The sequence below is a fragment of the Anguilla rostrata genome, chromosome 12 (assembly GCF_018555375.3).
Source record: "Anguilla rostrata isolate EN2019 chromosome 12, ASM1855537v3, whole genome shotgun sequence".
In the NCBI taxonomy this organism is placed as follows: Eukaryota; Metazoa; Chordata; class Actinopteri; order Anguilliformes; family Anguillidae; genus Anguilla; species Anguilla rostrata.
Genome location: NC_057944.1, coordinates 2,970,822 through 3,092,717, shown reverse-complemented (window position 1 = coordinate 3,092,717; position 121,896 = coordinate 2,970,822). Strand labels below are relative to the sequence as shown.

The 121,896-nt window shown below is 41.0% G+C and overlaps 4 protein-coding genes, 3 long non-coding RNA genes and 1 pseudogene across 11 annotated transcripts in view; 3 read left to right on the top strand and 5 right to left on the bottom strand.

Annotated features, from left to right (window-relative positions):
* The first annotated feature begins 1,721 nt into the window (after nucleotides 1-1,721).
* sb:cb81 (mRNA decay activator protein ZFP36L1-like) lies at nucleotides 1,722-5,092 on the top strand. Its single transcript, XM_064302184.1, has 2 exons — nucleotides 1,722-1,882; nucleotides 2,386-5,092. Exons 1-2 carry the CDS (start codon nucleotides 1,829-1,831, stop codon nucleotides 3,520-3,522), a joined length of 1,191 nt encoding a protein of 396 aa, XP_064158254.1. The 5' UTR covers nucleotides 1,722-1,828; the 3' UTR covers nucleotides 3,523-5,092.
* A 1,796-nt stretch (nucleotides 5,093-6,888) lies between these two features.
* LOC135236719 (DNA topoisomerase 1-like) lies at nucleotides 6,889-11,435 on the bottom strand (annotated as a pseudogene).
* On the bottom strand, nucleotides 10,706-13,366 carry LOC135236530 (rab effector MyRIP-like). The gene is made up of 2 exons (XM_064302988.1): nucleotides 11,277-13,366; nucleotides 10,706-11,161 (listed from the first exon to the last, which is right to left on the bottom strand). Exon 1 carries the CDS (start codon nucleotides 12,252-12,254, stop codon nucleotides 11,679-11,681), a length of 576 nt encoding a protein of 191 aa, XP_064159058.1. The 5' UTR covers nucleotides 12,255-13,366; the 3' UTR covers nucleotides 10,706-11,161; nucleotides 11,277-11,678.
* Nucleotides 13,367-25,306: 11,940 nt separating this feature from the next.
* LOC135236327 (uncharacterized) lies at nucleotides 25,307-32,697 on the bottom strand. Its single transcript, XR_010324550.1, has 4 exons — nucleotides 32,230-32,697; nucleotides 28,958-29,060; nucleotides 27,351-27,414; nucleotides 25,307-27,053 (listed from the first exon to the last, which is right to left on the bottom strand). It is a non-coding gene; the product is annotated as an uncharacterized LOC135236327 (long non-coding RNA).
* Nucleotides 32,698-46,096: 13,399 nt separating this feature from the next.
* LOC135236939 (glycosyltransferase family 92 protein F13G3.3-like) lies at nucleotides 46,097-68,557 on the top strand. 3 transcript variants are annotated; one of them, XM_064303549.1, is made up of 3 exons: nucleotides 58,592-58,932; nucleotides 59,223-63,402; nucleotides 63,968-68,557. In XM_064303549.1, the coding sequence occupies exon 3, from the start codon at nucleotides 64,601-64,603 to the stop codon at nucleotides 66,014-66,016; it is 1,416 nt and encodes a 471-aa protein (XP_064159619.1). In that variant the 5' UTR covers nucleotides 58,592-58,932; nucleotides 59,223-63,402; nucleotides 63,968-64,600; the 3' UTR covers nucleotides 66,017-68,557. The 3 variants fall into 3 exon arrangements, with proteins under 3 accessions (XP_064159618.1, XP_064159619.1, XP_064159617.1); XM_064303548.1 differs by lacking the exons at nucleotides 58,592-58,932; nucleotides 59,223-63,402 and adding an exon at nucleotides 46,097-46,520; XM_064303547.1 differs by lacking the exon at nucleotides 59,223-63,402.
* Nucleotides 68,558-69,162: 605 nt separating this feature from the next.
* On the bottom strand, nucleotides 69,163-69,895 carry LOC135236941 (uncharacterized). The gene is made up of 3 exons (XR_010324715.1): nucleotides 69,806-69,895; nucleotides 69,382-69,573; nucleotides 69,163-69,321 (listed from the first exon to the last, which is right to left on the bottom strand). It is a non-coding gene; the product is annotated as an uncharacterized LOC135236941 (long non-coding RNA).
* A 2,699-nt stretch (nucleotides 69,896-72,594) lies between these two features.
* Nucleotides 72,595-74,638, bottom strand: LOC135236942 (uncharacterized). The gene is made up of 2 exons (XR_010324716.1): nucleotides 74,480-74,638; nucleotides 72,595-72,975 (listed from the first exon to the last, which is right to left on the bottom strand). It is a non-coding gene; the product is annotated as an uncharacterized LOC135236942 (long non-coding RNA).
* A 32,431-nt stretch (nucleotides 74,639-107,069) lies between these two features.
* The window catches only part of LOC135236317 (uncharacterized), a 16,505-nt gene continuing 1,678 nt past the window's right edge, over nucleotides 107,070-121,896 (top strand). The window contains exons 1-2 of one of the 3 annotated variants that reach the window (XM_064302599.1): nucleotides 107,070-107,213; nucleotides 121,360-121,896. The exon at nucleotides 121,360-121,896 is cut by the window's right edge and continues 1,678 nt beyond it. In XM_064302599.1, the coding sequence (XP_064158669.1) occupies nucleotides 107,208-107,213; nucleotides 121,360-121,896 (543 nt within the window). In that variant the 5' untranslated portion in view covers nucleotides 107,070-107,207. Of the gene's footprint in view, nucleotides 107,214-115,885; nucleotides 116,207-121,359 lie in introns of those variants that run through there. The other 2 variants (XM_064302601.1, XM_064302600.1) reach the window with 2 other exon arrangements.

The following is a 121,896-nucleotide window of genomic DNA, read 5'->3' as shown; positions in this document are numbered from 1 at the left end:
CCAAGCATCAGAATGGGGAAGAAAGTCGATTTAAGTGACTTTGAACGTGGCATGGTTGTTGGTGCCAGACAGGCTGGTTTGAGTATTTCAGAAACTGCTGATCTACTGGGATTTTCACGCACAACCATTTCTAGGGTTTACAGAGAATGGTCCGAAAAAGAGAAAATATCCAATGAGTGGCAGTTCTCTGGGTGAAAATGCCTTGTTGATGGCAGAGGTCAGAGGAGAATGGTCAGACTGGTTTGAGCTGATAGAAAGGCACCAGTAACTGAAATAACCACTCGTTACAACCAAGGTATGCAGAAGAGCATCTCTGAACGCACATCATGTCAGCAGCAGAAGACCACACCGGGTGCCACTCCTGTCACGTAATGAAGTGGCCGGTGAATGTGTATATATATATATATATATATATATATATGTGTGTGTGTGTGTGTGTGTGTGTGTGTGGTGAAAAAAGAATAATTCCTCCTGCAGATTTAAAAAAAATATTTTTTTTAACATGTGTTTTTTAGCATCTTAGATGTATACTGCAGCTGGTGGTGATATTCAGGCATTTTGATATGTTGGGTGTGATGATGTGCTATAGCTCAGTTGAAAAACAGTAGTGTTGTCATGGCAATTTCAGCTGCTATTTGCCTAGTTCCTGTCCTGCAGTGGAAATGATTCTGTTCAAATTCAGTATGTGTCCTTCTAAGAGCACTCCACTTTGAAACGAAAAAGCAGACTTACTACTAAGGTGCCTTTGTATGCTAAACAGGACATAGTGTGCAAAAACATCAGAGCTAAACAAAAATGACAGCAACTACCATCGAGGCAATTTACAAACTGTAGCGTAAAGCCACTCGAGGCTAGTCAAAGTTTACAAAAGGTGTCATAAGATGTCTGTTCACTGTGTTGCTTGGTGCCAGATTGGCAGCTTAAGAGAAGTGGATTCTAATGACATTCACTCATTGTTTTGTTGGGGCACAAAGCATTATGCAGATGAGCAAACTACTGTTCCTGGGCAACCAGGAGGCAGGCAAAGGAGATCTTAGGCACATGACTTTTTGCAACTGTAGATGAGCCTTTACTGGGTCTAAAACCAGTAAAATAACATTATTATTATTATTATTATTATTATAAACAACAAAGTTTGGATGTTTGCCATCTGTCTACTGATGTTAAATCTAAAACTGTATCCAGTTAAAATGGGCTTTGCTTGACAATGGAGTGGAGAAAACAGGCTGAGAAACAAAAATATTCAAAATCAAACAAGAATAAAACTTTGAAGAAAAAAGACTTTATATAAACAATAAGAAAGAACCCTCCCTGGAATTCTTCGGTCAAGTAATTGCTTGTAAAATGTACACGTGGTATGATATTCATGCTGTGTATTGTACTTTGTGAAATGGATTGGAAATTAAGTTAATTTAAAGAAACTAATCAAATTCCAGCTGCTCATTCATTTATGTACTTTCCTATCAATTTGTCTGGGCAGAGCAGAAAACGTTTTTAAAAATTTGCAAGCACGAGGCTTAGTTTTCTATCTTTCTCTGCTTCAGTTTACTCTTAACATCCCTCTGTCTTTTCAGGATGAGGACTCGTGAACGGCGAGGCCGGAATTTCCGAAACAAGAACAGAAGTTCTGACACTGAAACTGAGAAGGGCGTCAACTTCACTGAGGACCCGCCTGTGTCGCACTGGTGTGGGTGGAGTCCGCAACGCTAAGTCTATTTATTGAGACTCCAGCATCTGGATTCTAAACTTTGAAAGTGGTCGGTTGGGGTGGTCAGGCAATCACATTTCCACACATACTGTTGGGATAATTTACTGAACTATCGGCACAATGCCATCCGACTTCCTAACACCCTTCCTGGAGCTGGATGACGAATTTTGCAAGGTGAGAACTTTCGAATTCGCAAATTTGCCGTTAAAGATTTCATGCGATTAAAGTTCCTGCAGGAGTTTAACTAATCACTAATTTGGAAAGTTACAGTTTGAGCTAATACGGTGCTTATAGTCGACTTGTCTATTGCAAGGAGGCATTTTCTGGGCATTTGTTGAGTAGATTTTTACGCGAAGTCAACGTTTTACTCTTTTTAATGTTGGAGAAAACATGTAGAATTGTTCAGCTGTCTTGATGCGCTCTCATTCTTCAGAACGTCTGTAAAATGATTTTACGGCAAGTCACACCACTGCACGCAAGATTTGCCTAAACAGTGTTTTCAAAAAGTGTTCAATAATGAGGTTCAGTAATGAGCGTACAGTAATTAGACTCGCATTTGTCTCCTCGATAATGTATGGGTATTTTCTGGGATTATGGAACTGCTTGGTTTCTGGTTGCCAATTACAGTTTAAGTGTCTTACGTTGGAATGTGCTTTTATCCCATTCTTGTGTAACAGAATTTTCGAGGCCTGGACATGACAGCTGGCGCAGGACCCGCCACCCCGAAACAACGCGCTGTGGGATTTCAGCGCCGACACTCCATGTGCCCAGTCACCCTCCCCAACTCCAAGTTCAACAGCTGCGGCAGCACCGACCCCGCCAGTGAGCTGGTCTGCTGGCCTATACAGCAGGGAAACCAAAACTGGACCCGCGGACAGCAACAATTGCCCAGGTCGTCTATCAACCAGATACCATTTCGAGTGGATCGTTCGGTCAGCATGATTGAGAGTCATGTGAGCAGCTTCGGAACCGGCGAGCAGGTGCTGCCTACGCCGCCACTTATGCCGCCGCCCGGGTTGAGTATTAGCACGAGCTCTCTGTCGTCTCCAAAGTCTCCAGCCTCCACTCCTCCTATCTCTACGCGCTACAAGACTGAGTTATGTCGCACTTATGAGGAGAGCGGTACATGTAAATACGGAGCAAAGTGTCAGTTCGCTCATGGCATGGAGGAGCTCCGAGGTCTTAGTAGACACCCCAAGTACAAAACCGAGCCCTGTCGCACGTTCCACACCATCGGTTTTTGTCCCTATGGCGCGCGCTGTCACTTCATCCACAACGCAGACGAGCAGCATGGTCCGGCTGGCGACTTGCCACCGCAACGTCAACAGATGCGAGAACGCCCCCAGTTGTTGCGTCAGAGCATTAGCTTCGCTGGTTTCTCGTCTCAAGTGCACACCGGGTTCCAGGCGGTCCCGGAGACCCTGACCTTTTCCAGGGCGTCTTCGGTATCCCCTCCTCCTTCCACCGGCAGCCCAGACCTCCTCTCCCCAATATTCCCAGAGCCAGGCGCTCTGAAGCACAACTATCCGTTCTCCACCGACCTCGGCAATGACCAGCCACCAAACCCGCGCTTTTACGCGATCAATGACTCCAAAAGCTACAGCGGCTGTGCGCATAAGAGCGCAGCCCCGAATCGCCACCGCAACGCGTTCACCTTCACCGGGCTGACAGTGCTGCAAAGAAGTGCGTCCGCGGACTCTCTCTCCGACCAAGAAGGCTACACCAGCTCCAGTAGCCTCAGTGGTTGCGATTCTCCGAGTTTCGAAGGCAGACGACTTCCCATTTTCAGCCGCCTGTCTGTCTCAGACGACTAAACCTATGTGCATATTGCATTTTCCTCGAAGCAGTTCGAGCGGTGCTTTGTTTAGTGAATAACTAGCTAAACTTTGAAATCTGACAATGTATACTGTTGTATACCCCTTTTAGCTATTCATGGGTACTTGGCGTAGCTTTATACTATATTATTGTTTCCTGGAAAAAATGAGAGTTCTGTTCAAGAATTTTCTGTACCCATTTTATAGGTTTGAAAAAAGTGTTAATAATAAAAGAGGACGTGTATTGGGGCTAACCACGAAAGTCGAAGTGTAACATTGCCGGCATTTACAGTGGTATTGCTCGTGACATAAAATAAACATAATCGAAAAGGAATAGGCTTACAGTGGTTTACTCCAAGGCACATGTCTTCTTACTTTTGTATTTTTTTATTTCATTTTTTACCAAAGCTGAGAAGAAAGTATGTGAAGTCTCGTAGGCAGAGTTCATATTAATCTTATGTTTATTCCAAAATGTACTGTAAGTAAATCGTAGCCTTTAGTGAAGGCGTCTAATGGACAGTATTATCAAATAGTCTAACCATAGGGCTTTTGTGGTTTATTTATATTTTTATGTCCCACGGAAAGAGTTTCTTTTTCAAGACTGTGTAATTTCTCTAATATGCTGAAAAAATGCTTTACCCAGTTAATTTTAAAGTGCTTTGTCTGAGCTATTTTGTAGCTTTAAGAAGAAGTAAAATAGACTTTCTTGAATGTAGAATGTCATCTCAGGATTTTAACTAGTATGATCCTTTTAGCAAATGGGTGGTTGTGTTTATGTTCTACCTTGTTAAATGAAACGACACACCCATTGCTCTCAGTCTCCATTTACCAATCTAACATTACCCATGATAGGTTGTCCATTTGTAATAACGCTTGTAGTCATAATGCAATGTTTGTCCTGAAACCAACAGTGTAAAAGTTTCTGATGTGATCTTAAATTTAATACATTATCTGGCAGTTATTGCCATCCAGATCTAATGAACATGGGTCTTAGAAATTGTGGTCTATGCTAACTTGACAAAGGGACAGTTATGTCAACATATGAGTATCAGTGTTCCTGAGATTTAAAAGTCTCTAGTCTTTTTTTTTTAAATGTACAGAGGAAATGACTGAGGTGACTTGTGGCGAATAACTTCTTTAAATTTCCAGAATGGTTGTTTTTAAAAAAATATAAAATGAATACTTAAGCATCTGAACTGTTGGGGGATGTAGTGTTTGGTTTGGGGGGAGGGGGTCATAAATCATTGTTTTCCATGTACATAGTTTTATTTTTAAGTTGTTTTGACTAGTGAGCCTAGAGCTTATTTTGTAGTGCAACTGTGATCATTTACTTTTGCCTTAACTGTGTGACTGAAAAGACAAGCTTTTGCATTTGTTAACTTAAAATCTATTTATTTCATGTTCTTGTTATTAAAGCAAAACTATATTTTGTGTTGGTTTATATTATTTGTTTTTTTTTATATATAATTTAAGTGTATTGTTTACATTCCGCATGAGGGACATCCCTCTTTTTATCTTAATATATTTTTTACACCTTTGTTTTGAAATAAACCTGTCATTCAAAAAACAAGCCAGTGTCTCAGTCTGGTTTATATGAAACTTTTCAGATAAACACAATGGCGAGTTGTCTGTCATTCACTAAACTGAAGGATACTCCACGTGTTTGTAAATGGCATCAAACTATGAAACTAAATAATCTGAATATTACTTGCATAAAATGTAAAGACCTGGAACAAACTAGAGCACACACACACATACACACACACACACACACACAAATGGCTTCAGAAGGGAACAGAAGTGTTTTTTTTGTGTTGTGCCTTTCTTCAGCGATTCTGGGAAGGCCAGACCAAGAGCCCATTGAAGAGCTATCCATCAGACAAAGACAGTAGCCATTCTGTTGAAAGAAAGGGAAACGGTGACAAACACAAAAAGGGGGGTGGGGGGGTTGGGGGGGCCTCGCAGGGCGGCCTTTGTGGGCCAGCTCTCCCTTTCTTGGAAACATCTGTATGCTAATGCGCTCTATGCTAATGCAGTAGGGCTTCAGAGAAGGGTCATTTGCAAGTCCATTCAGGGGGTAGAGGCCTTGAAAGTAGATTTATTGGAGGGCTAGGGAGAGAGTTTTCTGCTTTCAATTGAATGTCCAACTGTTTGCAGGGGGGTGGGTGTGAGGGAGCTGGGAGCCGGGGGGGGGGGGGATTATATGGTTCTTTTCAAATGACATCTAACTTGGCCCCCATCGTGTCCACACTGAGGCCTTGGAGGTTAAATATTCATCCTCTGTCTCATCTAGGATTTTCTAATCTGAGCTGGATTTGCTAATATTACCTCTAAATCTCATTTTTAGGTTTGATAAAAAGGTGGAACTAATTTTCAGCAAAACTAAAAGTTTAAAGAGGAACTGTGATGTGATCAACTTTTTCCAGGAGAAATCTCTGCATATCAAGGCTTGGAGATATAAGAATTTGTTTACCAAATGATAAATGTTAAATATTGCTTTTCTCAGCAACACATTCTTACCCAGAGTTCTATAGCCTGGCAGACCTGACAGTTCTAGGGGACATTTCTGAGTGTTCTGTCACTCATGATGGCTCACAGGATTCACCACCAACTCTGATGGAATGAGAGGACTGCTTTTGCTCTCTTTAGGAAAGACTGACATCTACAGGTTCAAAAAGGATAATGCATTATAGCAGTTTGTTTTACGGTAGCATTTTCCCTTACTGATACACAGTTAGACCTCTGTACAATTTTCCTCTCTTCCTCACTCCATGAAACCACGATATCCTCTTTTACCCCGAACACCAATCACACCCCACAAGAAAAAGGCATTCATAAACGCTACCACAACCAGTAAGTAACTAAGTAAACGCCAGGCAATAATTCCACAGTGATTTCCTAGACTTTAAACTGCCCTGCAATTGTGGTAACTGATTCAGATGCAGACCTAATTTTACTTAGTGTTACAATAAATAATTTTAAATCGTCCCGCTGAGATAAAGTCATTTGGAAATTTAGTTAAAGGTTGTGGAGAAGTCATGGAAAAGTCATTGAAAATCATTGGTGAAAAAGTGTATGAACCCTGTACTGAGCAAAATGCTGAGATTAGCTCCTCTGGAAATGCATGTGGTTGTATAAATGGCATAGCCATCAAAAAAAAAAAGAAACGAAAGATCTTGTGAAAGATTAATAGATCTTATTAAATCTTAATACGACATATCAAAAGTAATATTCACACGTAAGTAATCATTGTGTTTGGAAACTAGTAAGTGATGAGGTATAAAAACATGTGCTCACAAAAAAAAGAAACCAGAAATATATGTTTGCATAATTGATTAGATTATATGATACTTAAATACAACATATTCATCAAAGTAATATTCAACACTGTACTAGTAAAATCATTGGGATGGTTCTTTAAAGGAGAAAGCTTTTATTTTCTTTTTTGTGGTGGGGGAATGGTAGGGGATGAAGGGGTCATTGACTGTTAAAACAGCCAGTGTGGGCATCACAAAAAAACAAACAAAAGAAAACCAGAAAAAATATAATTGTTTTGCAATAGATTTTGATTAGATTATATAAGATATCTTAAATACATACATATTCATCAAAGTAATATTCAACACTGTACTAGTAAAATATTTTTTTTGTGTTTTGTCATGCGGTGGGGGTATGGTAGGGGGAGGAGGGGGGTCAGTGCTGTTAAACAGCCAGTGCGGGCTCAGAACTTAAAGTCTGCTTTGGCCATGTCGATAGCCCAGGCAAACTTCTCTCTCTGGCTTTTGTTGTAGATTTTGTCCATGGGCACATTCATGTTCATGCACCTGGAGAGAGAGAGAGAGAGAGAGAGAGAGAGAGAGAGTAGAAGATTAAACAGCCAGGCATTAATTCACCAGACACAGTCCACACACATTCACCCCTCTGCACTGTACAATTTAGATAGTTCAGAGAAAAAGGTGATGACTTCTGATTTTTCGTGTGTGTGTGGCGTGTGTGAGTGAGTCTGCGTGTGTGTGTGCGCTCATCAGGCGAGGGTGATGCGGGGGTCCAGGTTGTTGAGTTTGGAGGTTCCTAGGGTGATCTGTTTGCCCTCCTCTCTGTCTGTGGCCTGAATGTTTAAATTCAGTAACTGGTCCTCAAGGCGACAAGTGGCTTTCCGCTTTTTCTCAACGTCACTGAAACACACACACACAGTAAATTACACACACACACACACACACACACACACACACACACACATACAGACACTTGTGAGGGAATAATGCACATGTGGGACACTCACACATGCAACTTGTTGCCAGGGCAGCCCTTGGCCTTTCATTTGGCCAGTGTCTGCTCTGTCTTGGCCTGGACCAGCTCTGTCTTGGCCTGGGCCAGGTCCTGTGTCTTACTGTTAATCTGCAGGAGCAGGAAAGAGAACATGGGAGCAAGAACAAGACACCGTCTTCATTCCTCCTCCCTCTATCCTTTCCCTCAATCTGTGCTCTACATGTCTTCTTCCTCCCCTAATCATTTTCCCAGTGCTTATGGCTCCGCCCCCTTGTGTACCTTGGTCAGCAGGCTGGCCATGGACTGCTCAAAGCTCTTTGGCTCCGCCCGCTGGTGGTTACAGAGAACTGCAACTGCACAGTCTGCCCTGTTGTAGGCGAGCACCTTCTCAGCTTTGCCATCTGATTCTATCATGAGGAGGGGGGGGGTTTGACTGTGGTTAGGAGTGACTTTATTAGATGCACAGGTATATGTAATTGGATGTCGGTATGATTCTATAACTCATATATGGTGCTTAATACTGTAGGGATGGGACAGGTAACAGGTAAGTGTACAGGTGTGTTAGATGGAGCAGAGGTGTAGATACTCACTGCAGGACAGTTCTGCCAGTCTTTTCTGCAGGGTTATGGAGGCGTTGTAGGTGCGAAACACTTTGGCGGTCAGACCAGGCATCAGAGAACTGAGATACTTATTCAGAGTGGACGTCTGAGCAGGGATGAGAGAGTGGGAGTTATAGACACACGCACACACACACACACAAAGAGATTCTCCATTCAGCTATAGATTGTCAGTCAGAAAAGAGAAGCAATCGGGTTCAAGACTCACGGTCAATCGGTCAAACAGATCGTATCCAGGCTGCTTGTTCTCCATGAAAACCTTGAGGTTTTTATAGACCTGGAGCACAGAACAACAGGACAGTGCATCGGAACCATTCCAGATAAACATAAACAAGAAACGTAAATGCAGCGCTGAGGAAACATTGAGGAAGCGTTCAGGCTGATGTCTAAACTCTTGACGACGGGCACTCGGCTGCAGTAGCAGATGGAGTCTTTTCCCGGGAAGTCAAACTCCACCACGTACTCGTCCTCGCCCAGGTGCCTGTGCAGAGTGAGGTGCTCCACACGGAGGGAGCAGCAGCCCACCGTGTCCGCTGTCTCCCCGCCACCTTCTCGTTCCCCGCCCTCAGGGCCAGCTGCGGCGGCAAATCGAATCTCCGTTCGTTTCGTGTTTCGGTCGTAACGATAATGCAGTGGACCTTAGCATCTCAAACTGAAGGGTGGCAGTCGTTTCCACGTCACACCTTCAGGCCATGTGCTCAGCCAATGACAGCACAGACCGGTCGCAGACAGGAAGTCCTGCCCTCCACTCACCTTGTCGATGAAGTAGAGAGCGGTGGCTCTCTGCCGTATCAGCATCTCTTTGGAATCCATGTCCTGGTAGTACTGGGACCGGATCTGGTCCACGTAGGAGCTCAGTCTCCGGGCCACCTCGTACTTCTCCCAGTCCTTCTCACCCTGGGCGGACAGTGCAAAAGGTTTACTTTGCCTGCTGTTGCATCACTTCCTGGTCTATAATGGGGTCTGCATATCTAGTGTGGTTTCTGTAGCAAACTGTTACTGCCTTGTGTGGGTTGGGTCCGACGTGTACCTTAAGCTCGGAGCTGGCATGAAGTGTGATGTATTCGCAGGAGCTCTGCATGTTCTCTGTCCAGCTGGCCAGCCATGTAATGGTGTTGTCACGGCGAACTTCCTTCCACCTGTGACCAGCAGGGGGCTCTGGGATTTTGGATTGTCTGTGGGGGGGGTGAGGGTGGTGTTTTCCTTGTTCCACCAACATGCCCTCACTCCAGGCATGCATCACACGTACCAACATACCCTCACTCCCAGAATGCATCACATTTAGGAACATGCCCTCACTCCAAGCATGCATCACACGTACCAACATGTCCTTACTCCCAGAATGTATCATATTTAGCAACATGCCCTCACTCCCAGCTTGCATCACATTTAGCAACATGCACTCACTCCCAGCAAGCTTCACACTTAGCAACATGCCTCTAACTCCCAGCAGGCTTTACTCCCACCATGCCTCTAGCTTCCAGCATGCTGGGAGTTAGAGGCATGTTGCTAAGTGTGAGTGCTGGGAGTGAGTGCATGTTGCTAAATGTGATACATTCTGGGAGTGAGTGCATGCATCACACGTACCAACATGTCCTCACTCCCAGAATGTATCACATTTAGCAACATGCACTCACTCCCAGAATGTATCACACGTACCAACATGCCCTCACTCCCAGCATGCATCACACGTACCAACATGCCCTCACTCCCAGAATGTATCACATTTAGCAACATGCACTCACTCCCAGAATGTATCACATTTAGCAACATGCACTCACTCCCAGCAAGCTTCACACTTAGCAACATGCCTCTAACTCCCAGCAGGCTTTACTCCCACCATGCCTCTAGCTCCCAGCATGCCTCTTACTTGCTGCAGTTGATGATGACATCCTCAGGCTGAATCCTCCTCTTCAGCATGCCGTTTGGGGTGGTCCCCTCGGCCACGGAACAGGCCTGGGGGCTCAATCCGGAAGTTTCCAATGCGCTCACGGTGCTGGTCCAGAGTGCAGTAGCCATACTCTTCAGTAAGCCTCTCATTGGCCGCTTTGATGGCCTGAAAACACACAAGTAGTAACAAGTGAACACTAATGAGACTGGGAGCGGGTCCATCACCCCCCCCCTCCCCCCAACCCCCTTCTCCCCCCGTTTCTCACCTTTCTCCAGTCTGTAAGAAAGTTGTTACGGAACACCTCTTTGGCAGTGTACTCATTGTCCAGCATCTGAGCGTAGAAGAAGGCCACTTCCTCTGCATGGGGATTCAGTTTCACTGCTCACCCTGAGGCCAGAGAACACATACACATACACACACACACACACACACACACACACACACACACACACACACATCACATAACACACACACACACACACACACACACACACACACACACACACACACACACACACACACACACACACATTTTCTCAGGTAACAACACACACTCATCTTTCCCTAGACATTTTTAAAAGTAACATGCAAAGTCAAGTGGTTTCTAGCTACGTCTCCGTGCTCACCAGAAACTGGAGAAACAGTAGAAACTGACACCATCGGGAAGGGGCTGGCATTCTGCGATGAACACAGCGGTCCCCTGTGTTCAAGGAACTTCCATTTGTACCTTCCTCTGTACCATCTCCATTGCTGGTTTCCCTCTTGTTCCTTCATAATCTTAATAGGTCTCATGGGTTTACTGTCCTGTCCGGGCTTCTTTTTCCAAGACAGCAGGCAGTCTGGTGTCTTCCTTCTGCTTCTGCTATGGTAAGAGCAAGGGTAAGCTGTTACATAGAGTTTCCCCCATTCTTGAATTCATCTTTCTGAGCTACGTGTGTGTGTGTGTGTACAGTGTGTGTGTGTGTGTGTATACACACCTTCATGTCATCAGCAAACTTGTTGCCCTCTTCCATGAGTATCCATTTCTCCTTCAGATCTCCTTCTCCTGGTGGAGTCATCCTTTTCTCCTCCTTAAGCGCCTCTTGCAGGACCTCGCTCGTTCTTCTCTTCTTTGTTTTTGTCCCTTTTGGCTTCATATTCATAATCTCATTCTGAAGCTCAGCCTCTTTTTTTCTCCTGAATAATCTTGAAAAGCCTCTCCTCTTTTTTCTTCTTCATCTTATTCAGCCCCGCCTCTTTTTGTGCTTTCTTAATCACTTCCTCCGGAAGCCCCGCCTCTTTTTGTGCTTTCTTAATCACTTCCTCCTGAAGCCCTGCCTCTTTTTGTGCTTTCTTAATCACTTCTTCCTGAAGCCCCGCCTCTTTTTGTGCTTTCTTAATCACCTCCTCCTGAAACCCCGCCTCTTTTTCTTCTTAATAACCTCCTTCTGAAGGCCCGCCTCTTTTCTCTCCTTAATCATTGTCTGCAGAATGTCCAACTCATTTTTCTTCTTCTTTATCATCTCCTTCAGAAGCTTTAGCTCTTTTTGCTCATTCTGAGTAATCTCCTCCTGAAGCTCCGCCTCTTTCTCTGCTGCATTAATCATCTCAGTCTGTATGCCCACCTCTTTCTTCTGCTGAATGACTTCCTTCAGAAGCTCCACCTGTTTTGGCTCTTTATTAGCGATCTCCTTCTGAAGGTCCGCCTCTTTTGGCTCTTTTCGTTTTACTTCTTTTTGCTTCTTAATTTTCACCAAATTCTTTTTTAAACCTGGGTCTTTCTCCTCTTCAGTGTCCTTTGTTTTCTTCTCAAGCAGGTCCTCATCCTCATTGCTTTTTCTCTTCTTAGTTTTTGATGAGGCCTTAGCGATCTTGCTCTGCAGCTCTGCCTCTTTGGGCCCTTTCTTAGCAATCTTCTGAAGCTCCGCCTCTTTTAGCTCTTTTTGCTTTGCTTCTTTTTGGTTCTTAATTTTCATCAAATGCTTCTTTAGACCCGGGTCTTTCCCCTCTGCAGTATTCTTTGTTTTCTTCCTGAGCTCCTCCTCATCCTCATTGCTTTTTCTCTTCTCATCTTCTCACTTCCTCGCTCTGCTTTTTCAAAGCCATCCTCCTCTTCATCTCTATCTTCCAGATTTTCCTGAGCCGCTTTCTCTCTTCTTCCTTATTCCCCCTCTTCACCTTCCCTGGCCCCCCCTGTCACTCTCCCTGCATCCTCCTTTTTTATCCTCTATCTCAATCTCCTCTTTTTTTGGGTCAGCCTCACCCTCCACCTTTTCCCTCTCCCTTTTTATATCACCCTTCTCCTCCACTCTCTTCTTTTCCATGTCCCCCTTCTTTCTCCCCCCTTCCACCTCTCCATTCTCACCCTTGCCTTTCTTTTTCGGGCTGAGGGGTGAGATTAGCTGTTGGCTTCATACCAGCTAACAGTGCCTAAACATATTGTTGAAGAGCAGCCCTAAGTGGAGACTAAATTAGGCTACTGCTGATTGACCAGAAGAAGGACTGTTCACGTTTTAATTAATTTGACTGAACTGAATTTTATTTCAAATCACTTATTTGCACTTAACCTGCTATATTGCTTATCTATGCAATAGCCTCAAATAGGACAGAAGGATTGCAGGAGCAGCCAGGCTATCTGATTACCGCGTACACGTCATATAAGGCGAAAGACTTTCCATTGCTTCGACTTGGGAAGTGTTTATCAACCGTTGTACATTCAATTGTGAAACTCAAAATGGCGTGTATAAAATTAAAATACAGGGGGAAAAATAATACGGTTTTGTTAACTTGAACGGTTGGCAAGTTCCTAGCCGTCGAAGCCATTTTTCTTACTGCATTCACACATTTTCGTATTTTACTGCCAGTTCTGAGATATCCCAATACAAGTTTGTATTCCTAATACCCGGAAATAAGTTTGCGTTTTTGAGCCGTCGAGATTCCAATGCTTTCTCCACAAATGGATTTCGTTTTCTGCTGAAAATAAGGTATGTGGTTAACGTAAACCGTAAGAGTTTCAGGATTTGTATCTCCATTAATATCTCAACAGTGGATTTCGAAGCTGTAATGTGCTTTCAAACTAAGTTTTTACAACAACGGTCGCTTTCTGGCAGCTGTCTAAAAAACGAAATCCTTATGGGGGAAAAGCATTGGAAATCTGCCGAGGGAACCCATGGCGAAAGAAACGTCCCGGTTTGGCCTACAAAAAGACGTAATCACTGTAACATTATATCCATGTTCCCGTTATCCCGGTGAAGTGATGGAACAGGCATTCCTTATTTGGGTGTATAATTACGTCACGCTTCAGTGGTCTATTTCGGCCACTCCCATATGACGTGATGCGGCGTAAATACCGTAGTTTACTAGTGTGGTTTTTTGAACACAACCTGTGTTCTAACTACAAACGTTTCGTCTGATGACATCACATCACAGAAGCTATGAATCTTTGGAATTATATGAAGCCTGAATGTTCATGTTCAAATAATGCTGATAGTCAATAGCCCAGTTTTTGCTCCTCACCCCAAATGAAGATTGAGCACTGTTAGCTATAGTATGTTATACATGTGGAATAGCTGGCCTTTACATTGGAGGGTAATTGAATTGACACAGTAATGGCAACATGCAGAAATACATTATTATTATTATTATTATTATTATTATTATTATTATTAATACAAACATTTCATGTATTATTATATTTAATTGGTATGTACTCTTTCACAGAGAGACTGGCTGTTAGTGTTATGATTTGTCATTGTCACAGAGATAGATCTCATCTAATCTTTTAGCAATTAGTTATATTTACAGCTAAATAAGTTCTGATGAATTAATAAAAGCTTGGACACACTGTTCAAGGTGAAGCCAAGGGTTATACTCACAGAGAAGGAGGCCACGGTCCCAGAAAATCAACAAGTACAAGTTTTGATGCCATTATCCTCCTTTTTCTTGAAATAAAATACTCATGACTATAAAAGCAGTTACCAACAGTGTGTAAAATGTCCAATCTGACAATCAGTTGATAATAGTTAGCATTTTATCACATCTTCCACTGTGACATAATAGAGATAAACAATACTGAACATTCTAACCTACTTGAACATTCTATTTCTTTATGGTTTTCTTGTCAGAATTTCTACTGTTTTCAGGCCTGTACTTTGTAACATCAATTTGTTTAATGGTTTTCAACATGAAAGCTAATACGCATATACAATAATGCCAAGCATAAATACATCTCTAAACACGTGCAAAAATATTTCTTCCTAAAATTATATTTAAGGAATATATTGTCAGAATGGCATGCTGAAACAGAAACTATTCCGTGTTTGAAAGAAACTAAATAAGCATGGTTCCAAAGCAATACTACCCCTTGGTTTCTACATTTCTGTGACCTGTCCTGGATTTCTTCATCTTGCCATTTCAAATGGATGTAATTTCTTAGGGGTGTTTTTAAAAACACATGCTCCAGGTGAAGCTCGAACTCACAACCTAGGCATTGCTCAACTGCGTACTGTCTATAAGTACCGCGCGTTAACCGATTGTGCCACTGGAGCCCCACACAGTGCAAACCTGGGTACAGTTCCTTCTACGACAGCAAACAAGCTTGCGCAAGAATACTGCCATGCTGAATTCTGATTAGTAGAAAACTCTGCATATCAAGGCTTAGACATACTAGAATTTGTTTACCAACGCAGTTCCCCTTATTTCCCAAATAAATGAATTAATTTTAGCTTCTGCTGAATATCTGAAGGAGGTACGGTACTGAAAATAAACTGATTGCATGTGAATAAGTTGTGTTTGGCTGAATCAGTTACCACAATTCCAGGACTGCGTAAAGTCTAGGAAATCACTGTGGAATTATTGCCTGGCATTTACTGAGTTACTTACTGGTCGTGGTAGTGTTTATGAATGCCTTTTCCTTCTGGGGTGTGATTGGTGTTCGGGGTAAAAGAGGATATCGTGGTTTCATGGAGTGAGGAAGAGAGGAAAATTGTACAGAGGTCTAACTGTGTATCAGTAAGGGAAAATGCTACAGTAAAACTGCTATAATGCATTATCCTTTTTGAACCTGTAGATGTCAGTCTTTCCTAAAAAGAGCAAAAGCAGCCCTCTCATTCCATCAGAGTTGGTGGTGAATCCTGTGAGCCATCATGAGTGACAGAACACTCAGAAATGTCCCCTAGAACTGTCAGGTCTGCCAGGCTATAGAACTCTGGGTAAGAATGTGTTGCTGAGAAAAGCAAGATTTAACATTTATCATTTGGTAAACAAATTCTTGTAACTCCTAGCGTTGACATGCAGAGATTTCTACTAATCACGATTCAGTGTGGCAGTAGATAGACAGACAGACAGACAGACAGATAGATAGACAGATATATAGTATTTTTGCGCATGAAGGAGAAGGAATTGTACCCAGGTTTGCACTGTGTTGGGTGGTGCAATCGGTTAGCGTGCGGTACTTATAGACAGTACGCAGTCGAGCAATGCCGAGGTTGGCAATTCAAGCCTCACCTGGAGCATGCGCTTTTGAAAACGCCCCTAAGGAACTGACACAATTCAGGTGCGTGTGTGCAATAAAGAATACGCCTCTGTCAGGCGGCCAATATCATGTGCTGAGTAATACGCCAGCCCGTAATGCGCACAAAGTTCAAGTGCGTGCTGCTTCTCGGCCAGGAATGTTGTTACTGGAATGGATATACTTTTTAAAATGTCAGAAATATTCCTGTGAACCTCAGGAGTGATGTGGTTTATCTTTCATCGATTAAATGTATCTGATATACGATCAGAAGAGGAAGGGCTGCAGGTTGTGTAGTGATGGAGGAACAATAAGAACGATTCAAGGACCAGAGGAAAAGTGCCATTCCCACTCAACCAGGCAGTGATCTGCTGAACCAGAGCAGACCGCAGCCAGTGATGACTACACTGGGCCAGAGCAGACCGCAGCCAGTGATGACTACACTGGGCCAGAGCAGACCGCAGCCAGTGATGACTACACTGGGCCTGAGCAGGCCGCAGCCAGTGATGACTACACTGGGCCAGAGCAGACCGCAGCCAGTGATGACTACACTGGGCCAGAGCAGACCGCAGCCAGTGATGACTACACTGGGCCTGAGCAGGCCGCAGCCAGTGATGACTACACTGGGCCAGAGCAGACCGCAGCCAGTGATGACTACACTGGGCCTGAGCAGGCCGCAGCCAGTGATGACTACACTGGGCCAGAGCAGACCGCAGCCAGTGATGACTACACTGGGCCAGAGCAGACCGCAGCCAGTGATGACTACACTGGGCCTGAGCAGGCCGCAGCCAGTGATGACTACACTGGGCCAGAGCAGACCGCAGCCAGTGATGACTACACTGGGCCTGAGCAGGCCGCAGCCAGTGATGACTACACTGGGCCAGAGCAGACCGCAGCCAGTGATGACTACACTGGGCCAGAGCAGACCGCAGCCAGTGATGACTACACTGGGCCAGAGCAGACCGCAGCCAGTAATGACTACACTGGGCCAGAGCAGACCGCAGCCAGTAATGACTACACTGGGCCAGAGCAGACCGCAGCCAGTAATGACTACACTGGGCCGGAGCAGACCGCAGCCAGTGATGACTACACTGGGCCAGAGCAGACCGCAGCCAGTGATGACTACACTGGGCTTAGGCTAGTATGAAGGCCATACTGTTCAAAAGGTTTAAAACTGATTCATGACATATGTCACTCCAAATACTTATATATCACTGTTAAACAGAATACAGGTGCAGATCAATTTATTTTTTCATGTGGAAAGTTCCTGACGGGGAACCTGTTCAGTGATTAGCCAGCCAACTGTAGCTGAGAGACCAGTCTGGGGAAGTTTTTTTTTTAGCCTTGCCCATTTAGTATCTCACAGCCTCATTCTCCAGCCCCCTGTGGTCGATCAGTAGGTGCGCATCTCAGCTGTGATTGCAGAAGCACTGCAGAGCAGCACCTCACCTGAAAGCACCTCACCTGAAAACTGTGCGCGTGTGTGTGCCCTCCAAAATTCCAAGAATGCACAGCGAAGATCGAATGGGTCTGGAGATACAACTGAGCTTTCCAGATGGGGAGTAAACATGATAAAATGAAATATCAATCCTTTCATTACAGCAACGTTTGTTTTTTTTTTTTTTTTTTTTTTTTTTTTTGTTGCATACTTTCTTTTACAGGTATTTGACCAAGCCAAAACACCTGGTTTTAAAACGTCGGGTGACTGCGGCTAGCAGCCCTAGAAGGAACAGTCACCCGTCACGTTCACTGACAACAACCTGCTTCTGCTCCTTCTCCACCAGAGGGTGCAACGAGCTACACTTCCTGTTTTTCCTGTTCCTGTTTTCACTGAGCATTGGATTAAAGCTCATTTGAGTTCAGCACTAAAGAGAACTAGCCAGATCACATGCTGAGTTATTGCCACAGGCGGAACGGTCTTAAAACTGATGGTCTCATAAATTATACACAAGAATACTCTTTGCTGTAGGAAAACAGGTCTCCTCCTCAGGTTAGCAATGTTCAAATGTCAACTTAATTTGTATAGTCATACTTGCAGATCTTTACGTAAAAATAAATACGTACATTTTTTTCTCTCAATCAATTGCCAAAATGCACTGCATGGTGTTTACATTCCTAATCTAATGCTGGCAAAACAGAAGTACAAGACAAGATGAAGACAAGCAAACAAAGTGGACAAGTAAATTGGGATATAATCTTTATTACACAATACAAAGAAAGGCAACATCAGAAACAATTCAAATAGCAACAACAAAATGGCAATTCTGAAATGTTTTTGAGATGAACCAGTATTCTGAGCCAAGTCTGACATGCAAGTCATCAACATTAATTTTGGAAAACTGATGCATATGTGAATGGGCAAGTAAATTACTTTTCAGTTTAAAACACTCAGTTCTTTTTAGGAGCATTTATGCTCAGGGAAAATATGTCTTCTTTTTTTTTTAGAATGCAATCACAAGGCGAGACAGTGTTTTGAGTGAATGTGGGTTCAGGTGGATGTGAATCGAGTGAGTGTGGGTTCAGGTGGATGTGGATTGAGTGAATGTGGGTTCAGGTGGATGTGGATTGAATTAATATGGGTTCAGGTGGATGTGGATTGAGAGAATGTGGGTTCAGGTGGATCTGGATCGAATAAATGTGGGTTCAGACCCTGGCGTCTGCGCTGCTGCTCTCACTGAAATGAATTATGGGAATAAACCTCTCTCCTTTCCAGTGCCCGCTCACTGCCACGCTCCTCCTGAAGTCTACTGCAGCCTGGTGATTTATCCTTATCTCCAATCAAGCAAAAAGGGGCTGGGGCACAACAGGAGATGTTTGACATGCTGTGCATGCATCCATGGCTGCTTTGACATGGCCGGTGGTGGAGGCCCCACGACTTCACTTTAATAAGGAAGGCTGCTCTGCTCATAATGGCTGAGAGGCTCTCAGCAGCAAGGGGCTGTGGCCAGGAGCCAGCTAATGATCTGAGCGGAAATCACAGAGGATATCCTGCAGAGAACACTCCCCCCAGCACACACACACAACAAACACATACACACTCACACACACCCAACACACACACACACACTCACACACATCCAACACACACACACACACACACACACATACACACTCACACACACCCAACAGACACACACACACCCAACACACACATACACACTCACACACACCCAACACACACACACACTCACACACACACACACACCCAACACACGCACATACACACACACATACACATTCACACGCACATACACCCAACACACACATACACATTCACACACACACTCACCCAACACACACACACACATTCACACACACACATGCACACACGCACATACACACACACACATTCACATGCACATACACCCAACACACACATACACATTCACACACACACTCACCCAACACACATACACGCACACACATGCACACACCATACACATTCACACACACACACACACACACACACACAAACACACACATACACATTCACACGCACATACACCCAACACACACATACACATTCACACACACACTCACCCAACACACACGCACGCACACACATACACACACAGACTTTGTGAATTCCTGGCAGGAAATTATGTTGGTGCAAGATGTCTCCAGCAGGGGGAGCCATACCAACTGCCAAATCACTAACAAGGTCCAAATGGGCACACTTAAAAATAATAACTTCATCAGGCATCCTGTTCCAAGCCCAGGTGGGAAACTACCATATGGCTGAGAAAACCAACTGTCACAGTCACCGCTGCCACGGCAACAACAGAGACTGTTTGACTAAGTTGAGCTCTGTCTGAAGCGGTTTGCTGTTTAATGACCTACCTCTTGGAGGAGAACCAGAATTGTTATTGACCGGAATTTGGAGGAACATCCAACATTTTTTTGTGCATCTGGATCATGAGTTAACCCATTGTGTTTGACTGTTTGGCCCTTGTAAACTGCTTAGCAGTCCAGGTACAGAAAAGGAATATGAAAAAGTGCAAATGACTGGGGTGAGCTGGGCCTTCCTTCCCATATTTGTTGCTATAAATTTCTTAGGTTAACCCTCTCAACCATTGTGTTGTGCTCAAGATGACCATGTCCTGAGTTTACCAGCACAGAAAACCCATGGAATAAATTTTTTTTTCACCATGAAATTTGATTAATTTTTCAGGAGTGACCCTACCATTAAAAAAGTTGCCCCTTTTCTATATATTCTTATAAAAGTGGTACACCCTCAGTGTACTGTAACATTGCTTGAAGCACTGTAAGCAATGCTACGGCCAACCCTGGGTCCTGGTACAATGCATACATGCATACATACACACATGGACACACACTATCACACACACACACACTCTCTGACATATGCACGCACACACACAGACACACACTATCTCTCTGACACACACACAGCACAGACTCAGTCACAGACCCATATGGTTAACACACGTGTGTTAACTGGCTTAAGATCAAAGCTGTATCCAATCTATCATGCTCTGTACCCATTCTGTGCCTGTATCTTACCTGGGTACTGGGGCAGAAAAAGTGTGCATCCTCCAAAAAAAAAAAAGCTTCTCACAGCTACAGCATGCTACAAACCTAAACAATATAAATCAGCATGCCTATCAAACATTGAATATGCTCACCTGCCGGGTTGTGTTGATGAAGCTTGGATGTCTGAAGACTTCTTCCGGTTGAACCAAGACAAAACTGAGATTTTAGTCACTGGGACAAAGACCCCGAGAGAGAAACTGTCTCTAACTTTACAATCACTTGCACTCAACACCAAGGACCAGGTCGAGAACCTTGGCGTCCTAATTGACTCAGATTTAAATCTGGAGGCCCATATCAGAAATGTGACAAAGTTATCCTACCATCCAAGAAATATTGCCAAGGTCCGCCCGTTTCTCTCTCAGTCTGATGGAGGAAAAATTAGTGCATGGCTTTATTACCAGCAGGCTTGATTATTGCAATGCTCTCCTGTCTGGTCTACAGGAAAAAAAAGCAATTAGCCAGTTACAAAGTGTACAGAATGCAGCAGCATGCAAAGACCAGACGGAGAGCACACATCACTCCCATTTTAAAGTCCCTACACTGGTTACCGGTTAGCTTTAGAATCAATTTTAAGATCCTTTTATTGGTTTTTAAGTCACTAAATGGCAATGCACCCACTTATTTATCGGAAATGCTTTTTAGGTATGTCCCCGGCAGAGCCCTTAGTTCCTTTGACACCAGTCTCTTAACTGTTCCAGAGCCCAGAACTAAAAGGCATGGAGGGGCAGCTTTTAGCTATTATGGCCCAAGAATTTGGAACAGCCTGCCAGAGGACCTTCTGGCCTCTGAATCTGTGGACATTTTTAAAAGAAATCTTAAGACGCACCTTTTTAGCATGGCTTTTACCTAGGTTTTATAGCACTGTTTTATCCATATTTTATTTTGTTATATACATATATGCATATTATTACTTACTTACTTATTTATTATTATTATTATTGTTGTTGTTATTTCTTTTATTTCTTTTATTTCTCCTAGCATGGCTTTTACCTAGGTTTTAGCCTTGTTCTTACCCTCCCTGATTTACTTTTTATACCTTTCTTTTTATTTGTACTGCTTCTGTTTTTTACACATTAAAAAAAATGTTTTTTATTTATTTTAAACTGTTTGTTTATTTACTCTGTTATTTATCCGACCTTGTTTGGCTGCTGTGTTTGTTGTTGCGCCACTTTCACTACTGCTGCTGTTTACCCTAATTTATATCATGATTTTAGTTTTGTCCTTAGGTCTAAAATGTTTTTTCTTATATCCTTCAATCAACCTGTTTGTTTCTGTCTTTTTGTGTACAGCACCCACCGTCGGAAATGTGCTGCATAAATAAAGTTTGACTGATTGAATGATTAATTGCTGAAAATAATATATTAATAAGAAACAGAAAAAAAAATATTAGGAAAAAGAAAGAGAATGACTCTAACAACTGCGAAGGGCACTTTAATTCCCACGCATCACATGACTCACTCTTATGACACAACGCAGGCCTAAGACGCTTTGAGCACGTTATCACGAAGAAATTCCAGAAAGTTCCGCACTCAGTACTGAGAAAAACTTTTCAGGTCGTGTCTGAACACAACCGATACAGCTATTTGAAATATTTGGTGCATCTGCAAAAATGAGGGAGTAGAGCACTTCAAAGAATTTACCTCCCTAAAATTAAGTGCATTCCCTCCCTCCAGCAGTGGTTAGGCCTTTCTGTTAGCATGGAAACAGAGCTGGGGCGGGGGGGGGGGGTTGTGGCAAGCATGTATTTTCATTACAAGGGACTCTGCAGCATTCTGGCAAATGACACAAGTTGAAAAAAAATCCTGAAATCAGGGGAGCCAGACAAAAAAATAATAAAAACGCACACGAGGTAGCAGCACTACAGGAAATGCGCAACCTGGAGCTCGGTGGCTAAACCCATTTAGCCGGAAAAAGATACTGCTCATTGCCACCTTGGCACTAAAGCCAAATGGGACAGGCTGAGGTAGTCCACTTAAACAGCATCGTGAATATTTAAACGGAATCTGTCAGGTCCCTTGCATACAAAATGAAGTGCTCTGGATTGCACTTTCTGTGTACACCCATGCAGGCAGCCTGCTGTCTAGCCACTTAAAGGTAAACCTACGAGAAGGCATTACAGCATTTGTGCATTAGTAAAAGCAGCCCCTGTGGCTCAAAGGGATACTGATAATGCAGGGACTTACACAGGAAACAAAGTGCTGACCTTGCCTATTGGTCTACTGAAAAACTGAGCGCGATGCTACAGGAGACGTCTAAGCCAGTTCATAATCCAGGGCAGGACGGGCCTTGTGCAATGCTGAGGTCTCCCTATCCTGTGTGTTACACGCATCCAGCCTATAACACAGACAGGGAAATACGTTCCTGTATTTTCCACAACAGACGCCTGATCCAGGAAGACACACAAAGCCTAACGGCAGCAGTCACAGAGGGGAAAAGGCTGCAGCTGATCTGGTGTCTGTGCTTGGCAGCTGATCCGGTGTCTGTGCTTGGCAGCTGATCCGGTGTCTGTGCTTGGCAGCTGATCCGTGTGTCTGTGCTTGGCAGCTGATCCGGTGTCTGTGCTTGGCAGCTGATCCGGTTTATGAGCTTGGCAGCTGATCCGTGTGTCTGTGCTTGGCAGCTGGTATGTGTATCTGTGCTTGGCAGCTGATCCGTGTGTCTGCTTGGCAGCTGATCCGGTGTATGAGCTTGGCAGCTGATCCGTACGTCTGTGCTTGGCAGCTGATCCGTACGTCTGTGCTTGGCAGCTGATCCATACGTCTGTGCTTGGCAGCTGATCCGCACGTCTGTGCTTGGCAGCTGATCCGTACGTCTGTGCTTGGCAGCTGATCCATACGTCTGTGCTTGGCAGCTGATCCGTACGTCTGTGCTTGGCAGCTGATCCGTACGTCTGTGCTTGGCAGCTGATCCGCACGTCTTTCCAAACCAAGCTGTGACTTCCCTCAGCGACGACAGGTTCCACTGCTAATCTGAGGACAGGTGGCCACACGCGACGGACTAGTCAACAGCGTCACAGAAAGCTGTTTAGAGAAATAAAACCAATTCACAAACGAGAGAAAGTACATTCATCAACATATGATTTATTATAAATGTTCTAAATTAGACTCTAAAAGAGAGGACATTATCATGGAATGAATTAGCATTGTCTAAGGTTAATTATGCATAATTTAAGCTTTAAAATAGAGGTGTAAACCTAAAGGATATGATTCTTCAGGCAAAGGTTAGACATCTGGCAATATCACAAATTTTGCTACGATACAATCAAAAACAATCCAAGCAACAATCAATATATATGATCCAATATATCTTTACCCTTTCAACTGATACATTGATCCGGATCAATGTATCGTTACAGCTTTACCTAAAAATAAATTCCCAATTTTATAAAAATAAGTTTCCGATACAGAAATACAGTATAGTTGTATATTGTATTTCAAAAATGGATATATTGTCAATACATTGCACTACAGTAAACTATATAAGCATGCTTTTTTTTTTTTTTCCAGAAAGCCATTACGATATACTGCAGAGGATTATATTTCTGAAAGGGCATGTGCATGTCACAGCCTTAGGCCTTAACCTTAGTGTTTTTACGGAAGTGACACACTCAGTATTCTTTTTTCTTTTTTAAAATTAGGAGTGTATGACAAACAAGATTACAGCACAGACATGCTGGCAGAACATATGAGACCACTTAACATACCCTGCTGGGAGCTCTCCAATGCAACAGAAAGCATTCTAATCCAAAAGCCAACTCTGAGGTCTGAAGCCATCGAATGTGTGTATTCCCTTACCTGTTTTCTCTAAGAGGGCAATGAAAAGATGGAGGTCCATTCAGGTATCTTTCCCATGGCAACTAAATCTAGGAAGGGGACTGGGAGCTCACTCCACGTTTGTTGTTGTTTCTATTTTCAGACTCTAGAGGGCACTGCCCATATTCCTGTAAGGCATACTGTACATACACCACCATGAGATTCCAAACAGGCTCACACAAATTGTTCAGTTCCATATACCAAATTAATACAATTAAAGATGGTTATGTATAATAATATTTGATTCGGCACAGACAATCAGTCTAAAATCAAATCTAAGAGTACTTTAAACTCTGATTAAGTACATCTGGTCCCTGCTGGAGCCATATTAACTCTGTTAGATTTTTCTGTGTTCATTTGCTTGCAGTGTCTCCTGGCTTCTAATAATGATGTAGGCCTATGTGTCAGGGATTCGGGGGAACTTGTACAGAAATAAACTCTTCATAATGCAGTACCAGTACAGTCCAATGCAACCACTGGTCAGCTGTTTGGTACATAAAGAGGAAATCATTGACTAACATATGGCTTCCTGAATTCCTTAATGCGTAGTTTAAACCAGGAATGTCAAATCCTGTTCCTGGGCATGTCTAATCCTATAGGTTTTCATTTCATCCCTAATTTGAAATGCCTGATTCTACATATTAGCAGCTCAACAAGATCTACAGCTGTTGAATGAGATGTGCTTTGTTAGGTTTGGAGCAAAAACCTACAGGAGTATAGATCTCCAGGAACAGGATTGGGATTTTTAATACTTTTTTTTTTTTTTTGCAACCGAGTGACAACAGGCGAAATGTTACATAAATTGTAAGACCGCACAGCGCAGGATTTCCTGAACGTTTAACGTAGTCACACCATAGAGTCACACACTCACAGTGGGGGTTGGGGTATCACCGCGTAAAAAGCACACATACCCTCCTTCGGTTGGAATTATAGGTAGGGTAGTGTGCGCTTTACCGTCGCCGTTTTTGCTAAATTACGCAAAGTTAAACTACAAGGCAGCGAAATAGTCAACATGTTTAGAAACGCTAAAGTTGTCTTGTTGTGTTAAACATGGGGTGAAACGTTTTTTTTTTATTGTTTCCTTCCGTTTCAGAGAGGGTGTCTCTTAAAAGCAGACGTGTTCCGCTGTCAGATTACAGAAGTTATTTTAAACGCAGAAATGGCTGCTGACCTGCATTGAAACCAAAGTTATCAATTTGCGCATGTTTCTTGCTCGCGGTAGCTCAATACGCTTGAGACGACCAGTCTGGCTTTTTATGCATGGACCAGTCGTGATACAGCTGCGTTTACACGCAAGTGAATAATGAAAATATGCGATTTAAGATCATACTCCCAGTAAACTCTATTGACTGGAGCTAATTTAACTGTACTATCAAGTACATGTAGACGGTCGTATTAGGGTTGTTGGGCCTAAATCTGATTGCCTGGCAGAATTTGACTTCCCCTCGTGTGCACTCGCACGACGTTATTTGCCACTCATAAAGCACTTTCATAAACACGATTTGCTTCATCTTGTCATTTTCTTTTAATACTACTCCCATTTATTATCCCCTTCTGCAGTTTTAAAACATTCCATACATTATTTTTGTTTTATACTCTAACACCAACATTTGTTGCACTTATTTCAGGATCAAAACAAAAACTATGTGACAACCATTAACTCTTCATTCTTCACTTCCATACACCTCCAACAAATGAAGTGGAAAAACTGCACTTTTTGAAACTTGGCTTACTGATAGAGGGCCAAGCCATTATCCCTTTCCCCCAATTTCAGGTTGACCGGAACATGCATCAAATGCCACCACCAGGGCAAATCTGCAATTTTCAAAGGGCTGGTTTTTTCACACCATGTGATGTGGTCATGAAACTGCTATCAGAAGATGCAGCTGGGGCTGAAGAACAGATTTGCCTGATGGACCCATAACTTCCGCCATGGTGGATTTGCCACTATTTAGAATTTTCTGAAAACTCTGACTTTTTGTCAGATTGCCCTTTGGGGGCAATGCAGTGATTGAACAAACACTGTGATCTTCGGCTGTGCATATCTCAAACCTTTTGACCTTTTGACAAAAAGCAATCAAACTGTAGCCATATGATGTGTCTGTTGTTCCCAAAGGGACTGCAGACTGGTGGACTGAACGTTCCAGTTCCAAGTCCAGAGTGGCTAGGGCTGGCCAACCAGTGGGATTACCCAAAATGCATAGCAATAAGGACGTGATTGTATAAAAGACGTCAAAGAAGAAATGGCAAAAAAAAAAAAAAAATATATATATATATATATATATATATATATATACACCAACAAATTAAAATCAAGAAAATAATAAAATCATGGTGGAAAAACAACCAAAGAAGCTTTTCCAATGCAAGTAATACATAATTCATATAACCTAAACGCATATTTACTTGCAGACACTGATTAATTCATTGTTTACGTTAAATTTCTAAGTGGTGATATCCATGGCTGAGAGTGAGGTCTGAAGTCCGGTCTCATTAGCACATTGTGTAGCTTCAGAGCCCTGCAGCCTTGCACACTTGTCATGACACTGAGCTGGAGTGCTGAATTTGGATTCTGCGATACTTGCCTGATGTTGGCCCGACTGGACTTCCACCATATTGGATTGAAACTAGTTTCTTTCAGACTTGTCCTCGGCCACTTGTCTGATTTGACTTTATTTTGTTTGATTCGTTGGACACTGCAGTTAAGTAATTAATTAGTAAAATAATTATGGATAAGTTCGTACAAAATGGCTAGCTGTGGCCAAACTGTTGCATCGACAAAAAGTAGGTCTGTGTCCTCAATCCTGTGTCCAGTTTGACCCCAACTTGCTCTGTTGGACTTGGAATCTGATTTTCTTCAAAACACATTCAAGGTTTTGGAAGTTGGCCAAACCATGTGGCTGCAAGAGAGCAAAGTGCACAAGAACCGATGTATGAAAAATACACGCTTTCTCTTTTTAACTTCTCTCAGACCGTTTGTCCTATTTGAACCACATTTTTATGTTTCTTCCTCTTTGGACACTGCTGGTCACTACTTATCAAAAAATATTTAACATACATAAATGTCACCAGAAGTCAATGCCAGCTGTGACCTATGTGTAGGCCATATCTCCTCAATGCAGTGTCTCATTTTGTTAAAATTTCACCACAGTGTTAATGAATGGTACAGAACACTTCTCAGCAGTGACTGGGCATACCTTTTTTCAACTTCCTATCCAAACTGGAAATGAGCCTTGGCCTGGAACAGAATGTGCTCAATGTCTTAGTAAAAAAAAAAAAACCAACATATTATGAAATTACAACAAAACTGTGTCACCATGGTTATGATTAGCCTGTGAGGCTGCCCCCAAGTATCTGTTTCAATTTGGCCTATTGGTGGCGCTATATCCAAACAGGAAATGGGCAAAACTCCTTAAAGCTTTGTCTGATTGCAATGAAACTTGGGACACGTGTTAAATATTGAACACAGAGCATCTATGTTTTGATCCCCCCCTTCTTTTAGCACATCCTGGAATATTTTTAACAAAATGGCTGCCGGAAGCCAAAGGTCATGTGGGAAGCCTTGTGGCAAAGTAAAGTTAGGTCTCAAATGCTACATCCAAATGCTACATCCATGTCTGAACACAATTTTGTTCTGCATTTCAAATTGAATTGCAGTAACTTAAGAGTGTTATTGGATTATACAGAACACTGCTAAAGTGTATCCCTCTTTTGAAACATCCTGTTCGAACAGGAAAGAAGCAGATGTCCTTAACGCTTTTCCTGATTGCAATAAAACTTTGAATAAGTGGTCAAACACAGAGCATAATGGACCCATCCATTAGAGCCACCATGTGGCCACATTTTAGAACGTGTACCACTTACACCTTTTCCTGTACAGCCACATGACCTTTGCTAATGCATCACTGCTGTTACACCCAAGGTCTGACACTTGGAGAACTTGGTCCTGCAGGGGCCCTGTTGTGCTAGGCACCCATAGTTTCCACTTGCAGCTATAATTATGGGTCCAAGCATAAAGTGCTGGAACCCTATTGTATTTGTAAGAGTTCCTATTATTATATCTTCTGATGTTTCACTAATTTCTGACGTGTGTCAGATAACTTTTTACGAAACTGCACAGTGATTGATGGTTGCATACATTGGCATGGGCACTTGGTGGCCCTATAGTGCTCAACTGAAAATAGAAAATTTGAAAGGGCCTAACTCCTGCCTATGTAAGAATCATTAACTCTTCCTGATTGTTGTGGGGCTGCCCACTCTGAGTCAGGTTCTGCTCAAGGCTTTTTCCTGTTACCAGCCAGACCTTTTTGTTCGCCTTTGTCACCGTAGGCCTGCTCTTGGGGGGTTTCAGGCCGGGATTTCTGTAACACTGCTTTGTGACAGTGACAATGGCCATTGTAAAAAGCACTACACACATAAAATTGAATTGAATTGAAATAAGGCTACACTTGCAATGGGTGTGGCTGTAACCAAGGCTCTTTTCTACCTCAAAGTAGATCAATAGATTTTTATCACTGCTTCTGTGAGGTCCCATGGGAAACCGTTAAGTAACAGAACAGAGGTTAGCCAATCCAGCCATCTCCAGAACAGCATTAATAAGGACTACCACAGATGAACATATTTGCTGATCATTTTGTACCCTCAAAATAATTTCCGCCCACATTGATGTAGTTCTAGAGACTGAAATCTCTCAATGGCAGTCTGCTTTAAATCACGGAACACTGAATTCCAGTTGTCACATCTGTTGGACCACTGCACAGAACATTCCACAAACACCACCAGATACCATCTATCAATTGCTCACCAGTGGATAGAAGCATCATTTCTTCCAGATTTGCTCTCAAATGCCCTGGGAACTTGTGAGGATCTGTGTGGGTGTTTTGTTTAGGAATGGGGGCATTGTGCTTCTGAGAAAGTTGAAAGAAAAGCTTTGTTAGCATAAATACTAAGCATCACAAACCAGGAGAAAATTCAAGTTTCATTTCCCTACTGAAAAGTAAGATAAGATATACTTTTATTGAACCCCATGGGGTAATTTGTCCTCTGCATTTGACCCATCCTAGTTACTTAGGAGCAGTGGACAGCCACAGTGCAGCGCCCGGGGACCAACTCCAGTTCTGAGGCCAGTGCCTTGGTCAAGGGAAACTGCAGGAGCACACCTAACATGCATGTCTTTGAGTGTGGGAGGAAACCAGAGTACCCGGAGTAAACCCACGTGAACACGCAAACTCCACGCAGAGAGGATCCGGTTGGACCCAGATTCGAACCCAGAACCTCCTTTTTGCGAGGCAACAGTGCTAACCACTATGCCACCGTGCCCAAGTACACAGGATGACTCAACATCCCCACAACCCTTAATGAGTAAAGACTAAAACAATTCTCAACTCAATTCTCTGACACCCTGTTTCCTTCGGCCTTTTATTTTGGTCATTCATCGCTGTTCAAAAGATGTTATAATGTATTCTTTAACACAAAAAACTGTCTCTATAAACAACCAGGAAGCACTTTGACACAGAATGTGCGTTTCTTCATGCTTAATAACTAATAAAGGCAGTTGCACCAGGAAAATAGGGCTGTCATTACAAGGTAAAATAAAAAAATAAATAAGCCAGCAATGGATATGTAATAAAAGCGGTGTCTCCATCAGTCTATGGTCTCAATAGATTATAAAACAATTACTGAACAACTGTGTAGTCTGTATTTGGACAGTGACACATTTTTGTTGTTTAAGCTGTGTACTCCAGCACATTGGATTTCAAATGAAACAATGTGGTTAAAGTACTGACTGTCAGCTTTAATTTGAGGGTGTTTACATCCATATCGGGTGATCCATGTAGCAATGACAGTCATTTTTATGCATAGTCCCTCCCATTTTAAGTTGCAAAGATCATAGTTTATGTTTTCCCCACCGTTGAGTGGGGTAAAATGTAACAGACTTTTTAGGTAGATGCATCAAGCTTGAACAACACATTTCAGGTTAAACATACAGAATTACCATCATTAAATTACCGTTCAATAAATATTTCAGGAGATATTGCCAAAAGTCTGTTTTGACAGTTCATTGCTGCATAAATACAATTGTGTATCCTCCTACAACACTGTACAGGCAAGTGACTACGGGGTGCAGGTATCCTAAGTCTTAATGCTAGGAACTTCAAACTGCTAGGCGTGCAGTGGTAAGAGTCAAAAAGGAATGTCAGGTTCAAATTAATGCAGTTTATTGTTCACTGTGTCTAGTAATAATGACAGTATACAATGTTACAAAATGTGAGTGGTGAAATGGCCATAAGCGTAAATGGCTTGTACACGGAGGAGACCGTGTTGGCGAGGATCCCTGAACAACTGCATGCTTAAAAAGATAGCAAAACACCAAGTCATCAGAAAAAGACACAATCATGGCAAAACAGTATAGATCGATGATCCTGCCTGCACTATACCTGTAAGCATATCACACCGGGTTAACCTTTGTATCTGGCTGGGTGCTGACCCATATGTATCAAGATCTTTAGTCAGCACCCTACCACCAAAAACACAAACTTGTTCCCCATGACATGAGTTTTCCAACAATAAAAAACATGATTGCATTGTATTATGGAGAATCTAAAGTTCACATAATGTTGATTCAATTGGATGTTTTGCATCTGAGTACTGTCTCTCTATCACACTTGCTGACTCCCTGTCAGCACAGTAAGCATTCTGTCTCACTTTGAGGGTCTGATAAGAGGCAGACTTCTGTGAACTGCCCTACACTTGTAAACAATGAAAACAAGCCAATATTACAGTCGGTGACAAGCTCTTCTTGTATTACGGCTCATTGTTTATAAAAATAATAGCCAATAATATAAAGCACATTTGGAAAAAAAATTTAACTTAATATTGATGCAATATTTTACTTTATTTCATGCAGTCCGCAGGCATAATACAACTGGGGGAAATTTGACCTAGCGCATAATAGCTGAAGATGTATTCCACCCAGGGAAGCTTTTTCATGTTTAATTTATCCAAGCTTATGCAAATCAAACATAAAGGTAAATTTGGGCTACAACAGTGAGGTTCTGAAAAAGTATCAGCAAACACAAAACAATAAAACATGTTAGCCTTGCATTATGCAGTTTTAGATTTCATTAGGAGTTCATGGCATACATAATGAATGTGATATGAATATGAATATATTAATTTTTTTCAGTTTATACTTGACTTCAGTGTCCCTCAGGTAGAGGTGGTGGTGGAGTTCATACTCTGCAGTTCAGAGCACGGATGAGTAACTATGTTTTGATTTATGAAAATATTTGGCTATGTACGAAACTTCATTTGACATTCAATTCATAATGGGGTGAAATCTAAATTTACCAAAGTGATGAAAAGCTGCAAATGTGGAGTGAAACCCCCCCCCCGACCAATTGAACGTGGCTGCAGTGAAGGCCTGGGATGGCATTTCCAAAGAAGATGCCAAACGACTGGTGATGTCAGTGGGTCATAGACACAGTTATGGTATTTAATGGCTACGAAACCAAATATTATCTTTTATCGCTTTGATTTATTTTTAAGTTTGTCTGTTGACTCATATTTGCACAGCTGAAAATGGGGGAGACCAAAGCAGCTGTATCATAAATGATAAAACATACTGTATATGCATGTAAATACCATGAAATAGAAGATGATTGTCCATACTTTTTTCTCATATTCATATTTTGATATCAAATACAAATATTGTAAGTATACACAATGAATAACCAATTTCATTCTACTCTTCCACACTTTTGGAGGGCATTGTATTATGGACAATACCTCGATTTTAAGTAAAGCATGATTTTTTTTTAAAAAACATCTGAGTAAAATACATTATTGCAGCTTATATATAATATAACTGTACATTTAGTGTTGTATAGCTATTTCACAACATGCACAATAATACATATAATTCATTATAGCCATTTTATTACTGCTTTTGCAAGACTCACTATACCAAAAGAGTCCTTTATAGAACACGAACAAAGGTCAGCCTTGCTAACAAAATGCTAGCGTTAAAGTCTTTCTGTCTTGTGACAAAGCAAAGGGTGTGTGTGAGTCACTCACTGCTTTCCCCTCCCTGTGGGCGTCTGCACGTCTGACCACACAGATATGCCTATGCGAGGGAACTCCCGTAACTGAAGTTTAAAAGAAAAAAATGTAAAAATCTGTTTCTCCTGGAAACATTCGAGTTCCCACGGAAAGACAAATAAAAATGTGCGATCGCGGTCCTCTTGTGTTGTTTTGATTGCCTGTAGTATATATGTCATTGAAAAGTATTTTCTTCGTGTGGTTCCGTGAATTTGATAGCTAAGGCGTGGTTCTCCTTGTCTTGTTCTCCTTCTAGGGACGCTGTTATGCTGTCGGCTAAGTAAAACGAGCGCGGTTTAGATCATGTTTTTAGATTTTGTCCGCACATTCATCTTACGCAGAGGTTAACCAAGCTTGCACTAGAATGCGAGAACGAGGTAGACAGCTTGAATAACCTCTACGACCGATGAATATGAGGACCGCACATTCCGTGGGAACGTCAGTTTGCGCAAATGCCACGGGCTAAAAATAACAAGGACCACACCCATTACTTTACAAGGAGGTGGTCGGGACCGACAAACAGCCGGGCTAATCCGATCTGTGAAAGGCGATAACTATAATTTAGAAAACAATAATTTAGGAAACAATCGAATGAATGACACTGAACAACTAAGGGTAAAGGTGCATCATTAATGCAAGTATCCTATTATTTGACTGTATTTCGGCTGTTAAAAAAAAAAAAAAAACATTTATCTGCAGCTGCAGAACAGCGCACCCACTAAAGGATGCGGATTTTGGCTTGTGGCCTCTTTGTTTGTTCCCTGTTTGATTTTTTGGTAGTAAAGTCTTTGTTTAAAACGCTACCGTTTGAGCCTCCTGTGTTTTACTCTGCACTTGAGTCCTAACCCGCCAAAACCGTGACACACAGTGATGTGTGATGCGTAATTTCCAGAAATTAATTATTAAAAAGGAAAGTGGGTCCAGAAAGCATCAGCTCTCCCGACAGCATCCAAACCACGCTTGACATCACTCTGTCAAACATTGTTACTCCCAATACGTCAACAATCGATCTGTGAAGAATCAAACCACAAATAAACACCTTCCCAAAAATTGTGAAAGAACGTGCAAGGATTTCTGCTCTACATTCAGATCTCTCTTAGCTGTGTAGTGCATCTCTCTCTCTCCAGCCACTTAATTCTAGGGCTGTATGCACGCAAGAACAAAGTGTATGTGTTTTTCATGGCCGTTCATAAGCCCAGTATATCATAAAGCTGTAAAATTGCCAAAAATTTAAAGCATTGCATTGCAGTTTTATATCAGCAAGCCAGAAAGTCAGAACAAGGCTAAATAATAATAATAATAATAATAATAATAATATGGTTACATCACACACCTTCTATGACTACTTCAATATTTAGGATGAATGTTAGTTGTAGTTCAGGAAAAATACCACAAGGAAACTTTGAAATAATATCTGCAGCTAACAAAACTTGTGTAAGAAATCCCTGAGATACATCAGACAGCAGAAGTATATGAGTGGCAAAGGATCGCGTGTAGTGTTACTCGGTGTGTCTGGAACTGGATTAATTTCATGTTATCTCAGTTATCTGACTCCAGAATAGTGTTTTAACCTTTCCTCTGTGCTAACAGTTATGCATAGATGGAGGAGACTGCTTTCCACCAGAGGTGTGGCTCTAAACGGATCGCTATCTGTCTTGGCAGACGCAGACGTGTATCTGGCTTGTGTAGCCTCCATAGACGCAACTGTGTATCCTGATACGACACTAGTGTACAGACGAGTCACTATGGGGTAAGGATATTCTATGAATTTATTGGGACCTTAAAACTGCTAGGTGTGTTGTGATAAGAGTCAAAGAGGAATGCCAGTTTAAACTGAATGCAGTTTATTGTACAGTGTGTTCAATAATGGCAATAAACAATGGTGCAACATGTGCGCGGAGTTGGATGGCTATACACGAATGACATGCAGGAGGGTCTCCCCAAGCCGAGGCACACCCGAAGATCAAAGGAATTCATGAAATAAATTGCAACTGAGCACTGTGTCTTTATCACACACAGCCGTTCTTCCTGTCCGCACAGTCTGTTTCCCTTTGGGATAATGGACGCACTTCTGTAAACTGCCCTACACTTACCAGCTTTATTTGTAGAGCATTGTTTCAGGTCAGAAGTCCACAAAGCTTTACATAGCAATAAATGAATAAAGGCCTGATACATGATTTAAAAAAAGAGTAAGGTTGGGGAAGACACCCCTTAACAATGTTGATTTACTGCAAAATTTAAACATATTTGGGCATCAGTTTAGTATTTACTTAATGTTTTTTCTTACACCAGTATGGGGAAATTTTGGGAAATTAATAGGAATGGTGGGCAACTTTGTTGTAACAGCACACAACAAAGTTTTACAGACTTTATCATTTTTATTTAAAAAATATTTTTATCAACTGCATTTTTAAGAGTTACATTTACAACACTATTGTTTTAAATTGTAACTGGGTGGCTCAGTCTTTTTTTATTGTACTAAACTAAGGCAATTGAGAAATACCAATAAAAGAGAAATGTTTGCAATATGAATTTCTTTACTTATTAAATCATGAATGCCAGGTAAATTCATTTGTAAATAACAATAACATTTAATTTAAATCTGTAGGCCACAGATTAAAATAACATGAAAAGAAAGTCATTTATCATTAAATTCATAAATGCAATAGTTTTTTAAAAAAATTTTCTGGATGTCTAGCTAAAGCAAGAAACCTAGTGGCTCCTGCTACCTGGCCAATGCTAGCTAGCTCGTGATCAATGCTAGTGCTAGCCAGTTATTTCCCCAACAGTGAACAACAAATAATATCTTCACTTAAATATAACATATATAAACAAAAATATGTGTCTTTATGGCTGGAAAAAAATTTCAACATAGAGGAAATAGAGCACAAGCGATCATTGCACAGGTGGTTTAGATACTGGCAAATTAGGAGGGCCTCCTCTATGTCCAGAATTTTTCATTTCAGATGTGCCAACTTTAATAAGCCACAAGTGAATTTCAGAAATATAAACTGGGTGTAGCTCCTTGATTGCAAAACTATAAATGATTGCTTTATAAGAATAAGGATATTTCTGATGCCTTAAATTGTTACTTTGTTGAGAGTATTAGCAGAGAGGAGGTTACTAATAGACCAGAAGGCAAATTCAGTACTCAGAATGCCTTAGCAGATATTGAGATGGAGGATATACATAACAAATCTCAGTGTCTGACTGACAGAGGCCACCACTTCCCCAGTCTTAGTTCTCCTTTGTCTGCGTAATCGCTATCTTGGCTGTCATGTTATCATTGTGTTATTAGGTTATGATGTGCACCTGTGTTTCATTAGTTAATTTTATTCACCTTGTTATCAGCGTATATAAGCTCCTTGTTAAACATTATTTATTTATGTATTAATTTAAAAGGGACAACACACAGTAATCAACATTTCCGCAGTTGCATCAAATGGTACAGTGCCAGAGTTATCTCAAGAGCTAATTTTCATCTGTAGTCCCTTAGCAGGTAAGAGATGTTAATACTGGGTACAAGATAGCTACAGTATATACAGTAAGTTACATTTTTGGTATAAAAAGTGATATAGGAAAGAAAAAAAGAAGAAAAAATCAAAGAAAGATGTAATATGTGATCCTGACCTCATCCATGCACCCCTCGAATACTAGGACCTGCAGACAGTCTTTAGTAAACAATTTTCCAGTGAACTTGCTCATCATTTGTACCTGGAAACAATCTACCTGCTACCTGGAATCAGTCCTCCCTGAAGGCCCCAGATTCCAAGGCCTCGGAGAGTTGTATCACGAAGGCGCTTGCTGCCAGACACATCACACCATCCACCTCTCCTGCAGGAGCAGGGATCTTCTTTCATGGCCTTAATAAAATTACTATAAGAATGGATACCCTCTACCATTGATGTTCACAGGCTTTGAGTTTCTTCAAGGGCCACTATATTTTCTAAATTGGACCTATGCAGTGAATAGCATTTGGTGCATATTAAAGAGGGTGTGAATGGCAGACTGTTTTATGCACCCACTGTACTGTGATAGCTTCTCGGCTAACTCCCTCCTGTTTTCCTGGAGTTTATTAATGTCTGTGGACGATATTTTGATGTTTTCCAGATCTCTTCCAGAGCACATACTGTATCTTCGACGTACACTGCAGAAGCTCCTTGAACTGTGACTGTTGGTGAATCCAGAGAAATGTGAGTTCCACACTGAGGTGTCTTTTTCAGGGTTTGTTGTTTCTGATGGTAACTTACTTACTTTCTTGGGTTCTCTCATTTTCACCACTGCTTTATTAGAAACTTCAGTTCCTTAGCACCACTGTTAGCCTCACCTGGGACTCCACTTCCCATGTCTCCTGGTACCCAGAGGTGCATAAGGCCTTCACTGAACTCAAGTGGTCCCTCATCACAGCTCCTGTGCTCAGATGTGGAGGTAGAAGCAGTCTTGTCCCAGAAGTCCTCCAGGGACCAGAATCCTCCCGTGTGCCTTCTTCTCTCAGAATCTGAACTCCACCGAGACAAATTATGTAATTGAGAGCAGTGAACGTCTAGCTATCACACTTGCCTTGGAAGAGTGGAGGCGCTGGTTACAGGGTGGGGAACAGCCAGTTCTTACTGACTATCACAATTTGCCAAATATACAAGATGCCAAACAGCTTAATTCCCATCAGGCCAGGTAAGCACCATTTTTAACCAGTTTATCTGTCATTTCTTATCGTTAAAGGTCCGTATTGTCGCCAGTTTGCTCATCATGGCACCCATTACTTAGGGGATGGAGATAGCAGTAAGAGAGGCATGGCTGAGGGAGTCGGATCCAGGAGTGGTTGAGACAAAATCAATTTCTCAGACCAGCACTAACCAGACCTGTACAAATAATTTGAAAACTGGACATGGTTAAAAAAAGAAAAAAGAAAGCAAAAAAAGGACTGCATTTATATAGCGCTTTTATCCAAAGCGCTTTACAATTGATGCCTCTCATTCACCCATACGCTCACACACCAACGATGAAAGGCTACCATACAAGGTACCAATCAGCTCGTTGGGAGCAATTAAGGGTTAGGTGTCTTGCTCAGAGACACTTCAACACGCCCAGGGCGGGGGATCAAATTTGTTGGTCAACGATAAGCACTATATGTACTTTTTAGTGTTTTTTTTTTTTTTGTGGTAGGAAAATGCTGAGCACTCTTAGGCCAAATGGCCTGGTCTCGTAATTATGTTAAGTTATGTTATGGTATGGTATGCTATGTTAAAAAAAGCCAACTAAATACTTACAGAGCTAAGCCAGAGAAAGGAATGCAGCAATCTTAGCCTGTAAAACTGCTGTGCCACTATTCTGAAAGGCAGTAGTTTGCTTCTGCAAATATCCAGCTATATCAACAAAAGATACGCAAACATGAAATAAAATCCAATGAAAGCCCTAGATAAGCATATCTGCTATTCAAACAATGTGTGCACACAGTGTAGTCTGTGTACCCAAAGTGCACGCATTGGTTTGCTACTGAATATTCTATGATAAATTTCTTTAACAGCAGTGTATTAAAAAAAAGCAGTGGTGGACAAAGTACACAACTCCATTACTTGAGTCAGTATAGGTGCCCCATGTCAAATATTACTCCACTACAAGTGAAAGCTGTTCAGTCAAATTTTTACTTGAGTTAAAGTACTGGAATACTTGCTTTTAAAAATACTTCAGTATTCAGAAGTACACTTACTTTTTAATGCCAACACACTGTATTGTTTCTATGATGCATTTACAGAAGCTCATTTACAGATGCACTTTTGCTGTTATTAGATAGCAACACGATAGATAGCATTGCCTGAAATGTGAAACAGTTGGATGACCCTTCGCTCAAATTCCATAAAATTTCATCTGACCAATCCTAGCATAAAAACTGCAAACACTACAAGCTCAGACAACTTCATAATTAGCAAACGGGCTACCGTTACCTAGCGTTTACATACCTCGACTTCAGGGGTTAAATTGGGATTTGGGAGGTAGGTGGACCCTGAGATCCGGTGGCAGGTAGGTGAAAAAAGGTAAAATGAATGTCTCAGCTCAAAACAGTTGTATCCTTAACGTATTGTGTGCATATTTGTAATTTGTAAGGAAAAACAATGTTTTAAAAAGAATGTATACTATTGATGCAAGCTTTTACATAATAGAGTTTATTGAGTGTCATTAATGCTGAGAATCTTTTTTTACCCACGAAAATAATCGGTCATCCTCCTCTTGTCCTCACTTTCTTCCTCCTTTACTCATCTTTCTTGAACTGAACACAAAACTTTCCTTTAAACTAAACATTGATCTCAAACTGTTTTAATTAATTTTCAGTGATTAACAAGCATGCAAACATCTGACTAATCAATTAGAAAGGGACACAGCTTCTTCGCATTGTGTTAGGGAGATTAAATGATAAATGCGATTTAGAAAAATCCGTTTTTAATCACTAAGCAGTGGTGGAATCTTCCGCCGATTTTCATTGAGTATCAATACAATTAATCCACAAAATAGGCTAGGCCTACTCAATATTATCATATATAGCCAGCTCTCCCCAAATAGGCAGTTTTAGCGAGTAGCCTAGGCCTTATAGCCTACATTTATTTTCATTTGCAGTATGAAATTTTGTTTGCGGATACATGCACTTCTTTCTCCGCACTCGTATTCAAGGCAAATACCTGCAATGCGTAGATTGTAAACAAAATCTCATAAAAAACACGTTTTCAACGTACAAAAATGCCAGTCCAGGCCTGCCATTAAAAGTATTGATATCAAAATGACGCCAAGTTACAGTACTACAAACAATATAGGCTATCTTAAATAAGATGTATTCCAAAGCAATGCTACCCAATATTTCCTCAATTCTTTCAAGTCACTTGAACGTTGAAAATGTGTTTTTTATGAGATATCATTTCTTTTTGCAAAGCGTTTTATTATGAGAGTGAGAAATGTGAAGTGACCCTGTAAGAAACGGTTGTGGATTATGGCTATCCTTGTGTGAATTTGTACAGTCTGATGAGCGTGTACTGTTTAACAGTTTCGGTTTGCTATATATGTAAAACAGTGGCTGTGACAAAGGGTGCGGTGGCGTAAGTGTAAATGCAACAGAAACGCAGGTGAAATATGGCCAGTGTATGTACTCACGGATTTGACGGCCATCCAACGAGCCTTGATTGAGAAAAGAATCAGCAAGCCCGTAGAATTAGTGCTCCCTAGGTCGCAACTTGTGTACCCTGCTGTCCTGCTCCGTTGTCTGCTATTTCGTGGAGATGCACTTTTAGTGTTTGTAAGGTTTATAAGGCATTTTGATAGGCTTATCTGCAGGTGGGAATCCTCTTCGCTGTTTTGCTAAGCTAGAACCGGAAAACTTGATAGTGGAGAATAGGAGCAGACGCATATGTCCCAGCAGGCTTTGCATATGAGAAAATAACAACAGTGTGAGAGAAATTAGGATGAAATTATGAAACAATATTTTTTTAGCAGAATGGGCATGTAGGTGAAGGTTGACATGATCACAGACTATAGTGCGAAGTAAATGAAGTGACCATGAGCGAGCTTAGTTTCCTTATGGAACGGTATATATAACAGTCTGTATAAAGCATTAGCCGTTAAAGTGGAGGGTTAAGTAACGTGTGAAATCTATTGCACTGATGTGCTTTTCTCATGTTCAGTACTAGTAGTTATACTTATGAGTGAGTCATGATTTTAAATGTAATGTTTTAATGGGGAGTTGCAGAACGTACATACGTAGTAATTATTTGTATGTGGCTAGATAGAGAACAGGGCGAGGTAACATGAATGTAGAAACGTGGCATTTGCTAATAAGAAGGTTTTGTACAGTAGCCAAGTGAAGAAATATAGTTAGTAGAAATGGCACAGTGGTGAACTGGTGTAAGTTCTTAATAAAAGGAATACATTTGCCGTCATGAAATGCATATGGGTGGCCGTGAGTGAGTTTTGGTAAAGCAAATATAAAAGCGTAAGAAAATGTTAGTGTAAAAGAGGAAATTATCTGCCTGAGGGCGAGGCAGGATTCAATCCTTCAACCGGAGGTTTACCAGTCTGTGACTTTGTTAGTGCAGCACCATGACATAGCTATGCAATGCGTGAAATATCATTAGCAAACCTGTCCATGGTTTTAAAGAAGAACACAGGCCAGTAAGCACAGAAGAGCTCCCGTTGAATCCATATGGCTTTGCAATATTGTAGCCGGTTAATAACTGAACGTGCAGAGGGTACGTCATAATGCAGTGTATACGTTCGGTGAACGGCTGGTAGATATGGTGCAAAAGCAATAATTGAGAAGTAGTAGACAATTATTAGTGAGGGTAAAAGCAGGTTAAAAAAAACATGTCCCTAGCTGGCCTTGAACCCAAGACCCCATGTCCCCAAGACTATAACCTTACCCACTAGGCCACAGGCACATTAGCTGTTTAAACTGGAAATGTTTCAGAGTAAAAAGGTATGGGTATTTTGCGTGTGTTTGATTGGGTCGTGACGATTTGATGTCGGTAAAATGTCCAATGGGGAGACATGTTGTTAGTGGGATAGGCAGCAGGAGGAGGAGGAGGAGGAGGAGGAGGAGGAGAAGGAGGAGAAGAAGAAGAAGAAGAAGAAGAAGAAGAAGAAGAAGAAGAAGAAGAAGAAGAAGAAGAAGAAGAAGAAGAAGAAGAGAGAAGAAGAAGAAGAAGAAGAAGAAGAAGAAGAACAACAACAACAACAACAACAACAACAACAACAACAACAACAACAACGTGAAGATGTTTATGAAATCTGTCTGTTGAAATGGGGTCAGAATGTACAGAATTTAATGTTTTTAAGGGTATGGGGCATGCCCCCGCCAAGGCGTAACTTGGCGGGATGGCATACCTACCGTCCCAATTGAAGTGCAGGTTTTATTTTTGCTGGGTTATTCTGAAAACTAACACGGCAGATAACAGACTGGTGTATCTTGTTTAAGTGAAGACTACTCGGTGATTAAAACTGATTTTTAACCGATAAATAGAATTTATGATTTAATCCCTCTAACATGGTATGAAGACACTGTATGTTAGGCTACTTGCCATTTGATTAACTCGATCGTTGGCACGCTTGATTATAAAGGAAAATTACTAATGAAAACAGGTTGAGATCAATGATTAGTTTAAAGGAAAGTTTTGCGCCCCACAGATTTTCAGCTCACCAGTCGCCGCTGAATAAAACGTTATGTAGGCTATGTGGGAAATATTCAATCCTAGTTTAGCTGCTTACCAGCAACCTGCTGATTTTGCTCAAGCAATCAAAGTTGCCGTTAATAATAGCCGGCGTTCGTGGGGGCTGTTTATTCATCTCTCTTTAAAATGTTGCATAGATTAAATTACATGTTAATGAAATTACCTACCGCGCCCCCTTCCAAACAATCAAGACAATCAACGATATTTTTCCTTCTGTGCCTGTCTATATCAACGACTGATAAACGAGTCTATATAAACGAGTTTTTTTCTTCAATTTTTGATTGGTTGAGCGAGTAACTGGCTAGAGGGAACACATGGACTGGAGCCTACGAAAAATGGACTGGATTGTCATAGTCATTTGTAAAACTGCCGGTCAAAATTATTTATTTATTTATTTACCAAAGGTGGGTGGACGCCGTCCACTCGCATCCACCCCCAATTTATCCCCTGCTCGACATGCTTTTTCAGGTTGCCGGTTTTTGAATGCAGCGATGTAGTTCGTGCGCGGTAAGCAGAGCAAACATTTAGAACAATATGAATCTTTTTAAAATCTCAAACATGGACTTGAAATATGGCCATGGGTGCTCTGGTGGCGAAGAATCATCCTTATCTTCTGACGTCGCCATCATTACCGCCGCCAAGTTCAAATTGAACTGTTCAATCACTGGTGCAACAAGCAAGCACTTTGAACTTGACCTACAGCATATTAGGAGTAGGCTACTGTGATTGGTTGTTCTCCTGTGAGGAACACAGCGTTTGGCTAATCACATTTTATAAAATAAAAAGATTCAACTAACTGTTGACTTCAAAGCTATGCTTCAAAGTAAGGAGTAAGGACAACCTTCATATAAATGTAGTGGAGTCAAAAGTACAATATTTATCTTTCAAATGTAGTGGAGTAATAGTCATAAGTTTCCAAAAAAATAAAAATACTCAAGTAAAGTACAGATACTCGAAAAATGTACTTAAGTACAGTACTCAAGTAAATGTACTTCGTTACTGTCCACCCCTGAGTAGGAGTAATAGTAGTAGCAGTAGCAGTAGCAGTAGTAGTCAGTAGACTATTAATTAACCAATTGATTGGATTTGTCCAACTCAGATTGGATCTTTGTAGATATATTTAACTCAACTTTAACTTTAGGCTACATAGTGAGCTGGCATCGACTGTTACAGCTGTTTGGATCAAACAGACATTAGACGGGAATTAGAACATAATGTACAGTTTTGTGATAGATTTTCAGTGATATAGGTAGGCCACAAAACATATAAATGCAATTTAAAAATAATTTAAATACTGTTTGCATCATTTAACATGGACTTGTATTGAATTGCCTAACTTTTAAAACTATTAAAACTGATGGGTGTACCCTGCATCAAGTTTTTACCCCAACCTTGGGGGTTAATGTAACATTTCATTCTCAGTACTTCTGGTCCCATTTCAAATGAATGGTATGTCCCACAACTTATATTGTGGTGTGTATTCATAGCTAAGGGATATAGGTTATTTGTATTAAAATGTATTAATCTATCTCTAGTAATATTTTCATAATTGTGCCAAATACGAAAACCTGCTCTCCCCTAGAGGTATTATTATATTATTATTATTATTATTATTATTATAGCTTTTCTATATGGATTCCTTAGTTCCCATAGTACAGGAACTGCACTAGTTAGAATCATTAATGACCTCCTCCATGCTGCTGGCTCTGGCCTACTCACCAGTCCTCATCCTTCTCGACCTCAGCACAGCTTCATAGATTATCTTCCGTGGGTATAATTGGCACTGCTCACCATTGGTTCCCTTTTTACCTCTCAAATGGACAGCAATTTATCTCACTGAAAAACCACAAATCCAGCCACATCCCTGTCACTGATATGTTCCTCAGTGGTCAATTCTGGGTCCAATGTTGTTCACCATTTACAGTACCAACTGCCCCTTGGACCCATTCTAAGACACCATGGAATTCAGTTTTGCTGCCATGTCGATGACACCCAATTGTATATCTCCACCAAACCCTCTGTCAAATTCATCACTCATCACCTGCCCAGAAGACATTGGCAACTGGATGACCCAAAACATCCTCGAATTTCAATGGAAACAAATAATCTTTATCTAAGGACCCACAAATCACCACTGATAGCACCACGGTTGCCTTTTCCACCCAAGTTAAGACTTGATGTTGTGCTAGACAACAAATTCTCTTTTGAACCTTTCATCAGATCAACCAATCACACCGCCTACATTCACTTCCACTGCATTTCCCGACTCCGTCCCTCACTGTCCCAGTCAAGAGCTGAAGTTCTCATCCGCGCCCTCCGCCCTTGTCACATCCAGGTTGGACTATGGCAATGCTGTCCTTTCTGGTAACTCTTCCAAACTTCTCACCAAACTCCAACTAGTCCGAGATTCTGCTGCCTGTATTGCCATTCACACCCAAGCCCATGAACACATCCCGCCTCATCCCGACACATTACCCCCAATGCTTGCCTCTCTTCCATGGGTGCATGGGGTTTCAGTTGCACTGCCCCAGGCTCTGGAACATTATCCCTGTTACCTCAGACTCCTGGACGCCTTCCAGCCTTTCAAAGAGAACTCAAAACCCATCTGTTTAGACCTGTCTCTGCCTAGTCCCAGTTTCCCCACCCCTTGTGTATCCCAGCCTTACTGTCCTTCTGAGCTAATTGCACGTATGTCATTTTTTTCTAATTGTACTATCCCCTTTGTCTCTCTGTGATTTTAAGATAAATTTTTTTCCTGTATTTTTTTGCTTCATGCTTTTTTAATCTGTGCTGTACTGAGTCCTTGGGTTTCATGAAAGGTGCATTCCAAATAAAATTTATTATTATTATTGTTATTATAATTATAGTTATTATTAGTAGTAGTATTATTATTAGTAGTAGTAGCAGCAGCAGTAGCAGTAGTAGTAGTAGCAGTAGTAGCAACAGCAGTAGTAGTAGTAGTAGTAGGAGTAGTAGTAGTAGTAGTAGCAGCAGTAGTAGAAGTGTTATTTAACATGATAAACCCTGCCTCTTTGTTTTCTGTAAGTATTCGGACGCAGACAGCTTACGAATCAAGGCAGAGCTCCCCTTGGCTACGCAGTAGCAGAAAATGAAGAAGTGACTCACCTCCCCCAGTCACGCCCACTGTTCTATATATAACAGCCGGACAAGCAGCCAAAGCAGCAGTGATTCCACTGTGAAGCAGACCCAATGAGACATCTGTTCTGCATCAGAGAGGGGAGAGAGGAGGGGTGTTCCCACACACACAGCGCAATACCAGCCACTGCACACAACTGTGTATCTCAGCAACAGGAATAAGCCACGAAGACTTGTCTCAGATCTCTGGTGTTTGTGAAAAAGCGTTTAAATTACACTGCAGGCATGTGGTAAATGACTTTGTGGTCTGGCGAGGCAGATTTTCCAGCTTAATTCAAAAGGAGACTTCTAGCAAGCTCAGTACAGTACGTAGCCCTGTCAGCGTTGCCCCAAAGGCCAAAACCAGTGGTATTAGCATCACAGCTTTGGGCAAGAGTGGTTACTGGTTTTGCAGGTTTCGTTCTCAGGTGAGAGACGGCTGTTGTACCCCTGAGCAAAGTACCTAACCTGATTTGCTTGGTTACTTAACCTGACTTTCCAGACTGTGGTGGACAGCCCTGCCGGGGCAGTGTCAACCAAGGGGTATATGGAAGGAACTCAGGGAGGGATACACCAAATAACCTTTAATTCACAAAACTAGGTAAACATTTTACCTAGAAGAAAGTTATAACTCCATACCACTGTATGGACAGGTACCAAACGTGCACTAGCTTAGGGGCTGAGTACATATGCTATCAGCATATATCACATCCATCTCCACATATAGAAGTGCTCAGTTAATCAGCTTTTGGAAAGAGTGAATGTAAACCAAACATTTTCCATTATCCATAGCTAATGAGGGTAAATATAAATAATATTGCTAGACTCCTTTGTATACTAGATGTCATCTGAATGTGTAATTAAAAGAGGGCCACAATAATAAGCATAACATTAAGTGCAAGATTAAGATATTTAAATTTAGCTGAGTAGTGATAATTGAGTTCCCACTTTTTTCTACATTTTTGTTTGATCTATGAGCTTCCGTAAAATCCATAATTAAAAGGAACAAGAACAAAAAAGTGCTTGCTTGCAATAATAAAACCAGCGTGAAAGCCCTTGTTCTCCATGCCCTGACTGTATGGCTGTACAGAGCACGTATACATGCAAATATGGTTAATACAGAGTAAACTAGAGAGGCTGTTTTGTGTGGTGGTAGGGTGTGGTGATGTTTAATTGTTTGATAGATTAATTATTTGGTGCTGGCAAGACATCGTATCTTGTCAAGACATTCGACACCACCATACTTTCAATAAAACGAGTGTGCAATCCAGCGAAGCTCTATGCCACAATAGTACATTTGGTGGAAATTATTTTGTAATGTTACATTTGGCTTCAAAATTGGTATTTCATGCGTGGCATCCACATTCCGTCACTGAATCACGTAATAATGGCCTCCCTTGTAGTTTAGCAGAAGTTGTGTATCCATCTGAAGTTCTCTTCAAAGAGAACATTCTTAACAGATAAGCATCAAAATCAAAAGAGGTTGTGACATTGTCGCAATAGACGTGAACTAATGAAACGGAAATATCCACAACCTAGAATGCTTGCTCGCCTTTTAGTAATATACAAATACCGATTATTCTTTTGGCCGCATAATTGTCACGTTTGCACATCCAAACGTGCGTGCGGGAAAAAATGAGGAAATAAACATGCGCTCTGCATTCAGGGGGATGGGTGAACTACAGACGGCAAGCTAACGGCAAACAAGACAAAAAATGAGTTACAATTCAGTCAAAGTGCCGTTAGTTTTCGGACAATGTCAGTCCCAAATATGTAGAATACTTCAAGTTTGAAAGGATATTAACCTTCATGGGAGAGTACGTCGTAGGCTATATATTTTCGGAAACCCTTTCGTTGATGACCGATCGAAGGTTTCCAAAAGGTTAACCATGCTGTTTAAAGTCGCTGGACAGAAGGTGTACACAGGTATGAAAACGCTAATTTCTAATCTATAATTTTAATATTTACTGCCGGGACAGAAAATGGCGAATGAGTACGACAAAGTGGTGAAGTCAGTTTCGATTTAGTCTAGAGCGTTGTCCGTTATTTTCTTTTATTTTATTTTATTTTTACTTGCTATTTCTATTCGCCTATCCGTCTATCTGTTCTTGATTGGCCTTCGTTTAAAATTTGTCAAATAAACATACGCTTAACTTTGTTGTGTATAAAGTTCAATGTGGCCATAAAAGCCGAATAAAAAGGCTACCCGATGTCGGACAGATGATTGCGCACATTTTGGTCTGGAAATTAGATCCGTTATATGTCTTTTGTACGAGAGTTTTGTAATGCAAAGCTCGGGAAAACCATTTATTTCCAAATTTCTTGAGATACTTCTAAAACTACGGACTAAATGTTCTCAAGAAAGACACTGGTTGGACACGCTAGGTAGCCTATATAATGAAATTGGACTGAGGAATAAGATTGTCTTATGAATGCATTAATGAAGGAATAAATAAATATACATGCGTCTGTGTATGAACATTTGGCATGAAAAAACTGATTCATCTATTAACACTGAATCGTATCTGCTGTAATTGTTGTTATTGTGTTCTTCTTCTTCTTCTTCTTATTATTATTATTATTATTATTATTATTAGTGGCAGTAGTATTAGTAGTAATACCGTTTGGGAGTCATTTATGGACCTATGTGGCATTGTGACTGCAGGTTTCCACATCAGCCGAGAGTCCTGCGGTGTGTTACACAATCGACGCTGAAGGAAAGGTTAAAATCAAGGATAGCCCGACAGACAGTGTACTTTATGGACATTGAGGACCAAGCCTCAGCCGGTGTACAGGATGTGTTTTTGTAGAATGGGTTCACTGCCGCCCCCTGCTGAAATGAGATCACAGTGATCCTTCATTGTAAGTGAATGTAAATGGCGTATTTTAACTCAAGGACACTTTTCTCTTTAACCAGACATACAATGCAAGATTTAACTCCTCTTTTAGCTGTCCCTGACAGATTTTTGTGATGGGACTGAAATCCTAGACCCAACAGCAAAGTCTGCACATCGGCAGTCCCATAATGCGAGCAGACACCAGATGATTGCCCCAAACATCGAAGCAGTCTGTGACACCCAGATTATTTTCAGAAATATCAGACATTCTGGCTCTCCGCAAGTGTGAGCAATGTTCCGAGTAGATTATGATGCTGTAAGGATTTTGTGGAATATGAAAGGCTTGCCCAGGATTGCATTTAAGGGAAGTCCAAAGAAACATTTAGGGAGAATCTGCTTCACAGTTCTCCTGGTACCATGGTCCTCTCTCACGAGCATTTCGAACATGCATCAGTATCCAGTATTCTCTTTGTGCTCCTTTTCTTTGTCTTAGCTTGTTCGATTGTCCCTCTTTTCTTGGTATAGAATAGCACAGAATAGCAGAATCATTTATTATTGCCCAGTCTAATATATTGTGTCATAATATATTTTTGTTCCTTTTTTCAGTGCAACCAAGGTACGTGTTTCACATACACGCTAACCGGGGTCCGCATCTCTGTGAGAACCAATCATTGTGTTGGTTTCATATGCACTTCTGTGGTAACACCAGTAACGGGCAACTTCCTGGGCATATTGATAGTCTCACTGTCCGGATGTGCAGCTGCTCTGGGATAGCCATTAAATTCAGTGTCCATACAATACAATTTCATACAATATTAGAGTAGCCATGATCTGGGATATTTAGTCTCACTAACCTGGTGGAGTAACCTTAGATAGCTGTCAGTTTTGGTACCTGGATATACATATTTTTCAGGTTAAAGTGACTTCTTCATGGCACAGTGACATCAGGCATGAAGAGACAAAGAGACATAAAGATTCCCAGATGAGTGATACTTGTGCCTCCTTGATTAGAAGGTCTTAGTGTCAAGAGCACACTTAGATGAATGCCCGGCAGCAGTAGATAGTCACCCTCCCTGGGCTAGGTCTCCAGAGTCTTGTCGCCCACTATTTCATAAGCACACCACAGCCAACTGAATTCAGTTTTATTTTTATCTGTGTAGTTACACTGCAATGGTTGATTTCTCCACTGAATCAGTTTCAGCGGTGAAATCAACCACTTTTACATCAGTTTGTTACACCTAGATTTTTTTTAGGTTTTCTCAGTATAAAATGTTTCAGTTCATTTGAATGAACATAAAAATATGCAGCTGAGAAATCCTAAAATATATAGGCATAACAAATTTAAGTAAAATTTCAAGTTTATCTTATGAAACAGTATTAGTATTCAGTGTATGACAGTAGACATGTCAGTAGCCAGTGATCATTCACCAAAAGAAAAACGGTGGTAGCAAAAGTGTAAAATACCAGGGGTGTCCATTCTTATTCAAAAAAAGGGCCAGTGTGGGTGCAGGTTTTTGTTTTAGAGCAACACTACGACACCTCATTCAGGTAATTAACGTATGGTCTTCAGTCAACACTTTGATAAGTAGAATCATGTGCCTTAGTGCTGGGCTAAATCAAAAACCTTCTCCGGAACCAATCCCTTTCGGGCAAGACTGGACACCCCTGCTCTACTGCACACAACCAGGGGCGCTGCCAGGGATTTTGGGCCCAATGAAAAGATCTCACGTTGGGCCTCATCGCTCCAGGCCACTCCACCCCTGCCCAGCTTTTGGAGGGCCCCTGTCAGTCAGGGCCCTTGGTATCGTCCCAGCTCCCGCAGCCTTATTGGACAGTATCTGGAATGTCACATTCTCTTATGAACCCATCCTCTGAAATATCTCAGTTATACTGAATAATTCCTCTTTCCTTTGAGCCAGAGATCACAACCCAGTTTGCGGTCTCTTATTTATTTATTTACGTACTTATTTATTTGCCCGCCTGTGTGTCCGGAAGTGTTCCGATTTGTTGGAAAACAATTTAAATTCTGGCCATACCTGTTACCAGTCTGAGCACGGTAGGCGATGTGTTTAATGATATGAAACAACATATTATTGCATTTTTGGACTTGCACAACAAGATTAATTATGTAAAAAAGGTATGTAAAATAATGTTTTTTAAGGTATTTTAAAAAATGTTTTGTAATAAAGAAAGAAAATCTTTCTGGTGAATAAAAATTCTGGCTATTCATCCCAGTAAATAGGCGTATTTATATAATAGATGCATAAATGGCTGTAGCCTACAGTAGGCTACAAAGCATCTGACCATAAGATAATACAACAACACTTAGCTGATCATATCAAGGTCAATTTTAGGCATTTTCCAGTTCATCAGGTTTATCAGTTCATCAGAGAACAAACTATTTATAATTGGCAAAAAAAAAAAAAAAAAACATTTACGCAAACTTGAAATAGACAAAGTCCTTCCACTTAGGCTCACTTGAAATTGAATGTTGTGAGTTATAGAGTTGCTGGCAGTTCATGTGGCCTAGCTTAGTCTACATGGAAAAAAGTTGAACAGCCAAACTTTCCCTCCTTTTTTTCAACTAATGAATTAGTTCATCCTCAAAAGAATGTTCTTTATATTGAGACCTATTGACCCAACAATGGGTCAATAGGTCTCAAACATTTATGGGGGGCACATTTGCTCCCCAGGCCCTACCCCACCTGCCCCCACAATAAATATTATAGTGGAATGTTCATTGGTTCCACCAGTGCCAGCTGTGGATATCATAGATGCAGACACATGCTAGCCTCATCCATTCTCACCTGAAAGAGCTGGCTTTGTGTTTCTTTATTGTTCTGTGTGTATGAGATCGCCTAGTCAGTAACAGGATAACAGTAGACACCCTCAAGAGGGCACAAGAATGAAAGTATCATGTTTAATCAACTTAGTTAAACTGTATTTAACCCTCTAATATTGAAATGCCTGTATTACATACATGACAAACGTTATGTCTTTAGACACATAACGAAATGCATACATAATAAATGTGCAATAAATGGTTTTGTCAGAGTGTGGGGTGTAGACGAGGCATAGCAGCGGAACAAGGGTGAATATGGGCTACTCTGCACCTCAACACCACCTCCCCTCCACCTCTCTACCCATCCACCTCTCTACACATCCACCTCTCTACACATCCACCTCTCTACCCATCCATCGCTCTACCCCTCCACCTCTCTACCCATCCACCTCTCTACCCCTCCACCTCTCTACCCATCCAAACTCTCTACCCATCCACCTCTCTACCATCCAAACTCTCTACCCATCCAACTCTCTACCCCTCCACCTCTCTACCTCCACCTCTCACACACTCTCTACCCTCACCTCTCTACCATCCACTCTCTACTCCAACTCTCCCTCCACCTCTCTACCCCATCCAAACTCTCTACCCCTCCACCTCTCTACCCATCCCTCTTATCATCCAACTCTCTACCCCTCCACCTCTCTACCTCCAAATCTCTACCTCACCTCTCTACCCATCCAAACTCTCTACCCATCCACCTCTCTACCCATCCAAACTCTCTACCCCTCCACCTCTCTACCCATCCACCTCTCTACCCATCCATCGCTCTACCCATCCGCCTCTCTACCCCTCCACCTCTCTACCCATCCACTTCTCTACCCCTCTACCCCTCCAACTCTCTACCCATCCATCGCTCTACCCATCTACCTCTCTACCCATCCATCGCTCTACCCATCCATCGCTCTACCCCTCCACCTCTCTACCCATTCAAACTCTCTACGGACACATCACCTCCCCTCCACCTCTCTACCCATCCACCTCTCTACCCATCCACCTCTCTACCCATCCAAACTCTCTACCCCTCCACCTCTCTACCCATCCACCTCTCTACCCATCCAAACTCTCTACCCCTCCACCTCTCTACCCATCCACTTCTCTACCCATCCAAACTCTCTACCCCGCCACCTCTGTACCCATCCAAACTCTACCCATCCAAGCTCTCTACCCATCCACCTCTCTACCCATCCAAACTCTCTACCCATCCAGACTCTCTACCCATCCACCTCTCTACCCATCCAAACTCTCTACCCATCCACCTCTCTACCCATCCAAACTCTCTACCCATCCACCTCTCTACCCATCCAAACTCTCTACCCATCCACCTCTCTACCCATCCAAACTCTCTACCCATCCAAACTCTCTACCCATCCACCTCTCTACCCATCCAAACTCTCTACCCATTCAAACTCTCTACCCATCCAAACTCTCTACCCATCCAAACTCTCTACCCATCCATCCCTCTACCCCTCCACCTCTCTACCCATCCACCTCTCTACAGACACATATGGAATCTATCAAATCTATCACAACATATTTATTTACATTATCTGAGAATATGACAGAGAGAAAGACAGAAAGATAAAACAGATAGTTTGTCTTCAAGAGGAAATTATTTTCAGTAATGTGCAGGCATATGAGAACATTCCAAAAACATATAACGTATACAAAATAAGTCTTTGAATGTCCCTTTCTCCCTACTCAACTTTCACTCAAAATTTAAAAAAAATATTCGGTCACAAAAAACACAAACTTTTTTGCTTCGATCCCATCATCAAAATGTTGTACAGTGAAACATTATGTAAAAATGTAACGTGTAGGTGTGTCAAACATAGTAATACGATGCGTTGCACCAGATTAAATGTTGAACTGGATCGATTTCCGCTCCACTTTTGTTGCTGCATTTTTGAACGAAGGAATGCTGGAAATAAACGAAATGAAGACCACGAAGTCAGCCTCTGGTCCCTTTGACTTTAAAACCGGATACTTTCAGAAAACATTACTGCGCATTTCAGCTTCAGAAACGTCTGTCGATAGCTAGATTCATGATGGAACCAAAAACAGGTTCTATTCTTTGATACACATAAGGCACATTAGTCATTAGTCAAATAATGTATTAATGACATATTGAACAATACATATAACTTTATAAAAACTATAAAAGACTTTAGGGTTACTTTCTGTGCTTGTTTAGGTTGAAATGCACTGGTTCAGGATCTCTTGCTGTCACAGTGGGATATCGGTAGGAATACACAGAGTCCACCATCCGGTTTATATTTTAATGACATGAACAACACAACAGCATGAGCACAATCTAGGGTGTTATTATATTTGAGGGTGTTGTTTCGGGATGTGTTTTCAGGGTGTGTGGTTACAGGGTGTGGTTGATCGGTATTGACACACACCGTCTATACTAAAAACCCTTGGGGATTGTACATACTGTTCAGGAGTTTAACTGTTCTGGTGTGGCTGGGGAACTGCTAATTTGGGAGGGGTACAGTTACCTTATACTGTACCTGTGTCCTTAACCTCATTGGCCTTAAGGTCAGTGTTCAGCAGTGATGGACAGGTCAGAGGGCAAATCATGACTTGTAGTCTGATTATATGAGCGTGGTGATTTATGACACGCATTGTAAGTAGCATGAGGGATGTAGCTTGGGAAGTAAACCAGAATAAACAGGTTTGTATGGCTAATACACCGTGAGTTGGGGGGTGGGTGGTCAGCACAGGGAACAGACAATGAAATCTACATGTGGCCGTTTAATACAATAACTATATAATACAATTTGAGCAATGCAGGCAACTTCACCTTCCTCCCATACACTGCAAACTTCCTGGCAAAATCTTGCGGTGCATGATTTGAATGGGGTCTTTTAATACGGAGGTATTTTTGTAGCAAAAGTAACAAAATATGTGAATGGTTTCCTCAAATTTGTAAATGGAGTTTCACAAATATGTAAATGGTTTCACATAAACGTGGAATGGATTCACAAATATGTAAAATGCGAGTCACAGTTGTGCTCATGGGCTAATGCTAACACTTTGGTGGGGACGTTCTTCCTACCAATCAGACGAGCGTATTCGGGATGATGTTTTGCTGCTGGCATTTCCCCCCGTCCTCCGCTTCCTATGCCTCTGCTAATGAAAACTAAACGATTGAAGACATATTGTCATGGACAGTGTATCATGCAGCCTCCCAGTGACTCAATTCTATTTAAGACATATTAAGGGAATACATCTTTGTCCATAGATTTTCACTGTCATTAATGTCATTGTCATGTTTTGTCTATAATCGGCATTGAATTTGTTTGAGTGGTAACTACAATCTGATTCTGCAAGTCTTAGCTAGCACCGTGGTAAAAACCAGTGTTTCAACAGACTTTCTCTCGGCCTGCTTTTTTCTCTGAATTGTTGTTGTAGTTACATGTACCAAATAAGTTTTTTTTTGTCAAGCTGGGAGTACAATGGTTTTCAATGGTTTTCAATCACTGTCTCCCCATGGAGCTCCACCGCCTAAATAGACTCATGATTTTTGTACTGTGAGGGTCCTGATGTGTCTTGTACGTTGTCCTGTGTATTATGGGATGCACATGGGCTTGTGGTGTTTGTTATTTTATATATTTTGTAATGTAACGTCATTCGATGCCCAAGACAGATTTATTTTTGGGAACAATATCTTTCAGTTATTCAGCTAACTCAGTAATCCTGCTCTGTGATACAGGGTTTTACTCAGTGCAGTTATTCAGCTAACTCAGTTATCCTGCTCTGTGACACAGGGTTTTACTCAGTGCAGTTATTCAGCTAACTCTGTTATCCTGCTCTGCGATACAGGGTTTTACTCAGTGCAGTTATTCAGCTAACTCAGTAATACTGCTCTGTGACACAGGGTTTTACTCAGTGCAGTTATTCAGCTAACTCAGTTATCCTGCTCTGTGACACAGGGTTTTACTCAGTGCAGTTATTCAGCTAACTCTGTTATCCTGCTCTGCGATACAGGGTTTTACTCAGTGCAGTCATTCAGCTAATCATAATACGCTTGACAGTTTACTCAGTGCAGTTATTCAGCTAACTCAGTAATCCTGCTTTTTAATTGATAAATCATTATGATGAATTCTCACTATGCCATTATTTTGACTTACGAATCCATTTTAACACTCGATTTACTTACTTTAAGGCATTTACTGTCGCTCTGATCCGGGGAAACTTACAACAATAGCGAAGCTCAGGTTACATACTCCTTCTAATCCCATGCCTAAGAAGTGTCAGGGATAAAAGCCTTCATAGGAATCACATAAGTGATAAAGCGATAGTCTGACAAGTTTTTATTTTTGTATTTTGGTTTTTAGTTTGGTTTACGAATAGTCATGGTGAGGGTTTAGAAGGGAAGTGGAGGTGGGTAGCAGAGAAAGGTCTCTTGAGTTTCCTTGAAGGCGTGTACATACACATACCTTATCACCTCACTGGAAGATCGTTCACCATCGTCGGCCACTGCAAAGTCGAGACCTGTGCATGCTGCGGTGAGGTGGAATCAGGCCCTTAGTAGCCATGACGAAGACATATGTGAAGGTTCTCATTTTGATCAATCTTCATGGTTTCAATAAAGGGAATGACCCCTTATCTAAATGGAAAGCCACAGTGTCTGTAAACCGATCACTGCTTGACTGTACAATGGAGGTTTTGATGAGAGGGGAGTGAATGGTTTTTAGAAGATTTTCAACCACGCTGCTGCTGATTTTGATGAGCTGAAGGGTCCGGTGTGCTTGGAGTGTCCGCATTAGGGGATGGCAGTAGTCCGTGTAAGTATCATTGGCATGGACCAGGAGCTGGTGAAATTTATTGGGAAGATTCTTATTTGCGGATAGTAATCCTGCTGGGAAACAGGCCGTGGTTGCAACCGATATCCTCAGAACGGAGTTCGTCGTGAGTTCAGCTAACTCTAGTTTCGCACTCTGGAAGGGTTACTAGTGGAGTTTCACTAAAGAACTGCTGACACAGGGTATACTGTGGAGGTATAGCAAAGTATATGGGAAGTCCGGGTTTTATGTTGAGCTTTGAGCTTGTTTGGTCCATCCAGGGTTTGATTCATCAGTCATGCGATATCGATGAGCCTGAGTGTTGTGGAAGAAAGGTAGAACTAATCGTATCCTCTCTGCATAGAGTTATATACATGCAGTGCGCTAATCCAGTGCCGGACAGGTTTATACAAAGGAGGATACCAAGGACAGAGCCTGAGGACCCAGTGAAGGGCCGGGAGCTAGATCATGCCGCAGGCAACTTGGAAGGACGCCAGGCAAGACATGAACGCAATCCATGTAGGGCTGGCCATTAAAATTATGTCGTTTATGGGAACCCTAAGAAAATCGTTATGGATGTCACGAGCCATTGCACGACCTTTTGGACAGTCGTTGGCTTTACTGAGACAGGGGAAGGGAAAGAGAGATGGGATAACAGCACAGGCAGTGCCTCGGAGTTCATTGCACCCCAGGCCACACGGGGGGTGAGGCTAGGGGATGGTTCAATGCTGTGCTAATATGTGGATTTTGTGTAAGGGTTTGAGAACCGTGTGCCCTGAGGACTTTGCCACACGTATTTGTCCCCACAGTAAGCCACGCTTTGGTTTGTAGTACGTTTAAAAAATAAATCGATAATTTGTCAGAATTGAGTATCTGGTCATTTTAAACGTGTGTGACTTGAATGTCGTTATTTATGCATTTTAACACAATAAATGTGTGTCTAATGTTATTTTAAAACATCACAGAAAGAAGCCGAGTCTTTTTTCTTTTTTTTTTTGTCAAATGGCCATATATATATAATGGATTAAATCACTCAATTGACATTCTACATGATCAGGAAAATATTCAATTGTTTATAGGATCATTAGTAATTATAATTTGTAATCAACCGTTATAATGTCTAGCCACATTCTTAAAATGATCTATTACTGTGTCGCTATAATGAGTCACATTTTTGGCCAAGCATTTGATGTGTACAGGCAATGTTAGTAGGTCAACTCTGGCTCCAAGACTACCAACTCAGAGAATATAGTATCTCATAAAAAACACGTTTTCAACGTACAAAAATGCCAAGTTACTCACACATACAAGACCAGTCCAGGCCTGCCATTAAAAGTATTGATATCAAAATGACGCCAAGTTACGGTACTACAAACAATATAGGCTATCTTGCCTCAACAAAATTAAATAAGATGTATTCCAAAGCAATGCTACCCAATATTTCCTCAATTCTTTCAAGTCACTTGGCCCTGTGTGTATAAGCATATGCACTACATGGACAGGCCAAGCATATGTGTGGATGGCTCTCTCACAGTCAAGATTGATTGAATAGGCATGTATATGTCCAATTTGTATTGGTATGTATGTATTTCGCTGCCCAGCCTTTCTGTAGCATGAATGATAGTATGTTTCTTGGTATAAGTGTGTGTTCGTAAATGTGAATGTAACATGCTGCGAGGGAAATGTCCCCATGGGGATAAAGAAGTTCTCTATGTATGTATGTACAATATATATTTTACATGCAGTATTTATTGTATGTAGCAAATATACAATAACTTGTACATGTACTCAAATTCAGTTCAGAAGCAAGTATAAACATGTTTTCTGGAGAAATATGCTTCCTGTAGTTACTCAGCAGCAGTTTTGTACATGAATTTCAATGTGTTCCATGAAGCAATTCAAAATATTTGACTCTGTGATCTGACAAAGTTTGCATGACATTGTAAAATGGTAAGATTACAAAACACAGGGCCAAGTGACTTGAAAGAATTGAGGAAATATTGGGTAGCATTGCTTTGGAATACATCTTATTTAATTTTGTTGAGGCAAGATAGCCTATATTGTTTGTAGTACCGTAACTTGGCGTCATTTTGATATCAATACTTTTAATGGCAGGCCTGGACTGGTCTTGTATGTGTGAGTAACTTGGCATTTTTGTACGTTGAAAACGTGTTTTTTATGAGATATCATTTCTTTTTGCAAAGCGTTTTATTATGAGAGTGAGAAATGCGAAGTGACCCTGTAAGAAACGGTTGTGGATTATGGCTATCCTTGTGTGAATTTGTACAGTCTGATGAGCGTGTACTGTTTAGCAGTTTCGGTTTGCTATATATGTAAAACAGTGGCTGTGACAAAAGGTGCGGTGGCGTGCGGAAACGCATGTGAAATATGGCCAGTGTATGTACTCACGGATTTGACGGCCATCCAACGAGCCTTGATTGAGAAAAGAATCAGCAAGCCCGTAGAATTAGTGCTCCCTTGGTCGCAACTTGTGTACCCTGCTGTCCTGCTCCGTTGTCTGCTATTTCGTGGAGATACACTTTTAGTGTTTGTAAGGTTTATAAGGCATTTTGATAGGCTTATCTGCAGGTGCGAATCCTCTTCGCTGTTTTGCTAAGCTAGAACCGGAAAACTTGATAGTGGAGAATAGGAGCAGACGCATATGTCCCAGCAATAATTTCATCCTAATTTCTCTCACACTATGAAATTGCGTAGTTGAAACAATATGTTTTTAGCAGAATGGGCATGTAGGTGAAGGTTGACATGATCACAGACTATAGTGCGAAGTAAATGAAGTGACCATGAGCGAGCTTAGTTTCCTTATGGAACGGTATATATAACAGTCTGTATAAAAAAATTAGCCGTTAAAGTGGAGGGTTAAGTAACGTGTGAAATCTATTGCACTGGTGTGCTTTTCTCATGTTCAGTACTAGTAGTTATACTTATGAGTGAGTCATGATTTTAAATGTAATGTTTTAATGGGGAGTTGCAGAACGTACATTCATAGTAATTGTTTGTATGTGGCTAGATAGAGAACAGGGCGAGGTAACATGAATGTAGAAACGTGGCGTTTGCTGATAAGAAGGTTTTGTACGGTAGCCAAGTGAAGAAATATAGTTAGTAGAAATGGCACAGTGGTGAACTGGTGTAAGTTCTTAATAAAAGGAATACATTTGCCGTCATGAAATGCATATGGGTGGCCGTGAGTGAGTTTTGGTAAAGCAAATATAAAAGCGTAAGAAAACGTTAGTGTAAAAGAGGAAATTATCTGCCTGAGGGCAAGGAGGGATTCAATCCTTCAACCGGAAGTTTACCAGTCTGTGACTTTGTTAGTGCAGCACCATGCCATAGATGCAATGCGTGAAATACCATTAGCAAACCTGTCCATGGTTTTAAAGAAGAACACAGGCCAGTAAGCACAGACGAGCTATATATATACACACACACACACACACACACAGTATATGCCCACAGAGAGAGAGAGAGTGAGAGAGAGAGAGGCGTAGCCCAACGGTTACATGATCATACAGCGCCTCACCTGACATGACTAGTGCAGTCAAGAGAAAGTGAAAAGACAACGGAGGCTTAAATTAAGTTGGTTAATTGACTGCGATTTCCAAAGTCTAAATATTGTGTTCGTCATGCATCAAATATTAGCACAATGAGCAGATGAACAAATATCCAATGAACACACAAACATAAATTGAAACTTGAAAACTTTGAAACTTAAATTGAGCGCAGGAAGAAATAAGATTTTGCGCGTTCGGCGGTCGGAGTTCACGGAGCGAGCTTGATAAAGTAGCCTACATTTTGAAGCCGAAGAGGATAAACAAAGGCTGATCATTTCATTCTTTAATTAAGCTCAGGTATGTGGACGTAGATATGCTGAATTAAAAACGTTGTGTTTTGACAATGGCAGACGGCAGCGTAATGTTGGGGCTACTTCTGGTTCTCCATATGCTTCTCCATTAAGTCAGTTTACCAGTTATTTAGCCTATATTCGCAGTTAATACGTGTCAGCCTGTGTTGGAAATGCAATTCCACTTAAAATGAAAGAGTATGTTTGAATCAGGGAAAACGACAAATGTATTAAATCGAAAAAGGATATATATTCAATTCAACCGGATAAATAGGCTGTTCGTACATTTTTTTCCAGACCATGTTTGTTCTTATTTTCAGAAGAGGAAGTGGAGCCCGTAAAACGTGTTCTTTAGGTAAAATTCTAATACTTTCTCTAAACAAGTAAACATTAACGGTTAGTAGCCTTCTTATAAAGCATTCTTTATAAATAACTATCAAATATCTTTTTTTAGGCTAAATTTGTTCTGGACTGCGTATAAAACAAAAAAAATGTTAGTGGTAATTAGCCCAGTATTTTCAGCAGACAGTTTGCCCTTTCGAGATCAAATAAACTCGTGGGTTTAGATACACTAAAAACAAACACTAAGGGCAGGTCATGCTGCTTTTATTAACAAGTGTTTCACCAAGATATGCAAAGTACACTCTTAAAAATGATTCACTGCCTCTACTCCCAAAAATGCATTAAGTTTTTGAGTAGCCTATTACCTAAATGCTGTGAACCTATGGGTCATTTTCAGTCACACATTTAGTTTAAGTACAAACAATGTGGGTTTCCTCCACGTTTAAAAACCTAATTAGGTTTAACTTGAAAATGTTCATGGTCATATTCATGGTGATATTTAGCTAAGTAATCAACTTAGGGTTAAGTTGTTTCACATAGGAATCTTTCTAAAATTTCGATTGAATATATCAAATTTATTTCTGCTTTAATGTTTTTTGTGGAGATTACCCTTTTTTAAGAAATCAAGATAAAAAAGCAATGATAATTTCACCTTTTGTATTTTTTAATGGGTAAACTGTGTAGCCTATATTTATGACGCAGTCGTCTACAACAGATCTGAGTTTCTTACAACGTAGATGTAGCGAAGAAACTAGGCGGGAAGCGGCAGGAACTGAATTAGCTTTATCCGGGTGAGATGTTTACGCTAACTTTTTAAGATGAGTTCATCTTTATCAGAGCGGCTAGCCAGTCTACTTAGCGGATCGCTACACGACTCCCGACCCCCTGTCCAAGCGGGAATTGAACTCGGCCTTGATGACTTCACCTTAAGTTAAGTGGTTACGCGCAGCTGCCTCCCAACCAGATAGACCCATGTTCAATTCCTGCCTGCTCTTTGCAGAACTCGTGTTGTAACAAACTCAATATCGGTGTCACAGACTTACAAATTAACCAATTAAAATAAAAGGGTGAAATTATCTAAATTACTGCTTTTTTTTTTTTTACCGCTTTCTTGATTTCTTGGAAAAAGGTAAATTATACAAACATGTTGAAGGAACAATTTGCAAAAGATTTGAGTAAATAAAGATTGATAGTTGAATTACTAGGTGATTACAAGTTCATTCTTATTATTAGTTCAATATCTTGATGAATATGACCATGCATAAAGCAGGTTAAACCTAATTAGGCGTTTAAATGTGAAGGAAGCCCACATTGGTAGTGCTTAAACTAGCTGTGTAGTCAAAGATAGGCTCATCTTAAAAATACTGAATATAATTTGAAATTACTCATAAACCACAATGCGTCTGGTTGCCTCTTTTTTAAAGCAGAGGCAGTGAATCGCGTAGCCATGACCAAAGTTGCCAAGCTAGTTCACAAAGAGGATTGCCAGATTCCCGGTTTTTAAAATGTTTATTTATTTATTTATTTTTATTTGTAGCTACCGGTACGGTTTGTCCACATTTGTAAATTCCATGTTCTGTCTCCAGCGTCCCATACCCGTCCTCCCCCGGTTTGCGATCGGTTTCGACAGAACCCCATAAACCCCAGCTTGTTATTTTGTGTGAGGCAAGACTGCCAGTGTCGTTTCTTGTAACTTGGTGTAATTTTGATTACTTACTACCTTTTAAAAATACTTTTAATGGCTGGCCAAATTAATCAATTTGAATTAATAACTAATAGACTGTCCTTTGTACGTGTGAGTAACTTGGCATTTCTGTACGTTGAAAGCGTGTTTTTCATCAGAGTAATTTAATGTAATTTTACTTACATCTGACAAGGGACATGAAGGCAGGAAAAATAAAAACAACAGAGCAACAATTGCTTTTAGTGTCAACCTAAACGAAGAAAAATCAATCGGTCCAGAACGTGTAAACAAAGCTGTGTGGTTGGAAATGTCGTTCGATTATTGGTCAAAGTGCTGGCGTATAAAAATACAACAAAACCCTCGCAGTTTCTGCCTGTACTTTATTACGTGGAGCACCGCCAGGTTATATTCACGTTGGTGTTGATTTGGAGTGCACCTCGTTAGACCGCGCAAAAGAAAGTCTGTCCAGAATGCGTAAATTAAATAATTTAATAATACAGGTATTACGAGAAAGACGGTCTGCAAGCAGACGATATCACAGAAGAAGGCTGGCTGTGATGAGATCCTTCCATGACAAATCTCACTTTGTCGGGAGTCTAGGTCAGTCCGCTTCCAGCCGTGATAGCTAGCTATGCAGTGAAGTGAACGCTCCAGAGTTTGATTGAAATTGACTACACAAGGCTAGTGTAAACGCACTTTTAGACTGTCTTAAAGGGGCAGACTGCTCATATATTGCTAGTAGAAAAATTCACAAATTCAGCCATATTCAAGGCCCGTGCATGTCTAGACTTGTTTAGGAAACCCAATTTGCTCAATCTATAATTTAACACCAAAGTCATTTGAGCTGACTACTTGGCAAAAGAGATAAAGAAATTAATATCATACTATATATTGTGAAAGTACATAACAGGAACATTTGTGACAGTGTTTAATGATCAAAATAGTTAACCAGTAAAGATGGGTAACGCAGGTAAGTGTAACACCTCCCTGGTGTAGGATTGTACTATGCCACCCCACTCTCATCAGACATTAGCTAATATGGGGTCTTTAATGACCACAGTGAGTCAGGACCTCGGTTTAACATCTCATCCAAAAGGCGGCGAAAAAACCACGTGGCTGTGGTAATTCAATGAATTTGCATATGGCTTTTTATCAAGAAGCTACTAAATCCCACAAAGTAATAAAACTTCATGTGTTTATTTGGAACTACACCTGGAGGGCAGCGGTAAAGAATTAACCTAGCTAAACTACAAGGTCAATGAATTAAAAACAAGGAAAAACCCACTAAAAATTGCTTTGCTTTTTTTGTGGAAATTTGAAACTTGCAAGACAGACTGACCACCTCTTTAGGAATATGCATATGTATGTTTTTTGGCTGGACCGCAACAGCAGGGCCAGCTCTACAAACGCGAATGTCTGTGACTGAGTGAGTGACTGAGTGAGTGATTAAGTTACACCATTGGTCGGCCGGATCACGTGTGTTAGGTCCAGCCATATACTAGGGTTTAACCTGGTCTTGTTTGCGTATGTATTAGTGACTGAGTGCTTGATCCCCTTGATTGCTGCTTGCATGATTCATGGTTTTTATGTATGCTGTCCACTCACTGCTGCCGGTACTTTGTGAACAAAATTATTTCTGTTTCTTGCTGGAGTCCGATATAATAACATCCTGGCGTTTGGATTCCCCCTTCAGTTTGTTGCTTTGGGTGTTGCGGTTTCTTCTAGGCCCATCCGTGTATGATAAAACCTATGATCAAAATCTTCCTGTGATGTCCCTTGTAAACGTCATTTTGGGTTTTTGTGTGCTAACAAACTCAAAATTGTATTTATTAATGGGAGAAAATAACAGAATTTAATCACGAAAGGTGGTTTCTGGATGTTTTTAGTGCAGATTTGTGCTTATTGATGCACACAAATGCAGTTAACATGCAGAGTGGGAGATACTGGTGCTTTTGCGTTAGGTGGGGCAAGCAAAGACACCTGAAGTTGGGTGGGACTGCAATGAATCCTCAGTGGTACAGCTCGCTGACTCAGTTACATGGAAAACCTCAAAATAGCCAGCAAGCTTAAATGCTAGTTAGTAGTAAATCAACCGTAAGCCACAGGTTCTTGAAGCATATGTATACATATGTATATATGTATATGTATATATTCCTGGTACTGTTCCATTATTTCAGTTTACTTTAACAGTCATTGTTATGGTGAATTTTACAGAATGGTTTATTTTTGTTTTTTACCGTGCCAGTCCCTCCATTTTGAATCAGTGGTTTTTATGCATGGTTGCCTCACCCTTACCACTTCCTGATGTTTTCACGAATACACTAGTTGACTAACTGCACACTGCAAAAATATCACTCTTACTGAATCAACATCAGGTCTCATCCGTACGCACCTTCCAGCGCCAGTGAAGTTCTACTAGACTGAGAAGTCCGCCTTCGTTTTTGTCGTCATGTGAGCTCAGATAAACTGATGTTGAATAAGTGATAAATTATATTTATTCAGGGTTCGGTTAGCTTTGACATAAAACGCAAGCTTACACAGTTACACAAGACAGCGTTACAAACATAAAGTGGAGAAAAAGACAGCAGTGTAATATTAGTTGCAAGCAATGCAGAGGTTAAGAACAGGAGCATATTTCAGTCACAGAGTTATGAATTACATGTTTGACGCAGTATATACAGTAGCACCAGTATATAGCAGTGGTATATAGTACCTGTAGTGTATTATGAATGTTTTTTTGAATGACCACAATAAAGTTTTTCTAAAATCAAATGCAGTCCTAAGAATAGTTTTTTTCTTTGAAGTATAATCCTTTCTTAGAAAACCCATACTTCACTAAATGCCATTCATTTCCCATTCAGAGGGTGCAGTGCTGCCGTAGTTCGCTCTCAGCTGTATGGTGTGTCTAGGAAAAACAGGCATTGTATTGTGAAAAATGACACCAGCATGCCTCTGAGCAGTTTCTGTGGACACCCTGATAATGACACATTCTTTTTTCTGTTCATTGTTTCTGCAGCGATGCAGCTCAAACCAAACAGATTTGCCAAGAACACCGCAGCGGCCCTCCATGACCCCTAAACCAGCTCCTCAGCCTGGGCACGTGGTTCCCAGGGCCTGGGAGTAGCTGGTGGTGTGCCAGTACGCCACAGGTCGGAATCACCACGGTTCAGCCAACGGCGACTTCGGGAAGGGTGGCGCCTGGGTTGAAGGAGGGTCCTGATTGGCCGGCGCCTGGGAGGGGGCAGGGATTCTCACCCCCCATCTGGATGGAGCGTAAAAGAAAGACTGTAAAAAACAGAAGTGATTATATGCCATTGCATGTTTAACTCACTGATCTGGAGCCTAAAAGAAGAAAAGAAGAGTGACCCTCTTATGTGATATCATAATTCCCTGATATATGTGTTCTATTTCTGAACATATGTTAAGCTACCTTTCAAGAGGCGACGTCTGATAGAAAGCCTATTAGCTAAATAAAATGTTCCTTATAAAGATGGTTACCTCGCGGTTGTGCATGCCATCAAAAACTATGCATAATACCCTGAAATGTTTTGCAGATATTTTACTTGATGTATTATAACAGACTTGCGTATGGAGGAGCTTATTTATTTATTTTTCTTTTAGTTAGAAGAAAAGTTCTCCGTAAAATAAAATGGCGAGTCCCAGTCCTGACCAAGACACTCCCACGAGGAGACCAAATTGGAAATACATTGCAGTACTGATCGTTTTCTTCATCGTTAACATCGCTGTGTACAGCCTGACCTCAAACCCCACCAAGGGCTTGAAACAGCCGATGCCTAGGCCGGCCTCTCACCTAGAACCTTTGCCAACCGCCCCAGGGTTTTGTCCTTTCCCTGCCCAGAGAGACCCGCTGGTCAGCGTGAGCGGCGCCCGGTCGTACGTGGTGGCGCCCTACGTGGAGCACCGGGGCGGAGGCAGGCAGATCCGGGCCATCTCCATCATCTACCGACCCGAGCCCGACAACTACCAGTGCCTCCTGTGCTGCGGGGGGCGCAATTTCTCCGTCTCCGCCTCCCGCAACGTGCACAGCGACCACTTCGGCTTCGACTACTGCGCCGGGGACATCTTCTGCCCGGTGGCGAGCGGCTGCGCCGAGCCGGAGCACGTGGCCATCTTCTCCAGGGGCCAGCACCAGGAGCCCGCCTTCTTCCCCGTCCAGAACCGGGAGCTCAGGACCGGCGGCTTCGAATACGACTTCACTGTCTGCATCTCCACCATGTACGGGAACTACAGCAACCTCCTGCAGGTGGTGCAGTCCATGGAGATGTACCGCCTGCTGGGGGTCGGGCGGGTGGCGGTGTACAAAAACAGCTGCAGCCCGGAGGTGGAGAGAGCGCTGGATTACTACGAGGCCCAGGGCTTAGTGGAGGTGGTGCCCTGGCCCGTGACCTCCTTCATTAACGTCTCCCCGGGCTGGCGGAAGTCTGCCTCCCCGGGGGACCTGCACTACTACGGGCAGATCCCTGCGCTGAACGACTGCCTGTACCGATACATGTACAGGACCAAGTACGTGGCCTTGCACGACATCGACGAGCTCATCCTGCCTCAGCGCGTGGACGACTGGAACCAGCTTCTGGTGCGCCTGGAACAGAGGTATTCCGCCGACAAAGGCTTCGAGTTTGAGAACCACGTTTTCCCCGTCTCCGCGTCGGACCAGATCGACAAGTACAGACCCCGGGAGTGGGAGAAAGTCAAGGGGGTCAACGTGCTGGAGCACGTTTTCCGGGAGCCCAACATCCCCAATCGCTTCAACAACTTCAAAGTGATCGCCAACCCCCGCCTGGTGTTCGAGACGACCGTGCACGGCTTCCTGCGCTCGATGCACGGGACCGTGCGCGTGGACCGCGACGAGGCCCACCTGTACCACGTCAAGAAAGGTGCCAGGCCCGAACTGAGCCCGTCTGACCTCATAAGGGACGATCGAGTCAGGCACTACGCTCCGCGGCTGGTGCCAGCCGTCTCAGAAGCGCTGAAAAACATCAGCAACTCAGAACAGAAGAGCACACGTTATAATTCCAAGACGTTGGCAGGCTATAACCAAAAGTAGGCTACTGCGCCGCATAACATACAAGTTTGATTTCAAGTTATTTTGAAAATAAATCGGTTTGCGGCTGCAGATTTTTTAAAATGGCGGTTGAAATAAAACACTGCGAGTAGCCTAGTCGACCAATCAGAAATTTTCAGCGCTTGCACCCCACCCCAAAAGTTCCGGTACTTTTGGAAAGTACTACCCCCCGAGCAGGGACTTTTTTGGGGGTAAAATAAAGTCCCGGGAACTTAATTTAGACCCTAGTTCCTGCGGTCGAAACGCACTGAGTTCCTCAAAAGGTTCCTAGTTCCGGGGTAAAGTTCCTGCGGTGGAAACGCGGCTAAAGATGTACTCCCCCCCCCTCCCCCCCAAAAAAATAAATAAATACTTGCATTTATTCATAACTCAAGGGGAAGTTATACTGTTGATTGAACCCAGGCCTCATTCCACGTGGGTTGAAAATAAGTATAAAAACATGAATGACTGGATGTAAAGAATTTCTTTATCTAGGCAGCTTCTTCAAAGGGGGAGACCGAGTGAGTAAAATACTGCAGCATACATGTAGTTGCACAAATGTAATTTAATTTAGTAGAATCAAATAGCGACACATAATCCAGGCTGACGTTTTCACGCAGAAAGCAGCTTCCTTTACTAGTGTAGGCTAGTAAAGTGGGGAAGAATTTATGTTTCCCATTGACTGGCAGAATAATTATTTCCAAAGAACACATAAATGACAGCGAATTCGCTGGTGTGCAATGAGTGGCTGAGTTTTGAGCATCTTTCTTTTCCTCCCTTTTGGAAGAACTGGGCTGGCGTGTGTTGGTTCGCCCTCTTTGACTGTGGATGTGGTTGAAGAACTGACTGTCTCAAAAGAAGCGTTGTTTGTCCACCAAATGTGATTTCTTTCTCACTTGCACTATGATGATTTTGAAGGTTATGTGGGTGTATGCCGTCCAAAGTGCTCCTTTGTTACTGTATATGCAAAATGAAATATGTCTTAGTTTAATGCCATCATCTATGGCAGCATTGCATAGCTTATGCATACTCAGTTTAAACCACTGGATATTTGCTGAAACTATTCAGGTTTGGTGCTTAGGTGGTACCAGTGCAGTACTCTTCCTAAGATTTTTACCTACAGACATCTGTTATTAAGCACTGCTCAATTACGATTGCCAGTGTGAAGATTTTCTATTCTAACCAGATGGCCTTGTCTGTATACTGTCTCTGTTAATGCGGAGGCCCAAAGTGCTTTACTTTTCTGACATATTATGAATGTTCATAATATTCTGTATTCTTTCAATATGAAGGGGTATGAAGATTATATATCTGGTTTGTATGTATAATAGGTTATATGTGGCTACACTGTGGACTGTCTTTGATGCTGTGTTGTTGTGATTTTCAAAGGGAACATTTATAATGTCCTGTTTGCACGTACAAATACAAGTGTCTTGATTCTAAGCAACGTCCAATCTAAAGAAGGTTTTACTATAAAGAACATTAATATATTCTGCAGATTGTATAAGCGCCTTAATCGACTCTTGCTGAAAAGCTGTTATTTTGTAATTTATACAGATTTTAAAGAAAATGGTTTTGTATGTGGGAAATGTAAGGGGAAATGTACTGTACAGCATGCATTGTTTGGAAGTAAGTCCCAACAGGGTGATATGGCCCCTATGCAAAGTGAATTGGTCTTAATCGCCCTGAGAGTGACCCTGTAGGGATGGGGCAGGGTGGGCTGGGGGGGCACGACCACCTATATGGCATCCTGGCCCTCCCATTCACCCTGGCTGAACCACCACACCCAATTGTGAATGCCCACCTGGGCAGTTCAATGCAGACCCAGCTGTATGAGTATTTTTGGCTATGCTGCTACCCTGACTGGGCTTATTTTGGAACTACTGGCAAGCTCACTGTACATCATCATTTGTACACTGTGGCTGCTTGCCAAATAAATTCATTAACTGGCACGAAATCATCATTTAATTGATTATGCATATTTGTGCACAAGGGAAGTTCCAGCAAACAACAATGGTTGTCACTATATTAGCAACCGCAAACAAATTAGTGAGAGACATTTCAAATGTCACACCGCTGACAAAATTTACGAACATTAAATGGAAGATTCCTGTTTATAGGATAGTGCTTCATGTTGAAAGGGCATTTTTTTGGGGTGATGTCTCAACTGCTTCTTCTGCATTTTCCTCCTTTCAGTTTGAGGTTTTTCCATAAAGCTTACTTTGTTTTTTTACCAACAGGGGAGAATACATTCTAACTGGTGTGACTAGCTATGCAGCGAGATATTAACGTATTGGAATAACTGCCATTATAATGACAGAATGACAGCTTTTTGCAGTAATGAATGCTAATTGGCCAATCAGAACTGACTGCTCAACAAAGCTGTGGTATAAACACAATCAAAGTAGTAAACTCAAGAAACAAACTGCCTGCACCTTTCTGGTGACATCACTGCTTTAAAATGGGAATACATCTTGTAAATTCTTGTAAAATCTTGTAATTTGCCTGCTCTTTAAATAAAATGCTACAATCTTGGGAACATTATCGCTTGTTATATTATCTCTATTTTACATTGTTTTACCACAACATAATATTTCAAATAAATTAAAAAAAAACTGTAGTAGGCTGAACTGTTCATAGGTAGCACGTCTCCCTTCAAAACACCCTGTCTGGGTGAAAGCAAACGTGACAATTATGCATATTGGGAAAGTTTACCCCAATGTTCTGGGAGCCAAAACTCGTTTGCTGGGTTTGTACAATGCATTTTGGTCGCTAATTTGTAATCTTTTCTTTTAATTTGGTAGGCATTTGTAAATTAGTATGTCTGTTTCATACTTTTAAGTACTATGAGTAAGTCTATATCATGTTTGAACTGAAACATGCTGTGTAAATTTAGGAGACAAGTACACATGAGGAACTTGGTGTGCTGTCTCAACATGACATGATTATCCATTCATTTATTTAATCTCACCTGGATTATTGTAAATCCCTCGTCACATGACTCAGAAGGACCATCTACGATTGGTCCGGAATGCCGCTTTCAAGCTTCTAACCAGGTGCAGCAGAAGGGCTCATGTCCCACAGATAATTGCTTTATTACACTGGCTTCCCATCAAAGTTAAAATTTAATTTAAAATTCTTGTGATTCCATCTTTACACCACCAGTAAGTATGTCTCTTGGGTCCTCTGACCTAGGATTGCTGGATGTCCCTAGGTCAAACTGAATTTGATTGAACATTCAAAACCGTTGCTCCCAAACTCTGGAACTCCCTCCCTTTGTACATAAGACCTGTGCTTACTGTTGACACCTTTAAAAAGTCCCACCTGTTCAAACTTTCTGGCCTATTTTTTTTTTAGTTCTGTTTTACGTGTGCCTGTTACTGTTTGTTTTTAAGATTATATTGTTTTCATTTATTGCTTGTGAAGCACTTTGTTATTCCACTCTAACGAGGTGCTATACCAATAAAGTTTTACTAATTTACTCACTTATTACTGTACTCTGTCACCACCCACTTTCTTCCTTTCTTACTTACTAACTTACTTCTACTTACTGTACTGTACTCTGCCAGCATTACATTACATTATAGGCATTTAGCAGACGCTCTTATCCAGAGCGACTTACACAACTTTTTACATAGCACTTTACATTGTATCCATTTATACAGCTGGATATATACTGAAGCAATGCAGGTTAAGTACCTTGCTCAAGGGTACAACGGCAGTGTCCTTACCCGGGATTCGAACCTGCGACCTTTCAGTTACAAGCGCAGTTCCTTACCCACTGTGCCACACTCCGTCCAGCACCCACTTGCATCCTTCCTTCCTTCTTTACTTACATACTTGGTCACTTACTTACATACATAAATATATATGATACATCCATATATATGTAGGTACATACAGTATGTGTGCATATATGTATGGTATGCACATATGTATGGATGTGTGTGTGTATATATGTATGGTATGTATGTATGTATGTACGTACATATGTATGGATGTACTATGCCACCACCTACTTCCTTCCACAGTGCATTCTAGCATGCTATCTGACCTGTGGCCTCAGTACACTGACTGTGCCACTCTGCCACAGACAGCACTGGCACTGCCAGCCACAGACAGCACTGGTACTGCCAGCCACAGTCAGCACTGGCACTGCTAGGAAGCCACAGACAACACTGGCACTGGTAGGAAGCCACAGACAACACTGGCACTGGTAGGAAGCCACAGTCAGCACTGGCACTGCTAGGAAGCCACAGTCAGCACTGGCACTGCTAGGAAGCCACGGATAGCACTGGCACTGCAGAATGCCACCGACATTACATTGTCTGCCAAATGCCTGTATTCTTATCCAGAGTGACAGACAGCACTGGTACTGCCAGGATGCCACAGACAGCACTGGCAGCCACAGACAGCACTGGCACTGCCAGCCACAGACAGCACTGGCACTGCCAGCCACGGATAGCACTGGTACTGCCAGGATGCCAAAGCTCTCTCTGGAGAGGATCCATAGACAGGAACTCAAGGCCACAATTATTCATCCAGCGATTTGAAGATTCTGTCACAGTCTACTTGTGTAAAAGATTACACTTGTCATATATCAGGGTTTAACCTGCCAAATAAAAAGGGAGGTATTGCCATGAGATGCCCTTAGAAGTGTAGCAAAAATCCCTCTAAGAAATTAGTTTTCTTAGGTTTCATTTTATTACTGCCATTAATTTTACACTGGAGGTAGAGGTAGATTCATGTGAATGGCTAATACACTAAGCAGGAGCAAACTGATAAATAAATCCTTTTACCAATGAGATGACATGCAAGATTTTTTGCAAGCTGGTTTCATTTATTCAGTGTAGGGTTTGTGCTGCTATTTGATAAATACCTAAGGTCAGCTTGTGTTTCAAAGATTATTCAAAGATGTGATGTTCTGCAATGTATTTAAAAGGGTATGGGTCAAATTAAACAGTAATGTCATGCCTCCAGATGTAAATGTTTATATTACCTGATTTTTCTTCAAAACATTATGTTTATTCCTATTTTTGGTTAGAAAGATGTCCTATGGTTCATGTAACAAGGTGTACCACTATGCTGAAGAAAGAAGCACTGGCACAACATTAAACAGAAATATTTATCTATGTTTATAACTGTGAAAAAAATGCTGTGAAATTGTAGTATTGCTTGAGACCACAAACCTCTGAATTCCCCTACGCCAGCCACTGTAAAACTGGCTTTTCATCAGAAACTTCTGGAATGATGTAAAATATGTCATTATAACAAAAAGCATACATTAAGACATAATATTAAAAGAATTTGAAGAAATGAAAAGAAAGTTAATTATTAAACCACCTTAACCAACTAGTACCATTTGCCATTTGTACTTGCTCATCTACTAAATGAACAGTGAGCGCCATCTACTGGCTAGAGGGGCACATGAACACTCAACATTCAAGGGCAGTGTGATACACCAGTCTTGGCTACTGCTATAAAAAATAAAAAAAATACATTGTTTACCTTCAAGAATAACTGCAACTCAGATCTTGAAAAAGGAAATGCAATCCATATAGATGTTCATTGCCACATTCTGTGTGTATGTGTGCGCCTCTGTCTGTGTCTATATGCGTCTATGTTTAAATTATAGTACAGGTGTCTATTCTGAATATACACATTAGACAATTCTGTTGTTTACAATTGAATTTAATTATTATCTGCATCTTCAGGGATTTGCTTTGCATTTCAAGAAGAGGCTCACATACAGTGTAGTGAAAAAGTATTTGCCTGCTTCCTGATTTTCTATAGTATTGCATGTTTGTCACACTGAATGGTTTCAGATCTTCAGACAAAATGTAATATCAGACAAAGGGATATTGAGTAAATAAAAAAAAAAGATATTTTTCAATTATTTCATTTATTTAATGAAAAAAAGTTACCCATATGATCAATTTCTCATAAGCAACTCTCGGTTACTAATTAACTAATTAACCAAATGTAATTGATATTTAGATTCAGCTGATTGAACACAGCCAAGCTTGATTGCAGCCAGCCCTGTTGAACCTAAACCTCACTCATATTGAACTTTACCATCAGTGTAGTGGTAAAAATAGGTTCAGTTTCTGTCCTTTTGTTTCCTATGTTCCAGTAAACGTTTTCCCACTTTTATCCACTACACTGGGAGTTGGGTGCAGTTGTCTGACGCGTGTTGCAATTGAAATAAAAACGTATTATTGTTGTTGCTCTTGTTGAATTTATTTACAAATTAAATGAACATAAAACTGCAATAATAAACAAAAACATTAAAGTCCATTTAAACTTTTCCAGCTTCCACAGGTCCACTTTGGTTGTGCAAAACACGATCAATGACCGTTTCCGCTCGCACCCGTCTACTGCCGCCGGCCCGCGTCACCACACCATCTTAAATATAATTTATTCCCCCTTCACCTATAGAGGGACACACTCATAAAATTAATGCACACTAAACAATAAATAACAAATGCATAATAAATTCCATTATAACTTCAACTTAAATGTAGAACAGAATAAATAAATGCCATAATACTTTTTTGGGGTTCTTATTATAATTATTATAAACCAACATAATGGCTCCTACACACCGGCCCCTAATTGTGTGCCTATGCAACAATTACAAACAGAAATACTATATAAGGAGCCGTTCTAAACATGTATTCTAAACATTAAAGAAAAATCAAGAAATGAGAGTGAATGTACAATGTGGTACTCATCTTTATGTCTTGCCAAGCAGGTCAATCTTCATTCAGTGACGTCTGAGCCTTCAAGAAGCAGGCAGAGCTTTGTCACTGGTCTTTCCAAGACTCCAGTCTTAGTCTTGAGTGTAACAGCTCTTGTTAGTCCTTTAGAGTCAGGCTGGACTTTGAGTACGTTTCCAAGAGGCCAGGATCCACAAGGAGCTGTGCTGTCGACCACCATTACGACATCCCCTTTCTGGAATCCTCTTGTGGTGTGGGGATGGCTGGTTTAAGCAGCCACACCTGCCCTGGGTCAAGCTAATTAGACCTGGCCAATTGGATAATTGGTTAAGAATTAGATAATTGGCCAGGCTAATTGGACCCAGGAACAGGAGTGGCTGCACCTGTGCGTAGTGAGGTAATCACTGCGCACAGGTTAAATCTGCCATCCCTGCCCACACAGGGGAGCTTCGGTCATGACTGTGTTACACCTGCTCATTTTGGCTGTAAGATCTTGCCAAACCCTTGCAAATAAATCTGGACTGTTTTAACATAATCTCCCTGTGTCTCTGTGCTGGAGGGCCCCAAAGAAAGCCACTTCGGTGGCCTGTGGCAGGCGTGTTTGCCACAGTGGCGCCCAACGTGGGGCCGCTCCGGCACAAGAAAGGCACAGGAGGGCCAGCCAGGAAGCACACTGGAGGAGGGACAGCTGAGGTGTTCCCGACAGGGCTTCGGGTGGATCCTCCAGGCCAAAAACGGGGAGCGGGAGATGACCACGGAGGGGAAGGAAGCGATCCTCAGCTGGGACGCTGGGGAGCTGGACCTGGCCGTGAAGGCAGGTCAGCTACGGGCGGTGCACGAGAGGTGGTCGCGCCGTGAGCTGGACTTGGCCGGGAAGGCGGGTCAGCTACGGGCGGCGCACAAGCAGTGGCCGCGCCGTATTGCTTCCTTTCTTGTCTGTTGGTGGTTTTAGTTCGTTGTTTCGGCCTGGTTGGGTTGCCCGGAGCCCGTGAGGGGGAAAGCCTGCACCAGCCTTCCAGCAGTGCCGACTAGCGGCCACCACAGCCACGAGGGTTCCTGGTCCCCAGCGCCACAAGAAGGCCAGCCCACCAGCCCACCAGCCCAGCCACCCCACCACAGCCCCTGGAACAGCCCAAGCCGGTGACACCCCCACCAGCCAGCCGAGCAGCCCAGGACTCCCCGCGCTCCGAGAGGGAGGAGGGGGAGGGCTGCCTCATCATCCGGGGAGGGTCACGACTGTACTGGACTGTTCCGGGGCCCTTAGTGTTAAGGGCGCTTGGATTTTTTTTTTGTGTTTTTGGTTTTTTTGTTGCTTGGTTGGAGTGCTGGGGGGGGAATAGGCTTCGGCCAGGGATTCTCCCTGGCCTCAGTTTGGCGTTAGGGGTATGTGGTGTGGGGATGGCTGGTTTAAGCAGCCACACCTGCCCTGGGTCAAGCTAATTAGACCTGGCCAATTGGATAATTGGTTAAGAATTAGATAATTGGCCAGGCTAATTGGACCCAGGAACAGGAGTGGCTGCACCTGTGCGTAGTGAGGTAATCACTGCGCACAGGTTAAATCTGCCATCCCCGCCCACACAGGGGAGCTTCGGTCATGACTGTTACACCTGCTCATTTTGGCTGTAAGATCTTGCCAAACCCTCGCAAATAAATCTGGACTGTTTTAACATCATCTCCCTGTGTCTCTGTGCTGGAGGGCCCCAAAGAAAGCCACTTCGGTGGCCTGTGGCAGGCGTGTTTGCCACACCTCTTTTTACAGTAAACCATTTCTGTCTCTCTTGTAATAATGGTAAATACTCTCGAGTCCATCTTTTACAAAACAAGTCAGCCAGGTACTGAACTTGTTTCCAACGTCGTTTAATGTACAAGTCAGACTTCTGGAACAATCCAGGTGGGAAAGCAGGATGAGCCTCAAGGTCTTTTTCATCCTCCGTAACAGAGGTGATAGGGCGGCTGTTTAAGATGGCTTCTACTTCACACAGTAGAGTTTCAAGACTTTCGTCATCGAGTTCTTGTTCTTTCAGGATGGAATAAAGAATTTGTCGCACCATGCGGATAAGTCTTTCCCAAACTCCACCGTGATGTGAAGCTGCAGGAGGATTAAAACTCCAATGAACTCCTTTCTGAAGCATTGCTTCCTGGATCTTATTTTGGTTCCAATCAGCAATGGCCTTTTGCAGCTCATTTTTTGCGCCAACCAGGTTAGTCCCATTGTCAGATTGCATGTGTGTGACTTGACCTCTCCTACACACAAACCTTCTCAAGGCATTGATGCAAGAGTCAGTGTCCATCGAGTGAGCCATTTCCAGGTGTATGGCTCTACTTGACATGCATGTAAAAATAACTCCATACCTTTTCACGTGCCTTCTTCCTCTTTTTACCTCAAAAGGCCCAAAGTAGTCTACTCCGACATTGCTGAATGGTGGAAGATCAGCTCTCAGTCTCTCCTTGGGCAGATCTGCCATCTTTTGCTCCCCCATCTTGCCTCTTATGCGTCTGCACACAACACATCTGGATATTACCCTACGAGTAGCGGAGTTGGCATTAACAATCCAGTACTTTTGCCGGAGTTGTGAGAGGATGTGATTTCTGCCAACATGCCCAAGGTGTTCATGTATGTGACAAAGCACAAGAGTGGAAATGTGATGATCCTTTGGCAGAATCATTGGTCGCTTGGCCTCATCAGGCATTGCTGACATGTTCAATCTCCCTCCTACTCGTAAAACTCCATCCTCTAGTACTGGATCAAGCTTGTAGATGCTACTTTGCCTGTTGAAGGCCTTTCCAGTAGAGGATGTTTTCTCTAACTTTGCCATTTCCTCTGAATATCTCTGTCTTTGGCAGAACACAATGATGGCCCTTTCTGCTTTCAACAGATCATCCAAACTTATTGACTGTCTTCGAAGTGTAGTCTTTAAAGCTTGTATTTGGTCACACATCATTTTGCTCTGGGCTCTTGTTTGAGACTTTGTGTCATGACTAGACTTGATTTCCTTTCTTTTCACTCTGAGTGACTGAAGAATGTCTTTTAATTTTAAATACCAGGCAACTGCTCTTTTTAATTTGTGCCAACTAGAAAAGTGTTCCAGTAGCTTGTTTGTTGGGTTTTCCTTTTCTTTATCTTTGATGACAACACTGAACACAGCGGTGCTCCTTTTCACCTCTGGATCATCCTGAGAGAGTGAGAGGGACTCCATGGGGATTTGAGGCCATTCCTCTTCTGTCCTCCACAGAAACTCTGGTCCCTGGATCCATTCCTTGCACTTGACCAATGTGCTTGCACTCACACCTCTTGATGCCATGTCAGCTGGATTCAGTTTGGTTCTGATGTACCTCCATTGTGATACATCTGTGTTGTCCCTTATGAGAGAGATTCTGTTGGCCACAAAAGTGTGCAATCTTGTTTTCTCATTTGCTATGTACTTCAAAACAGATTGACTGTCGGTCCAAAAAGTTTACTGACTGAGCTTTAACTCCACCTCCTTTCTCAGCATCTTGTCAACTTTAACAGCCAGCACTGCTGCTGCCAGTTCCATGCGAGGGATGGTCATCTGTTTTAGAGGAGCCACTCTTGCCTTATCAAGCATAAAGGATACATGTACCATATGATTGTCTGCAGTCAATCTGAGGTAACTTACTGTGCCGTACCCATGATCGCTGGCATCGGAAAAGTGATGTAGCTCAGTTTGTTTGAGTGGTCTAAATCCAGATGGTTTCACGCAACGAGCCACTTGGAAGTTCTCCAACACATCAAGAAGATCGATCCATCTTCTCCATTTGTCTGATGCAGCTTGAGGTATTCTACTGTCCCAGTCATGTTTGCTCCTGCAGAGCTCCCTAAGAAGCAACTTTACAGGTAGAATAAGAGGGCACAAGAAACCAAGCGGGTCATAGATTGAGCTCACTATGGATAGCATGTTTCGTCGAGTGTGGGGTTTATCTTTCACAATGATGTTGAACTTAAACATGTCACCCTCAACACTCCATAATAATCCAAGTGCTCTTTCTATTGGCAGTTTGTCTCTGCCTAGGTCTAATTTCCTGACGTCATGAGCTCTGTCCTCCTTTGGAATATGCACGAGTACACAAGTTCGACTGTTGCTCATCCATTTGGTCAGACGGAATCCTCCTTTTTGACAGAGAGATGTAAGCTCTTTGACCAGCTCCACTGCTTCCTGTTCAGCATAAAAATTGTTCTCAATAGTGCTTATTACCTGGGGATGGAACATGCTCTTGTTGTCTCTAGCTGTCTGCCTTAGTGCAAAGTTTGCACAACGATACCGCTCCAAAAAGGTGCACCAACATGCGGTGGTCAACTGGAGGCTTACTAACATCACCATTAGGCCACCACAGAAATCTTAAGAAGTCAACATCAGATTTTGACACTCTGACCTGATGAAACATTGTCTGAATATCTGTCATCACTGCAACAGGCTCTTGTCGGAATCTCGTACGAACACCAAAAAGAGAGCTTGTCAGATCTGGACCTTGCAAGAGTTCAGAATTTAAAGATGTGCCACGAAAAGTTGCACCACAATCAAAGACAACCCTTATGGTACATTTCTTGGGGTGGTATACACCGTGGTGTGGGATGTAGCAGACTTTACCATCAGATCTTTTCAATTCATCCTGTGGCACCACCTCTGCATGTCCTTTGTTGATGACTTCTGTGAGGAATTCTGTGTATTCAGTTTTGAAACATTCATTCTTTTGGAACTTCTTTTTTAGACTAGAAAGACGTTGCTCTGCCACCTGGTGGTTATCTGGCATAACAACGTCTTTTCTCCTAAAAGGTAAGTTCAAAGTATAATGTCCATCTAGCAAGTTGACTGAGTTTTCTGCTATAGTCATGAATTTCTTGTCCTCCAGGGACATTTCAACTTTGTCCTGTGGGCTTTCGTTGAAGTCATGGTTATACTGCTGCAACAACAGCTCTTCCAGGTTTATAACATAAGTTTTGTTTGCCGTGACTTTAGGATAGCTATTCATGCAACTTCCATTTAGAGGACCATTGACAACCCAGCCCAATATGGTTTTAACTGCGTATGGCCCATCTCTTTGGCTGTTGACTACTTCCCATGGTTCTAGAGCCTTTGGAACATTGCTGCCAATCAACAACTCCACGTTGGCTTTGATTCTAAGAATGTTCACCTCACTAAGGTAAGGAAATCTAGAGAGATCATCATTGGTGGGAATGCTATATGTGTCTACTGGCATGCTTCTCTGAGTGTATACCTCTGGTAATGCAATGAAGTTGTTTTCATCTACAGCAGAGACCTCTAACCCTGTGATGACGTCTGAGCTCTCAGGCTTCTCCTGGGACATAGTTCGGAGCAAGATGTTGGTTTTTCTCCCTGTGATGTTCAATTTACTAATGAGGCTCTTTGTGCAGAAGCTTGCAGAACTACCAGAAGACTACCAAGAAATGCATACGTATGTATTACTTTGCTTCCTTTTGAGTGTTTTACCTGAACTGGCACAATGGAAAGCATGCACTCTGTGCTACTCTCTTTGTCACCGGCCCCAGAATGCTCACCAGCTCTGAGCGACACCTGCGCACTACTCACAGGGGCTTTCACTGACTGTTCTGCCTTGATATGTAGTACACTAGGATGGTTTTTCTTGCATATGGAGCAACTAAGACGCCCTGTGCAGTCTTTGCTCACATGCCCAGCCTTCATTAAACATCCAAAACAGACTCCATTCTGTCTTAGGAATGCGATCTTTTCCCTGTGTATTTTATTTCCAAATTCAGAGCATAATTTCAGTTCATGATACCCTTTGCAGAACAGGCATAAGATATCTGGGCCTCTAGGTTCCTGGTGTGATTTCACATTAACATGATTTGGGATTCACTGTTATTTTAGGCTTTACCTTAGCAGAGCTCAAATCCTGAATATTGCCATATATTGGGTCTGAAATTATATTAGCTTGTCTCTCAATGAAAGAGACCAGATTGACTGTTCTGACTCTACTAGTACATTGCAGCTCACACGCCTTCGCGCGCCACTTTTCTCTGAGCTTATATGGGAGCTTAAGAACAATGTTCCTCATATTAGAAACTGTATCCAATTCTTCCATGTACTCCAGTTCTCCCATGGCATTGCAACAAGTTCTAAGGAACAATGCAAAGTCCCGTAAAGCCTTTGAGTCCTCAGATTTGATAGTAGGCCAACTAAGGGCTTTCTCCATATAGGCACAAGAAATTCTGTATTCATTTCCAAAGTGCTCCTTCAATAATGTCTTTGCTTTCTGATAGCCTCTGTTTGGATTCATATGTTGACAGCTTCTAACGAGCTCCTGAGCTTGTCCTCTGGTGTATTGAATAAGAAAATGTAACCGGTCTTGGTTATCACCTGTTTTTCTTTCAATCATGTGTTCAAAACAGTGGATGAAAGATTTATACTGCAGAATATCTCCATCAAAAACTGAGAGGTTTCCTTTTGGTGAAGTAGAAAGAATCTGCTGTTTTACAAGAATGTTTGTCAATTCATTCTGCTTTTTAAGTATGCTAGAAAGATTTACAGACTCCTGATGGGGGCTTATTAGAAGAGTGCTTTTGTCCCTTGCCTGAGATGTATGTTGAGTGGCCTGTGTGAAAGTACTCTGGAGAGTGCTATGCTGAGACTGTGGTTGGGCAGTGCTGCTAGTATGAGCAGAAGGCTTAGAGGTATCTTCACTAAGCAAGACAGGAAACTGTACTTGAACACCCTGTTTAGGCCGTATATCTGGTCCACTTATGCCAACCAACGGTGATTGTTTCTCCAGTGTTGCATCATAATATGCATTCATTGCATCTGATTGTATTTCATTTGCTATACAATTCCCATCAACAGAAGTTTCGGCATTTTTGAGGTAGTTAATTTTCGCTGTGTTGGCTGCCAATTCAGTTTGAATCTCTAGCGTCTCTCTTCTTTTCCTAATTTTTTCTTTTTGCTGATCAAGTTGCTTTTGCTGTTTTTCTAGAGCGTGCTTCTCTTGCAACGTAGCAGCCTTGGCCAACAGAGCCGCGCGCTCTGCTTCTGCGCAAATGCGCGCTGAAGCTGTGAATGAGACACTTGATTTTGATCTACTAGATCTGCTGGACCTGTCACTTCTGATAGAGGAAATAACTGACAGTTGATTCTCATCATTTAGACGAACACTTGAATTAAATTCAGAAGAGGAAACAGGAACGTTAGGAACCGTACTGTGCGGATCAGGATTTTCGATGGCAGATATCCACTTAATCACATTTATAAGAAAGGCGTTAATTTGTGCAATTCTCGGTTCGTACCAGCCTTTTAAATCCTCCTTTTTATCCTCTTCATTCAACATTTGAATGTATGATACATGAAGACCTTTGAATTCATTAAGCATGTCATTTGAAGTTTCCCTTAACTTCATCAACATACTCATCGTCAGCCATGAGAGAATTAACAATGTTCATTCTTCGTGTTAAATGCGACATTCTTCCCGATCTAGAGGAACGCAATCGCGCTGTGGCTTCATTTAAATCCTTCTCAGGTAGGCCTGCATTTACTTCTGTGTCGGAGTCAGCCATTCTGCTCCTCAAAAAGAATTTCTATTTCTTTTCCAATAGAAACAAAAATTAATTTCCTTCAATTAGCTTAGTCCATTCAAACACTGCGTGTATTCCAATTTCAAAGCCTTAAGTTTGTTGCGCTGATTCAAACGCACCCTATTATTTTCTCAAGCTGATTCGGGTTTCTAAACAAAACATTCAAGTGTCCATACATTCAAAATAAACCTTGTAAAATGTAGTTCATTTCAATTCCAGTTATGTCCATATCATTCCATGTTCCGTAAAATTATTTAGCTTTGAAACACATCCCTCCGCCGAGACGCTCTCCTTTGTTTGATGCATCCCGCGAAAAGCAGCCTCTCCAAGTTATTTCAATAATCCACATCGAAATGATCCAGAGCGGGTCATTGACTAAATGTAGTGGTAAAAATAGGTTCAGTTTCTGTCCTTTTGTTTCTTATGTTCCAGTAAACGTTTTCCCACTTTTATCCACTTCACTGGGAGTTGGGTGCAGTTGTCTGACGCGTGTTGCAATTGAAATAAAAACGTATTATTGTTGTTGCTCTTGTTGAATTTATTTACAAATTAAATGAACATAAAACTGCAATAATAAACAAAAACAATATTAAGTCCATTTAAACTTTTCCAGCTTCCACAGGTCCCCTTTGGTTGTGCAAAACACGGTCAATGACCATTTCCGCTCGCACCCGTCTACTGCCGCCGGCCCGCGTCACCACACCATCTTAAATATAATTTATTCCCCCTTCACCTATAGAGGGACACACTCATAAAATAATTAATGCACACTAAACAATAAATAACAAATGCATAATAATCCATTATAACTTCAACTTAAATGTAGAACAGAATAAATAAATGCCATAATACTTTTTTGGGGTTCTTATTATAATTATTATAAACCAACATAATGGCTCCTACAATCAGAGTGAAGTAGTCATCACTGAGTTTCTACAATCACACTATGCCATGATCAAAGGGAATTCCAGAAGATATTAGTAAAAAGTTGGCGAAATATGTCCGTCTGGAAAGGGTTACAAAGGGATAACCAGAGACTCCAGTACAACGCAGTGAGAGACTTTGTCTCCAAATGGTTGAACACTTGGAACAGTGCTGAATCTTCCCTGGAGTGGCCGGCCTGCCAAAATTTCTCCAATTACACAGCAACAACTCATCCAGGAAGTCACAGATGATCCCAGAAAAAACATCCAAAGACCTGTTGACCTCTCTAGCCTCAACTAAGGTCAGTGTTCATGACTCCACAATGAGAAAGAGACTGGGCAAAAATTGGGTTCATGGGAGAAACCACTGCTAACTAAGAGAAACATCAATGATTGTCTGACATTTGCATACAAAAGCACCTGGATGCCTTTTGGGATATTCTATGGACACATGAGTGAAAACTAGAAAACTTTTTGGACAACACAGGTCCTGACTTGTCTGGCATAAAGCAAATATAGCATTTCACAGTAAGAACATCACACAGTACCAAGAGTCTAACATGGTGGTGGTAGTGTGATGACGTGGGGATGCTTTGCTATTATTGAAGGAAATGTGAATTCTGCTCTGTACTAGTGAAGTATAGTACAAAGACTGTCCAGTCATCTCTCTGTGAGCTGAAACTGAAGCGTGATTGGGTTATACAACAAGGCAATGACCAAAAACACAAAAGCAGGTCCACATCTGAATGGGAAGGAGAGTCCTGGCTGGCCTAGTCCAAGCCCTGGCTTGAACCCAATAGAGATGCTGTGACAGGACCTGTAATTAGCAGTTTGTGCTCGAAAACCTACCAGTTTGTCTGAATAAAAGCAGTTCTGCAAAGACAAGTGGGCTAAATCGCTTCCACAGTGATGTGAGAGGCTGATATCAAATTATAGGAAGCATATGGTTGCAGTTATTGCTGCTAACGGTGGTGCAACCAGTAATTACGTTTAAGGGGGCAATTCGTTTTTCACATGGGTGATATGGGTGTTTGATAACTTTCTTCATTAAAAGAATGAAATAATAATTTTAAAATGTGATTTGTGTTAACTAAGCTCCTATTTGTTAAATATGACATTCTGTCTAAAGACAAATATGCAATAATAAAGGGAATCAGAAAAGGGGCATATACTTTTTCATGGCACTGTGCCGTTAGCAAACATAGCTACAAAGACAACCCAATTGACAACACAGACTACACAGTGAACTCCATAATATTTGCAACAAAGACACATTTTGGCTGGACTGCAACAGCAGGGCCAGCGCTACAAACACGAATGTCTGTGACTGACTGACTGAGTGAGTGATGAAGTTACACCATTGGGCGGCCGAGTTATGAAGTCACACCATTAGTCGCCGGTCCAGCCATATACTAGGTTTTGACCTGGTCTTGTTTCTTGATTTGGCTCTGTACTTAACAATTCATATGTGGTTAAAGTGCACATTCACAGCTTTTATTAAAGGTTATTTTCATACATTTTGGTTTCACCATGTATAAATTATAGCACTTTTTATACATAATCCCCCCATTTCAGGGCATCGTGTTTGGGACAAGTGGATTCACAGGTGTTTCTAGTGTTCAATTGCTTCCTTAGTTCAGCTCTTGTGAACAGATGAAACCAAGATTCACTTGTATCAGTGTGACGGTAAGTGCAAATTGTGGCCAAAAGGAGTTGCCCAAGATCCAAAGCACCCCCCCCCATCTGTGAAACATGGTGGTGGGGGTGTTATAGTTTGGGCAAGTATGGCTGCTACAAGTAGTGATAGCAGCAGCAGAATGAATTCTGAAGTGTACAGAAGCATCTTATCTACTCAGGTTCAACCAAATGTCACCAAACTCATCATCCTACAGCAAGGTAGTGATCCCAAACATACTGCAAAAGAAACAAAAAGTGGAAAATTCTTGACTGGCCAAGTCATGCTTGTGATCTGAATCCACATGTCTTTCATATGCTGAAGAGAAAACTGCCCTGAAATGTATAAAAAGTCATTTCCACATGGTGAAATGTGTAAAATGTGTATAAAAGCTGAGAATCTGTACTTTAACTACATGAATTATTGTGAATTATCCACCCATCCATCCATTATCTCTACCCATTTATCCTGGGTAGGGTTGCGGGAGGTGCTGGAGCCTATCCCAGCGTGCATTGGGCGAGATGCAGGAATACACCCTGGACAGGTCGCTAAACTATTGCACACACAACATTCACTCACCATTCATGCCTATGGGCAATTTACAGTCTCCAGTTAGCCTACCTGCATGTCTTTGGACTGTGGGAGGACATCCACGCGGACTGGGGGAGAACATGCAAACTCCACACAGAAAGGCCCAGGCTGGATTCAAAGCCAGGACATTCTTGCTGTGAGGCGACAGTGCTACCCACATGTGAATTACCTCAATACAAATCAAAGAAATTGTGGAGTACAGAGCCAAATCAAGAAAAAAAAGTCCCAAATGTTATGGAGCTCATTATATATTCAGACAAGAGATCAAGGATATTCACAACATATTAGTTCAGTGCCAGTGCACAGGACACTGGGCAGTTAAGTAGTAAGCTCTGCCCAATTCCTGAAAACTGGAAATTAAGATACACTGTATAAATGTGTTAAAGAGCAAAAACAGGAGCATTGTTCTGATATTGAAAGATCCTAGCTGCCGCATAATGTATAGCTATTGCTGGGATTTTCAATAAAGGGCTTCATTGTTGGCATCCAGTTTAATTTATAATCAATAATTCTGCCAAGGCGTCTGTAGTTTGTAACAATTAAAACCTGTGCCAGATCAGATGGCTTTGTTCTAAAACATCCACAGGATCATCAGACCCTACACACCAGCCAGAGCTCTACGTTCTGCCACCTCTGGACGCTTGGCACCTCCCCCTCTTCGTGTCTGTACTTCCCGTTCGCATCTGCTGTCTGTCCTGGCCCCTTGCTGGTGGAATTACCTTCCCGTGGCGGTCAGAACAGCAGAGAATTTGACAACCTTCAAGTGCAGACTAAAGACTCATCTCTTCAGGCTGCACCTCTCCCCACCCCTCCCTAGCCTCTAGTTTAGCTCTACTCTATGTACCTAGTTAGGCTAATGCGATCTCGTTAGTTTTGTATTTGGCAGGATTGTTTTGTTTGATTCTGATAAGGCAAATGTGATTTCAGTGCTAGTTTTGTACTTGGCAGGATTGTTTTGTTTATTGGCTGAACAGGTTACCCTACAGGGTTGGAGTCCTGATCGATGTGGTCACTTCTGGCACTACGATCTTTACTTCACTCTAGTGTGTTTTTCTGCACCTCTGCACTTTGAACTGATGCACTTGTTGTACGTCGCTCTGGATAAGAGCGTCGGCTAAATGCCTGTAATGTAATGTAATGTAAAAATCAGGAATCATTTCTTCATTCTTTGTAGTACTGAGGACTAAATAGTTTTATGCACACCACTGAGTGAAGTAAATTATTCCCTGTCAGTAAAACCTGCTCATTGCCTGTTAAAAGGCCAATTAGGGCTACATCTTCTGCAAACATAATAACAGAGCAATTCTCAAAATGGCTTGTGCAGTCATTTGTATGTGGAATTAAGAGAACAGCAGACAGTACGTACCCCTGTGGGACCCTGCATTCACTGTTCTCTTCTCTGCTGAAGGAAATGACTTGGCATGGTCATGCTGATGTCAGTTTGACAAGTTGCTTATCCATAAAGTGAGTGTCTGCTGACATCTAGGCTTTTTATCAATGTTAAAATGGACTACTACACTTTAGCCAACCATAGACTGACTCCACTACACTGTGGTGTCTAAATTTAACTTATCATACAGAAGTCTATTGTATGCTTGGTTCAGATCTGGTCCAGTATGGATTAAACAAATTCTTGGTCTTGAGTCGTGGAATTTTCATTAAACTATATTCTTTAATAAAAGAGTTCCACAAGACAGAGTGCGAGAAAAACAAAGTTTTCTCTTTACTGAGATCTCAAGGGAATAAATCCAGCTGCCCTCAGATAGGACAGTGGGATTTCTTCCAAAAATCATTTGCCCATAGCACATATTTGTACATTCCGAGCCAAAGCACAGTCATATAAAACTTTCATTGGTTCATTTTTTCGGATAGAGATACAAATTTAGACAATTCCGGTTAATTGTACTCTGTGCCTAAATATCACAAACAGAAAAGCGCTGATGGGTAACAGCCTTCAGGTCTGGCGGTCACGGCGGCCAGACCTTGACCGCTCATAAGGCCTTCTGCTTCTCATGACATTTTCGGATTTGGCAAAAAAACAACAATTTCCTGCTATCTCCCAGGGGAAAAGGAGTAAACCTTAGCACTCATTAATGGTTATAAAAAGAACAACACACAAATTTCTATCACACTTGTTTGGGGATATACCTCATTACAATAATAGACTATTTTATTAATACTCATAAATGTGAATAATGCGCATTTCTGTTTTTGTACATATGCACGTTACATCACAATCAAGAAACTGACATTTACATAATAAATAACCAATTATGTTGTAATAAGCTGGTTATCACATGACAAGGTGCCCCAAAATCAATGTGATGACATGTCCTAACTGAACTTTTTTTTTTTTTTTTTTTAATGGAATCTTTATATAATCAGGTAAAAGTGATTGAGAACAACTTCCCATTTAAAGCAATGGCCCAGCCAAGAAGGCATATGTCAAAAACCCATGCAAGAAATCATACAATACATACAAACATTGCTTTAAAACTAAGTGTGCTGTCAGAGATAAAACAAGGGACACAGAAAAAAAAAATGTGATGATGGGGATGCATCCATTAAATTCAACACCTTTCTAGCAGTTGGATTTTTTCTTTATACATTTGCTATGTTGTGAATATGCTGTCAAATGTTAGCCTGATGCTGTTCTTTTCTGAATGACTCACTGGAGCAGGGAGTCAAACAGCATTTCAGGTATGAGTCAATGTTCTTCTCTGAATGACTCACTGGAGCAGCCATTTTAGAGCGAGACACGGTACCCTCATTTGCTTTCCCTCCGCTGCACAACCCTAAAATTCTGAGCAGAAGGCGGAGTATGCATCTCTGAACACCAGCCACATCAGCCCCAATTTTCGGCCATGTAGAGTATCATCTCATCGAGTAAGTTGACCCTGTGCAACTTGATGGTGATGTGAACATTCAAGGGTGGAGCCATGTGCTGCAGGGTCACAGAGGAGCAGAGGGCTTGTGGTATTTACTGTGGGAAAGCTGGACATCACTTCTTGGTCCTGCTCTTCATTCTTAAAAAACAGATATGCACTTTAGACTCATGTTTGGAATCACTTGTGTTGAAGATCATAGTGTTTTCCTTGTCTTTTTTAACTTTTCCCAGACTATGGTCCCACAAATTGTTTTTTTTTTTTTTCATTGTGCTCCAGTGATGTGCTGGGTGCTACATCTCTCAGCTGGACTCACTGACTGCACATGTACCTGTCAGTCTTTACATCGGTCAGCACAAAGGACCGTTTACATCTTACAACCTGGTCCTATTGTTATTTTCACAATTAATTTCTATTGTGATATGGTGATGCTGACCATCTAAATGGCATTCTGCGCTTTACTGTTACTTTGCTTGCTGTTTAACAGCTGGAGCCATTAGCAGCTAATCGCTGCTGTTAGTGGTCCTTCCCAGTTCATTTATGGGCTTACGCTGCCACCCTGTGGCTACATTGCCTTGCTTCATAGTGCTGTAGGAATAGCAATGAGTACACAACAGTAATTAATGCTTCTTTTTATTGTATTCAGCAGAGTCAAAGCATCATTACACATTCTGAATGCGTATTGTTTTACTCTGTGGTTACTGAGTCTATTCTTATAAAAAAATCGAACGAGTATACGTGAAAAAAAAAGAAATGTTGCATGTGAACTGGATGTGTTCACGTGATTGGGTTTTTTCACGTGAATTCAAATTTTCACACGAAGTCATTCATTTTGGAATTGTCACTTTTGCAAATGTGAATTATAATTCATCATATGTGAAAACAAAACACGTAACTTGTAATAGCATACGTTGCCTTTTTCCATTGCTGTTTTCATCTTATAATCGGGATTATTTCTATAGTTCTCATCTCTTCACATTCTGCACATGTGGTTTTTGAACATGTGATTTTTTTCATAAGAGACAGAACAGAACAGGGTCGACATACAGTGGCAGGGCAACAGCAGAACCAGATCAGCACGCATAACAACTCTATAATCCTAATTTACCCTTCCCAGCCATCTTTAACTGTGTGATTGACTAAGAGCTTAATTCTGAGCCTACACTGAAAGACGGAGAGGCCCAAACATGCATAGGGAGATTCAGCAGGATTTGATAAAGAGGCGGTTGCCAGTTGCTAAACATTCTACTGGATCAGCATCACGTAAACCTTAAGCTGGTGTCTTTCACAGTGCGGTACAGTGGGCACTGGCTAACTATCTTGGAACACCATTGACAAACCTGAACCCGGCGGTTCATCAATAAAGTTTGTAGTGGTGGAGGTCGTGAGAGTGTAACCTGTGTACATCATAGATTCAGATGTTACAGGGTGGGCCAAGTGTAGATGCAATGTTATTAAAAAATGGTCAGAGAATTGGATTATGTGGGCAAGGGCGCCCCCAAGGGGTGGCCAGGAGGGCCGTGGCCACCATGCTAAAATTACTGGCCACCCCACTGGCCACCCCATCATTATTGGTGATGATGCATTCAAATTGGAATTTGATAGGCTAATTAATGATTCCTTGGCTGATCTCATGTGAATGTCAATCTGACATTCACATGAGATCAGCCAAGGAATTAAACAGTATGCAATTTATTATACACTGCAATATAGTGTCTTTACCTTTGTATTAACTTGCATACCCTGAAACTCCTCTATGCTGTATAGCCTTTTTAGTGTGCCAACCCAAGATTTTCACTGGCCCCATCTGGCCCCCCCATTAAATATTTTCTGCAGGCACCACTGGTCGTTGGGTCCTAAAGAAGAAATACAACAAGAATTACACAAGAATTAATAGATTTTCTGGAGGCTTACCGTAGATCAATTTACTACTGTAATATGTAGTCATGCCTTTTCAGAATACATATCTTACCTGTTGTTTCACAGGAAGATTCTGACTATTGATGCCACTGTTGAGCAGGCCAGATTTGGCTACACTCTATCATTGAGCAGCCTCTCTCAATGATAGTCCATGGTTGATTACATAGTCAATTACAGTAGCCCTAATCTCATCAGAGACTACAGCTCTTGGTCTTCTCTGCTGCGGTCTTACACCACCACGCATGCAGACTCCTCTCCCTCTCCATGCCACTCTTTCTCCTCTGTCTCTTGCAGGCTCCATTTTGAAGTTGAGATGTAAAAAAACATTCCAAAGATGTCTCCTTTTATAGGTGGTAATGAGATCACCAGGGGAAACACCAGGGTAGGTCTCCAACTGAGATGGGAATCACCTGTGGTTGGTCTCATTTACATAATTTCAATCAATAATATTTCACTATTTGTCTCCATTTTTTTTTTTAGGATTTTGAATGTATTTCAATGGGGTGTTTGTAATTTGGCACATTGCTGTCCATTTGAATGTATGTTAGGTTTTGAACTTACTCTTTTCAAAACTGTTAAATTTATGTAAGCATTTGAAAAATGGGCTGTAGATACACATGGTTTTGCTGGAGGTTGACTTTGAGCGAGAAAAGAATTCAGGAATTTTGAAAGCTGTGCTCATTGAATGTCTTTTTAGTTAAACCAATACATTTTGTGTTAAAGCAAGGAAGGAGTCAGTGACAGTTTGGTCCGCATAGACTTATGTTGTGCTACCAGTGTGAAGAGTTTTAAAGTGAGGCTAGCATTGAGACATGCTTGTAACCAATTGTAAAAAACTGTAAATCACCGAATTCGTTGACAGGCAGAGCAAACTGTTAGGACCAACCTTTATTAAAGTGTACAATGCGAAACCAGATTAAAATTAAGAAATGTATTACGTTACAATAAATATTCATATCTAATCTAAAAACGAGGTTCAACTACCTTTAAACAATTAACAAAGGTTACAGAGGGTAGTCACACAAGAAATGGGCAGTCACACAAGAAATGAATGAAAGTGGATATCAAACCACAGCTTATTTGTCCCAAAGTAATCCAAAATGCAAAAACCAAAAGACAGCAGGATATTCCAAAAGACCACAGATGATATGTAGAATCTAGATGCAGGACTCAGATGCCCACTTTCAACTGTTTCCAAGTTGCCCAAAACTTAACTAAAAGAAAGGTGCATATAACTGGTGAAAAAGAGGATGGGGCAGGGGCATGGACACCTCCTCTGACACACACACACACATTCACACCTCATATTGTAACCCCCCAATTCCTGCTCTTATCTCCAGGCTTTGCTGGCTGAGCACTATGAAGGTTCCTATGGCTGAGAATGGAAGTGGTGAATTGCATGTCTGACACTATGTTCTATCTATACAAATGAAATGCAAATTTGATCAAAATGATTTGATTCAGCTTTCTATTTATACAAATATGCTGACAACATGACTTTGATCAGGCTACTGCAGGGTGGCACTGAAGAGGGAAGGATCATATTTTAATCATATTTGTGAACTGCTCAGCTGGGGTGTAGGCAGTGTACTGATCACTAACACAAACAAAGCCAAGGAGCTGGTTATCAGCTGCAACAGTTGCCTGCTCCACCAAAGCAAACCAGTTAAAATGAATGGCCAGTCTCTAGAGAACGGTAGAGTAGAAGAGAATTTTAAATATTTAGGCACTTTCTTAACACACTGAGCTTTGTAGCTTACACAGAATACATTTTTTTTAAAAAGGTTTGTATCTTTTCAGAAACTTATACGGTTTTGCTGTAAGTAGGGACATTGTAGAGCTGGTATAAAACGTCTCATTGAAAGTGTTCTGACCTTTGACATTTCAGTGCGGTGCGGCAACCTTGGGGCCAAGAACAGGAGAAAATGTTAAAGATTGTAAGCATGGCCAGTAAGAGTACGGGAAGCCACAGACACAACTGTCGAAGTTCTATATGTTCCAGAAACAGGGAAAAGGTTCAGCAAATCTCTGCCGATCCTTTACATTTCCATCATAATGAGTTTTACATGCTGCCCTCTGGGAGGCGCTATAGAGTAACAAGAGCATAAAAAAAACATATTCAAGAAGTCTTTCATTCAACAAGCCATTGCTTTGATGCTTTGTGGCCTGTGTTGTCTTAGCCTAAATTGTCTTTTCTGTGTTTGTGGCCTGTATTGATTGACTGTTTGTTTTTACTGCAACTATGGTGAAGCCAAAGGCAAATTTCCGCAGAAGTGGACAATAAAGTATCTATCTATCGATCTAACTATCTATTTATCTATAATGTGATTTCATTGTGGATTTTTAAAAAATGAGCATAAACGTTGGTATGTATTGGAAACAAGTGGTCAGCCAGCTGTTGACGAAGCCAAGGCTGAAATCTGCGGCTCCAGGTCCCGGCCTGAGATCCAGGTGAGTACGAGCTCATGAGCAGATGCAAATGATCTTTTCTTTACCTCAGGCATGTTTTGCCCATATATGTAAAACAATTTACATTTTTTTAGGAGTTGTGGTATCCAGTACGGTATACTACAAGTAGTTTTCCTGCTGTACAAAGCATAATGTACCAATTTTGATGTTTCATTTTTAATACAATGGAACACTGCCAGCACCTGATTGGCTAGATTGGTTTTGGCCCAACGCTTTTCAAACCAGAGAAACATGGTGGCCTGTTCATAAACTCTCTCATATTCCACCTAAACGATAAAACACTAAAACATGTCTCCGAAAACATTGAGGTTTCTGAAAACAAGTATTTCTGAAAACATTGATCCGAGTTTCATGAGCCTACACTGTACAAATAATTTATATGTAGAATACTTTATGCAAATGAGATGGACACACCTACTCCACCCACCCACACCTACTCCGAGGATGCATTTTTCAGAATTCTGTAGTAGGCAGTGCCAGGCTGAAACAGTTAGTACATTTCGTTTTTAAAGGCATACACTGCAGCATTTGTTATTTGAAAATATTATAAAATAACTATGCTAAGGCATATCTACGACTGGAAATCTCAGTCTTTACACACTTTAGGTAAATTTGAGCACCTTTTACCTGTATTTGTTATTCTACAATGTGTTTGGGGTGGGCGTGGCTACAGAGCGTGCTAGTTGTTGCTAGTTTGCTACAATGGCAGATGCTAAGAAGCTAAGGTACAGCGAAGCAAAAAGACAATCCGACAGGGCTCGTTCAAAAACTAGTCAACCTTGGAATTCTTTGGTGGTGTCAGTTTGCTAGTTACCTTTGCTAGTTACACAGCTAGATGCCCGAGGGTAGCTTTTGCATCCAATTCTGTTCTTCTATCAAGGTCTTTCCCCCCATGGGAACTGCTTTTACTGTTTAAAGTTGCAACTTAGCTAGTTCGATAATTCACTTGCATTTAATTCAATCAGAGGAAATAATGTTGATACTGCATGCATGTTATCTGGATAATGTTATGTGTCGCTTGAAAAGGCTACCGATAACTTCATGAAAAAGTCATTCATTTTACATGTATGTTAGCTAGCTATGATTGACCCACAGTATGGCGTGCTTGTGTTGCTTATTCCACACACAATTCTATGTTCACATCACAATTCTTACTCAATGTCCAGGGGGGTATTTCAGGAAGCAGGATTACCCAGAACAAATCTTTTTCAGTCCATGTTCCAGATTTTGGAGAGTTCCGAGTTTTACTCAGTGCAGGTATCCAGCTAACTGGGTAATACTGCTTTGTGAAACAGGGCCTAAAATAGCTAAATACCAAACAAGGGAAAACACAAAATAGCGGCACCCTCACTGCAAAGTAGCTACCATACGATGTTCTCACGCGCTAAGGGGTGAACTCAGTGCAAAGATAATTGTAACATAATTATTGAATATGCGTATATATGGAATCATTCATGTCGTTAAAAATGCTATTTTCAATATCTCTGACCACCTCACCACTTCGCTTAACATGTAGCGTTCGAGAGTGTCCTCAATGGAGGTGTGGGTGGGGTTGAGGACGAAGGAGGTGTTAGTGGGGTTTACAAACAGAGTCTACAAAGATCGCAAAATCCTATATAGTACTCATTTAACTAATATGGTACCCTTAGCATTCATACAGTGCAGCTGCGCCTGGCTCTGGAAACTTGGATCAAACTGTCAAATTAAGCATTACAGATCAAATATGAATCGATATTCAGCAATTACATGGCATATTTTTCACCTCAATTGTTTTCAGAAATTTTCTCATTTTATTGGACTGTCGAGGTGGAACATGAGAACTTTTATGAACAGGCCACCATGCTGTTCCAGTTTGAAAACGTTGGGCTGAAACCAAGGACCACAGCGTGTCTAACCAATCAGGTGCCGGCAGATAACCTTTTTCATTAACTAAACTAAATAATAATTTTAAAAGATTAAAACTGTGTTTCCTCAGTTTCCCTTTGTCTAATATTACACTTTAAAGATCTGTCTAAAGATCTGAAACCATTCAGTGTGACAAACATGCAATAGAGGACATCAGAAAGGGGGCAAATACTTTTTCACAGCAGCATATCTAGCCTCCCCTGGCATTGATACCAGTTGCCCTGCATGATGTTGTTCAGCAGCAGTCCTTAAAACCTGCGTGACCACACCTTGTGACCGCAGATGCTGAAATGTATGATGAAGAACATACATGATTTTCAAGGCTTGATATGGTGTTAGATACCATCTAGTCAGTAGGTAATCAGAACATAATTTAGTCAGGAAAATGGCGAGCATTGTTGGGCTGAATGGCCATTATGTCACTGTTGTATTATGTTATGTTAACGCCTGTTTCACATGAAATATCTTAGTTACCTCAACACTGAGCTAACTAAGCAGTGTGGTGTAAATACATGCAATATTTATTCAATTTAGCTAGCAAGCTATCCATGATGTAAAGCAAACTGAGGCTATTTTGATCCCAGAATGATCAAATTGAATTTTAATATGAAGTTATGTGGAAGCTATGGAAGAAAATAGGGTTCAAAAAGATTCAAATTGAAGAACACATTGAATTGAACAGATTTACTTTTTTGACAGTGAAATTAATGTTTTCATTTTTAAACTGGGAATTCAATACATTCAAATTTATTCATATAGAATTTTATAGTTTTGAATACTCATCTTTAAAAAAAAATTCGCTTCTCAAAATTAAAATAAATATATATTTTTAAAAACATTCAAAAATGCATGTTACATTTGACCAATGCCTCAAATTCAATTATTAAGAATTCTTTTTTTTTTTTTTAAGTTTGTGAAATTTTTGTTCGTAGAAATTCAGTTTCAAAATGAGTACAGAACATTCAGGTTACTCAGGAAAAGGAGTAGAACCTGGATGCATTTGATTCTGCCCATAGCTAATCATCACTGATCTCTATGAAAAGGGCCAATGAATGAAGACTCCATGTTGAGACCAGAGCCAACCACAGCTGACACGTACAGCAGCTCTCTTAGCAAGCAAGCAAAGCATAAATGTTGAGTGCAGCCCATTGTAGTTGGATTCTTCCATGTGTCATGCACTTCTTCCATAGTGCAAACACTGGCTCGCTACTTGAATAGAAGGAGAATTGTCACTTTTGCAAATGTGAATTATAATTCATCATATGTGAAAACAAAACACGTAACTTGTAATAGCATACGTTGCCTTTTTCCATTGCTGTTTTCATCTTATAATCGGGATTATTTCTATAGTTCACATCTCTTCACATTCTGCACATGTGGTTTTTGAACATGTGATTTTTTTCATAAGAGACAGAACAGAACAGGGTCGACATACAGTGGCAGGGCAACAGCAGAACCAGATCAGCACGCATAACAACTCTATAATCCTAATTTACCCTTCCCAGCCATCTTTAACTGTGTGATTGACTAAGAGCTTAATTCTGAGCCTACACTGAAAGACGGAGAGGCCCAAACATGCCAGATTAAATTTAAGAAATGTATTACGTTACAATAAATATTCACATCTAATCTAAAAACGAGGTTCAACTACCTTTAAACAATTAACAAAGGTTACAGAGGGTAGTCACACAAGAAATGAATGAAAGTGGATATCAAACCACAGCTTATTTGTCCCAAAGTAATCCAAAATGCAAAAACCAAAATACAGCAGGATATTCCAAAAGACCACAGATGATATGTAGAATCTAGATGCAGGACTCAGATGCCCACTTTCAACTGTTTCCAAGTTGCCCAAAACTTAACTAAAAGAAAGGTGCATATTATAACTGGTGAAAAAGAGGATTGGGCAGGGGCATGGACACCTCCTCTGACACACACACACACACACACACACACACACACACATTCACACCTCATATCGTAACCCCCCAATTCCTGCTCTTATCTCCAGGCTTTGCTGGCTGAGCACTATGAAGGTTCCTATGGCTGAGAATGGAAATGGTGAATTACATGTCTGACACTATGTTCTATCTATACAAATGAAATGCAAATTTGATCAAAATGATTTGATTCAGCTTTCTATTTATACAAATATGCTGACAACATGACTTTTATCAGGCTACTGCAGGGTGGCACTGAAGAGGGAAGGATCATATTTTAATCATATTTGTGAACTGCTCAGCTGGGGTGTAGGCAGTGTACTGATCACTAACACAAACAAAGCCAAGGAGCTGGTTATCAGCTGCAACAGTTGCCTGCTCCACCAAAGCAAACCAGTTAAAATGAATGGCCAGTCTGTAGAGAACGGTAGAGTAGAAGAGAATTTTAAATATTTAGGCACTTTCTTAACACACTGAGCTTTGTAGCTTACACAGAATACATTTTTAAAAAAAAGGTTTGTATCTTTTCAGAAACTTATACGGTTTTGCTGTAAGTAGGGACATTGTAGAGCTGGTATAAAACGTCTCATTGAAAGTGTTCCGACCTTTGACATTTCAGTGCGGTGCGGCAGCCTTGGGGCCAAGAACAGGAGAAAATGTTAAAGATTGTAAGCATGGCCAGTAAGAGTACGGGAAGCCACAGACACAACTGTCCAAGTTCTATATGTTCCAGAACAGGGAAAAGGTTCAGCAAATCTCTGCCGATCCTTTACATTTCCATCATAATGAGTTTTACATGCTGCCCTCTGGGAGGCGCTATAGAGTAACAAGAGCCTAAAAAAAACATATTCAAGAAGCCTTTCAACAAGCCATTGCTTTGATGCTTTGTGGCCTGTGTTGTCTTAGCCTAAATTGTCTTTTCTGTGTTTGTGGCCTGTATTGATTGACGGTTTGTTTTTACTGCAACTATGGTGAAGCCAAAGGCAAATTTCCACAGAAGTGGACAATAAATTATCTATCTATCTATAATGTGATTTCATTGTGGATTTTTAAAAAATGAGCATAAACGTTGGTATGTATTGGAAACAAGTGGTCAGCCAGCTGTTGACGAAGCCAAGGCTGAAATCTGCGGCTCCAGGTCCCGGCCTGAGATCCAGGTGAGTACGAGCTCATGAGCAGATGCAAATGATCTTTTCTTTACCTCGGGCATGTTTTGGCCATATATGTAAAACAATTTAAATTTTTTTAGGAGTTGTGGTATCCAGTACGATATACTACAAGTAGTTTTCCTGCTGTACAAAGCATAATGTACCAATTTTGATGTTTCATTTTTAATACAATGGAACACTGCCGGCACCTGATTGGCTAGATTGGTTTTGGCCCAACGCTTTTCAAACCAGAGAAACATGGTGGCCTGTTCATAAACTCTCTCATATTCCACCTAAACAGTAAAACACTAAAACATGTCTCTGAAAACATTGAGGTTTCTGAAAACAAGTGTTTCTGAAAACATTGATCCGAGTTTCATGAGCCTACACTGTACAAATATTTTATATGTAGAATACTTTATGCAAATGAGATGGTCACACCTACTCCACCCACCCACACCTACTCCGAGGATGCATTTTTCAGAATTCTGTAGTAGGCAGTGCCAGGCTGAAACAGTTAGTACATTTAGTTTTTAAAGGCATACACTGCAGCATTTGTTATTTGAAAATATTATAAAATAACTATGCTAAGGCATATCTACGACTGGAAATCTCAGTCTTTACACACTTTAGGTAAATTTGAGCACCTTTTACCTGTATTTGTTATTCTACAATGTGTTTGGGACGTATCTCGATGTGGTGCTCTTTTCTGTGTGGGAGGGGTGGGCGTGGCTACAGAGCGTGTGTTTTGGGATCAGATTCCAACAAAGTGTTTGTTGCTAGTTTGCTACAATGGCAGATGCTAAGAAGCTAAGATACAGCGAAGCAAAAAGACAACCGACAGGGCTCGTTCAAAAACTAGTCAACCTTGGAATTCTTTGGTGGTGTCAGTTTGCTAGTTACCTTACACAGCTAGATGCCCGAGGGTAGCTTTTGCATCCAATTCTGTTCTTCTATCAAGGTCTTTCCCCCCATGGGAACTGCTTTTACTGTTTAAAGTTGCAACTTAGCTAATTCGATAATTCACTTGCATTTAATTCAATCAGAGGAAATAATGTTGATACTGCATGCATGTTATCTGGATAATGTTATGTGTAGCTTGAAAAGGCTACCGATAACTTCATGAAAAAGTCATTCACTTTACATGTATGTTAGCTAGCTATGATTGACCCACAGTATGGCGTGCTTGTGTTGCTTATTCCACACACAATTCTATGTTCACATCACAATTCTTACTCAATGTCCAGGGGGGTATTTCAGAAAGCAGGATTACCCAGAACAAATATTTTTCAGTCCATGTTCCAGATTTTGGAGAGTTCCGAGTTTTACTCAGTGCAGGTATCCAGCTAACTGGGTAATACTGCTTTGTGAAACAGGGCCTAAAATAGCTAAATACCAAACAAGGGAAAACACAAAATAGCGGCACCCTCACTGCAAAGTAGCTACCATACGATGTTCTCACACGCTAAGGGGTGAACTCAGTGTAAAGATAGTTGGAACATAATTATTGAATATGCGTATATATGGAATCATTCATGTCGTTAAAAATGCTATTTTCAATATCTCTGACCACCTCACCACTTCGCTTAACATGTAGCGTTCGAGAGTGTCCTCAATGGAGGTGTGGGTGGGGTTGAGGACGAAGGAGGTGTTAGTGGGGTTTACAAACAGAGTCTACAAAGGTCGCAAAATCCTATATAGTACTCATTTAACTAATATGGTACCCTTAGCATTCATACAGTGCAGCTGCACCTGGCTCTGGAAACTTGGATCAAACTGTCAAATTAAGCATTACAGAACAAATATGAATCGATATTCAGCAATTACATGGCATATTTTTCACCTCAATTGTTTTCAGAAATTTTTTCATTTTAGTGGACTGTCGAGGTGGAACATGAGAACTTTTATGAACAGGCCACCATGCTGTTCCAGTTTGAAAACGTTGGGCTGAAACCAAGGACCACAGCGTGTCTAACCAATCAGGTGCCGGCAGATAACCTTTTTCATTAACTAAACTAAATAATAATTTTAAAAGATTAAAACTGTGTTTCCTCAGTTTCCCTTTATCTAATATTACACTTTAAAGATCTGTCTAAAGATCTGAAACCATTCAGTGTGACAAACATGCAATAGAGGACATCAGAAAGGGGGCAAATACTTTTTCACAGCAGCATATCTAGCCTCCCCTGGCATTGATACCAGTTGCCCTGCATGATGTTGTTCAGCAGCAGTCCTTAAAACCTGCGTGACCACACCTTGTGACCGCAGATGCTGAAATGTATGATAAAGAACATACATGTGGAATAGCCTGCCAGGTCACGTAGCAGAGGCAGAAACTCTGGGGATTTTCAAGGCTTGATATGGTGTTAGATACCATCTAGTCTGTAGGTAATCAGAGCATAATTTAATCAGGAAAATGGCGAGCATTGTTGGGCTGAATGGCCATTATGTCATTGTCATTATGTTGTATTATGTTATGTTAATGCCTGTTTCACATGAAATATCTTAGTTACCTCAACACTGAGCTAACTAAGCAGTGTGGTGTAAATACATGCAATATTTATTCAATTTAGCTAGCAAGCTATCCATGATAGAAAGCAAACTGAGGCTATTTTGATCCCAGAATGATCAGATTGAATTTTAATATGAAGTTATGTGGAAGCTATGGAAGAAAATAGGGTTCAAAAAGATTCAAATTGAAGAACACATTGAATTGAACAGATTTACTTTTTTAACAATGAAATTAATATGTTTTAATTTTTAAACTGTGAATTCAATACATTCAAATTTATTCATATAGAATTTTATAGTTTTTAATACTCATCTTTAAAAAAACCTAGCTTCTCAAAATTAAAATAAATATTTAAAAAAAAACATTCAAAAATGCACGTTACATTTGACCAATGCCTCAAATTCAATTATCAAGAATTCTTTTTTTTTTAAAGTTTGTGAAATTTTTGTTCGTAGAAATTCAGTTTCAAAACGAGTATAGAACATTCGGGTTACTCAGGAAAAGGAGTAGAACCTGGATGCATTTGATTCTGCCCATAGCTAATCATCACTGATCTCTATGAAAAGGGCCAATGAATGAAGACTCCATGTTGAGACCAGAGCTAACCACAGCTGACACGTACAGCAGCTCTCTTAGCAAGCAAGCAAAGCGTAAATGTTGAGTGCAGCCCATTGTAGTTGTATTCTTCCATGTGTCATGCACTTCTTCCATAGTGCAAACACTGGCTCGCTACTTGACTAGAAGGAGAGGGACTAGAATGAATGCCTGGGCACTACATTGTATCTATGGTCTGTGCTGGAATCTTGACCGAGCTTCATTAAGTTGGCTACTGAATCATTACCCGTGAACATACAGCGACCAGGAGATACAGTAGCATACCATCGTGAAGCTCGATCGCCAGCGGGCTCAGCGAGTGCACAAATGCAGTGCAATTCAAGTGTTTATTTGGACAGACTTTTTGGTTTGATGCACTTATAAGGTATCCAATGTGGTGTACTAAGCCGGTTTCGCCTTGTAAACTACAGAAGGGCGCCAACCTTCATTCTCGATTATTTAACAAAACTCCAGAGTATGACAAATTAGAGGGGGAACCATTTCGAAGATGATTTCTGCAGCCAAGCTAGCTTTGACTAGGGATGTCCCAGGAGCACCATATTCACCAGAATGACCTCAAAAGCTCAAAAACATGTGGCTCATGAATAGAATTTTTTATAATATAACAAAATAGAAATTATAGGTGAGAACAATTTCTGACATCCAGTTTTTTAAGCCTGTAGGAAAGTACATCCCCCTCCTCCCTTGTTCCCACACGTATTTTTATGTAACTTTGACTTCAATAGCTTTTGAATCTTGAACAGCCTTATAACCTAAACCATACATATTATTTTTAATATATATATATAACTATATATTTTTTCCCATTTTCTATTGTTTACTTACAGTGACTAATCATATTCACCACTCTAGTTTAAGTTTATTTGACATGGACATCACAATTACATTGGACAAACCAGATGCATTGCTTAAGTGTTTTAGCATACATGCTAATAATTAACACTTGGCCAGAGGAGGCTTTGAAAAAAAAAACAATAGAGTAAAATGTACAATTAAAATACAGGAGGAAAAAGCATTATAGTCTATTCATATGAGCACTGTTGTTTTGATTTTAGCCAGAATTTGAGTCCTCTATTAAAAACATTGTCATCAGTCTCTAGTTTTAGGTCAGTGGGTAGAGAGTTCCAGAATTTTTCCCCCTTTACTTGACCAAACGAGGTCTTGTACATTGGGTCAGGACAATCACCATTGGTGGAAGCTCGTGTAGTTGCTCTTCTAGAGCTCTGACGTCTAATAACTAATTCAGAAAACGGGTGAAACATGATTATTTGAACATTTAAAAACCAGTTTAAGATTTCTGAAAGTCATGAAATTTTCAAAGGTAAAGAGGTTGTGTTTTCTTAAAATATTACAATGGTGCCATTGCATTGGTTTCTGGTCCAGGATTTTTAGTGCCTGCTTGTATATTGAAATGTTTTAATATGGTTGGAGAGGCTTATGACCATGATGTGATGCAATATGACAACATGCAAGAGAATCCCTTCTAATAAAACGAAAACGATTTAAACTTGGTCTAACCTTCTTACAAATGTGCTTTACCTGTCTATCAAATTTTTCATTCTTAACCAAGATAATGCCTAAGTACTTGACTTCATTCACTATATCAATTATTTCATTCTTAATCCATACATCAAACAAGTCGTTAACAGGCATATTACGTACAGAGAGACACATGGAAACTGTTTTTCTGGAATTTAGAGTTAAATGAGACAGCTCGACCCATTTAGAAACGCTCTGTAATGCCTGTGTCAGGTGCTCAGCTGCCATGCTGGGTGTTTTAGTGGACACATAGATGACAGTGTCATCAGCATACATCTGGCAGCTGACTCCCAGACAACAATTTGGTAAGTCATTAATATACATTGTAAACAACAGTGGTCCGAGTACAGACCCTTGCGATTCTCCCATGCTATTGGCATGCAGGTGGGACTTCTCCCCATTGACCCTGACACACTGTTGTCTCCCCCCCCACCAGGTATGACTTAAACCACTACAAAGCTTCTGAGGACATTTTGAAATAATTTAACTTAGACAGTAAGATACTGTGATTAACAGTGTCAAAGGTCTTTTTTAAGTCCAAGAACACTGCCCCGACAATATGTCCTTTATCCAGTAGACCTTTGACCCTTTCAAGAAAGTAGCTATTTCTGTGGAATATTTAGGTCTAAATCCAAACTGCTGTGGATGAAGTAATTGGTTAGACTCTAAATATTCCATTAATTGCTCAGAACCTGCTCCAGAACTTTAGAGACTACAGGGAGGATAGCAATAAGCCTATAGTTACTTGCTATGTCCTTGTCTCCTGACTTATAAACTGGGGTAATTATTGCAGTTTTCCAGTTCTCTGGGAATATTTTTGTTTTTATTGACAGGTTTACTAGGTAGGTAATTGGCTCCAGCAGACAACTCTGATATTTCTTGATTAACCCAGCCTGCAAGTTATGAATGTCCTTTGACATTGAGTTATTCATGTTCGCAATAACTTTTTAAACTTATATCATGAGATACCTCATTGATGTAAAAATAATCTGAGTGAACATGGTCAAGTTCTTCAGAAGATGATTCGATTATTACTCACCAATTCTTGTACAGACTCAATAAAAAAACAAGTTAAAGACATTTTCAATTGACTCATTACTGTGAATAAGATTATTATCAACTTTAAGACAGTTTATTTTGGGATGCTTTTGCCTACTTGAGTTGGTTAGTCTGTTAATATGTTGCCACAGTTTAGAACTACTGCCATTGACCTCTTCAATGAGTTTGGAGAAGTAATTAGTCTTGGCCTTCACTAACTCCACCTTCCGCAACTCCACAAGTCAACTCGTGCAGACCTTACGAGTGCTCCAGTATCTTACTTCGGGTAGCTTATTTGAAGTACCCAGGTGAAAAGCCTTGCTTACATAGAATTTTAACTGTCTCTGTTTTACTATTGCGGGATTAAGTAAAGATCATTTGACCCTCGTTGGGACTCTGTCCTTGTTGACACTCTTCCACTGTCCCACACGGATCATCGTAGTGATGATTGTCTTTTGCTGCTATGCTGTGTGGATAAATGTGAGCCACAGAACTCACCCCAGTGTCAATGCCAGCGGTCCGGCGCTGTTAAAACACTACTGCTGCCAAAGCAGTAGTGTTTGAACAGTTTGACAACTGACTGGCAGAATTGCCTCAGTCAACGTTCGCTGTGAATTGGGTACCAACTAAAGCTTTCTTGTGGGTCAAGGTACAACCCTTTCTCATTGAGGTAATAACGTGTGACTGTTGTATTATCTCTGATGCCAACTGACTCAAGGGAGGACCTAGGAACATAGGGAAAAGGGGATTATAGGGTTTTACTGAAGTATGATCTCAGCCATATTTAGAAGAATACTTTGACCTGTATAATCTCAGATCGTTATGCATAAATATTTACAAATGACAAATTCAAGAAATGTTCATTTTATATCCGAGAGGCCAAAAATCTGAGGGGCACATGCCCCCTTAGTTTGAACGAACACGATGCCACAGTTTGCAAACACCAACCATCGGTCAAAATACTGCAAACCTTGGTTTAATTTGAAAAACCAGAACAGCCACTGAATGAAGAGCCGTTTGGGAGCCAGAAGAACTGGTTCTGATTGGTGAGCTGAGCCAAATGTTCCAATTCTGAAAGGAGCTGATAGGCCCATCACTAGCCTAGACATCACATTTGTGCACTGTGGGCCAATCATGACAGACTATGCCATCACTGCCAGTAGCTGAAGCTACATAAAATGAAGCATACAATAGACTCATTTTTCAGGAAGGCATCTACTGATGTTAGATCTATGATGGCTGCTCCACATGTGCCTCCCAAGCCCGTGAACACACCTGAGTCAGATGATGAGCTTTAACAATTATTCCTGCTATGACTGTCATTTGCATGTGATGTGACTAAATCGCAAATGTGACGGTAAGGAAAACAGGGCAGTTAATACCCTTTTGTGTGACCAATTGAAAAAGGTAGTCTGGACCACTGCGATGGCTCCAGACATCATCAGTATTTGACTTCAGTCCTTCTGTGTTGTGATGCAACACATTAAGAGCCGCTCCCAAGTTTGATGTTCTTCAGTTTGAGGAGTGGCTGCACATAGGCAAATCTTGGCATGTTTTCCAACGAGGAAGTTATTTCAGGGTAACAAAGGATCTTTCTCATTAAAGTCAGTGATACGCAATCCATTGAGCGATGATGTCCTACTGAGAGCAACATATACCATACCTGGTTAAAATACCTGTTTTAGGGAAACCACCGCAGATAGAGTTGGCAAGCCTTGCAGCTTATGTGTTGTGCACACAAAAGGCAGCTCCATGGGAAACGTTCTCCTAACTGTACCCTTTTTCTTAAGAGCCTCTTCTGACCTCTCAGTATAAACATTATCCAGACCACCTGGTACCTTCTGGTGTTTTTTGTCCACCCTCAGCATTATCCAGGTCAAGACCAATCAAGTGTGCAATTGGATAACCATTCTGCGTTTGAGTGATTATTTTTTCAAGTTTTCCAAAGGAACCATTTTCTAGTCCAAGCTTCACATCACTTTCCGGTAAGCATAACATGAACACCCCCTGTGACCTGTAGTGTGTCAGTTAGATTTCAGTCATCACATTTTGTCTCCTTTGAAGGGTTTGTTTTGCCTCTGCGTTTGGCCTGCTCTTGCACAGTATAGAATATGGATGATTGCATTCAACTGAGGCTTTGGAACATTTGACGAATCACATCTGCACTTAGCTTTTCCATAACTGGCAAAGCTGTGCTATTTGCAGTTGATATTGATGTGTAATCAGGTACAGTATATCATCTTGTTCATCTGCTTCATTGAGGTCTGTGGCCTGACATTTCAAAATAGTCTCTAATCAAAGTAATTCATTCGTAGGTGATAATATTGTCCAGCCATCTTCAATTTGTCCATTTTGCTCAGAGTCTTAAATCGCTCTCTTTGTGGCATCACTGTGCTTTTCAAAATTTGCCCTAATTTCATGTACAATTCTGTACAGCCGCTGAAGTGTCTTTACCTGGCAGTCTCACAACAGCTTGTGCATAAAAGGTCTCATAAGTTTGGAATTGTTGAGACTTAAGTTGCAACTCTGCACAGAAGAGTAGATATTAAGTTTCAATAATGTGCCAAAAAAATTTGGATGCTTTTGCTGTAAAAAAAAAAAAAGTAAATCTGATGATGGCTGATTTCTCCCTTGTTTGCTTTTGAATATTTCTCATCTTGTTTTGTAGCAATAAGACATTTTAACTATTTTTATGCCCACCATGCAAAATCTGATATGTACTTGCAAATTCTGCCATACACAAGTTCTCCAATTCAGGTGTTGCTGGCCTTACTTTGTATTTGTCTGTCAAGCCCGTCATCCACAAATCTTCAGAATCTGGGTCTTTGTCTTGAAGACTCTTCATCGGCAAACTCATCCATACACCACTGTCATCTGTCGGAATGAAAACAAAAAAACAATGTGAGAGGATGATGGACCTTTCAGGCTGCATGTGCATGCACAGCTTCCTGGGCATTAACCTCTCTGCTTTTAGCATATACAGTGCCATGAAAAAGTATTTCCTGATTTCCTCTATTATTGCATATTTGTCACACTGAATGGTTTCAAATCTTTATACAAAATGTAACAAAAGACCAAGGGAAACTGAGTAAACACAAAACACATTTTATGATTATTTCATTTAATAAATTAAATATCAGTTTGGAGTTACAAAGCAGTTTCTAAGTTTATGTGTACTCCACCGAACCACAGCGAGAGCCATTATCTCCAAATAGAGAACACTTGGAACCGTGGAGTGGCTGGCAAGCCAATATTTCTCCAAGGGCACAGCAACAACTCATCCGGGAAGTCACAAAAGATGCCAGAAGAACATCCAAAGAGATGTCAGGCCTCTCTAGCCTCGGCTAAGGTCAGTGTTCATGACTCCATAATAAGAAAGAGACTGGGAGATTCATGGGAGAGTAGCTGGGTGGAAACCACTCCTGACCAAGAGAAACATGAATGCTTGTCTCAAATTTGCAAAAAAGGACATGGATGATCACTGAGCCTTTTGGGATAGTGTTCAATGGACGATATGGGTCCCATTACTTCTGGCATAAAATAAATACAGCATCTCCCAGTAAGAACATCATATTAACAGTGATGGTAGTGTGATGGTGTGGGGATGCTTTGCTGCCTCGTGACCTGGACGACATGCTATTATTGAAAGAACCATGAATTCTGCTCTGTAACAGAAAATTCTTAAGGAGAACGTCCAGTCATCTGTCTGAGGTTGAAGCGTAATTGGGTTACGCAGCAAGACAATGATCCAAAACACAAAAGTCAGTCCACATCTGAATGGCTGAAAAGAAACAAAAATGTAAGTTTTGGAGTTGACTAGTCAAAGTCCTGACTTGAACTCAATAGATATGCTGTGGCAGGACAAACAAGCAGTTCATGCTGAAAAACCTACAAATTTGTCTGAATTAAAACAGTTCTGCATAGAGCTTTCACATCCTACACAGCAATGTGAAAGACTGATATCACATTTGGGGAGCATTTGATTGAAGTTATGGCTGCTGAAGGTGGTGCAACCAGTTATTAAGTTTCACATGGGTGACACAGGTGTTTGGGGTTTTTTTTTTTCATTAAATAAATAAAATAATTTTTTAAATGTGTTTTGCACTTACTCAGGTTCTCTGTCTAATATTGCAATTTGTCTGAAGATCTGAAACCATTCAGTGGGCCAAATAAGAGGAAATAAGGAAGAGGGAAATACTTTTTCATGTCCCTGCATGTTCTCTCACTTGCTCGGTCGGCTTAGTTACATATTTGCATATCTTTTCCATCAATACAAATTTAGTTTCAATGTTTTCTCTTCCATCTGGGAGATCAAAATACACTGTCAGACGCTGTCTGACTTTCAGTCCTTGCTTCAGTGTCAACTCACGTTCTCATTGAGCCTGTAAGGTATTTCAGAGCCTGTTTAATAAACCTCCTGTTCTCTCGCTTCTCAAGAAGCGTTTCCCCCTTAGAAGGTTTGTGTTACAGTCTGTGTTTCTGGTCTTCGTGCCGGCAGACTGTTAGGGCACTACCTTTTCGTTTTCCTAAGCTGCGTCATAGGTTCTTGGGTAGCTTGATGTTCGACCCCAAGTTTTCCTTTTGTTTTTGGTCTGAGCTGCGACTCAGTTACGTTGGGTTTCCCTGGTTTCTATCCCAACTATTTTTCGTTCCTGAGCGGTGCTTAGTGTTTTCATTTCTCTGTTTCTCGCCCTTTTTTCCCTTCCTCGTTTTCTCTAGCCTCAGTGGCTTATCTCCTCTGGGATAAGCTTTTCGATTCCCTGTACAGTTGTGGTCCTCCGACACTCCCCCCTCCCTCACATACACACGCTTTCCTTTACTGGTTTCTTTTGATAGTATGTCCTTTTTCTTTGGGGTTTGTTAAATGTCTTATTTGGACCCTGAATTGACTTGTTGACCAGTGAGGGGAGTTCTGCAAGGCTTGAAACTGAGTGTATAATTCCTGCACACTAAGAGTGTGTCACTATTGTCACTATTTGTGACCGATTTTATATTTACATTTGTGGCAATGCTTCTTCTTTAAAATGAAACCAGTAGAAGTTAATTTTACTGCTCATCACTCGGATTACAGATTACTCACTTGCGCCTGTTACATGCCGGTTATGGAGCTGACGCGGAGCGGATCTGCTTCACATCCGCACCCATGTTAATGTATGAGTCTATTCACACATCCCGTGGATTGGGTGCCTGGCCGCGGACGTGAAGCTATCTTTTCCGCCTCGGCTCTATTTTTCTGCCCTGCGCAAAGCGGATTTTAGGTAGCTAGCTATGATGTGACAGCGTCATGAGATTTTTGATGTTGCTAGACATAGCCTGGCCTAGAGAAATATTAACTTTTAACATTACCTGGTTTTACAGGCTATACGTTCGTTAGGTTAGGCCTACTTACGAGGGTCAAGGCAATCTGATTCCATATCTTTACATAAATTGTCTTTGTAAAAAGTATTTTGGGGATCATACAATTCCCTGTATTTCTCAACTTCTATTATTATTATTTTAATCTCATCCACGTTGAGTTCACTGGGCTGAACAAACGACTTATGTTGCCCAACGCCACGGGGCGGGAGAACGTTGTGGGCGTTACAGCTGTACCACAAGCATCCACGGCGGTGCAGTGAGTAGCACTGCCTCACAGCAAGAAGGTCGTGAGTTCGAATCTCGGCTTGGGGCCTTTCTGTGTGGAGTTTGCACGTCCTCCCCGAGTCCGCGTGAATTTCCTCCGGGTACGCCGTTTTCCTCCCACAGTCCAAAGACATGCAGGTAGGCTAACCGGAGATTATAAATAGCCCATTGGTATGAGTGTGTGAGTGAATGGTGTGTGTGCCCTGCGATAGATTGGTGACCTGTCCAGGATGTATTCCTGCCTCTCGTCCAGTGTGTGCTGCGATAGGCTCTACCACCCCATGTCAGCCTGCTCAGGATAAGCGGGTACAGATAATGGATGGATGGATGTTGCACCCACCATCAACAACGCATGGTTTTACATCTTGCGTCAATGAGTTAAGTGCACCTTCAAGGTTCACATACCCCTCCATGCTAGGGAGTGCAGATGCTCTCAAGAAACTGTAGCTGTGGGTGTCTGTTTCAACAAAATGTGGGAAATGCCCCGTCTATTTAATCTCTCTTTAACATGTGTGTACACAGAATCACCCGTATTTAAAATGTTGTCAGTGTCAGCTTCATGCAGGTCATAGCTTTCATCAAGAAAAGTTCATGCATTTTGCTATTTTTTGCTTTACAGAGTAAGAAGTGGTTACACTAATAGTGGTTGATGTCCAGTGCACTTCAATTAGGATAAATATATAAAAAGAATGAATAAATTGACTTTACAAAAGTTTATAATATACAAGTAATTCAGTTCTCACACTCTATTATTCAATAGGCATTGTCTTCAGATTTTAAAAAAAATGTCATGTGAAACAAACAGAAATACTTCAAATAACTTGTGGTAATTTTTGTAGGATTAAGTATTGTCTTCAGATACAAAAGTCATATTTGACCTCAATTAATCTACAATATTAAAATATAAATTGTAATGTAGAGTGTAAAAATGAAACGGCTTCATTAAAAGAGCACAGAGCTTTGATATGGGTTCTGTGCAGGCTTGAGCAAACAGGGAGCTTTGCGAAGAGTCTCTGAGATCACCACATAAAAATGCAATCTAGCCAGTAAAATGAAAAGACAAAAGAATTAGTCACGCATTAAAATAACCGTTCTTAGAAAGACACACCTTCATTCTTGTATTATTGTAAGTATATAATTTTTCATTCTTCATATTTTTTGAAATATAAACCCAACACCTTATTACTGTTGCATCCTCAAACCATTTAAAGTTGCTGGCCACAATATGGTGCTTTTCTGTGATTTGCACTTTCATTTATTGCTTTCGTTTGGGTAGCATGTTTTAAATTGAAATATTTTTTATTTAGGTTACAATAGGCTACTTGTTTTATTTATGCTCAATTTATTTCTGTTGTTAAGAAATAGTTGTTACTGCCGTAAATGATTATTATTTTTTCCAGTATTCTGGTGCTGTACAGTAAATGTGTAACATTTTCTATTCCATTTACGATATTGTTCAGACACAGAATAAAACTGTCTTAAAAATCATTTTTTAATTGGCACATCATGGTACATGTACCACAATCAAATCTTTTGTATTGTGAAAAGGCTCAGGACGTGAACACATACTGTAAATTCAGCATTTTGAACCCCCCACAATGTTATTTTTAAATTTTCTGGTAATACTGTATACTACTTTTAGAATCCATGTGATACAAGAAAAATGCTCCTTAAACAACACAAAAAATGCAGTATATGGAAGATCTAATAAGTAGAATATTTTCATGAAATGAATAATATTCTAAAAAAGAAAAAACTACCCTCCTGTATTTGTGAAATGAAGCTCTCCGGGTCACCCCGGGCAACTGATTTTGAGGACAGGCAAGTCTACAAAAGGGAAAACAACCCAGGCGGCAAGTGAGATTTATTTATTTATTTAAACAGTGTAGTCTCTTGAGACACTTGTCTCATTTGCAAGTGAGCCCAGTGTACATGTATAATACAAAGCTAAATCATACAGTAAGATCTAAGAAGATAAACGATGAAGTTGGCAGTGAATTGAGCAAGACAGCAAACAAAAATGGCGTCAAAAATTACAATCATCCATACAACCACACAAAATTGCATACATAAAAAGGAATCTACGTAGAACAAGTACACATATCAAAAAAATTATTTTTATTTTATTTATTTATTTAACTTTTATTTAACCAGGTTAGTCTCATTGAGATTAGAAATCTCTTTTTCAAGAGAGACCTGGCCAAGAAAGCAGCAGTCGATTACAGACACAACAAAATTTCGACATTTAACATACTATAAAAGCAGACAAACAGCAATGTTTAAAGTTTCACAATCTGGTTAACATGAGTAATCTGTAGTGCGACTAAGGGTCAACAATTACAAGTTTCACTTTCCTCCATAACCTTAAGCCTTTTTTTTAATCATTTAATGATAAAAGCTCCTGCAAATTAAGTTCTTTCTGGAGCTCATTCCACGCAGAAGGAGCTGAGAACTGGAATGCTTTTTTTGCCAGCCTCAGTACGAACCTTTGGCACAGACAATAAAACACTGTTTTGTGAATGAAGTCGGTATTTTCCATTAGTCTGCTGGACAATGTCAGACCTGTCAACCTGCATGCATTTTGTGTACCAACCACGCAATTCTTGGTCAAAATACGCAGGTACGAAATGCCAGCTGAAACTATGCAAATATATAGAGAGCAGCAGACCTACTAAAAAGAAGCGAGTCCATGCCCCACAGAAGTTCCTCACAAAATATCAGGAGCAATGGCCGTACCTCCGCCCCTCAAAACTTCCGCGCCATGCATTTTGCAATTATGATTTGACATTAGCCACCAAGGAGCTTCAGGTAATAATTTAGCTAAACCTCTAGTTACAAAGGCCTACATTCCTAGATACTTCGAACTGAATACATTTTTTATCATTAGGCCTATAAGCTGATTCAATTATTTAATTATGAAATAAAAATGGAAATCATGAACAGAAACTTGGTTTTATTCATAATTTTATTCATAATTGACAGTGTTTTACAGTGTTTGCAACATAAGTTTTCTTTTTTTACATTACAACATAAGTTTCTGTAAATACTTGAAAATGAAAACATGTTACAATATACAAAATAAATAATTTCAATTTTTATTGAATAATTGAATGCAATTCATTTATGGTTATCAGTTTGTATAAGCACACATCATATAATGCAATATTAATCATTAAAAATGGTTTTAAGCAGGTGTACTCAAACTTTTGACTTGCAAGTATATCATAATATAACCCAGTGCAGTGCAAGTGATATTTTAGAATCAGGTCAAATTATACAATTTTGCCTGATCACTTGAACAGTCAAAACTAGAATTATGAAGAAAGGCTTGTGTGTGTGTGCAGACGCCACGTGGAGGGGAAAAAACATTTAAAAATTATGGCTGTTACAGATTCAGTCCATAGAATTAACTCATTCTTCCTCTAAGCACACGATTTGAGACCAATTCGGGCAGAAACCCTTTTCACTACTGACTATTGTGGTACTCAGAATATATAAGGTTGGCAGGTCTGCAATGTACATGCAAAGGTAAGATGGAAGCAATTTCAATATGGCCTTGTAAATGAAAATATACCAGTGACACAGCGTGCGTAATGCCAAGGAGGGCCAGCCCACTCTTCTATAAAGAATACAGTGATGTGTCAAAAATTTGTGACAAACCTCAGTGCCCCATGATACACCATGTCCAACCGATGCAATGACGCTAAAGGTGCATGCATATATAGAATGTCTCTATAATCTATTGCGGGTAAGAAAGTAGTTGGTAAATGGACTGCATTTATACAGCGCTTTTATCCAAAGCGCTTTACAATTGATGCCTCTCATTCGCCAGAGCAGTTAGGGGTTAGGTGTCTTGCTTAAGGATACTTCGACATGCCCAGGGCGGGGTTTGAACCAGCAACCCTCCGACTGCTAGACAATCGGTCTTACCTCCTGAGCTATGTCGCCCTAGTTGAGACTAGCCTCTGTCTCACCTCAAGAGAAAAACAGGACTTGTTTCTAAAATAAAAACCCAACTTAAGCCTAAGCTTTTTTACAAGGGAATCTATATTAAACTTAAAAGTGAGACCATCATCTAATAAAAAACCCAGGTACTTATAAGTTGTCACTCTTTCAATTGGTTTATAATGTGTGGTAACGATACAAGGTAATGTCTGCGGCTCTATCTTTGACCTAGTGAAGAGCATCAACTTTGTTTTATCAACATCTACTCTGGCATTTGAGACGTGTTTGCCAATATTGTTTAAATAAATCGTAAATAAAAGAGGTCCTAGGACTGAGCCCTGTGACACCCCATTCTGTACAGTTAAAACACCAGATGTCTTTCCATCGAACTGGATGCACTGTGTTCTATCTAAGAGGTAGCTTCTGAACCAGGAAACTGCCTGGTCAGAAAATCCTGTATTGACTAATCTTTGTACAATGACAATGTACACTCCGACAATGACAACCTCACTGTAGTTCAGTTTCGCCATGCATTTTGTGATAGAAGACAGCATATTAATTGGAGCAGATGGAGATCTGTAACAACCAACCACAGTAATGAAGACGTCTTTCGACACCCCTACTCTTAGAGCAAGCATTTCAAATAGTTTGGACGCGGACTCTGACAGCAGTACACTCGTACGGAAATTGCTTTTGGCACAAATAGCAACACCACCTCCCCTTTTGGGTCTGTCAGTGCGGAACACATTGTAGCCATATATATGAATATCTTTATCAGGAACCGACTTGCTCAACCAAGTTTCAGATATCTCAATTATATCAGCATCAGTTGATTCAACCCAAATCCTTATCAGGTCTATTATATGTGTTGTGAGCTCAAACACCAGGATTGCCAGATGCGCTCAAAGCAGATTTCCAGGCCGTGGTGTGCACTATACGGGTTGCCAGATAGCCATAGTCTTTGATCACAGAGAGACAGACACTGTGTGGGTTGCCAGGTGCACGAGGACAGGATTGCTTGTTGCTCACGAAGAGCCGCAAAGTGCAGGTAGAAAGAAGATTCAGCTGACCAGGAAAAAAAAACTTCTACTGATGTGCAGGCCAGCTTCCTTCATAGACAACATCAGTAGGCAGCCATGGAGAATGTTGACCATGGAACAGGGGCTGGGAGATGGTGGTCTAGCAGATCAGAACAACTCCAGGGAGAGGCGCTGAAGCCACTCTTATTTTGAATCATATAATCCACAAGCTTTTCTTTTGCAGACTTTGTCGCACTTCAAGGGTCCTTTTGCTAGGCCTTGTTTGGTGGTCCTGTTTTCAAGTTTGGGCAGCAAGCCAAAAATAATGCATCAAGATGAACTTTTCAACATATTAAACATAAAATAAAACCTATTCTTCTGCCTATAATTTAAAAAATAATTGGTGTGAAAAATGAGTACAATTAACTTACAAACTTACAAAACACTTACAAACACTGGACTGCAAACTCAGACAAAGACTGATATGCTGCCATCTTGGATTCATGGTGAGTCTTATCTTGAAATGGTCGGGTGGCACCAGTATTTCCAGCTGAAGGGATAGTTGGACATTGTTCCACAACAGAGCTGCATAAATAACTAAATGTCGACTTCACAAAATTAGTTGTAAAAGGTATATCAAGAGTAATACATTCCTGACTATGTGTGGATGTTGCAACCTCTGTCATAAGTTGTTTTCATTAGTCTGTCCTGCATGTGTGTTCTTCCAGTTTGTCATCTGATTGACCATTTCCATCTCCGGTTACTCAGTTTGACACGCCGCTGTTTGCCAGTCAATAGTGGCAAATAGATCTTCAAATGCATATTCAGTTACATTGTTGACTTTGTGTATGTTTGAATGTATTTCATTGACTTCATTCCCATGTAGCTGGTTTGTTTGCTGATTGTATTTCATGGTTGACCATTGACTCGTTTTCAAATTATTTGTTCATATCTGGTCTGAGTAATTGTTGGGATAAATTTACAGATAGTTTCTAATGAATTTGCATGTCAATGACTGGTCTGGGTACTCAGGTGTGAGTGGGCGGGGTTGAAGACAAAGGAGAAGACTTCATTGTTTGTTTCGTTACTAAATACTACAACTAATAACATTCTAAATGATAATAGGCTATTAGTAGCAATATCAGAATGACAATGTCATTAAGATGATATGGTGGAATCAAGATAATGGCATCTTAATTTAACATATGCCAGCTTTATTACTAATCATTTATTTATTTGTCATGATTCATTGCCATGAAAAATAGGTACAAGAAAACTATGGCAGGTAACATTATTATTAGTGATATTAATAGTAATAATATCAAAGTAACAATATAATCAAAACAATGATGGTGGTGGATTCATGTAGTCCCAGGTCAAGGATTAATACTGTCCATATTCTGATACAGCAGATCTGGACAGGCAAGTCTCAGTTCCACCCTTTTCGGCACTGATGAGTCAATAATGACCTCATACCTGTTCATACGTGGGTGTGCCTGTGCAAACAGTTAAGCGCACTGTGACGTAAAACCATGCGGACCAAGCAGAAATGACATAAATCTTATATCTTCTTCTGTGGGACCCAGAAAAAAAAATACAGCGCCTGGTGAGTAATTAGTTCAGTCCAAAATGATTTGATTTGGCCAGGGTAAATTCATAGTTTTGAATAGACTTGAATAATGGGGAAAATTTTGGCACCAGCGGCTTACTAAACTGCAATACCACGAGTAACCACTGGAGTTTATGAGCTTCACAGAGAATGGCAATCCCTGTTTCCCTGGTTTAGCCTGTAAAATTATAGACATTAAAAATAATTATTATTGAGCGTTATCATCGCCTCTGTGCTTCCTTTTCTGGTGGAAAAATTGCACTGTATTGGTCTAATGAGATGCTTTTCCCATAATATGAAGTTATTGCTTGTTAGTACTATGTAAAATGTTGTGTAAATCGCTCTGGATAAGAGTGTCTGCTAAATGCCTGTACTGTAATGTAATGTAATGCTTCATTTACCCACCAAGCACATCCTGTCTCCATACTTAGTAACAAAAGTCAGGGGTAAGCACAATTATTTAGGACATATTGACTCACATACCCAAAAGCTAAAATAACTGCTAAAATAGTAGTATGTGTATGAAGATACTGCTACCAACAATATTCACAAGTCGGCCAGGTTGCGGTTTCCTCCTCCTTTATTGTTGTTTGTTGTCAAAATCTGGCGGTAAGTCGATTTGCACTAGCGAGGGAGCTTTTCCACCAGTAAGCGTTCTGGACCTCTTATCACAGGCAGGGGAGGGGGAGAGCTAGTTTGTTTACAGAACACAGTGGTTTGAACAATATGGCAGAAGTTATGCAATGTACTGTAGCTTTTACAGCGCACTGATCTGTCAGCACACTGTCAGCTGTTTTCGGGGTCTGTAAACAGTTGACCTTGCAAATGCTCCACAATGATTTGCATTTTAAAAAATGATTTACTAGTTTTATCATAATTTAAATTTCGAGCTACTCCTAGAGTTTGACTAATTCTGGGCTAGATATACCCATAAATCTGCACAGGATAAATTCAAAATTAAACATTACAGTACAAATTAGAAATAATGGCCTGTCTCCAATAATAGCCAGTCTCAAATAAAAACCAGCTCTTTCTCCTCAGTGTAGATAAATAAAGGCCCTGGCAACTGTTAGAGAATGTATGGTGCATCATCTCCACATGTATATGGAAACTCAGCTTGTTAAGGTCATGTAGAAGTGTCATAGAAAAGGGAAAAATATGTGCTGTACCATCATTTCAACAAAGACTCGCAGCGAGCCGGCCCCCCTCCTTTGCTAAGAATACTCGCTGTTTTGAATTGAGTGTGCGCCGCCACTGGAGGCCAGAGAAGGTGTATTTAGGCATGCTGAAAATCAGGTGCGCAGCAGCATTCTCCACCAGCTGCAGTGGCCTAGCCGCACAGACCAGTAACCCAGCCAGCAAGGTGTCGCAATAGTCCAGACAAGAGATTATGAGAGCTTGTGTAGCCTTTTGGGTTGGAAAGGAAGTGGATTATCCTCATGAAAATGGCAGCTTGTGATTTTCATACTCCAGAAATGTCACAGTAACTACCATACAGATTCGCTGTCTCTTCCACAGGTTCTCATTGGTTTTTTTTTTTTTTTCTCCCCCCATATCTCGTTTGTTGACTGTTTGCTTGCCTGTGTTTTCATGTGCCTATGTTTAGTTTGTTATTATTGATGTATTTTGTGCTTTTAACATGCTTTTATCTTCTAGCCCACCTCCCCTTCCCTTAAGTGGCTTTTGTCGCTCGTCAGGCCGCCATTGTAAATAAGAACTTGTTCTTAATGACTTGCCTGGTGAAATAAAGGTGAAATAAATAAAAATAAAGTTCTGCAGAATAAAAAGTCCACAGAGAGAAGCATGGGAATATTTACATACCATAGCTTGTTAATGTAAAATGTAATGTAAAAATGTTCCGTGTTCATAGTTTATGCGAGTTCATACAAGTGGGAACAAACATACTCCGTCAAAGTAAAAATCACACTGCCTGAGTTCATTTAATGCTGAACTGAACAGGTGAGTTTTTGCACCTTCTCTGTTTCCCCATATACTGTACAAGAACGATTCTGAGGTGTGATGATACCCCCTGTCCTAACCGGTTGAGTGATTAGCTAACTGGGTGGGGGGGGGGGAACCTGATTTACCTGAAATGTGCTATTTATTTTATGTCACTATGCATCCCTAGGAACGTGTTACAATGTGTTATATTCTATGAGAGTTGTTTTTTTGTTTGTTTGTTTTTTTGCTTGGGGCACTTGAAGTCAGCATGTAGCTACCCATTTATGGTTTCCCTTGCTTCAGTTTGGCTCGTGCGGCAATGTTTTTTTCACCCGTATCCATGGCCGTACAAGCACAACCCCAGATGCAGATCAACTGGTTTTTGAAACAGGTGGCTTGCAACATCAGAAGTTATTCAGAAGAGGACATCATGCTTATCCCAGCAGAAGAGAAGTGACTCATGTGATAACCTCTGCACAAGGTGTTTCACTGTCACCTTTACTTGAAAATCTGGAGGCAAACAAGGAGGGTCTGATGGCAAAAATATGACTAATATAAAGTCGGAAAGTGCATTTTAAAACAAAGACCTCTGGAATACGCGATTGACTGGAATACTGGTATGTGACCGGTTAAACATAGATAGATCAAGTCATGGGTGTGCAAGACTTTAAGAAAGACCATCTATTATTATGAAAAAGTAACCATCAAATAGGTATTGGTGTAGTTTATGTTTCAGTTCATGTACAGAACAAAATATTCCTTCAAAGTTGTATTAAACTTGTGCAGTCTAAACATGTCAAGGCATTGACTGCAACGTCTGTCGAGTTAGAGTGAAAATGTGATAGGCTACTGATTTATTTGTTCTAATACTTAGAAATATAGTCTATAATGGCAGGTCCAAAAATAATTTATACTGTGCTTACTGTCGTTAATTCATCTTCATGCGATTCAATTATTGTGTCTTCTGTGTGGTGTAAACGTATTAATCTATTATCTTAATTACCTTAAGGTACGACGAAGAACCAGTTTGTAGCTAAATATAAAAGAATAAATCGTTTTCTGAAGTTCATAATAAGCCATCGTTGCATAGGGCACCGAGTTTTTTGTTTATGTTTGCCGTTTCTATTTCCATTTTCAAAACAAACAAGTGTTTGCCGTTGCGTATGCAATAAATTAGGCCAATCTAAATTTAATGTGGTAGCCTATTTACGGATATAAAATGTAAAAAAAATTATCAAGTTGTTGTTTTTATTTATTTATTTATTTTTTAATCGAGTTTGGTATGTAATATGTAGTGGGATTACATGTGGATTTACCGCCAAAAAAATATTCGACAGTTATCATAGTGGTGGTAGCGTTCATTTTAATTCACTTTAAATGAACTGATACCATAAATACATTTATCAAGTAGGCTATGCTATTAATATCGGTAAAGCAAAGTAAATTTATAAGTGCAGACAAAGATTGCGACAAAGAGTGTAGATAATCATTTCGTGTAAATGAACAGATTGCAACATAAATCTCGGCTTGTATGGGGATTCGCTGACTGTAATTTGCATAAACTATTTGTAAAGCTCATTCAAAGTATGTAAATCTACTTTTTTGTGGGTCTATTGCACATTTGAGGGTGTCGTATTCTGCGCATCTCAGGTAGTTCGTTATAAGCTTAAAGGTAGGGTACACATGTCCTGTGAATTATACTGTAGGATACAAAATAACTAAGGAAAAACACTATACACTTGGGGAAGTCGTAAATTATTTTTTTAAAAAGAATAATAACTTTTCGGTCTCCGTGTTGCCTGTACTACAATATTTCATACAGGTCTTCCGATTTTGTGTTAAAATTCATAGGTTCTACTTGACAAAAATCGCCCCTTTTGTGTATTTACTGATAACTGGCTATTTTTAATTTCATGAAATGCAAAGAATGTTTTGTAGCAATCGGTAATTTTGTTTCAAATAAATAAAATGACAACGGCAGTTAACATCAAATGAATGAACAGGTTGAGCATTGAATATAGCCTACATCCAGCGGTCAACGTTGGGCGTATAGGCTGCAGTCTTGTATGGATTTGTACAAGCACGAGTAACAAGAGATAAAGCCGGTTGATAGTCTAGCAACGGAGTTTCGCTCGACTGAAATCGCGGAACATTCTGTCGTCTCCCTGCATTGACTGTGCTCGTTGGCTTTGGCGAAAAGTATAAACGCACTCCTGTGACATTTCTAGCGACAACTGACACTCGGAGGACAATGGAGGAAGAATCAGCTTTAATACATCTCATTGTGTATGTTGCTCCTCAAAAGGAGAATCCAGACAGGGAGGGCATATTTCAGCGATGTAGCCTAAATACAAGGCAGCACACGGAGGCGTACTGTACAATCCTCTAGTTAGATGAATGCTCGAGGTTCAAGGCCGCAGGAGTAGCCAACATAAACGCTTGTTATCTAGTTTGCTAGCCACAAATGTGTCATTGTAGCTATTCACAATACAGACCGTTTAAAACATTGGTAACTGCAGCTGCTCCCTGTGTTGGATTGTATCTCGTTCTCAACACTCAACGCTTTATCTAGTTCAGCATCAGTCGTTGAAATTACATTGTTATTAATAATAATTGTAAATTGCGCTAATTTGTAATGCAGTTAGGAAAGTTATCTAACTTGTTAGACAAACAAGACAGTCATTCAAAATAGCTATTGTTATGCCTACTTTGTAAAGAAGAGTTTAATCGACAGCAGTCTGTGGTCAGGCATTCTCTTTCTTAAAAGAATTGTTGTATACAGTGCAGACCTAGGCTGTGCATATAGCCTACATAGGCATGCTGCCCCATTACCGCCCTTAAAGGGTTTCCATCTATTGTCTGTTATTGACAGCTCAAAGGCTCCGCTGACAGACAAACGTTACCATAGGCTAACGTTACCGCAACAGGTGGGTAGAAATATTTCAGTTGGAGTCTTCAACATTGCCAGGTAACGTAAGTTTGAAAGGCTTTAAATTGAACAAGAGAAAGAAAGGACCACATCAATAATCAGAATTAAAGGTAAATGTTGTTTTCCCTCAAAGTATAAAGCATTGATTTCCGTTTCATATTTAATTAGCAATACTGAGTGATATTTAATTGGTGCCGGATCATGGTCCCGTGAGGCCCCTGGGCACATGTCTTTTGGAGCCCCCCCCACAACAATATTAAATGATGACCACTAAACAGTGTGCTAGTGTGTAACAACACCACAATGTGCTTTTAGCATACTTGTTCATTTGGGCTAGCTAATAAGCTCTCAATGAGCTTTTTATTCCCACGGCCACAGCATCCCATGTTTTGAACTAATAGTAGTTTTGAACTAATAGCACTAATAGTTAGCTAGCTAGTAGCTTTGATTTAAGCATCATGATTGGCATGCTGTTTTAACATTTATTCAACCCACTGTAGCTAGCTACCCCTTTATCTTATACCCCTTTCATACAAAGCAATGCCACCTAACTAACTAGTTAAGTTGTGTGCCACCAAACTAGTTAGACAGCTGAGTTTTAGGCCGATAGCTAGTTAACTAGCTGGCTTTTTAGTGCAGCTAATTTGGTTGTAAGGGCAGCTAGCTGGCAAAAATGGCAGCTAGCTAACTCAGTGGCATAGGTTTCGTTTGAACATTGGGGGGACACATTAAGTGGGGGGTCTGGGGGTCCTCCGCCAGGAAAGTCTGAGCATCAAACACTTCATTTCCTGTATCTGGTGAATTTTTATGCACCAATTTGTGCCTTTTCTGCATGAATTTATGGTGGTAATGCTTCTTTCATGTTTTTATTTGGGGGGCAATAAATGCATGTGTTCTAAATATTGAGGGGGACGTATCCCCTGCATCCCCCTGAAATCTATGCCTATGAGCTAACTAATTTCTGTTAACAAGCTGAATCATATGGGCAGCTAGCTAGGGAAAATGGGCAGCTAGTTAAAATAAAGGGATAGCTAGTTACGGTAAGTCAAACAACGAACGGCTTTCCATAATATGACACCCTTCAAACTGGCTCAGTTGTACAGCACTGTACTCTCCGAGAGGCTCTCGTTTTAAGCATGCACTGTATGTACCAAGCACCGAGGGGCCTCACATTGCAAGCACTGCGGGGCCCAGGGGCCTTAGTGGTCAGCTCATGCTTTAAGCGCAGAGGGGCCCAGGGACCCTACTGGTCAGATCATGCTTTAAGCCCCAGGGGCCGAGGGGCCCTAGTGGTCAGCTCAGTCTTTAAACGCCAAGGGGCTTGGGGGCCCTCACACTGTAAGCGCTGAGGAGCCTAGAGTCCCTCACGCTGTAAGCGCTGAGGGGCCCAGGGGCCCTAGTGATCAGCTTACGTTTTAAACACCAAGGGGCCTGGGGGCCCTCACATTGTAAGCGAGGGGTCTGGGGGGCCCTAGTGGTGAGCTCACATTTTAAACACCAAAGGGCCCGTGGGCCCTCACATAAAGCAGAGAGTGTATCACAGCACTGGTAGAGAGATGAGACAGAGAATAAAGCAGAAAGTGTATCACAGCACTGGTAGAGAGATGAGACAGAATAAAGCAGAGAGTGTATCACAGCACTGGTAGAGAGATGAGACAGAGAATAAAGCAGAAAGTGTATCACAGCGCTGGTGGAGAGATGAGACTGAGAATAAAGCAGAGAGTGTATCACAGCAGTGGTAGAGATATGAGACAGAGAATAAAGCAGAGAGTGTATCACAGCACTGGTAGAGATATGAGACAGAGAATAAAGCAGAGAGTGTATCTCAGAGACGTAATAGTTTGGAAGAGAGAGGGAATAGAGAAAGATACGATGTGGTGGTCTGATTGATGGAGAGAGGTTATCTGAGATTGTCTGAGGAACAGTCCCTGTTAATGTGCAGATTCAGAAAGTTTGCCAGCTGTGTGTAGGTGGCCAGCACAGTATGGTGAAGTTGAAAGACTTGTGCAGGAGAAGCAAGGCAACAGCCCAGGAGTTTTCCAGACGGATACTGAAGCAGCAATGGAGGAAGGCGGTGGACAGGTTGTCAAGCACATAACAAAAAAAACTTTGCCCACGGACAATATAAAATGGCAACAGATAATTTTGTCTGATTTAAAAATTAAGCATGCTGTGTCTAGCAGCAAGCCACTTAGTTTTGTTTTGTTTTTCTGTTAAGTAGCCAGTCCTGTTTGAAATACAGTTACAACACCAACATTACTGTAGGGAGAGCACAGTGCAGGCAGGTAGCTAATATGTTGCTAGCAAGTTAACATTACACTGACTAATATAACCATTTAGGTATTGCATTGGAGATCTCATGGAACTACAAGTCTAACTAATGCAGATGGATGTCATTGCTTATGTGGAAGATGGTTTGCTAGATGACTAGCTCTGTTATTTATCACAGTCAGAGAAAATGGTTTATTCATGTAACTCACTTCTTCTGTGAAGCATGACATCATAATATTGTAAATAATATGATTAGCTAACAACTAGGTTCCTTATTTAAAACCAAGATTCAGACACAAGAAAAAGAAAAAAGATAATCCAAAAGTACATCTCTTCATTATTTATACATCCTGCCAGCTAAAGGAGGGTTTGTAGACTTTCAATCCACTAAACTTGCTGGCTATGGCTAACAGGCTGGCGAAAAGAAGGCTGATGACTAGCCACACCATATTGATTTTTCATATAGTATACATAGGTTACCTTTTTTTCAGTTTCTGTACTACTAGCTGTTATTACAGCAGTAAATTCATTCACTGATTTTTATGTGTTTGTTTTGTTTTGTTTTTTTAGATTGGAAGCAAAATGGTGCGACTGTTTGCAGCTTGCAATTACTGCTCAAGAAACCATCATGCAACCAAGGCAAAGAAGTTTCCCTGGAAAATGGCTTTGGGGTCAACTGCAGTACTTATCATCTTCCTGTTCTGCTATTCATCACAGCTCTTCGTATGGCCCAATGTATGGTTGGCCAAAAAGGCAGACTCGAGAAATGCCACGCTCACCCCTGTTAGCGGATCTAAAATGTTTTTGTTGAACGCGTACCTTGAACACCGCACCTGGAATGCCAGCGTTCGGTTCATCACCATCGCGTGGCGTTCGGAGAAGATTGACTATAGCTGCGTCTTCACCTGCAACGAGGGGCTCGTCCCCTCTCCCGCAAAGCTGACGGTGCACCCGTCGCACTTTTGGTTCCCCTACGGCACCGCGGATCTGCTGTGCGAAATCCCTCCTGGGTGCTCCAAACTTCGCGCTGCCGTGACCACCGACGGAGGAAGCACGTCCAACCTGACCTTCCTTCCGGTTCGCAACCAGAAGCGACGGGAGTCCAAC

Bases quoted from the DNA above. Each gene is read 5' to 3' on its own strand.
- LOC135236530 (XM_064302988.1), bottom strand. From the start codon at position 12,254: ATGAAAATTAAGAACCAAAAAGAAGCAAAGCAAAAAGAGCTAAAAGAG.
- LOC135236939 (XM_064303548.1), top strand. From the start codon at position 64,601: ATGGCGAGTCCCAGTCCTGACCAAGACACTCCCACGAGGAGACCAAAT.
- sb:cb81 (XM_064302184.1), top strand. From the start codon at position 1,829: ATGCCATCCGACTTCCTAACACCCTTCCTGGAGCTGGATGACGAATTT. The intron at 1,883-2,385 runs GTGAGAACTTTC...CTTGTGTAACAG, and splicing joins TGGATGACGAATTTTGCAAG to AATTTTCGAGGCCTGGACAT.